The sequence below is a fragment of the Notolabrus celidotus genome, chromosome 5 (assembly GCF_009762535.1).
Source record: "Notolabrus celidotus isolate fNotCel1 chromosome 5, fNotCel1.pri, whole genome shotgun sequence".
In the NCBI taxonomy this organism is placed as follows: domain Eukaryota; kingdom Metazoa; phylum Chordata; class Actinopteri; order Labriformes; family Labridae; genus Notolabrus; species Notolabrus celidotus.
The window spans coordinates 20,391,586-20,501,539 of record NC_048276.1 but is presented as its reverse complement, the minus strand read 5'-3'; the positions used below and the strand labels follow the sequence as shown (position 1 = coordinate 20,501,539).

Genomic DNA, 109,954 nt, shown 5'->3' with positions numbered 1-109,954 from the left:
CAAAGAAATTGCAATCAAAGCTAAGAATATGTAGATTTCATTGACTTTTTTTCAACCAGTTGTGTACATTATTTAGAGTAAATTTACAAAATTAAGAATGTTAAATTGAAAGTTATGAAGTTTACTTCTGATTGTTGCTGTTCTAATTTATGTACATATCGATTTAATGTTTTTCTCTTAGCCCTTTTGTCCTGTGAATTATGGAAATAATGTAGACTGAAATAAACATAACAAAATGTTAGCAATTAAAGCAATCAAGGATTTCCTTGAACACAGTAATCAACTGACAAATTATGTTTCTTTTGTCACGTTCATATCCAGCTACATGTGTATGAATGTATTTCCCTTTCCTGTTAGAAGGAACAAGTGTCTCTGTTTCCTTGAGTACATTATGTACCAGTACTTTAGAGACACAGAGGTAGAGAGGCCCCCTCGATGTTTGGTTAACCTGAGGAAATAAACGATTGTCTATAAAACATCCCTTTCCAAGAATTAAGATATTTTTAGGAGCCCATTTCAGGATCTAAAATTTGTTCCCCATGTAGTGTAGTGAACTATAGCTGAACATCACACTTAAACAGTTCTATTCCCCTATAAACAGACTGTGGTAGTGTCGAATTATCACAACTAGATAGTGACTGGGACAACCTTCTGATGAGCCTTGTGCAATTTGGGAAAAGGACAATGTCAAAATATCAATAATCTTGCATTAACTGGACATTATTGGTTGGTACAATTTAGTAGAAACTAAATATTGGTGGGGACATGTTCCCACCGTTCCCACCATTCCCAACAATTCCTGCACCATTCCCAAATTTGAGGCCCATGCTATTCAATAGAAGCCCTCAGGCTTAAACCAGCCTGTAGGCAACCTCAGACTGGTCTCTACCTGACCAGCGTATACAATATATGAAAGATTAATCCAACAGTATTTACAGTGTGCACAGACTTAGCTTGTGAGTGAGCCAACTTAATTCATTCATATCATTGAGGAGAGTCGTAAATGAACAGTGCTGATCAGAACGGAGCTTCATGGAAGTAGTCGTGTTCAAATCATTCAGACCATGCTTATTACCATCCTAGCTTTAAAAAATGATATTGTCCACTCTAAAGCCAAAATAGACAGCAAAAACCGACAGTTTAACCCTGCCTGGAAAGCAAAGTATTTGTTTGTTTTACTGCCAGCTCCAAACACAAAACCAACATGCCTCATTTCCAAAGAGTGCATGCAGTAATTAAAAGGATTTTGGCAAGGAAGAAGGGGCCATTCATAGATTTTGAGGTAGTGAGAGACTGCATGTTGGCTGTTGTGGATGCAGTAAGTCTATGCAAGGATAGTGCTGATACCTGGTTTTAAAATGTTCAAGCACTTCAATGTGCATCTGTTAGATATGTAAAAAAAAAAAACACACAACATGACTCCAGATAAGAGGCTTTTTTTAATTGTGGTGTCCATGACAGACAAATGAAAGTGGATGAAAGTGAACCAGTGAACGTGGTGCAGTACAGTTGAGCAGATTCAGAGAGTCAGACATTCCGCATCCAACTGTTTCACACATTGGAGCAATTTCAATTTTCATGGTTTCAAGTATTGTTCTCTTAAGTTTAATAACATCTTAAATAAGACCTGAGTTCATTTAGCTTTACATAGAAACAGACAGTAGAAATCTCCTTCCAAGAGCATCTTTCTTCCTTTTCTTTGTTTTAGAGCCAGTATCTTTGTACTTAAGTAAAGGAGTTGAATCAGTATGTTTACTACTACCAGAATTTTTTTTCACAAGTATGCGCTCTTCTACTTGGGTAAAAATGTGTGAACTTTTGGCATCTCAGTCAAACTTCAGCAGACAGTTCCTAACAAAAAGGGGACTTCTTGAAAATGCATGTGTCTGTATCTGAAAGCTATTCAGCAACATTCAGCAGGTGGGTGTGTCTAACACTAAGCTTCAATGCATGTAAGAAACTTTCAACGGTGAGACCAGACCACTGATGTCTGGTGCCACTGGACCACCCTATGTCCGCTCTGCTCTCACACAATTGTTTTTGGAGCCGGAGCCGTCTAGGCTTTGCCAGTCTTGAGGTGTGGGCTCTGCCATTCTGACCTCTCCTCGTCTCCTGTGACCTCCTGACCCCGGGACTGTCTTTGCCTGTGACAGTAGCTTTGCTATCGGCTGCACCCCTCCACCCCCTTCTTCCCACTGCCATGCACTCTCAAACTCAAGCAGCAGAGAGTCTGCCGGCCGAGCAGCTGAGGATTTGAATAGATCTGGGCTGATGTCTCAGCTCCTTGCAAGTCTGATCTGGGGGCTGTAGAGTAGAGCGCAGTAGCAGGAGGGAGAGAGACTAAATATAGTGTTCTGAGGCAGAGACAGCGTCTTTTATCTGCTCATTTAATTATTTATCTGACAGCTCCATCCAAGCTGGACTCCTCAGTCGTGGGTCATCCGTCTGAGCTGATCTGACCTGGAGGTAGAACCAGCTCAGACTCCACTGTCTATCTCCATTTTGTCATGAGGATCTCTTTTGTTTGAATCATTTTCCTCCAACTGCATTTTTTGTGGAGAAAAACTTACATAAAGCTCTGCCTAATTGGAGAAATTTGAGCTGCATTGTGGCTGACTTCGACTCGCAGTGAGCGCTGAAGCTCATATTTTTAGACTGGATTGGTCTTTGTAATTACCCCATTGCCATGGCCGTGTCTGTGAATCAGCTCTCTCCAGCCCAGCGGCCAGCAAGCCTCTGAATCAGGAATGCTAAATACATAGGACCAGAATGTGCACATGCCATTATGGCATCAACCTCAGATTTGGCTGCATTTTCTGTGTCGTGCACATTTGTACTCACTGCTCCAGACAGAATCATTCAAATGACAGTGAGACAAGAGTCATTGATCTTCATGACCATGTTTTTTAAACATGCCAAACAACAATTGGGCCAATCATTGATGCTGTCACTGATATTACCTAATACTCATAAGAAGCCTGGCTCTTGTTAGTGAGTCAGAGTATTGGCTGAGTTCAGGAATAACAAGCAGTTCTTTTGGCTCCCAATCGGCTCGGCTGACGTTTATTAAGGTGTTTCAGCTTCTTTATCTCATCTTATTTTCAAAAAGTGAAAAAAAAGTGTGATGTGTCAAAGCCAGGTGTTTGATCTCGGAGGGGCAAAAGGATTTTTTGACCTCTAGATGAGAGTTGGCTGTTATCGAAAGTTCTGACTTTGATGTTCTTTCCACTGTCAAATACATTATTAATGTCATGGTATCTAAAGAGTAGAACATTTAACTGTTTTAGTTTGTTCTGGCTGTATGTTTGTTGCAACTCAAACACAGCATCTCTAAATGCCATCTTCAACCTGTAACAAAGGTGCATCAGTCAGGTCACTCCAGCATAAAGCAGCTTAGTAGCTCAGAACTAGACTGATTCCCTTTAACAGTCACAGTTACCCCTAAGTTTCAATGAAACAATTTCTAAAATCAACTGGGAGGCATTGGAGGAATATGAGTGGGGTTAACTGCTCCTGCATCTGGTCACAGTATGTTGCACATACTGCAGATGTGAGGAGAAGGACTGACTGGCCCCTGATGTCTTTGTAGAGGGAGTTTCTGAAGTACAGGCAAGATGTTATGAAAGTGTCTCCAACTCGCAGTTGAATAAATCAGCTTCTCGCCACAGACATGATTTGTTTTTCAACTTTTAAAGAAGAACCCAAAATCACTCAGAGGTATTTGTCACAGGGTTTAACACATGCTAACTGCCAGTCAAGATTGTTGCAGGTGAAGCTGCTGTCTGGAAGCAAACCAGGAGTGCGTTTAAGGACTGATGGCTCTGGCATTGTTGTGGGACATATCTCTGTTATCATCAGTAAAACAGTGAAAATATCTTTCTTTATCATGAAATAAGAACCTGAAACATTTTACCATTTTTTAAAATGTGTTCAAATGCACAAGATAAAGAGTCATACGTTTACGAATATGTTTTTTCTTTCTGATTCAGTTAGTTTGATCAATTCAGTTGGTTAGTTTTTTGTATAAAACTATATTTATAGTTTTTTCATTTGAGTTGAAAATGTTCATGATGATAAATTGTTTTGTTATTGTGTTCATTTTTCATAGGCTCACTCATTGAAGTGTTTTTTTTTAATCAAGTTGAAAATAATTAAATTTTTTCTCCAAATTGTTTTTAATTCAATGAATTTATCAGTTTATTCCATAGGGACAGTACTTTTAGGCATGTTACATATAGTCAAAGAGCAATCAATGCTGTGAATGCAGGACTTCTAGCCATGGCTCATTTGCAGTCCTTGTCATTGGTTAGGCTTTTGGGAAATGAGGTACATGATACAACACTGTAGAAAAGACATGTATGCATCATGCTAAAACCGATAATGTGACAAGTTGGCTTGATACCATTAATACTGGTGGGAAGGTGCTTGGGGGGATGGGGTGGAGTTGGGGGGTTTGTTTGTTTTTTGTTTGTTCCTGTTTTTATTTCTAATTTTCTTTTGCCTACCTATATTTGTCATTCGTGCTATGGCGATCCTACAGAGAGAAAATGTATTTCCTGTTTGCCTGTTTCTTTTGCTCTCTGCTTCCTTATCCTTCATCTAACACTGGCAATGAACATGATCCCTCTCTCTTGTACTTTTCTTTTTGTTGTTAGTGTAAACTTTGTTTTTGGATTTCTCTTTTGTAATATATATAAAAAATGATAATAAAAAAATGATCACAGTATTTTTTAATCATTTGACTGACCATTAGCAAAAAAAATCAGTTTTATAAATGAGAAGTTATGAAATTGTCAAAGTTTAATACATTGAATTTTGCAATAGTGCCATTTCATTGGCTTCTGGTCCAATGTTGTGTGTGTGTGTGTGTGTGTGTGTGTGTGTGTGTGTGTGTGTGTGTGTGTGTGTGTGTGTGTGTGTGTGTGTGTGTGTGTAATGACAATAGAGGTTTCATTGGTGATTGGGTGACCTGGCCCTGACAGAGACGCTATAAGAGAAGTATGATAAAACTATGGAGTACATGATTTTCTTTCTGTAATGATTCATTCTTGAATATGCATCAGCAATCATCAAACCCATGTGTTAACAAACACCACCAACTTCAAAATCTTCCATGTTTGTGAAATATCACCCCTGACAGTCCGATAATTAACACCTTTGAATATTTTGCTCATGCTAGTATCTCTCACCACATACATAAAGAATTCCCTGTAGTGTTTTATATGTACAAGAAACGCTGCTTCTCTTCTCCTGGATGTTCACAGTAGCCTAGGATATCTGTATTTTCCCCTGTCAGCTGCGATGTAAAGACAGGAAGGCCTCCGTGATGTAATAGTACATATCAGGGGCAGTGCAGAGGGTGGAGAGGGCTCTTCCTCTCTATGATGTCATGTCAGTGCAGCATTGTGCTCCCGATAAGAAAAGAGTGCAACTTCACATCCACAAATGTGGTCTGGGGACGGCTGACAAGAGCACAAACATGCAGCAGATAAGCTGTCCTCTCCTGTTACAGTAAATGTGTGTGTTCCAAATGAGGCGTTTCAGTCTTATAATTGATATCATGACAACATTCTGATTGATTCATGCTGCTCCCATTTGAAGTATGTTGTTTGCGTGACTATGTCTGATACATGGATGTTTTCATGACTAAAATGCTCCCTCTCCCTGAGTAAACACTGACTGTATCCGCTCCCCTCCCGGCTCCCGGCTCCTGGCTGCCTCATTGATCGGTCTGGACAATTTATTAGCCATTGTGACAGTTTCCTGTACAGCCTGGGTCGACAGGGGAAACGGAGAGGTATGCAGATAAAGCTCTCAGAAACATTGGGCACAATACCCATTGTGTTTAATTGCAGGTTGAACTGTTACCTCCAGAATGTTTTCCACATACCTTTGAGTGTGCGTGTGTATGTGTGTGTTTGCTTGTTATTACAAATGCATGTCCTTCTGCTGCAAAATATTCCCTTAGCATACTGAGTAATCACATAACTTCTGGAAAATTACAAGCTTAAGCGTGAAATGTTCAAAAACAAGAGGAAATACCACAGATTTCCCCTCTAAGCTATCAAACCTTTAAACAATGGGTAAGCATCCTTGAACTAAATGAATCTGTTTATGTCAAATGCTGTCAACAACTTGAACACTTTTATGGGAAGTATTTGTCAGAAATGTCATAAATCAGCAAATACATTCACACATATAATTCCTCTGTTGCCAAGTTTCAAGTGCAAGTGCAGCAGAAACCAATAAAGTGAAGGTAACACAACCCAATTACTGCATGCCCTTGAATCTGACAATGACAAGGCCAATGACCTTTGACCTCCCTGCTAGCTTTGCTGCAGAACAAAACAAAAGGGACACGCAATGACATGCAGCAGCTAGGATTTGCTAGGGGGATACTTGGCGCCTCTGCAGCAGCCGTCTTAACAGCTCAAGAATTGATTGACAAGCAGCTGTCATACTGTACGAGTGCATGTAAATATTCCCAGTTTGTCTGGTCTGTGCTAATCTTTGACGAGAGCAGCTGAGCTTAAGATGATGAAGGTGGAGAGTCTCACGTTCCATGAACTCAGCACAGGTCACAGATTCATGGTCACACTTTTAGGGTTCACAGAATATCAAAAGTAAACAGAGTGCAAGTGTCCAGCACATGGTTGGCTTAACATCATGCAAACAGCTGAATAAGGCACCGTTCGACAGTTTTATTTATTAGGAGGTTCTGTCCTGGGATCATGTGACAGGGATGGTCGATGGGTGATATAAAAAAAATGGATTGAGAAAAAGTCCAAAAGTGCCGAGTTTAGTCTTTGTGCTGTGTTCCTTCTGCATCCCTATCACCTTTACCCTTTAATATTACACAGATGCTGTTGCCATACAATCTGAAAACTGATATAACTTTAAAGGAAAATGAAAAGCAGTCAGTCTGAAAAACAGGGAAAAACATGAAAGAGTGACACCTGTGAAAGTTTATTCTTCGCTGAGAATGAGGCAGTGTTGCCTATATCTGTTCCCCATATGTATGTGAATACCAAACAACATATGGATTTTGAGGATTTGGACTTATTCTGCTATTTAAAAAAATGTGTATACCCTAAAGCAGGGGTTCCCATAGTGTGGGTCGGGACCCCCTGAGGGGTCGCGAGACAGAAATGGGGGGTCGTGAGATGTCTTCCAGAATTATTTTTTTTAAGTTATCTAAAAATATGTATTATTATTTATTTATTTTTGTGTATTTACCTTTTTTTCTTATGTTTCTATTCCTTTTTGTTTGTACTTTTAATTAAGATTTTTCCTTTATCATCATTATTATGATTGTATTTTTTGTATTTATTTATTTTTTCATCTCTTTGTTGGTTTTGTATTACTTATATTGTATATAATTTGTTAACTTGTGATGAACAAAGAAATACTGAAAAAGTTATCTAAAAATAGTAAAAAATATCAACAAAAAATAGAAGCTAACCTTGAAATAAAACCTTGAAAATAGAAAATGTAATGAGTTTTCTGCCTCTCTTTTTGCCAGATGACTCCTAAGTTTAGGGTTAGGGAACAGTTAATTATCAAAAGCATCAGTAGCAGCAGGTTAATTCATAAAAGCACAGGAAACACAGACACATGCTCATATAGGTAGGGTAATTTTCTGCAGACTAGCTGAATAAAGCCACATTAAACACTTTGAGGGACAGGGGGTCGCGAGTCTATATTTTGGGGGTCACGGGCTAAAAGGTTTGGGAACCCCTGACCTAAAGGATTTTCAAATAAAACAAGAATATACTGGCCCCTACCTTTACACTGTCATAAGTTTATTAGGGTTGGTTTTAGCCAACACAACATATGTGATGTATCAGGGTTTCAATTTCCAGTGCTTTAGGTTGCTCGCTCCTGCAGTTGGTTTGCGGTGTTTTGCAATGGTTATCTGTACACCTATGACACAGTTAGCAGGATAATAATTCCTGGTAAAGACTGGCAAAAAAAGTGTTCATTTATTAATTTCCCATTCTCAGGCGAGTAAGTGGATCATAGCATGTAGTAATGGAGTGTAAATTTGAAGACAAAGGTGCTCTTTGGATACTTTGGGCCTGCTGTGCTTCTTGTAAAGTGGTAGTTGTAAGGGTAAAAAGTTAACAAATGACAACTGCAGTGTCTCTCAAGAACACTGCAATACACACTGTAGTATTTATGTAACGTTAAATTTCCTTTAAACTACATGGCAAAATATCTTAACAAAATCAGACACATTGTGATCTACTCAGGTCTTCATCAGGGACACTGTCAGCAGTGGTTTAGACACCTCTGTTGAGCTACACAAATCAATTGAGTGGGAGGATCATCCTCTTTCAATGTGCAGGCCTTTAGGTAGAAAACAAGGAAGTGACAATCCTCAGTGCAAGGAAAAAGGAGAGGGGAAGAAAGGGTATAGACCTACCCCTTAAGGTACAATAGGAGGTATGTAGCTGCAATTAGCAGAACAGACTTGGTAGAAATGGAATATAATACTTGTAAGTATGATTAAATTAGTGTTTCATCACCTGAATATGGAAATTGTTTTGTTTTTCTTAACCCAGAAAAGCACATTATATCCACGTAAGGAGGGAAAAAAGTCTTAAAGATCTAAAACTGAAAGAAAAACAAAAGAAAGACAGAATTGTACAGTATTTATGTGTGTTATGGACATGCACTGCCTTGCCTAATTATTCACCCCTTGAACTTTTCCTTATGTTGACATTTTGCAACTGCAAATTAAATGGATTTTTATTGGGAGTTGATGTAATGGACCAACAGGATAGCCTGTAATTTTAGAGTGATTGGGAGGTAAATAACTTATGATTTACCAATACAATCTAAAAAAAACTTTGAATCGTCTATTTATAAATAGCAGATGTACCTAATTTAATCAATAGATGTCAGCTTTTTGACTGTACACTCATAAAAATGATTCAAGCCCTTCTTAGATGTGACACATTTAAGTATTGTTGTCTTTATTTAAAAATATCTAGTTTGAAAACATACATCAATATATTTAGTCAGCGAAACATAAAATGTATTAATCATATACCTTATGGGATTTATTTACTGTTGATCAACACAAAATAAATGAGTTCGAATGTGGTACCGCCCTTTGCGCATGCGTTATGTCATCGTCGCGGGCAAAACTCATTCATCACTCCTTCTGGCTGCTGGACCGTACATCGTGGGAAACCGTCTGCAGGTCGAAGTCCGTTCTTTGGTAAGTATTCGGTTTTCTGTAGTGTAGTACTTTAGCCTGTGCCTCGTTACTGGTGTTTTAGTACTTTTTACCAAAATACGTGCAGTGTGTTAATGTTTGTGGGGAGAACTTTAATTGTAAAGTCCGAGTTTGCGGGCTAGGTAACTTCCAAAATGGCCGCTAGCTAACACGACAGCCTTGACACGAACATGGCAGCCGCAAAACTACAATTGAGAAGTGCAAACAAATATTGAAGTGAACGAACCTGGCCTCACTAATTATGTGACTGTTAGGTATGTGTGTGATAGTGAGCGGGTGGATTGTAGACTCGACAGTCGGAGATGAAAGCACCTCACTGTCTGTCCAGTGAATCCGTTTCCCTGGGGAGCTGGACGGTTAGTCTCACCGGCCGAGCCGTGGACCATTGTACATTTATTGAACTTCTTGTTGTGCGTGTATTTTAAACATGTGTAATAGGGGGTGAGGGAGAACAGTGGGGTTAATTAAGGGAATACACCAGGTGCATGTAGTTCTGTCTCCGCTCCTTTGCACGTTGACTGCGCGCGCTCACACACACACTCCGGCACGTAACAGGTCCGCCAGACAGCTTGAGTAACGGAGGGCTTCCCGCGCTCCCCACGCCAATTATGAGCCTCTCCTCATTCATAATCGGCTGTAAAACCTGAAACATGTTGACTTGTACCAGAGCTCCGCTCATAATATTGGTTTGATGTTATAGTCAAGCTACATATGATCTGGTGTGGACACAGTTTGCTTAATTTTGAAAGTTAACCGGTTGTTTAATGCTAATGTTTAATGTTTCAGTGCACGACTGTTCTGTGCAGATTGACGCGTCACTGCTCCCGCAGAAGTAGAAGGCTTGCGTATCCTGCTGGAGCTGAGACGCAGCCGGAGCGCAGCCGGAGCGCAGCCGGAGCGCAGCCGGAGCGCAGCCGGAGCGCAACGGAGCGGAACCGGGGTGAGTTAACACGTTGATTTGATGAGAAACATATCTACCGATGCCTTGACAGAGTGGAGACGGATCTGGTGTACTTTGGCAGTTACACAATGAGCCTAGGACCCCACCTGTGAGTGGATTTCACATGGTTGTTTGTTCTGTCTTAATCTTAAAAATAAAAACAGGTTAGTAGTAGTGTTGAGAAGAAACAGTCAACTTCACAACTGCTACCATTTAACATTGATAAAGTTGGTAAACATCTTAATGTATTTATTTTTATGTTGAATATTAAAGGGTTTTAATTTTACACACACACTTGATGGATACGGTCCTACTAAAACATACTCTCCATCATCTCCTGCGGTCTCTGTCTCTTCTCCTGTCTCTCTCCCTCAGTAAAGTTTTTCGGTTAAGCAATAAATGTACATTGTAGGTTACAGTAAGTCGGTTAATACATACAGGAAGGTTAAAGTTGTTCCTGTTTGTTTTACATTTTAATAAAATGGCAGAATTAAAAATAATTTCATGACTTGATCTTAGTTATGTGAAGCTTAATTTTTGCTATGAAAAATGGCTAGTCCCTTCTAAATGTTCAAATTGTATCTAATTTCATGTGTCAGTGCTTTAATTCTGTTTTGACTTGACTGTACGTTTCTGTGTATTCTGGCACTTGCCCTCACAACTTAATGTATTTTCATCTTTTGCAGTACGATCAACTTTTCCAAGCTTCTTGTGGCAGCCTCCTCGTAGTCAGCATTACCAAGCTTCTTATGCCAATGTCCCAGTGTTCACAGTTACCACGCTTCTTGTGGCAGCCTCTTAGTGATGGTAAGTACTTAAGTTACTTGTTTAATGCTGTTACAAGCTGATCTGTATCATTGTCATCTGTTCAATGTGATATGTGCTGATTATTATTAGTACTTTATTCTCTATTTCAGGATGATGAATGTGGCAGTGTAAAGAACTAGCTAGCATTAATTTGTTGTTGCAGCATTTTAGGCAGACTCATGGGCATTTAAGGGGCAGCTATCGCTATCCATGTCCCTACACAGATTGCCCATGCACTTTTAGTACATGCAGTAAGCTAAATTAAGTTAATTTGTACGTTTGTTTTGATATTTGTTCTTCTTGATGATTTATTGTTGGACAATGGCAATTTTAATTTGTCTAAACTATTTATTTTTATCATTTTATCAGATTAATGCAGAGTTCTTGGGGATCACCATGAAACCACTGCAGTCAAATTTCATGTCGCAGCTGGACAACTTTTCACACAGCTGATGCAGATCTTCAAGAGCAAAGGAGGAGTGAAGGGGCAAAGAATCAAAGATGTCCTGGCAAAAATAGATTTGGTTAGTAGAAATGCATATTACAGTTTTGTCTATATGGTAAATAGCCTGTGCCTTATCCAAAATACTTGACAGTGTTTCCAATTCATTGACCTACTTCACTGGGTTGCAAGGCAACTACCAGCTCATTCGGGGCATTCAGGGGTATGTGCCCTGCTCAGTAATGCCTTGAAGATTCAATGCTCTAGTCTTCATTAGGGGTAAAAGTTTTATCAAGTTTTTTATTTATTTATTTAAAGTTTCTGGTCTCAAAATTAAGAATTAGATTTTGGATCGATGTAGTGGTATGATCCGTCTTTGATCGATTCAATCGATTCAAAGACATCCCTTGTTACACCCCTAGTCAACTTGCTCCTCTCCCTGTGCCACTGTTGCACCCATATTTAGCCAAATTCTGTGTTGATTCTTCACCCCTGCTTTAGTGTGACGACATCGACATCAGGAGGGAGTGCACCCTGAGAAGCCTTGTTATCTACCTCAATGAAGATCCTGACACCTTCTTCAAGGAATATCTGGTAAGTTGATACCAGTTTTCTTTTTTGTTTTTTTTTAGTTTGAAATTACTGATAGGTGCAAGAAGTTTTGGATTTGGTTTAGTGGATCCCCTTAGCTGGCAGTGGCAAACAGACTGAGGCTTTTTTGGATAAAACTTTCTCCTGCTCAACAAAAAAGCATCCTACAGGTTCGTCTCTATAGGGATGTGGTTGCCTAAATGATTATGTTGCAGCAATTACAGTTGCATGTTCATGGCTGCTGGCTGAAGTAATTTACTGGACCATTTTAAAAACCTTTAACCCGTGAGATATAATCTATTTCCCTTCACATGCAGCATTTAGAAAACACTGCAAATTCATATGAAACGCATTACAGATGCAAGCCACAAAACAATTCATTTTCTACTTGTTGTGTTTAGCATTTTACTTAACACAAGTGTTCTGTGTTTGTGTTGGTGTATAGGCCTCCGCCACTGAGGATGCAGAAAGGGACATCGGCCTCACAGTCATGGGGATATACATAATCCGTCAAGATGCCGATGGCCAGCCACAGGTTGTGGGAATTATGATCAAAGGCGTCAAAGTCCTGAGCAACGTGGACAGTGTCATCATGGGGGTCATAATGATGTTTGGGCTCATTTATACCCTTGATCTGAGCTTTCCAGACAACCTCAAGTACACTTTTGAGTTTGTCCAAAAGATCCTAATGAAGTTTCACAGAAGCAGGCAAGGGGCTGTTTACTGAACTGTTTGAATAACAGGATGAACATATATGCAGCCATGGGGAGTGGAGAGAGACATTATGTAATTGCTCCTCCCTAATGAACACTGATGGGGGTTTAAGATTGGATGGACAAAGTTTGCCCACTTTACCTCCCCATCCTAACTCTGAGTGTGACTACCATCCACACATCTCAAGAGGCCATTCATCTCGAGTCAACTAGCACCTCCATTCCTCTCCTCCCTGTCTAATTTCATCACTCAACTCAGGATGAAATGGACTTGAACACTGTTCAATATATTGGAGTTTTCATTGTTCGTGAATGGCTAGTACTGTTTTCATGTTGCTGTTTTACATATATAGTTACATTTAAAGGACATGTTCTCATCAAAAAATCAGAGTCTTGGTCTGTGAATGTTTAGTTTAAAAAAGGAAATGTTTTTGTTGTTTGTTGCCAAAATGTGGACCAAGGGAATTTCGCATTTGCTGCTTTTTTTTTGTTTCTGTAATACTACTAGCTTTAAAGCTAATGGCAACACTACATTTATACAGGAATCACATGTTTTTGCAGTTTCCTCTGTGTGTGTCTTTGTGGCACTGGGAGAAATAGGATAGCTTGGTGTTTGAATTGTTCTTTAACAAAAGGTCTTGGTGTTTGTGTTCAAGTAAAACTGAGTTCATAGTGTTTTGTATTCAAGTAAATGGGACATCTTTGTGTTTGGTTTCACGTAAATCCTCAATTCAACAACCGTGAACATATACAGCCAAAATGTCAATTTTACATGAAAACAAACACCAAGATGTCAATTTTACATGAAAACAAACACCAAGATGTTAATTTTACATGAAAACAACATGCTTTGAAAATACCAACCAGGTATTGTCTTTTGTGTTTTTTTGTGATCAATCTAAGGGTGATTTTTATCTTGCTTAATATACAATTAATTACATTGGTTTGAGTTGGACAAATGTAAATAATTTTCTTTTAGTAACTACAATAATATCATCTTGGCTGTATTTGTTAAAAATGAGTTGGGCAAATGTAAATAAATAACTCTTAGTTATTTCAATAATTTCATTTTGGCTTTATTTGTTAAAAATGAGTTGGACTAATTCATTTTCATTGTATTCCATGGATATACCAAGTTTGAGTTGGGGCTACATATATTGATTGGATGGAAATCCTGCCCTCAATAAAATTGAGTTCGTCCAATGAGTTATTTCTTTGAGTGTATTTCAACACTATAAAATGTGTTATAGTCCAAGAATGACTCTAACACTATTCTACATATAAAATAAAAGTAGAGAAAAAAAACATTTCTCAGGCTGGACAAAAAAAATGCCTTTCTATTTCTGTACTGGGATGAGAGTCATATCATTACATTTAGGTCATTAGATATAATGGTACTCCAGACACAGAGGGATATCAAAGACCATTACACGGAATCTGCACACTCAGTACATTCAGCCTTGGTGGCTGAAGACATAAACACTTTGTCATTCGAGTTCTTCTGGAGGTCTTGGTGAACATCTGGCAAGTCTATCATGCTTCACTAATGGAAGACAACTGGGACTCTGCTGGTTAGTAATCATACAGTGATACAGCTGCGCCATCTAGAGGACACATCCCCAAATAGAGGAAAATACAATTTACCTATTCATGTATTCATTTTGTTAAATAGAAACAATGCATCTAAAACATAATGTTTTTAGGTACTTCTAAGGTGGATTTAGTGAATTGGGAAGTGAAAATGACTCAGAAGTGTATGTCACCATAAGAGAGAGGAGAATGAAAATCCTTCATTTTTAATTTGTACACGGGGTAAAGATGAGGATTATGCATATGTTATACTCCAGCCCGGGGTCTCTCTGGTCCTCATTAGGAGGCAGCAGCTGCATCTTGGCTTGTACATTCATAGATGGAGAGGTTAATCTCATGATCCTGAGTACAGATACTTGGGCAATCTCAGCTCATTGTGCCTGAGGTTTATTTACTAGACTGAGCTGCAGAAGAGGCCAAAACTGGCCACATGAGGCCACGTAGATGGCTGTCAGCAAAATTGTGGAGGAACATAAAACGAAGAGGATGATAGTTTGACTGTCAGTAGCTGTTTTGAAATGCTGGTGTCAGCAAAGCAGTTATCTTGTGACTGGGCTATGGCTATCATTCAGACAGGTAAAGGTTTACATAACTGTGCTTAAAAATAATACTTGGAATAAATCAATTAACTTTGTGATGACACAAACTGGTGCTCACTGATTACAGAAGAGTTTCCGGTGTCATTTGTATCTGTTATATAGCATGTGAAAGTATCGTTAATATCAATATGCATTGTAGTTTAGGATCAAGGAAAATGTCTTTCAATCAACTTTATGCCAGAGGTGTGTATTGCATTCACTTGAGAAAAATGTCACTGTTAGAGAGAGCTATCGCAGAATAACAAGGAGAAAATGTTAAAATGTTTTCAGAACTATTGAGACACTTCTCAGTTTCACTTTGGTATACAACATTTTCAGCATTAATGCTTAATTGTCTTTTAAGTCACTGATGGTCTGCCTGAATGCACTTCAGATGCATCGTCGATTAACCCTCCTGTTACGTCCGTTTCTCTGGAACAGCAATAATGTTCCTGGGTCAATTTGACCCGGGGCATATTCAATCATCCAGAAGTGTCAGAATCACAAAAAAATCCCAATCAGATGTTTTAAATCAAATTTTTATCTCCATTACTAACCATTTAAATCAAGACTTAGTCCATTGGTGTTCTTTAATTCTCACAGATCATGGTTCAATGAGGACAGCTCACTCGATTTTCATTAAAATTAATGTTAAAACTTTTTTTGGAAAGCCCTAAATATAAGTACAATACTTTGCCATGACATAGATTTTTGTTTATTTTATTTTACATTATGAATCCTTTTTTTTATGAAGTGATGTTGATAAATTAACACGAAACCTCTTCTGTCACATGCTGCACAGATTTTTAAGCTGCATTTAGCTGGTTTGGAAGGCATATATTGCCTAAAATAGACTTTTAAAAGGGTCAATTTGACCCGCAACAGAACAGGAGGGCTAAGCACTGCAACTTCCAGCAGATCAAAAAGGCTTGATGTCTGGACATCTGCAAAGTCTTTAAGTGACTGCGCATAGTAAAAAAAACTTGTACTATTACCAAACATAGTTAGTTCAAGGTAAGAGTATCCCAAAATGCCTCAAACCCAAAACGTAATAGTACTGGATTTAACCAAAACGTCGTCCGGGGCATGTATGTGTCCTTGCATGTCCTAAATCAGAGCTTCTTTTGGGGATTTTGATGTACAAGTATGACTTAAACTAGAAAAATCTGAGGAAACCTTTGTTCTTGAGAGCAAAGCTGCCTATGTATTTAAATGTTTCATATATTAATGTTCATCTAGCTTGAGACCTGATGTAACTAATTACCAAGCAAACAAGTTAGCTAGTTATATTTTTAACTTTTCTTTCCACTCTTACTTATTTTATTAATTTTACAGTGTTGATTTTCTTTTATTTTTAAGTATTTTTTTTATAATCTTGCCTTTTTTAATTTTACCATTGCTGTTGTTTTCTGTCTCTCTGTTATTCTGTGAAGCACCTTGGGCTGCATGTTTTTATGTATGAAAGGTGCTATATAAAGTTGAGTTGAGCTGAGTTGAGTTGAGTTGAGTTAACCTAGGAAGGAAGAAACAACATACCAAAATATTATCTTCAAAATGCTGATGTGCAGTTCCCTGTAGTCAGCTAAAGCTATGACATCCTTGCAAGGCTGATAGATACTTAAACAAGATGTTTGGAGAAATGAATGCTGACTCATTTTTAATAATAGATTTATTGAAAAAATTTAAAACAGCAATTCAATTTAAAAAGCACCCGCCTTCCTAGCATGTACAAATAAAACTGTCTCTAATTCAAAGGTTTTAAAAAAAAGCTATTTATATCCTCAGTGCAAAGATAACTATTTCTAGTGAAGGCATCTGATAGTTGAGACTTTGATGAGGTTTCTCTGGATCTGTTGTCATTGTGTAACTGTAAGAGGACCAAACAGTGTTTTTCAAGCCAGCTCCAACACCAGTTTGTCCACAGCAGTCGTTTTTTAACTTAACTTTCAGTATTTACATATAAAATAATTACATGGCCACTTTTGACATTTTACGGACTCATTTCTCCTGTGTGCTCATCTCCATCGGTGCCTCAGTTGAAGTTCCCTGCTGTGGTGGGGGCTCTTCTGCACACACAAACACAAACACAGAAACACAGCTGAATCATTTTTAAAATAAAGCATGTATTTAAAAATTTACCCAATTTAAGAAGCAGACAGTTTTCTGTGACATCATGGTGTCAAATATGTCGTGTGATTGTTGATAAACCGAAAAGACAATGGATGGTAAAAAATCTTGAGGGGATCTACCCTTTCTTAAAAAAACAACAACACTAACATATATGTTAACCAGTTATGCAGGGGCAGATACGAGGTAATGTTTCATTTCAAACACTTTGGCGACTACATAATACAGTTAGTGAGGAGTAGCTGAAAGCCAATATTATTTGGTAAAATGACATGACACATAGGGTAGTAATAACATGCTAGCAAAGATAATATTCATTGTTGAATTGATGTCAATTCCTAGCAAACATATAAGTGTTAGAGTTAGCCTTTTTCTATGATAAGCTAGTAAGTTGTTATTGATTGATTTACAAATATGGCCTGGTGTCCCTCTGGATTTTGTTATCAGTTCTTAATTCTGTTACCCGTCAGACTAAAGGAGTTAAATTTTAAAAATGAATCAGGTAACCTTCATTTATATAACACATCTGTGCAGCACATAACAACATTTGAGTTTCCTTGAGCATGACGAAAATGGCTGACGTAAGAATGTGGTGAAAGTCACAGAAACTTGACCAGGTGTAACTCTTCATTAAGTTCTGCAGATAATGAAATAACAGAAGTAGGATGATTTTATTCAGATAGTCAAATAGAGAGCTGTTGTTCGGGCAGGGATGTACTCTCCAGCATTAATGAACACCATGGTGAGGACTTAATGGTGGCCAGTGTGTCATCCACTTGAAAATCCCAAACCAAAGAATTCAAAATTTAACGGCAGAATAAAAGGCATGCAAATATCAGTTTGTGTACCTTCAACTAGTCGCAGAGCTGCCTTCTTGTCTTCAGTGATGTAAAGAGCAGCCATGAAGAAAAATAGCGCACCTAGAGCCCCGACAAACGGGCAGACCAGCAGGCTAAATTTCAAACTGTGGAAGCTCCAGATGTGACTCGAAGGTTGAGATTTGCTTAAAGCATCAGAAATCTACAGCAGGGATGTGAAAACATGACAACTCTTCAATGATGCACAGTTAACATGGTTTAGGACAAAGGTACCATTGATTAAAGAAGAGTTATTTCTCACCGCTCCTACGAGGTAAGGACTTCCTGCGTCACCCAGAAGATGACCGACTGTAATCTGCAGAGCCTCAGCTGTGGACCGTCTGGTCGGTATAACAACATACTGAAACATAAAGTAACACAAGGCCACTTGTTTACTGGAATTTTCAGCATTGCTTCACACGGATTCACAGATGCATCGTTAAAACTCACCAGCAGTATGTCCGCCATGACAGCCCAGTTCAGGGATATCAGTACTTCACCTAAGAAAATGAATACCTGAAATGAGACATGTAAGCACAATGTTTTTTTTCTTTTACAATAAATGCTGCTTGTTTTACACTTTTTTGGCTCTACAACATATTTTTGATGAGCTTGTTACAACATTTTGTTGGAATGGGGTCTTATTGATGGTTTATTTTATTATCATCAATTTCTGTTAAGCCCTTTGTAATAAACTGTGTGGTATGAGAAGTGCTTTATAAATACAATCTGATTGATTGATTTAAGTCTGAAATTAAGCACTATTCTCCATGAACTTGTTATTCATGATCTATTGTATCAAAAAACAAATTTCCATTTTGTCACATGCAAGTTCACCACTATCATTAATTTCAACAAATATGAAAACATCGCTATTTTTCTGCATTAACAGCTTCTCTCAATGCAAATGCGCTTATGCATCCAGGTGCTCTAGAATACACATGCCCAACACTCAAACATAGCTAACTACCTTGTTATAACTATCTCATAATTATGACTTAACAAGGGATCTTTATCAAGGGTATGTTTTACAGTTTTAATAATAGGTCATTTTTAGTCAGCCAGAGAAGGTGACAATGTTTAATCATGTAGTCAACTCATGTAGTTTATCACACATCCGAAGTGAACAGTGGGAGTTTAGATGACATCTTCCTTTTTATAGAACAAGACAAACAGGAACTAACACTGTAAGAAGGAACTGACTCACAGTCTTAAGTATACACCCCCATCTGTAAACTCATACTTCAAAACATCATTCATTCAGAGGTCACAAGTTAATACAGAAGGTTGTCTCTTACGTAAGTGGCAGGGATGCTTGTTGATGCTACAAATATGACGACAAAGAGGCAGGGGGCTGATCCCAGCAGGCCCACTGCACAGATGATGGGGTCCACATATGGCACCTTGTCCCTGAACCGTCTGGACAAACCAGTGCCGAGACATCCTCCCAGAATGCCTGTCACCACCGTTATAGCTCCGAAGATATAACTGCACAGGAAAGAGAGGCAGACAGCTTTGTTAGAGCACTGAGGTGATTTGAAGGAACTTCAGTAAATACAGGATGTTGAAGGTCAAATGTTCAGTATCACCTGTCTATGGGGTTGCAGGGCTCTTTCTCACACGGGGGTCTGATGTTCTGGGCGACCTGAGCTCTGGAGAGATAAGTGGGTGTCCAGAAAGCCAGGGCTCCAGTGAGGAAGGCTGTAGCTGTCACTCCAAATGTTGACCACAAGTAACTTTTACTAGTTTCAGAGTAACAAAAGAAAGAAAGAGAATTAGTGAATATAAAATAAAAATAATAATATCCCTGTTAACTGTGCAGTCTAATGCAAAGTGTCATGTTATCAGAGCCTGAACAATACATTTGATGCCAGTTTATCAAATGATGCTGTTTTGGGTTTAATGTGGATCTTTTCTGCTTGGGTTTGTTTTATTCCACCTGTTTCATAGTTAATAATAAATGAGGAAGCTTGGGTTGGTTATCCTGGTATAAAAGAAATGCTCAAAAAATGTTTGAGTTAATTTCTTATTACAGGCCGGATATTTGGGGATTTTGTCGCATGTTCATAACTTTCTTGTTGCCTAAACCTCTTTTGTCTTTCTACCTGTGCTGTTTGCGTTCTGTCTAATTCTTAGTTTGTTTTCCACTCTGTTTCCCCGTGTTTCTCCTCCAGTTGTTCAATTTCCTCCAGTAACTCTTTTAATTGTGTTTCTTCCGCTTTCTTTTTTTTTTGCAGATGAGTATGAAATTATATGACCCCTCTTTAATGCTTTGGCCTCTTCCTCTAATATTATTAAGTCTGTATACTCTGTAATATTTATGGCTACACATTCAGCCAACACCTTCATTATTTTTCTACATATTTTGTGTATACTGTAAAAGTGAACTATCTGATCTCCAAAGAGATTCATGGTTACTACTTTTTAATAATTGAGACAGCAGCGTGATCTGACAAATTGATCAAACTAACAGCATATTACATAAAGAGTAGTCTAATCTATTATAAACTGAGTATTGTGTGTATTTTTTTTCATGCAGATGTAGATTTCTCCTTATGTCCACTAGGCCACTTTCTGATCATGTTCTCCTCAGACACATGCTTTTTTGTCTGCACTGTGTATCTTTGAATCTTTGAATAAGAAGAGTCCAAATTTGGGTTCCATATCAGATTCATATCCCCTCCCAACATTACACCTCCCTTACTCTTTGTTGGAAAAAATGGTTAACAACAATAAAAGAAGCAAAGATGTATCATCTGTCTATTTGTACTAAAACAATATTGTTATCAACCTCAAAGACCCAGTATAGCTCATGACAATAGAACAAGTGCATATTTAGTTTTCATGTCTTACTTCTTCAGCAGATACTTGACGTCCTCCAGGTACGTGCTCTGCCCTGTGATGCCCTCTCCGTGGTTTTCAGCAGCACCCCTGGGTGGGTTTGGGCATAGGAAGACCAGCATCACAAGTCCAAACACACCCATGATGGGAGTGATCTGTCAACAATGACAAGTGTTCAAAAAGCTGTATGTGCTCAGCTAACTCACACTCTGAATAATTATGAAAATGTTCTCACCCTGAGGGCCCAGCGCCAATCTCCTGTGGCAGTAGCAAGCCCTGCCCCTGTGATGTATCCCAGACCACTGAAAACACAGAGCGGTGTTATCACAAAGGCTGTAACTGTGACACAAAGAAGTTCACTAGTACTGTAGAGCTGCTGAAAATTCAAGGAATCAGCTTTGCAGGGTTACATTGTTCTTTTCTTTCATCACATCATCATCTCTGCATGTTAAGCAGCTGAAAGGCAGTATGTCTTCATAGTTGAAGTTATGCTTGGTTATTAAACCTCAAAATCTGAGACATCTGGGCGAAATATATTTGAGTCAAAGCCACAACATTAACATTACTCTTGATGCAATATTTAGAGATCTTTATTGATCATTTCTCTCCTTTGATTTAGTTGTCTAGAGTCATTATTCATACTTTCAATGCTGTTCAACTGACCTTTAAAGAGCTTCCAATCAGCATTAAATGCATCATTTACAATCCATGTATTTGAGTCATATTCTTAGAAAACATTATTAATATAATAAGTAGTATAAATAGCCTTTCTGACAATCATGAATGGATGATTCATCCTGACTTGATGTTTCAGAGAGCAAAGAGCAGAGAGGAGGAGTGTTTTTTATTTTTTATTTTATACGACTCACTTTTGGAGAGAAACATTGATTGTCACACAATATCATGTCCTGTTCTGTCTTACTCATGATAGCGTAACAGACATAAAAATGTCAAGATATCATTGACACCAATGAAAGCAATAACATCCTAGATCTGTTGTTTCTTCTGCTGTGTTTGTTATATAACCATTTATAATCATTACAACTATTAAATCATATATTTTCATTAAAAAACCCTGTAACTACCATCTATAACTATTTACTCAACATAAAGCACAGAAGACATCAAAAAAGCTTATTACAAACTAGTTTGTGCATTCAAAAGAGTTGTGGTGGTGCATGTTGTTGTCTTGTTCTGACATATCCTCCTCTAAATCACTCTGCTTCCTCATCTTGGAGGATCAGTTTAATGTCCTCTTACGCAGTGAGTCTGCTGTCATAACCTCAGTCACTAAAGGGGCAGTTCAGGTAATCTGATGGCCCCCTGGACGCTCTTTAGGTCTCTGTTAGTTTAGAATTAATGGATTATAAGTAGTTAATTCTGAGAATATTTTGTTTTATTGAAGTTGCTTGTGCCTGCAGCTGTAAATATTGCATGACTTCTGTCCCTTATGTGCACCATATATGAACTTTCCTGTACAGTTTGACTCTTTCACTGCTTCGACAAGCCGCCGTTACTCTTCCAAGACCAGCAGGGACCTGTCTCATGTAGGGGAGATGTGTAATGGTTTTACCTTCCAATAGGGATAAAGATGTAGAAGAGACAGATCACAAGGCTCCGTTGAGCTCCGGTGAAGAGGTCGCCAATGATGGTTGGAGCGATGGTGGAGTAGCTGGCCTCTCCAATGCCAACCATCGCTCGCAGCAGCATCAGGAGCCAAAATAACTGAAAAGATCAGGGAACAGGTGAGGTTTGCCAAGACTGAAGGAACAAGCTCAACAAGTAGCCTACCATTCTCATCTCCTAAATAAGAACAAATAATCAAGGATACATTTTTATTTCAAAAGTCTTTCATCTAATTTAGGTTGGTTCTTTGTTGTGCTCATAAATACAAGAACATGTTATATTTTCTCAAGTGTAAATATATATATATATGAGGGCTTTGCTTTACCCCTTAAGGATAAGTACCTTAACCCAAGTACCACTCTCTTCTACTCATGGTACATGCAGCTCCATTCAAGTAAGGTCAGATAAAAGAGGAAGAACAGTCTCACTACAGACAGCAGGAAGTGACATTTTCCCCATCATGTCGTGTTTAAGTGCTCGTAAAATGTGTGTGTGAACGTGTCTATTTCTCTCTTACCGACTCAGTGACAAAAGAGCTTGCTGCCGCTGTCACAAGCCACACGCTCAGTCCACCCACCATGATGTATTTCCGGTTGTAGCGGTCACCAAGGTAACCAAAGAGAGGGGCCAGGAGTAAGAAACTGCAGATGAAGACTGTAAAATCATGAATAAGAGTCAGTTCTGACCCTGTAATGGTATGGGAGAAACTGAAGTGAAGAAAATGTGTGAGGAATTCTAATGTTACTCCTGCACTGAAAAAAATTCAAATGTTACCAACTGTGTTTGTCTAATTTCTGGTTAAATATCTCACTACAGTTCATACAAGCCACATTCATCAGACAAGTTGATATAACATCTTATTTCAAGAAATTACAGGGAAAAAAATATCCTTAAATTGCATGTAATGAGAAAAATAACAGAGAGTGCGGCAAGTAAAATGTATCTTATTCATGAACCTTGTTGCATTGGCAGATATTTTCACTTGTTTTTCTGGCTTTGTCTCGTGAATGTGGCTCATATTAAGTGTCATGAAATACAACCCAGAGATTTCACATTGCGCAAGAATACTGACTATCAAGGCACAGATCTCTGACTAGTTTAGAACCGAGGGGCACCACACATTGGTGCGAATGTATGTGTACATGTCTAATTTTATACTCCTGTCTAATAACCAGATTTACTCTGCAGTTAAATTTTAGCGCATGTTGCACAAAGCAGGCTCAAGTATCACCACATAAAATGGGGACCTTTAATAAATATGTGAATTTCCAACCATAAAACACTCTCATAATTGTGTCTCTAGAACATTTTCTTGGACAGGGAAAGTGATTGAGGAGTGATATACATGCCAGTTCAGTAGTTTAACAACATTTTTTAGTAGCATGCAGGCAGTTCAGCTGCATATTTGCATTGTGATTCAGGTAGATTGGTCAAGTGAACAATAAACGTAAACACTGACACAAAACACAACAACATGACATTTGACACATGACAAGTCTTATACAACTAGCATCTCATGCACATTGTCAGACTGATCATTTTAGTTTTAACTTCTTTTTTGAAGTATGTAGATCATACAAACTAGATTTCTCCCAGCAGTTGTTTAACTTCTTCTGTTATGAAGTAACTGATTGCTTGCAAAACTTGAGCTTTCAAAGTAGCTTCCCTTAAACTGCTAAGAGGTGATGTTTGTGTGAGTGTGTCAATCATACCTGTTTGTAGTAGAGCAGCTGTACTGTCACTTATATCAAAGAATTTCTGCAGGTTAAGCAGGACACCTGTTTGATAAAAAAAAAATCATATTACCACCAATACCAGGAGCATTGCATGTTTTTTGAACATCAAGTGAGGACCTTATCTGACCTGCGATTGTATAACGCTCCATGTAGTTGAGCAGGTTGATGTAGCAGAGCACAGCTACAGCTATCTTGGCGCGACCCGGTGATATGGGCTGATTGTCTGGTACTTTTGGTGTGAGCGATGAAAGGCTGTTTACAAAAGAGCCATAGTGTAGGCCCGAGCCCGAGCCCGAGCCCCGACTCCATCGAGGCCTTGGCTTGTCCTGAGGGGAACTCACTGATACCTCTGGCTCCATAGTGAGCAGCTTTTTTACAACCTGTGAAGGGAGAGTGGATGGTTTAGATTTAGAGGAATAATTCACTGTGTTTGGTCTCATTAATGTGCTGCAGCATTATGACACTCATGGCCCCCTGTATGTTTTAGAATGAGTTGTAAGATCTTACCACTTACCTTTAAGTAGGAGGGGAAAGTAAACAGTACTACATACTCATGTTATTGTAATTGGGTAGCAATCCTATTTTCGGGGGAAGTATTGTACTGCTCTACATTTTACATTGCATTAGTTACTGAGTTAAAAATAAGTGAAAAGTAAAAAGGATGCAATCTTCACATCAATTGCGTGAAAGCCAGCTGATCGTCTGGCATCTACCGCAGATGATCAGATAAAGCACTTGCATTAAAAGAAGATCACGCATGCATGAGCTGAAATCAAACAAGAAATAAGCCCCCTGCTTTTAAGGATATTCATGACCTCTTTCCATGCTCTGACCTCTTGATCACTTCTGAGCCCCTCTAAACAACCTGAGGTCCTTAGGTGGAGGCCTTTCATGTGTTCCTGAGAACTTTAGGAGTGAAAGAGCGTTAACAGTCAAAGACCTGAAACCCATCCGGACTGAGCTGCCTGATGAAATCAGGTCAGCATACTCAGTGGTCACTTTGAAATCCACTCTTAAACATAGACTTACTTGAGTCTCTGACCGTCCTGTCGTTGGTGACTCTATGATTCAATGGGTTTGATTGTTTAACACGTTTAATCTGCCTTGTTTGCTCCGGTATATTCTTGTAAAACACTGTGTAATGTGATATAGAACATGCTCTCTAAAGAAAGAAAGATGATACAGAACAAGATCTGTTTTCCCTCTCTTCCTGTAAGATGATTGACCTAGTGACACATGGTGAGAGGTGACACGTTTCTTTTTTAGCCCTGTGCCTCATAAGTAATCTAGTTTGGGGGAAATAAGTTCATGTGGGTTGTAGAAACACTTAAGAAAGAGCCCTGTGGCACAAAAGGTAATTACACAACTGTGTGTTTGTACAAATTGTTGCAAACATACCATGTCAAAATAACTCAGAAAGGAGAAGGAAACTGTTAATGCCCACAACAACTAACAGAAAGATTAGATGCTTCATGTATGGTAAGAGAAATGAGATATGAGTCCAACATGGATCTGAGGAACAGAGACATCACCATGAGTGTTCAACTTAATGTCCTTGCAAATATTGCCAAGTTGAAATGTATTAGCATATTATGCTAGTAATAGAAGCAACGTCATGCATTTCCCCTGGTTAGAGTCTGTTCATAACAGTGGGACTATTGTGTATAAGACATATGAACCTAAAGAAGCTAAGACCTAACTTTTTTCTCTTATACACTGATGCTGTAGTTAATGCATTCACATCACACGTATATGTAAACCTTCAGGCTGCTCACTGTTAGTATAAATGGGGATGTGAGTATAAATCAGTCTCACTTACTTGTTGCCGATGCCTTGTTTCTGCGTTCTTCTCACTCTATTCCATGTTTGCAGCTGTGAGTTGACTCAGTGTCTCTCAGTGTGTCTCTGAGTCTCGAGGAAGCTGACAGAGTCCTCAGCTTTCACATTCATGCCTGAAGAGATATTAAGTTAGAGGAGGGACCTGCCCACTCAGGGTTGGTCATATGCTCTCACACAGATCACCACTGTGATGCAATCAGGTCTAATACACACTACTGGGAAAGGGGAACAGACCTACTTTACATCTCTAATACCCCAAATGCTATTCAACATGGTGCATTGTTGTATTTGGGAAATGTAAGATAAGGGACATCCAGCAATCACAATCCAAGCTGATAACATCATCTGATGATACTCAATCTAACTTTGATTGCATTGTTGAAATGCACTTCTATCATTTGTTTAATTTAATCATATCGGCTGGTTTTCCTCAAAAAAAAGGAAATACGACGTCAATGTCATATGATATAAAGTTATGCCTGAATCAATATCATTTCATTAGCTGGACACACTGCAGGAGTGAAGACGTGCAGAGATGGTACACGTGGGTGTCATGTGGTTATTATAGATTAATTAGTTTCGCTATGTGTTTGTGGCTCTGTCTTTGAAGCGGGCACTGATGAATGATTACTTCATAGGCTGTTTCCTTCATAACCTGAAATGGCTTCTGCTTTATAACTGAGACATGTGGACTATATCTACTAATGTGAATGTATTAAAAGTACCTTCTCAACCATTTAAAAACATTTTACACAGATATGATCTCTCCCACCTTTCCTTCACAGCTCAGTGTTCTCATTTGTCTTCATCACCATGAACTTCTGTCGTAAGTGTCATTTGCCCTCCACTATTAGTTCTTAAGAGAAGTTGTGATAACATCAAAAACATGTTGAGAAAAACGCCTCTGTCTCAACAACAGACCTCTCAGAACTGAGGTTTCTGTCAGCAGATTTGGAGAATCACTAAGGACACATATGTCTATTTATAACAATCCAACCACCAAGCTGAGTGAAATAAAACCTGAAATCTTCCTTCAGGGATATAATAAACATTACCCTTTAACCAGTGTAGTGTTAGCTGGGAACTCTTATAGGCCCAAATTTAAAGACATCAGATGCTGTGGCAAAGTCACAGGCTTACTGGTTTACAAGCTTTTGTGCTGCACAAAATGGACTGTATAACTAAACCAGATCATTCAGATAAACTATCTTTAACCATCTAGCTACAGCCAGGTTCATGGTCACCGCTGAAGAAGAATTCTCTATGACATCTTCCTCTTTTACTGTCAGCATTAGTGCCCTACAAAGTAGGTTCATGTCTCACCTTGAGGTGGAGAAGGAACCATTCAATGTTAGTGTGAAATAAAAACATCAAATCATATTGTAAGAGTTGAGGAAGAAATGTTTTGGCCTATAAAACTAAAGTTACCACAACAAAAAAGCTAACTGGAAAAATTGCATTCCATTTGCAGCACAAATGTGGGAAGGCTGAATGCTGAAAGCTGACAATGCATTGTAAAACACTGCTGAAAAAATACAAATATGACGAAAACGATTTAAAGGCTGCAGCTGTGCAAGTAATGAGTGATTGATGCAGTAGTTTCTGAAGTAATATCACTACAAACAGGAGTAGTAATAGCTGTAGCAGTTTAGATAAAGTAGTGTATAAGAAAAATAATTTGTAAATATAGTTATAAAAGTTTAGTTGAAGTTGAAGTAGTAGTTTTGTTGAGTAAATATACAATTTTGAAACAGATATAGAAATGGGAAAGAGTCGTTAAGGAAGAAATGTGTTGGCCTGAAAAACTAAAATGACCCAAACAACATGCTAATCACATGAAACTTCTCATTGTTTAAGTCTTATTTTGTGTTTTGAATGCCTTTAGTTGTGTTTATTGTCTTTCTATTCATGGTAAAATGATAATGGTTGTAGTTTTACAACGTAAATCTAAATTAAATTAACTAAAACAAAAGTGTTTTGTTGTTAAAAAGGCTACATTTTTTCGTTTAGTAAGAGTCTGTTAAGATCAAGTCAGTTGTCGCCATCTGGTGTCGAATGTATTACAGCCAATACTAAGCTTGGTAAAAAGTTGACATAGAGGGCTTCACCATCATAATCCTGTGTAAGTGCAGTCGGCAAAAAATAAGAAAGTATATGCGACAAATTATAGCAATTTACCCTATGTGAGAAATCGCTAATATCTTGATTCCCTAGCAAATACAGCAGCAAACATGATCTTAGCTCAGTCCATTATGGCAGTTCACAAAGCAGGCACTGGTGTAAGTGTTGGGCTAGAAGCTGGAGAGGTGAAGTTTCTTGTCTTAGGCACTGCTGGTGTAGGCCAATTCTATAGAGAAAAAGAAAGAAATCCCACCTGCGTCCATTCATGTTCAGCCCTCTCACTTTGACATCTTTCCGTAAGTGAGTGTATATCAAGGGGACTGTATGCGATGTACTTGTGTGCTGCGGGTTCAGTAATAGAGTGTAAAAATTGAATTTGCCATTTAAGATTAAAAAGATCAACGTACATTTTCTTCTTCTCGCCTCAGGGGTTAAAATGACAAGATTAATGACAGGAGGGGGTCATTTAAACAGCACACTTGAAATAGGCCTATGTAATTCTAAGAACAAACTATAGTGACTAGTTTTAAGTTTAAAATCCCAGGCTTTTCATTCAAACAACAAACAAACAAACAAACAAACAAACAAACTAACTAACTAACTAACTAACTAACTAACTAACTAACTAACTAACTAACTAACTAGCACATTTTGAGAAATGTCTATTATGTTAGGGTACCTTTTAAATGATAAAAAACAATAAATGTTTAATTTATTCAATTTACAGAAGAGGATTAGGGCCACCAGAGAAGCAGTTATTATTCTGAGAAAAAAGTCGGAATTCTGAGATTAATGTCAGCAACTTCTTTTTTTATTTGTATTTTTGTATTTTTTTTTATTGTTTCATTATTATTGCTGAATATATTGTGTTCTTCACTTAAGGATTGTGGGTAGGTTTTGGGGTCGGGGCTGGGTTGGGATTAGGATGGGGGGGGTCTTTTTATTTTAATTTTTTTTTGTAAAGCACTTTGTGTTACAATATCATTGTATGAAAAGCGCTTCATAAACAAAGTCTGATTGATTGATTAAAGTCAGAATTCTTTTTTTTTTATAAATATTTTTATGGAGAAATAGAGAGGCACCCTACTGCAGGCAAGATGGCGCCGCCACAACATCCACACCGGAAGTCCATACCGGAAGTCCATACCGGAAGTGATTCTTTAACCCCCTCTCTACCCAATGCCGGATGCTTCGAACTGGAAGTTTCTTCTTCGTGTAGCGTATTGATTGCATTAGTCTGTCGCTGCTAAATCAATTAGCAGAAAGCTAATTGTGATAGAGAGAGTGAGTGAGAGAGATCCCGCTGTGTATGAAGAACAGAATAATGTAGAGTGTTAGTGTGTGTGGGGGGAGGGGATGAGAAGGAAAAGACTGTAAGTAAGAGGGAAAATACACTCAAGCTGTACACAGAGATCTATATTCACCACAAAAACAACAGAGGCTCCCCAGAAATGTGTACTGTACATCTATCATCAGTGGCTGACAGTGGTGCCTCAAGTTGAAATATTTTAGTCCTAATATTCTATGTTGATTTGGAGTTTGTAATAGTAAAAGTGCATTGTTCTTTTTCAAGTACAACATTATCAATACAAAAGGGTTAAGACATCATACATATAACATTAAAAGAACATAAAATAAAGTATAATTCTACATTTCAAGTAGGGGTTGGATGGAAAGAAACAGTAGCTATGTATACATTTGCAGTTTTTCTAGTCATTCTAATTGAAGGTTCCAACTTCAATGTTTTCATGGACGCCAAATAAAGTGATCTTGTTAAGACATTGGTGTACATGCATCAAGCATTCAATCTGAATAAAACTGTTTGACAAGCTCAGAGTGTTTACGCCCATCTAATGTCTCAAAATAGAAGGAGAAACCATTCCCTCCGTTTGTTCTTGTGGTTAATGAACACCCCTGTCACTGTGTCATTGTAACGTGTTACAAATTATGTTAAAAAAGAAACAGTCACCACACACCTCTACATTTTCCTCCTCCACTCGCCCCTGCACCATAGATAACATTCTGCTCTTCTCTCGTGACTGTGGATCTACTCTGGATCTGTATTTCATTCATTCATTAATCTATACATGTGATCACATAGGCAGACAGCATGCAAGGTAATTTGGAACAAACACTACAGCAAACTTAGATAATGTGACAAGTCCCCATGGAAAGAGACTCCTGCACGCTGCACAGTTATCATATTGAACCTGTGGGGAACAGCTGTGCAGGAAGGAAGAGGGGTCACTGGGGGAATCAGTCAAAGGCAAGCAGGTGTGCAGGGGCAGGACACACACCACAGGTGAGGTACAGTCAGGCTAACACAACATAAAATAACATATGACCCAGACAAAACAAGAGAGGCATATGCAGATGTCATCATGGCAGCATCATAATCAGCTTTAAGTATTTCAACACACACTCGGAACAAAAGGCTGTGCATGGCTGAGACGTTAACACTATAACTTAGTGATTCGTGCAGGCTTCTAAGTAACTTGAATTCTCAACAGCCTATACACTTTTGGAGTCAATCAACTAGTCAATAATACTGATACGATTAAAATGTAAGTGCAAAAAAGTTCATAGAATTACGCGTAAACCTACGTGTTTTTGAAGGCTTTTATTTTGCGTTCACGTTCCTGTTTTTTGAAGGCTTTTATTTTTGTAACTTCTGGTATGGACTTCCGGTGTGGGTGTTATTGCAACGTTTTTAGCTTTGTAACTTCCGGTATGGACTTCCGGTATGGACTTCCGGTGTGGATGTTGTGGCGGCGCCATCTTGCCTGCAGTAGGGTACCCTTGGAGAAATATGGCAAGTTTCCAATGACAGATCAACACCGGAAGTCACAAAAGAAAAGAGATGTATAGTGAGTGACTTTTACAACAGAATACTGTGCATCCCAAGTATTGAAGAACAAAAATAATAATACAAGCCATAATTTCCTTTTTTTCACTTTTTCAGTGAGCATAGAGAAAGATAAAAGAAAAAAAAATATGACATATCTCCCAAACAATATCAATATATAGTAATAATGTTAATAACAGTTATAATGGTAATACATCAATGAGACTAAATATAATACAATGAATTAATAAACAAAAATAAATACTAAAGTCAGAATTCTGAGAAAAAAGTCAAAATTCTGTGAAAAAAGTCAGAATTCTGAGATTAAAGTCAGAATTGTTAGAAAAAAGTCAGAATTCTGAGATTAAAGACAGAATTCTGACTTCTTTCTCAGAATAATAACAATAATAAAAAATGTTAACCTTTTTTTTCTGAGAAAAAAGTCAGAATTCTGAGATTATTCTGACTTTAATCCCAAAATTCTGACTTTAATCTCAGAATTCCGACTTTTTTTTCTCATAATAATAATAATTTTTAAAAAATTGACCTTAACTATTATTTATTTTTTCCAGTGGCCCTAATCCTCTTCCGTAACAATTCACATCGTCACAATAACGATTTGTTTAATGTATTTGCAAGGGACATTCTTTTCTAAGAGATGCCCACTACAGGGAAATTACTAAAATGGTACTAAACTTCCCATCATTAACCCCAAAAGAGAAACTGTCAGTTCTCCTGGGGGAAGGGTCAGCAGCTCCTCTGGCTGCTAAATGTGTGTCTGCCTGTCACAGCCTAAGGGACACACCATCCCATGGTGTTTGATTTTGGGTGGGGTTTTGTGAGCGTGCCGCATCGGATGAGGAGATTGAAATATGCTGTATGGATAATCGTTAATTAAAGCGTATAGAATATGCAATATATTGTTGATATGTATGTGACGAATATAATATGTAATGAATATGGTGTGTGATTAATGTGTATATGGTGAGTGTAGTGTGTTGTGAATATATATAATGTATGGTATGAATTTGTGTGCTTTGGCAATAACATCTCTTTGTTCATGCCAATAATGCAAATTTGAATTTGAATTTGAATTTGACATTTTTTTGCAGCATGTACTCGAACAGGCTGCAATCACAGCAGTGTCCAGGAGGTGGCGGTAATGCGTCAATGATGATTTCGGCTGCTGTAAATCCTTAACGAAGAAGAAGAAGCTGCCAGAGTAGCAGCAGGAGAAGGCGACGGAGAAGAAGAATGAGGAGAATGCTAAACGGAAAATAGAGAGAACGAAGTAGTGCTTTGTGAACGTTGAATTAACGCTGTTACCTCAAAATATTACCATTGAAAATAGCTGCATTATATCTGCTAAACTATGACAGAGTCCCAGTCGGCGCTGTTACTCAGGAGACAGCTTGCAGGTAATATATTAAACATTGGTGTGAACTGATGCCGAGCTAACCAGTTTGCTGTGATTCAAACTGTCTTCTTGAACCTTCCACATAACGTCAACGTCTAATGTCAAATGCACTGCGTTCAGATTGTAACACTGATCAGAATGCGCCGTTGTTGTGCTGAGAGATCAACTCATTGATATGTTTTGATGTTACATTCAGTGTTCAGATGAAAGCCGCTGTCAGAAGTCCCAGCGACTTTGTAGTGTCGAGCAGTTAGCAGTTAGCCTAACGTTAGCCTTCAGCTGTCTCGATGTGTTTACATTTATTTCAACCGACATAACAAGTGCTGTGTCGCTTTTTTCAACGAGTGATTTTTCTGTTTTGCGACCAACATGATGCTGTTAATTATATTCATGCATAAAGGGATGTAACATTGCGCTATTTGACATATTTTGCCGTGCCAATCAAATTGAATTGTTAACATATTTAACAAACTGGCTGCATCTGCAGGCTGGAGTCCGCTGCTGTCACTGTTGTTAGCCTTAACACGGCAAGCTAACAAATGTTCATCTTGCTTCATCACAACAGTTTACTGTGAATCAAAGTTTGTCTTTATAATTCAACACACTTTTCAACAGCATCCAAATCAAATGTTTGACATTTTGATGCTGTAGCAGATGTGTTTATTATCAGGTTTTGGTGTTGTTTGCACGTAAATTCCATGTGCAATCTGTAAGGGACATGATGTACTGATTTGTAGTTTTCAAGATGTTACCCATTAGAGATCAATGATTGATATGGGCCAGGATATTCTTTGATGAAGAGTTATTAAAACGATGTAATTAAATTTTAAGTCAGTTGTATTCCACTGAAACAATAACAATGATAACTTTATATACAGCAGCCTTTGCTTAACCCTCCTGTTATGTTGACCCTTTTTAAAGTCTATTTTAGGCAATATATGCCTTCGAAACCAGCCAAATGTAGCATAAAAATCTGGGCAGCAGGTGAAAGAAGAGGTGTCATGTTAATTTATCAATATCATTTCATAAAAATCCAAAAATTCAAAATTTAAAATAAGATAAACAAAAATCGATGTCATGTAAAACAGTTGTATTTAAATTTAGGGCTTTCCAATGTACATTAAAAAAAGTATTAACATGGATTTTAATGAAAAACGAGTGAGTTATTCTCATTGAACCATGATCTGTGAGAATTAAGGAACACCAATGGATGAAATCTTAAATCGTTAGTATTGAAGTAAAAAATTGGATTAAAAAAAAATTGTATTAGGATTTTTTGTGGTTTTGACACTTTTGGATAATTGAATATGCCCTGGGTCAAATTGACCCAGGAACATTATTACTGTTCCAGAGAAACAAACATGACAGCAGGGTTAAAGTTGCAGCCCGAAGTGCTTAATAAAACAAGATCAGTGATAAACAATGAATGATTAACCAACTAAAAATATGAATACTTCAGATTTAAATAACACTAGCTATGTATTAAAGAAACAAAACTAAACATTTTTAATAAAAGTAAATGACAAGACAACATTTATGATATGGGAAGTTAACAGCCAAATTAATTCGGTCTTCGAACATTAAAAAACATTAAAAGAAAAACTGCTGATCTCAGATCCAGGGGGATGCTGTTCCTCAGGTCATGGCCTTGAAAACTAAAAGCTGCCTCATTTTAACTTATGTGTTATGTTATTCTCCTCAGATAGCAGTAAAAGCTGACTTGGGGACAGGTGAAGTATTTATGGCCACAGGAAGTGTAATATTTAAGATACAGCAGCCATCTAGAGCTTGAATTAAAGCTTACAAAGTTGGGCAGTTCTTTTTAAATACAAATGAGACAGTGACCATGTAATGCTCAAAAGTGACCATTTCATATGAGATTTCATCCAACAGATGCTATTTTTATTGTCTTGTTGTGTATTTTGTGGAAGATATTTTAAAATCTAAAATCAGAAAGCACCAGAATCTTATTTTGACACTTTTCCCTATGTGTCAGGATACTATATGCCAAACTTCATACTTGGATATCAAAGAATGCAATTTTAACACATTTTTTTCTAAATTTACATTATCATGCCAGGAGCATTTTTCAAAAAAGGGGTTTTTGGCCCCTCACGACCAAACAGCCCGAGTTGAGAGTGCTCATTATCACCTTGAGATGGCCCAAGGTATGGGCTAACTGGAAATACTAATGAAAAAAAGGTAGCAAAAAACATCCTGGGCCTGGCTCCCAGCCTATCTCTTTTCTTTGTTGTTGGTTAAAGTCCTGGCTGCTTTGTTTTGAATTGAATGTAATTCTCACAGACCTTTGGGGAGACCAGTAGAGAGAGAGTTGCAATAATCTGAGTGGCTAATTAAAGTGTGTATTATCATTTCAGCATCTGTCCGGGTCGAAGCGGTTTAGTTTTGGAATCATTCCCTAAATTAAAAAAGAAAATAAGTACACACAGTATTTGATTTCCCTTGTGCACATGCTCAAATTTGTACAGAGGCTGTTGGGATAAAAAGGAATGACATTTAAAATTGTATTTGACATTGAATCCAATCTAAGTGTTTCCTTAGGCATAGTGCATGGAGGACGTCAAGTCATGACTTAAAAGTGTCAATACCACTTGTGGCACTGAGGCAGCCCTTATGACACATACTTGAAGATAGATCCGAAGAAAGCTAGAATAGCAGTAAAGAAGGATTGGGCATTAATACTGCACTGCTGCTAATGTGTACCCATACATTAAAAAAATACTTTTTATAACCTTCATAATCTGGATCTGCATTGAAATACACAGAGTAAGACAACTTCTTGGAGTGCTCCTACATATCAGATTCTGGACTCTATGTAAAAGTAAATAAAACAGAGAGTGAACATCCTGTGCTCCCTTTGAAAAACGTGATTAAAAAAAAGAATTACAAAGAAATATTTCATTTTTAAACTGATTGGCACGTTTTGTGAAAACTATATGCCTGTTTTGAATTTTGATGCCAGCAACATAAGGTGCATTTTGACCAAGAGTTCCGGGGTCTTTTAGCCCCCAGAACTACTTTCCCCGGAACTAAAAGATTCCTGTGCCCCCATTGTTGTCTGCGTTTTGACCGCAAGCTGAAGTCCCGGGTAGATTGTGCAAATCAGGCCAGTGACATATGGAGAAAAAAAATGATATTAAATAATATTTTGAAATCTTAATAAAAAACTAAACTAGTATGCATTCCAAGGAACTCCCTCTGTGTTTCAACAACTGTGTAAACTCCACAAACACCGTTATGTTCAACCGAAAGTCCCAGGACCTTTGAAAAGTACTAGCCCCTAAGCAGGGGCTTCTCAGGGGGGAAATGATCTACCCCTGAACTAAATTTAGACCCTGGTTCCTCCGGTTGAAATGCACATAGTTCAGGGGTTAAGTCCCTAGTTCCGGGGTAAAGTTCCTGCGGTCCAAAAACTCCTATATTTCTAAAATGTTGGGATAGGGACAACAAAACACTGAAAAGTCTTGTAATGTTTAAAAAAAAAAACACACCTGGTATACAGAGGACACTCGTAAGCGGCTGAGTCTCTCAGAAGTAAAGCTGACTCTGTAGTTGAAATCCCTGTATGGGCCCAAACACTTCTAAAAGTCATAAATGTGGGTTAATGCTGTACAATGCAAAGAGGAAACCAATAAACATGATCTAGAGACACTGGTGACCTCGCTGGGCCTGCGCTCATTTAAGATGGACTGAGGAAAAGTTTGAGGACATCTGGGAAGGCACCAATAACCTGCCACAGTGTCCCAACTTTTTTGGAATTGCGGTTGTATAATTGATGCATTGCTTGTATCAAACTCATGACTACTAAGTTTACAGCCACACAGTAAATGCACTGCTGTAGTGCATGCTGTTGAATCTTTCACAATTGTTTGATGATGATATGCACAGGTTTATGTTTGGTGTCATTTGCTCACTGTTGTTTAACAATTAGGGCATCTTATGAAAAGTCTGCAGCACTCACGTTGTGGCAAAATGGATGGCAATGTTACTAAATTGATAACTTGTAGAAGAGTTCTTCAAATATGATTAAATCAAAAGTATTGAAACAAAACAAAGCATGTGGGAGGAGTGGAGACAAAGGGATCTTAAAATAGCAAAAGAAATAAACTCTACAGGGACACATAGTGAAGAAGACACATGATCTGGAATTTTTCTTGATATTTTTTTAATCAATTCTGAAGTTATTTAACGAGCTGTATGATTAAATATATAGAATTGTGGTGCGATTTAGCGTGTGGGTTACAAGGATGTGTTCAGCACCATACTGCTTCCTACTTGGTCACCCCTCTGGAGAAAGAAATATACTGTATTGGACATTCTGATTTCCCTTTTACTTTGTTTTTCATCTAGAGCTGAACAAAAATCCAGTGGAGGGGTTTTCAGCAGGCCTAATAGAGGACAGTGATCTCTACAGATGGGAAGTCCTTATCATCGGGCCCCCAGACACACTGTAGTAAGTCTATCACTGTCTCATAGCTGGGATGTGGAAGGGTGAATTGTTATTTTGCTTTCTCTCTGAACTTTGTTGCTGACATGATTTATGAGCTATGATGTAATATTGATTTTTTGTCCTGATTCTATCTGTTCACAGTGAAGGTGGTGTGTTCAAAGCTCATCTGACATTTCCCAAAGACTACCCCCTCAGGCCACCCAAGATGAAATTTATCACAGATATTTGGCATCCTAATGGTAGGCACAATTTCAGAACACTTTGAATGATTTTTGTGTCTCTTTGTATGAGTTCCTGTTTGAGAAAGTGGCTACATATCTTTTGAAGAGGTAAATGCAACAAAATGTAGTGGGATATTTTCCAAACCTGGGCTAGCAAGGATCCACTTGAGTCACATGTCAAGAGATAAAAAAGATGTATAGCTGGATGGATAGAAAATACTTTTGTCACTATGTTTGTGTTACAGGTTGTCTAGAACAAGGGTTCCCAAACCGCGACCCCCAAAATATTGATGCCAAAGACTCGCGACCCCTACTGTCCCTTAAAGTGATTTAATGTGGCTTCATTTAGCTGGTCTGCTGAAAATTAGCCTACCTATATGAACATGTGGCTGAGTTTCTTGTGCTGTTATGATTTAACCTGCTGCTACTGATGCTTTTGACAATTAACTGGTCACTGACCCTAAACTTAGGAGTCATCTGGCAACAAAGAAAGGCAGAAAACTCATTACATTTTCTATTTTCTAGGTTTTATTTCAAGTTTAGCTACTATTTTTGTCAATATTTTTAACTATAATGGGTAAAATGTACTAATTTTAGATAACTTAAAAAAAAAAAAAAAAAACATTCTGGATGACTTCTCACGACCCCCCATGGGGTCCCGACCCACACTTTGGGAACCCCTGGTCTAGAACATGGAATATAAAATATGTTTTTATAATTTTCTTTCCCTGTTTTTGTTTGATAAAATCTAAAGTTAAGTCTCAATAGTACATAATTTTAAACTAGTAATAACACAACTAAATATAACACGCTTTCAGAAGTTATTAAACTTCAGTCAACTAATTATGAGTTTGAATCAATATTTTGCTATTTTGTTGGATGAACCATGTCTGATGTTTACCAAGTGTACTGAATATGGAAGGACCTAAAAAATGTCTTACATTTTTACGCTTTAAGCATTGTCCCTGTGCTCTTTGATAGATCTTCAGTCATTAAGAATTGGGAGAATTGGGAGCAATTCACACAAACCTATCCACATTCTGTAGACTCAAGAAAGCAGCAACAGCTAACAAAGGACCTTTTGCTAAATACGGACATAAAGCGGTAGCAAATAGTTTTATAGTCCTAAAATTTTGACCTTAGTTAACCTGAGTGAAAAAGCATTATATCCATTATACTACAAGAATACATTAATTATTTTACTCTCCTGTTTTTTCCAGTTGACAAGAATGGAGATGTATGTATTTCTATTTTGCACGAGCCTGGGGAGGACAAGTACGGCTATGAGAAACCAGAGGAGCGCTGGCTGCCTATCCACACAGTGGAAACCATCATGATTAGTGTTATCTCTATGCTTGCAGACCCAAATGGGGACTCACCGGCCAATGTGGATGCTGCGGTAAGGTTTTCGTAAAAGAAAAAGGGGGGTGGTAGAAATGGAATTTGAATTGTATGCACGTGCTATCCTAACAAAGGAACATTAATGGTTGTGTTAGTTTGTGTCTCATTTATACAACAAATGTCAGCTAAACCAGCCTTTTTATCTCAGTAAATACTAACTGCATGACTGCATTTCTTTTCTTTGTTATACTTTTTACCTTGTAAAGCACTTTGGTCAATATTGGTTTTTATAAATAAAGTGGACTTGACTGCAAGTGTATTAATTTAATCCGACTGAATTGTGTGCTTTTTTTCTCCCCTCCCCCTGCAGAAAGAGTGGAGGGAGGACAGACACGGTGCATTCAAAAGAAAAGTGGCCAGATGTGTACGAAAAAGCCAAGAGACTGCGTTTGAGTGATATTTAGCAATGATTTAGCTTCATGTTTTCAGGGTAAGTATTCTTGACTTTAGCACTTTAACGACACATTCTGTTCAAACATTCAAACAGGGTTGGAAGATGTGGGTTTCAGACAGACACTGCTGCGCACATCCGCGGGTATGCAACGTGGATATAGCATATAAACGTTGCAACTGTTCCTCTCAACAATCATTATAAACAATGAAATCCTTGCAAGGCATAACATTATAACCAGCCCTCTGGCCTGGATGTATGATTGACAAACTCAAGGCCAGCTGATTGTGCGTTTCAATGGCCTGCTCGGGCCAGTTGAAATATGGTCTTGTAGATCATTTCATATACTTTAACATTGTTTTCCTGTGATACTGTTTTTTTTTTAAAGGATTCTTGTCATCTTGTGAATTACTTCTACAGCATCAACATTTCAAAAGCACCTGTGCACGCAGATGCCATAGATATAGATAAAAACAGCAGTCGCCAACAGCGTTCTCACTACCCTCAAGGTGTTCACTCTGACACTGCCTGTAGCACGGGTTTCCGATCAAGCTTGTACCAGTTCCTGGCAAAAAGCTGGGAAAAAGTCAACATGAACAGAAAATCACCTAAATTATTTGAGTGTTAAAGGGCTGATCGTTGTAGTCATGTTCTCTATTTTGTTGTCCTTGTGCTGACTCTCAGACTACACTTGTAATCTGAGGATGCTACACGTGTCTGTTACGACATGATGACGTGTATAAGGGGTGACCATGCTCCGGCCTAGTTGGGCCTGGAGCAATGTGAGTGCAGGCCAGCAGGGGACAATTGTGCTTTGGCACGGTATGGGGCAACTGGGCCGAGTGTGAGTGCCCCCTTACATTACTATTGTTTGTCTTTCCCACAGGTCCCCAATTGAAAATCAACATGGCACTGTCTCCTCCACTCCTCCACCCTGTCGTCAGGCTTGTCCTCCTTTATCCCGGCAGGAACAGACTGGCTACTGTAGGCTGCAATAGAACATAACAGTGACTACCACAGCTGACAGAAACCCGCCAAGAAAGTGCCAACTCCAAAAACACAAAAAACCCAGATGATGATGAAACATTTTTCCAAGTCTATGAACTGCTTCAACATTCAGGAAGATATTGTAAAGACATGTAAATAAAACAGACTAAACCGGATAATATATAAACTCCCTTTCCATCCATCAGGACACTTAGACCAAATGAATAGAGCCGGTTCCACATAGATTTATTTTTGTTTCCCCTTTTCTCAGCTTCAGCATGCATTAGTTCTTTTTAGGTTCTTTTAACAGGAGGTCTTTGCAGAACGAGGATGCTGTTGAAGGAACGTCAGCAGTGAAGAGCTTGATTGATTCCAGCCAGACGTGACCTGACTGATAAAGTTTTTTTTTCTTTTTAAGAGGAAAACCGCCATATTAGAAAACACAGCTGTTCATCTGGGTTCTTTAACATTCTTGGAACTCAGCATCACATGTGTCCCTGAATGATTTAGTTTTTTTAGTTTTTTGTCTTACCACCCAGCTCAGATGACTAAAAGAAGCCCAATTCCCCCTTAATTTTTGTGCATGTCAGACTCTGTTTATCTTTATTCAAAAGTGCCTCCTAATAAAATGCTAGGCCACTTCACCCTGCATTGAACAATGTTTAAAAATATTGATAAAATGATGGAGAAACTGTGTATCACATGTGTATGAATTTATTTAATAGCGAGTACACAGGGAATCTGTACAATTAGGGTATTGGTAATAATTTGGTGTAGCAATAATTCCTCTAGTATAAAGTGTACACATGTTAATTTTTGATATCCTGATACAGTTTGAGGTCCTCTTCTCTGGTTTTATTTTAGCAACCTCTTTTCCCCGTCTGTGTTGTCCTCAGTAGGAATTGTAATGCATGCTTTATCGTACCTTCTTTTCTTTTTTGCTGCTGAATGTTTCTGGGATTTTTTTTGCGAATGTTTGAGTGTTTGCGTAAACAGTATGTGTGCCCATTTTGTTTTGCCACTCTTCTTTCCCCTGATCCATATTCCCATGATTACTCTGCTCACTGAACTATTGCAGTTTTGCCTAATGTACAAAGACAAAATACTGATGTATATTTTTCATGTTATGAAACCTGTCACCTGTAGTGAGTTCTTCTATAATATGACTTTTTTCAATATTTACTTGTGTATTTAATTCAGTTGTGTTTTGGATACAAGAACTACACAACGCTCATGGCAAAGACAATTATTTACAGCAGAATTCACTCAAATAATAATCAAATATTGAGAAATATTCTAAGTTACACAACAGTTGACAAAATTATCCACCTGTGACCTTATATGTTAACCCAATTTTCTTCTATAATTTGTCCATATTTCTTCTGAACAATATTCAAACCATGCAGTATGTTTGATTTAATATTTTTTACATGACTAGTTAATCATAGACTGAAAGGTTTATGCCTACAGCAGAGAATTGACCAGTCATTATGTTTGTCAACTGTATGTAAGGGATAATGTATGGTTAGCAGTCTTGACCACCCTGAAGGGGTTCTTTTTCCCATAACAACCGGCTAACCATACATTATCCCGCTTATTACCCGGCCACTAACTTAAAATACAAACACGTTGTCAAAAACATTGATTAAAATATTATTTTATTGATTTAAAATTATTCATGTTACAGTTTTAAAGAAATAATCCCAGTGATTCAGCGTCAATGTTACATGGTGATGGATTCTTATCTGCCTGTTAAATGTGACGGAACTCTTTTCAGTGGATGGTTTTGACATGAATGCATGCGATCAGTTTGACTCTGGTGTTGCTCATGTTAGTGAATGTTAATAACCGCTCTCAAGGGGTTTTGACCAATCAGAATCAAGCTTCTTACACAACCGGAAGATCAGTAAGAAAGCCGGGTAATAAGTTTGGTTTAATATTTTCTTTACATGGCTAGTTAATCATAGACTGAAAGGTTTATGCCTACTGCAGTGTTGTGTCCAGAAGTGTTGCCAAGGTTGGCACTGGCACCCCTTGAAATCCTAAACTATGATTGGCTATTTGCCTTGTCAGAGTTGGGGTTTCTGTTAAAATCAAGCGGCAACCTCCGGTCTAAAAATATTGTCCAATGCAGAAGTGTTAAAAGCTGCAGTTCATCGAGGATCCGCTTGAGGCTGGCTCCGGAAATACTGGAAACCACATACACATGAATGGGAAAAAGACGATCTTTACAGCAGAAATAAACATATTTGCAGCCTGGTACAAAAGATGAGTGTAGTCTGAATAGCTCATTTCTCGATCCGCTCTCACTGTGAGGGGGGTGAATTTTTTTCTAACGCGGCAATTTCGAAGCTATTGACATTACTAGTCTTCGAATGAGAGGCACAGCTGCCTGTGGGAACACTGCAGCTGTTGGCTAGGAGGCTCAAACTCCACCTCTTTACGTCACACTGGCTCGACAGAAGCAATATGGCTGCTGCTGACGATTGGCCTCAAAACAGGTCTTCAGAAACAGATGGGTGACGTCACGGATACTAAGTCCATATTTTATACAGTCTATGGTTAAAATCTATAATTTAGGATGAGTTAAAAGGCTGACTGTAGATTTCTTTATTACTGCCCTCAAATGGGACTTTGAAAAAACACATTTTGTAAGTCCAAAGAATTAAGCTTAGAAGGTTTATGCCACTTTGTCATGTTTTTTTAAGTCAAAAGGAATATAACAACTGTTTAATACTTTAATGAAAGTAGGCTGTGAAGACAGAAAGGGTAAATGTTATTTATTTGTAAATGCACTGGCCACCCCTGCCTATGTGAGAGCCTCAGTTGGGCCACCCCGGTCAAAAAGCTCTGGACACGCCCCTGGCCCACAGCAAAGAGTTGACCAGTCAGTATGTTTGTCAACTGTATACCAGTATAATAGATAGGGACTTTTATTGATCTTAGTTGTAGCAGTGTCTGTGCCTACTGTGAATATAGATTTGGCCGATAATTAAAAAAATAAAATATTAAAAATTCTTCACAAAAAAAAAAGTTTGGCAGATGCCCCTGAATGCAACGCCAGTTTGATAACAGTTTATCTTTTTCAATGAACAGTACTACTTGGGTCAGAAGCTCCCCTACTTCTTAAGAATTAAACCACATTAATAATACCTCAGAAAATATAACTAATTCGGTGCGAGTAAAATAAGTGAATGATTCATGAACGTGTATTGATAATCACTTGAACGCAGCACCACTGCTCACTGCCTGCCTCTCCGTCTTATCGCGATAGAGACCGTTGGGCCACGGAGCTAACGTTGAGCAACATGGCGGAAGGTATGAGATTGGTTTTTTTGACTTATTTGGTCCACTCCCTGTTATCCTCGTATACTCGTTAAACCGTTGGACCGATTCAACTAGTGTCTCGGCAGTTTATTTAACATTACATTGTCTGTGGCTTAACATATGAAGCATTTCGGCTCTTGTAATGTCACACTCAGCTTACCAGTGCAGCTCTGTCGTTAACGTTAGCTCTCGTTGATGTTGCTAGCTGAAATTTTATTGCTACGAGTTTTTATTTTAGGCAAATTGCAGCTTTGCTACATAAACAAAATAATTCAGTGTTTACTTATGGAGTTTTCAGGCATTCTATATGAACGTAAAGCTAAACGTCAACGGTCAGGATTGCGTCAAACTGTCCCCTTAATACAGCTAATATTTAATTTCCATACCCGCCAATGCTCCCTTACTGTCACCGATTCGTTTATAATGATATGCTCTTCAAAAGAACACTTTGATATCAGTCATCCCTTATGTAGGGTTATTACAGAGACAGTAGGCTTCACAGGTGTCCCTCCCCGTAGGACATCACCTGGCAGAGGTGCCATGGCTTAGGGCATCACCTATATTTGTCCTAGACATGGGCCAAATATATGCTGTGGGTTCCTCCTTAAAGAAAATCTACTGACCAACTCAAACCTTAAGACCAAATACTGCAATCTGTGGTGGTTTGTGCATGGAGCTGCTCCATTAGTATTGAGCCAAACATGTGTTTTTAGACATGCTAAGTGTTTGTCTAAGCCCTTACTTGAGTGGACACATATCACCTAACAGTGCTCCTTTACATTATTTTGTATTGACAGACAGTCTGTTATTGTCTTTTCTTATCCTTGCTATTCAAAGTCTGCAAAAGAACACATCTGTTGTATAGTTTGTATGTGCAGTTGTCTTTGGACATACTTTCCAAAGCTTCAGCTTGCATTTGCTTTGCAAATAAATGAGCCATTCCAGCTTAATCCTGCAAAACTCAAGTGGATTTTATTATATTCTAAGAATTTCTTCACTATGCTTGGTCAGCCTTAAGCTGCAGCTTCACCATGCCGCCCTTCCTGTGTTCAGCTGGTCAGGTGGTTTTCAGAAACACCCCCCCATCTGATCCTCATGACCAGTAGCCGTGCCAATAAGGGTTTACGAGAGAGGACAAAGTAATGTGCCGCATCAGCATTCCTTCCTCACTAAAACTTTACTGGTTTAAAGGAAGGAAATGGGCCCCAGTGAAACTCACTGATTTCTGTTGAAAGTTTCCCTAAGAGGAAGAGAGAAAGCTCTGACCAAGCAAATATACGCTATTGAGATCCTGCTGTAGTCCGTTATTAAGATCCAGAATGTTGCATCTTGCATGCCTTGGAAAAGGGATGTTAGAAACCTTCTCAGGACAGCTTCTATGATACACAAACAGGCTTTATAAAGGAAAAAAAGGAACTTGTGTCATAATAAATAACCTGTGTACTGATCGTCAACAATTAGAAGAAATTTAAAAAAATACATTGGATGATAATTTCTGCAAAATCATTCCCAAACACTAGCCAATCGGGCAACCTTTTTAACCCTAGGGTGCATCTAAACTGTGCTTGGAAGTCTCTCTAACTGCTTTTTCCATCCCTGCCTCTTGTTTTGTGCCCTGTCTGTCTCCTGTACTTTAATGTGGGTCAGAGGAGGTGGCCAAGCTGCAGAAGCACCTGGCCCTGCTCAGGCAGGAGTATGTGAAGATGCAGCAGAAGCTGGCCGACACAGAGAGGCGCTGTGCCGTGCTCGCCGCGCAGACCTCCGGGCAGGGCTCCCCCAGCCCTGCAGCCACGGACACCTTCATCAGCCGTCTGCTCGACATTGTGGCAGACCTCTATCAGCAGGAACAGTACAGGTGAGGGTCATGGTTGAAAGGAGTTTTGTTTGATATTTTGCTACTGTGGTAGTCCTTTAATTGTTTTCATGTAGAACTGATAGTGTATTTGTAGTAAAGTGTGACTGTCCTGCCAAATATTGCACGATAATACGATTGTATAATAGTTATTTTGTGAGTGTTCTTAATAACATTCAAGTAGGATTTTCTGCCAGCTCACATTCAGGATGTTTGTTTTTTGTTTTTGTGTCTCAGACATGAATGTGTTTTGTTTTGCAGTGATCTGAAAGTAAAAGTTGCAGACAAAACACTCAGTGCCCATAAGTTTGTATTGGCTGCTCGTAGTGATGCCTGGAGCCTGGCCAACATGGCCTCCACCTCAGAATTGGACCTATCTGGTGAGTAACCCTGGTGTGCCTTTTACTACACACAGCAGAAGTAGCTTGGATCATGCTTAAAAAAAGCTAATGTCACTTACTCACTCCTTACTGGGTCAGCATGCTTCTGGGTAAACAGACGAAGACTGAATGTTTATTTAGGAGGAGATTATCTAGACTGTCAAAGTCCAGTATGTGACGGCTCTGAGGCCTGTTTTCCTCTAAAGCTAATCTGTGAGGTTTTATATCAGTTCATATCAATTAATCAATCAATCAGACTTTATTTATAAAGCGCTTTTCATACAGTGGCATTGTAACACAAAGTGCTGTACATAAAAACAACCTTTTAATAGAATAAATTAAGAAAAAGATCCCACCACCAGCCCGACCCCAAACACACCCCGCTATCCTAAGGTTAAGAACACAATATATGCAACAATAGTAATTAAAACAATGAAAATAAAATGAATACTAAAAAAGAAGTTGCTGAACAAACTGAGGAAATGCTCTCATGATATCTTAATGAGGAAACACTGGAGGTAAAATAAGATGTTAAAACTCAACACAGGAAATTAAAATCACCAAAATAAAATACATTTCTAAGATAATAAAACACTAAAATATTAAAAGAAAATATGATGCTATGCTTAAAATAAATAAATAAGTACATGAATAATAAAAGTAAAATAAAAGTGACTAAAATTTGAACTAGATAACAAATAAATATGTAAATAAATATAACTGTTAAGAATAAAACTCAGTTAAAAGCAAGACTAAAAATGTAGGTCCTGAGTTTGCTTTGAAGAATATTTATGCTCTGTGCATCCCTCAGATTTTTTCGTGTAGGGTGATGCCTGACAAATGAAAAATATGTCCAAAGAATTTCTGCTTTTTATTTTTGAATAATTACAAATGTAGTTTTAGATATTAATTTCAAGCTATTATCTCCAAGGACAAATGTGTAGAGAGCCTTGCATTCATTTTGATCAATGGCTACCATTGAAATTGTGGCAAAATGCCTAAATGTGATGCTGGGTTTTTCAGACTGCAAACCTGAGGTTGCCATGGCAATGTTGCGGTGGGCATACACAGATGAGTTGGAGCTCAGCGAGGATGATGCCTTTCTCATTGACCTGATGAAGCTGGCCAACCGCTTCCAGCTGCAGCTGCTTAGAGAGAGGTCAGCACAAGTCGTGTATTCTAAACCTAATGCTCCTTTCAGATAAACTTCATTTGAATATGATGGTTTTACTTTTGCATATTTCATAGGTTAACACATGTAGATTAACATCTCTAAAAAACATTTGTGTCTTTGCTTGGACAGGTGTGAAAAAGGTGTGATGTCCTCAGTGAATGTTAGGAACTGCATCCGCTTTTACCAAACAGCTGAGGAGCTGAACGCCACCACGCTGATGAACTACTGTGGGGAGATCATCGCCAGTCACTGGGTGAGAACAATAGTCCTGAGGCTGTGCTCCTAACCAACATAGAAACTTTATTTGTTGTTATGCGCATGCATTAGCATACATGAGTTTTTTTAGTGCTGTTCTACAAATTATACATAACTAAGGTTGCAAAATTCCGGGAATTTTAAAAGTTGGAAACTGTCCATGGGAATTAACAGGAATTTATGGGAATAAATGGGAGTAAACGGGAATAAACCAGGAATTCACTAAATTGAAGGTTGGCTCTTAATATGGAGCTTAAATATAGTTGGAGAAAATATATTTTAACTTAATCCTGATTTAAAAAAAAAAAAAAAACAAGAAAGAAGATGCTTTTTTACTTGCATGTTGAATGGGACTTTTTTGGAGGGAGAGCTGCTCTTTTCATTTAACATTTTGAATGGGACTTTGTTTGGATTGCATTTTTGTTAATTTTTGAATGGGTTGGGTCAGGGCTATGAGTAATATTAACTCAACATTCATGTTTTTGTTCTTCAATGAAAAAATTGATTTTTCAATGAAATATTTAACACTTGATAAAGTTCAACTTACAAATCAATCTGTTTTAATTGTATTATTTTGGATGCTCAGAACAAAACATATTTATGCTTAGATATCTTTCCATTAAATTACCTTCAATTCCCAGTTAATTCCCACTAATTCCCAGTTAATTTAATTCACATGGAAAGTTTCCAATTTGTAATATTTCCAAAATTCTCCAGCTTAACTTACCATGGAAATTTACTGGAACCTTTCCGGAAATTCACCGGGAATTTTCCACCCCTTTGCAACCCTATACATCACCTATCCTCTATTTACAGATTCTATAATTATATGTAGAATATGTACTCTGGGTAAGGAGTGTCAGCATGGGAGGCGTTCTGGTTTTTCTGTTTGCAGTATGTTTGTCTGAGTAGCATTGACCAATCATGTATCAGCAGGCTTTGATGAATGCAGGAAAAAACAGTCCATGTGGAGAGGATAAGCAGGCAGAACACAATTTGTGGTAGTGAAAAGAGATACCTGCGTACAAGTGCAGCTAACAATCCATTCTAGATCAAACTTTCTACTTGAGTCAGAAATCTGCTTGATGTCACCAAAGTCAATCGGTGTTAAGAAGTGTTAATGCCCTGGAATTCATCAGAAATAGTTGATCTGACCTTCGTTGAACAAACACTTCAAAAGTTGCGTTCTCCTCTTCTCAAGGACAGACCTGGCAAAGCCGGGTTTTTTTTGGTAATCATGATGGGTTTTTTATTTACTGAAAACATTTTAACTGCAAGTAAATTACAAGAATATCAGTCACTTTGTTTCATACCCCTGAAGTTGGCTAGGTTGTTGAACACTTCAATGGGAGATGTGATTAACCAAGAATTGATGGCGTTTACATTGACTGCTTGGTGAGGAAATTCATGGCTGTAGTCGTTAAACTGCTGGCATCACCAGAATTACAGAGAAGTTAGCATCTGTTCCAAGAGTTATATATCGCCTATCGTCGTCAGCCAATGGTAGCCAATGATTGCTGTTGAGTTCTGAGATTGTACATCACCATACCTCATTATTTTGCCAGATGCTACCATTTGTCTGAGAATATAACAATCTACTTCTTTCATATATTTCACCAGTCCTCCTGGGGCATTTCAATCTGCCACTTCTGAATCCACCATCAGCTTTTAATTTCCTGTGTTTATTTTAGGTGTAATCTCTTTGAGTTTACTCATTTCTGAAAGATCAGGGTCATTGTGTTTCTCATGTGTTTTCATCTCCTTCTTTACGATACAATAAACCCTGTTGTCAAGGTTGTTATGACTCTGTTGTAGAAAATGGCTCTGTACTGTCACCGGTCTCTGACACCCCAGTTTAATTTGTTCTCTTTTTATTTGTTCCTTCTTTATAAGTGCTTTCTGCAAGGGCAAGAAAATCACCACCTTAAGAGCCTGTCAATGTCAGATTTTGGTTTTTCTTTCTTTAGAAAATGGTTAACACTTGCTGACCTTTTCCATTGTAGGCCACTTCTGAGAACTTGCACTAATATTTTGTTGTGCTTTTTGTTTGTCTTTTATTAGGATGATCTCAGAAAAGAAGACTTCAGCACCATGAGTGCCCAACTTCTGTACAAGATGATCAAATCTAAAACCGAGTATCCTCTCCACAAAGCTATCAAAGTCGAGCGAGAAGACGTTGTCTTTCTTTATCTCATCGAGATGGACTCACAGGTAAGCTCTCAACAGATACTAAACTGCTCATGAGACAATGTTTTTATTTTTTTCTTGTTTGTTTGTTTGTTTGTGTAGTGCAACCGGCATGGTAGAATAAAGGTCTCCTGTTATGCCTGATCAGGTTTTACATTTGGATATTGACGTTGCTTTCTCTCATTTGCAGTTGCCTGGCAAGCTAAATGAACTGGACAACAACGGTGACCTGGCTCTTGACCTGGCGCTCTCTCGTAAATTGGAAAGTATCGCCACCACTCTCGTTAACAATAAAGCTGATGTGGACATGGTGGACCAGAGTGGCTGGAGCCTTCTGCACAAGGCCATCCAAAGAGGTGTGTGGGAGACATTATTATTTCATTTATGTGTTTTTTTGTTTTCTTTTACTTTCTTGATTTTTTTTCACAATATGTCCACTTCTGATTTTACCCACCAGATTATACATATTGTCAAATTATTTACAGGAATTTTAAGTTTCAGAAGGTCTGACAGTTTCATAACTGGGATGATATTTGTGGTCAGTACTATGGGTGTGAGGAGATGACGTGCTCTGTCAGACTAAAGCATCACCATATTTGTCATAAAAGTGATGAGCTGTCTCACGAGATCAGTACATAACACAGGATTTTTCTTGCATACAAAACAACAAGGCAGCCACCTCAGCCTAATTTGTTTGTTTGGGGGTAGTTTGTGGTTGGTTTGTTTTTGTTGTTTTGGCCTTCAGCCCTTGCAGAATCCCATAGTGTTCTCATGAAGTTGTCAAATGACTGGTGACTTGGTGAATTTTGATACTGTGATTGCGGCATTATACCAATTTGGTGGCTATACTTTATTTAAAAAACCTTAGAGTGCCTTTAAAATCGGCCTTAAAAATCCTGGATAAATAACATATTAGATGCTACCACTGTTGCATTTTAATAAATACATTTTTTTAAGTTTTAGTAATTGTATAGATTTCCATCATGTAAAGTTTGTGTTGAAATGCTTAAATGGACTTTCTTGTCAGCCTTTCTGTAATTACATAAAGAGAATACAGCTTTATGTTGTGACTGTAAAGTTTCATTCTGCAAAACATCTAACATAAAAGGGCAACAATCCTGGAACTCTGTACCTGTTTACTTGAAACTCGTTACAAACTTCACCACGTTTAGGAGAGCCACCAAATCCTGGTTCATTGAGCAACAAGCCTGCACTCATGTTGTGGCGGCTTTGCTATGGGTTTCGGCCTCCTTCCTTAGTTCAGAGGAGACCTGCGGTCCTGACGCACTCCAGTAAAACACAATCAGTCTGGCTTGGATCGAACAGAAGATGTATTACTGTCGATGGTGCAGTTTTCACAACAAAAACACGAGCATGATTAGGCTTATATCTGCAGTTAAATAACGAAAAAAAGAGAGCGGTCCAAAAACAATACAGCTCTCCCCTGTCTCATCAGCAACACCTGTCCCACGCTCCCTTATATCTCATATCCCGGGAGGAGGATCTCATGATATAAACATTTACGCATTTGAAATAAAACAGAAACTTAGAGCCATTAATCATTTCATTGTCCATTATTAAAACATAATAATCAACAAAATATGCAGAAATGGCTCTAACTCATGTCTGGTTTTCTTTATCGGTTGTCACTGTCAAATGTGTGTTTTATTGTATCTTGGTGTACTTATCCTTTTCTTTTTTATTTCTAACTTACTGGTTTAACTCTCTTAAAGACCTTCTATGGACAGGTGTTGCAAATAAGCATTCACTACAAACACATGATACATGCATTGGATGGCAAAGGAACAAGTCGTTCTTAGCATTATTGTCACTGAGGCGAGAGAGATATAATATCATGAAAATCAATAATTCTATTCCAGAGCTGGGGATGGCATTGAAAACATGTGTAGCCTGATGCTTTTGTATTTGTATTTACATGTTAGTAGTTTTCAGCTCAACTTGTAAGAGGATATTTATGCTCTTTGCTCTTACCACCTTCAGGCTACCTACATTTGGGAATGAAACTTCATGCTTTGTCAATCACTCATTTGCTTAATAAATCAAGGTCTTTTTTTCCCTATGATCTAACCAACATGCGCTACGAAAAGCTTCATTAGCATATTAAAATAATGTAATATCTTACCACATTTTCTCTTGCCTCAAGGTAAAGATAAATGATCTGTTTATTTTATTGGTTTAAAACATTACTTTAAATGGCAAGGGTTTATTACAGGAGTTCCTTGGCTTAATAGGCTTAATATGTTGATAACTACAGTCAACAGAATCCCTGTATTTAATAAGCACTTGTTGTGAAGCCTCCTTCTTCCATTTTAGGGTTTTTTTCCCTTCAAAACCTTGATAATTGTGTGAATTCTTTATTTAAAGTTTATATGCAGACATTTTTTTTTCTTCAAGCCTGTTAATCTTCCTCCTCTTCCACCTCTGCAGGTGATGAATTTGCTTCCATCTTCCTGATTCGCCACTCAGCTCAGGTGAATGCAGCCACAGTGGGAGCAGTCGAAACACCTCTTCACCTGGTTTGTTCTTTCAGCCCTAAGAAACACTCTGCTGAAGTGATGAGTGGCATGGCAAGTATTGCAGAGGCCCTGCTTAAGACGGGAGCTAACCCCAACATGCAGAACAGTAAGGGCAGGTAGGTCACCAGGCTCTTGGTTTATAAACTGTAGCAGTTTTACAGGATCACCAACTACCTCACAAAGTGTTGTGTTACTTCAGCTGTGTCTTTGATCCGTTGTAGAACTCCGTTGCATGAAGCTGTGGCATCAGGGAACGAGCCTGTGTTCAACCAGCTTCTGCAGTGCACACAGTGAGTTACATTCTGTTTCTGAGTTTGTTTCTGAGAAAACGTCAAACTGCAGTCATATTATTCAACAAATTAAAACTCATAGGATCAACACATATAACTACTTTACTAGAATGGATAATGTATCACTCCTTTTACCTGAAGGCACCAGTATGTGCCTGTTCATCATCTCACTCTGAAGATAATCCTGTGTTTAACCAGAGGTAATCTGTCCATCTCATTAGACTTGACCTGGAACTGAAAGATCACGAGGGCAGCATGGCTCTGTGGCTGGCCCTGCAGTACATCACCATGTCTTCAGACCCTTCAATAAACCCATTTGAGGATGATGCTCCAGTTGTGAATGGCACTTCCTTCGACGAGAATAGCTTCGCAGCCCAGCTTATCCAGAGAGGAAGCAATCCTGACGCACCTGACAGCACCACAGGTGTTGTTTCATAATCTCACATTACAGCACGTACTTAAACAGCATGATACCTATACCTCTAAATGCATTCTTTGTCTTTTATCCCTTGTAGGAAACTGTCTCATGCAGAGAGCAGCTCAGGTAGGCAACGAGGCAGCTGCTCTTTTCCTCGCCACTCATGGAGCGAAGGTCAACCATGTCAACAAATGGGTGTGTATGAACATTTGGCTACAAAGTTTGGATGAACAGACCTAGTCGACCAGTCTTTCCTTTTGATTCTTATGTGGTGATTTTTTATTGAGAAAGATTTCTTGAAATTATAAGTTTATAATTTAAACTGTTACTTCAGGGTGAGAGTCCGCTTCATACAGCATGTCGCTGTGGTTTGGCAAGCCTGACAGCAGAGCTGCTCCAGCAAGGAGCCAACCCAACCTGCAGACCCAGAAGGCCCTGTCTGATGATAGCCGTGATGTGGCTATGCAGACCCCCCTCCACATGGCCATCGTTCACAACCATCCAGATGTTGTTTCTGTTATCCTCGAACAAAAAGGTCAGTAAGGTTTTTGGACTTCCATACATTTATATACATGTAATGAAACAGGAACATGGCAGGTGTGTTAAAGTCTGCTATGTTGTCCTCAAATATCCTGAAACGGATCTGCTGATGACTCTCTTTTCGCTCTGTTTCAGCCAATGCACTTCATGCAACCAACAACCTCCAGATCATTCCAGACTTCAGTCTTAAAGACTGCAGTGACCAGACAGTGCTGGGCTTGGCCCTCTGGACAGGTACATAACATTGCACCTCCACAAACAAGTATTTATACAGTTAATTATGATCTTTTAGAATGAGTTTGGGCGTTATTTTACATTACAAAGACTGGATCTGTGTGTATGATGTGCAACATTGTGTCTCTGTCAGGTATGCACACCATAGCGGCCCAGCTGCTTGGATCAGGGGCTTCTATTAATGACACCATGTCTGATGGACAAACCCTGCTCCACATGGCAATCCAAAGACAGGACAGCAAGAGTGCCCTCTTCCTTCTGGAGCACCAGGCAGACATCAATGTTAGGTAATTTCTGGGTGATACTGCAGCTGTAAAAAATTTTTGTGGTTTTGTAAATTATTGTTGTGAGGCTATGTTTTCAGGTAGCAGACAGTACACGTAGATAGAAGTCAGTGGCCACCAGGCTGTGTAACCACCATCTGTTGTTATTTTGTTGTTCGAACCAGATTCAGTAGTCATAAGTGATGTACAGTAATAACACAACAACCTGCTGTAAGATGGGAAAGAAAATATTAGGATTTTTTCACTGGAAGAGGCCTCTTGACTGATCTGTCAGCACAGACAATTGATTTCAATATCCAGTTCAGGTTTTTAAGATGAAAGTTGTAAATGTTTTAAATATATTTTATTTCAATTGATTTCCTCTGCTATTAGGACACAGGAGGAAAAAACAGCACTACAGTTGGCCATCAGTAACCAGCTGCCACTGGTGGTGGATGCCATTTGCACAAGAGGAGCTGATATGTCTGTGGTGAATGACAAAGGGGATCCTCCGTTGTGGCTGGCTCTGGTGAACGGCCTGGAAGATATTGCATCCACACTGGTAAGACAAATGTGTATGCAATCAATTTAGTTCTGGTAGCTGAGATCATAACATCTCATCTGTGAACAAAACTGTAGCAGGGTCATCTGTCTTGTTAAAAGCCATTTAAACTGTATGTTATGTAGATCATTATTTTAGACAATATTTTCCTATATTTTGACTGTTTGAGACCTGTTTGTCACATCAAGGTGCGCCATGGCTGTGATGCAACATGTTGGGGACCTGGACCCTCAGGCTGCCAGCAGACCCTCCTGCACAGAGCTATTGATGAAAACAATGAGGTCTCTGCTTGCTTCCTCATTCGCAGGTCAGCCTTTCTCCTTACTATAAGTCTAAATAGAGAATAGTGATGCATGTACAGTTACATCTATAAGAAAAGGTTTTGACAAAGTTTGCCAATGAAAATTATGTAGCCAGCTATCTTAACTTCCTGTCTATGTATGTGCATATAGTGGGTGTGACGTGAACAGCCCCAGGCAGCCTGGCCCAAATGGAGAAGGAGACGAAGAAGCCCGAGATGGACAAACGCCCCTCCACCTGGCAAGCAGCTGGGGGTTGGAGGAGGTGGGGCAGTGCCTTTTAGAGTTTGGAGCTAATGTCAATGCACAGGTCAGTTCCTGTTACAACTCTGGTCCAATTATGTGCAGTGCTACTTGCACATTTTCCAGCTTATGCCACATATCTAATTACAAAGTGAGTTGTAAACAGCAATTATTCCTGTTTGTTTTTTTCCATCAGGATGCAGAGGGCAGAGCTCCCATCCACGCTGCCATTAGCAACCAGCACAACGTTATCATACAGCTCCTCATATCTCATCCAGACATTCGTCTTAACATACGGGACCGTCAAGGAATGACCCCCTTCGCCTGTGCCATGACGCACAAGAACAATAAGGCAGCAGAGGCCATCCTAAAGAGGGAGCCAGGTGCTGCAGAGCAGGTAGAGCTGACAGAAATGTGCCGTTTGTTTGATTGTAGCAATTTCACACAGTGACATTAAATCTCTCTTGGCATCAAACTATTGCTTCTTTGCAGGTGGACAACAAAGGGCGTAATTTTCTGCATGTGGCTGTGCAGAATTCAGACATTGAAAGCGTCCTCTTCCTCATCAGTGTCCAAGCTAATGTCAACTCCAGGGTTCAGGACGCAGCCAAACTCACCCCTCTCCACCTGGCTGTCCAGGCCGGGTCTGAGATCATTGTCCGCAACCTGGTACACACCTCAGATTCTTTCTCATTTCAATGATGTATTAAATCTAAGGGATTTTTTACAAAGCAGTGCAGTTGATGCTCTTCTTATTTTACATTTGTTTGCTTTCAGCTGCTTGCCGGAGCCAAAGTAAATGAGCTGACCAAACACAGACAGACAGCACTACATTTGGCCGCCCAGCAGGACCTGGCAACTATTTGTTCTGTGCTGCTGGAGAATGGAATAGACTTTGCTGCTGAGGATGAGAATGGCAATAATGGTACCATACATTTTAATCATTAGTCTTTTATTTCCTTATAATCTGGCATGAATCTATAAAACAAACATGCTGAAATACATCCCAAACCCAACACAACACATTCCTCATGGATCCAAAACAATTAATAAAATATAAATCAACAATAACATTTTAATCCTGTACCTGTCTGTTCTCTACGTGTTCTCCCCAGCTCTGCATCTGGCTGTGATGCAGGGCCGCCTTAACAATGTCAGAACCCTTCTCACCGAGTCCAACATTGATGCCGAGGCCTTCAATCTCAGGTAAAATCTGCTTGTGTCAGAGCCAGACTCTTCTTTAAGACCAGTTACAAGTTCAGGTCAGAACAGCAGTACATGAACATGTAGACTGTGTTTCTATTTTTATACCCTTTTCAGCACAGTATGCACATTATAAGAGGTTGAAGCTGTAAACTATAATGTCAACTCTTGTGTCTCTCTGTCATCTTGGTATATCTCATCAGGGGTCAATCTCCAATGCATGTACTCGGCCATTATGGGAAAGAGAACGCTGCTGCCATCTTCGAGTTGTTCCTGGAGTGTATGCCTGAGTACCCTCTGGACAAACCAGATAATGAAGGGAACACAGGTACTGGAGCATGCTTTACTTCTATTATAAGTGACAGTACACAAACACTTTCTTGAATCCAGTGCTAAACGTAGAACCGCTGTGACCTGTGTTTTATTGCAGTTCTGCTCCTGGCCTACATGAAAGGAAATGCAAACCTGTGCCGTGCCATTGTGAGGGCTGGGGCTCGACTCGGAGTCACTAATAATCAGGGCATCAACATTTTTAACTACCAAGTTGCAACCAAACAGTTGCTCTTCCGCCTTTTAGGTAAGTTTTTCACCTCAGTATCTACCAGACATGGACCGTGTATGGAAATGACGGCTCCTTATGGAATGATGGGCTTTGACACAAGGTTTTTACACTGCATCTATTTGGAGCTGACCACTAGTTAAAGGATCACATATTAAATGATAGATGGGCAGGACTTATGTAGTGCTTCTCTTGTCTTCTGATCACTCCAAGCGCTTTTATACAACATGTCACATTCACACATTCACACCACTGATGGCAAAGTGCCCATCTGTAATAACTAACCACATTTAGATACATTCTCGGACCCCTAGCTAAGTCATCAGGTGCAATTTGAGGTTCAGTGTCTTGCCCAAGGAGAGATGACTGACTCTACCACTGAGCCACAGCCACAGCCACCCCTGTAACTGATCCTTTCTTTTTTTTAAGTTATATTCTTGGGGCTTTTTTGCCTTTATTCCATAGGACAGCTGAGGAGAGACAGGAAATGTGGGGAGTAGAGAGCGGGGGAAGACATGCAGGAAATGGTCACGGCCGGGAATCGAACCGGCGACCCCTGCAACGAGGACTGTAGCCTCTGCATGTGGGGCGCTTAGACCGCTAGGCCACCAGCGCCCCAATAGCTGATCATTTCTAATCCTTTGTTTAGATATGCTGTCCAAAGAGCCCCCATGGTGTGATGGATCTAACTGCTATGAATGTGTTGCCAAGTTTGGTGTAACAACACGGAAACATCACTGGTTAGTATTTTATAATTTTTGTGTTTATACAATAATCTTTTTTGTTATTATTTTTACCAATATTTTAATTTGTGTCAAACTTTATGGCTAACTTTGTGCCTCTTTCTTCTCTGTCGTCTCTAGCCGCCACTGTGGGCGCCTGCTGTGCCACAAGTGCTCTATAAAGGAGATCCCTATCATCAAGTTTGACCTGAACAAGCCGGTGAGGGTGTGTGATATCTGCTTTGATGTACTAACTCTGGGTGGGGTGTCGTAAAACAGCGGCCATGAGCTCCTCCACACTCTGACACTGGCCATGCCAGGTTCAACTCGGCACAGTTATCCAGTCACACCAGGAGAAGGGACATCAGTAGCAGGACAAACTAACGAGATTCCCGGACAGTTATGGACCGTCATCTTTATAAAGTTCCAGTCGATGAAAAACTATTATTGTTCTAGAGGGACATTGTCTTTTTGTTTCTGTTTTGATCAAAGTATCTTAAATGGATATAACAGATCTCTAGGTCTGTGATGGCTGGACTGTTTGTTAATCAGTTTCCCAAGGTCAATAATGTTTATAAAGAATAGCTCTTATTGTCACAAGCAGGTAGCTGCTTCTGTATGTAGACATTTCAATTCAGTGATGAACATTTAAATGATCAAATCCACATTTGAGAGCAAGGATCACTGCTTCCTGTTGTTATGTTTCACCATCTGCAGCCTTCATGCTATGTGACCTGCCCCAAGACCAAAATTCAATGAGATCTTAAATTTTTATGAGAGCTGAGGCTGCTGTCAATAAAACGGAATTATGACCTTAGATCAGTGGATCTACAAAGACTGAACTATCAGCATGTTCTCTGTAATCTTTCATATGTCGCTCTCCTGTCATCTTGATTCTGTACTGACTGGTTAAAGCGTGACAGATGAGGAGGATTTAAAGGGAAAGAAACCCAACTCAATTTTTACAAGCACCATTTCCTAATGAGGTCTTCTCAAAGTAGATTCCTAATTATATCATTGAACACAAATCACTTTACTGTTAAATGTAACAGATGGCCAGATGAGCAATGAAATTCCTCCATGAAGTTTGTCTTATGTTTTCTGTGATTGTTCCATCATTTGGCTCACTTTTTAACACGGCAAACTTAAAAAAAATGTGACCTGAGAAAACCTCCCCCCTTATGAGAGGATCAAAAACAATTCTCTCAACTGTTGTTGTCCTCAGTTACAGAGATGCCTCTTATGCCTATGCATGTGATTTAATTTGTAGCCTTTTCATGTCATCGTCATAATCATAAATCATGTTTTAAAAATCAGCCATCAAATGATTACATTCCATTTTTGATCTGCCATGAGGTCCTTTGTAGGAAGTTGTGATCAAAGTCCCCAAATGTTGCCTCAAGTCAAGTTGTCGTCTTGACCCATAACATGTAACGCTTCTTGATTTCTAAGCCTAACAGGTGCACTTTATCAAAGATCACATGGCATTTCTGATCATTGGGGAGAATGTGGAGTGGAGGGATGGCCGGGTAGTGGGGCCTCTTTAAGTATTGTTAAATTGTACAGATAAATGTGTGATATTTTTGACCACTACAACTGTTTTGTACTTTAATGCAGTTTGTGCTTGTCATTGTGACAAACCTAAATCTTGCCTCTGTTAATCTTTTATGCACATTGTTTAATCTTTTATGCACATTATATTGTATCTGTATGCTCAGATATCTAGCCTGTCTCTTCCTGGTGTATCCTTTTAGAAAAAGGGAGGACAAATTTACATAAAGGTCATCAAAAACAAATGCACTGAATTCTCTTTATTCCACCTTTTTATTGTGCACAGTGTTTGCTGTGTTTCCCTGAGATTTGTACTGTTAAAAAAAATCTGTCCTCCTGTGGGTCCATTTTCTGATCTGGCCTAGAGTCTACTACTCTTTAACAGAGCATGACTCAGCATGTGGAGGACAGTCGTCATACTCCTGCAGGTTTGGATCATCCTCTGCTGCAGACAGGTCTTCAACACACACACAGCGAACACCAGCGGAGCCCGCAGAGAAGAGTTTACGTGGGACACCGGTCCAGCTTCTTTCCACTCCACCACTGGAAAAAAAAAAAAAAAAAAGTCTATATATCACTAGCCTGCCTGTGTAAACTGCCATCAATCTCAGAAAAGCATATGCTGTATAAGCTGGTTAATATTTGATAAGGCCAGATGTTTTCCATACCTCTTAGTGGAGCACCAGACTCTTCCTCCTCTGGCAGAGCTCCACTCTGAGTTACAGGCTGGAAACTGAATCTTCTCAGTCTCAGACTGGGCCTTCATTCTCTGGCCCTCTGCTAGAGATTTTTCTGTCTGCACCAAGGCCTCTGTGGGCTGCCCAGTGTTGCTGTAGAACCGGCCTATCAGCAGACCTGAAATTAAACATGTAAGGGTGGCTCCATCAAGGTTCAATCATAAGATATTGCACTTCAAAAAATGAGTTGCACAGATTTAAGTTTTACAGGATGTTTCAATGTGTCAACCAAGCTTGGGTCAGGCAGATGAAACAGTATAAACTCCATCATATCATCACCAGAACTCCGTCCATCAATCACATCACTCCTGTCCTTCAGCAGCTTCACTGGTTACCGGTCAAAACTCGCATCAATTTCAAGATTCTGCTCCTCCCCTTTTAAGGCCCTCCATAACCCAGCTCCCCCATACCACTCTGAGCTTCTCCACATCAACACACCCAGCCACACTCTCAGGTCTTCTTCTTCCATTCACCTCACTACACCACCCGCCCACTTGGAGTCCAGAGCCTTCAGCCGGTTTGCCCCCCGCCTCTGGAACTCCCTCCCACCAGACATCTGTAACATCAACTCTCTTTCCATTTTCAAATCACATCTCAAAACACATCTTTTTAGACTGTGATATTCACTCTGATTACACCTCTTCACTGCACTGTATCTTATCCTGTTAATTTAATTTGTATCTATTAATTCCACTATATCATGCCTTGTTGATTTTATCAGCCTAATTTTTATATTGTTCTTTTTTATAACTCTGCCCTGTATGGTGACCTGGAGTGCTAAGAAAGGCGCCTTCAAATAAAATGCATTATTATTATTTATTAAACTTCTCCAACCATTGGTTTGATGGATCATTTTTCAGCTATTCTCTACTGTATATCCTGGAAGGACCCGGTCAGAGCTAAATTCCTAAAGCAGTTGAGAGTTAAAATTATAGGCAACATTTTTTCTAATCAATACATATATTCAGTAATAATTAGACGTTAATGTAAGTAGCATATAGGAATATTTTTTAGTTAACAAAGCAGTTATGATTGCCTTATTGTGCATCTTTATACTCTACAACAACTAGGCCTTAAACAAAGAGTTATCCTTTGATGACCTCACTGCTGCTTATTGAAAGCATGCAAGGAGGATGTTTCAAATTCATCACAGTCTTAATATACTTTTCTCAGGTTTCATAAGGTGGTAGTGACATAATATAAAATAAATAATATGAAGACCTTGAATAATGCTCTACAACTTCCTTACATACAAGCACAATTGTGTGAGTTTTTTGAGGGACATCTCTTAGTTAATGGCTTAGTACTTGTAGGATATGTCTTGTGTCCTCTTTTGTGTCTTCTGAACTTTTGTGTTCATCAAGAACATTTTCACATCATGATAAAAACTTTAATTTGAAAACCTGTCGGCTTTAAGAGTTCTTGTGTTTCTTCTTTATTGACGTCTTGCAGAATTCCCAGTGCTTTGGCTTTAGACAGGTAGTCCATATGAAGCTTTTTGAGACGTTTCTGGATTGACTTGTGCACTTGAAAGAAACTGCAAATGTACAGATGATTCAGAAGGTGATTAATTCCTTTGCTATAAATAACACAATTTAAGATGGAAGCTTGGGGCCATAAATAAATGGACCTTGGGCCGCAATTGGCCGATGGGCTGTACTTTGGACATGCCTGATGTAGGGTTTTACCAAATTTAAACTACAGGTAGCCTAGAAAATAGTTGTTATCTCATCATGTTTATGGAGAAATGTATGAGCTGTATTAAAAACAAAAAAAAAAGGAATAAGAACAAAAAACATAGTTGGGTGTTAATCATTACATACCTATAGATTGGTAATCCCTCTGATAGAAGGCCAGCCAGTCATAAAGGGCCATCACCTGCAGTGGGGACAGACTGGACACATCATCTATTAGGCCACTTTCTGTGAAGTCCCCAGTGATGTAGGCCAGTGAGGCATCTTTACCTGAAAACAGTTCATAAAGTAAAGTACAGTAATCTTCTTAAGCAGCTGATAATGTGCTATTGATAGACTGGAATTCGCGTTCTTTGTAGGCCTCTAAGGTGTGCTGTTCACCAGCATAAGACAATGGTTAAACATCAACATATCTCTCTGTCGTTTAATATTGAGAGCTTTGGTGTAAACAGAAACACAATGACTCTGCAGAAGGAGAGATGAATCACCTGCCATGCCGTGGTAAGCACCGCCAGGTCCATAGTGCTTGTGTCCCTTATGTACATCAAAAACGTGTCCCAATAAAGCAAGATAAAGACCCTTGCTGCCTTCCTCCCCGTCGTACAGAGCTAATTCTCGTCTGCTCAGGAGCCGCACAGAGGGACCCTGGTTTGATTCATTTCCCAATTTAAAGAGCCAGTCCCAGGGTAGAAAAAACAGTGCTACAGATAAAACTACGACAAACACATAGCTGAGCATCCTGGTCAGTTAAATGGGTCGGTACATTATTAGTTTGCATTACATCCTTATCAAAAATCTGACAACAACCACAATAAATCCATTACAACAACGCAGGTGTTTCCGTGATGGTTATGTGATGTCACGAACGAGTCAGCTATAAGATCCGACTCCTCTATTTGAACAGAGGAGCCGGCTCCAAACTGAGAGACATGTATCATTCTATATACAGTCAATTGTGTACATTGTTTTGTTTTTGTTTGTTTTTAAGAGTTGGGTGATATATAGTGTGACGGATCCTATAATACAGACATGTCCAGAGTACGGCCCGGGGGCCAATTGTGGCCCAAGGTCCATTTATTTATGGCCCCAAGCTTCCATCTTAAATTGTGCTGTTAATAGCAAAGAAATTAATCACCTTCTGAATCATCTGTACATTTGCAGTTTCTTTCAAGCGCAAAAACAAAACTAAAATCAATTCAGAAAGATCTCAAAAAGCTTCATATGGACTACCTGTCTAAAGCCAAAGCACTGGGAATTCTGAGAGGCACCCTACTGCAGGCAAGATGGCGCCGCCACAACATCCACACCGGAAGTCCATACCGGAAGTCCATACCGGAAGTGATTCTTTAACCCCCTCTCTACCCAATGCCGGATGCTTCGAACTGGAAGTTTCTTCTTCGTGTAGCGTATTGATTGCATTAGTCTGTCGCTGCTAAATCAATTAGCAGAAAGCTAATTGTGATAGAGAGAGTGAGTGAGAGAGATCCCGCTGTGTATGAAGAACAGAATAATGTAGAGTGTTAGTATGTGTGGGGGGAGGGGATGAGAAGGAAAAGACTGTAAGTAAGAGGGAAAATACACTCAAGCTGTACACAGAGATCTATATTCACCACAAAAACAACAGAGGCTCCCCAGAAATGTGTACTGTACATCTATCATCAGTGGCTGACAGTGGTGCCTCAAGTTGAAATATTTTAGTCCTAATATTTTATGTTGATTTGGAGTTTGTAATAGCAAAAGTGCATTGTTCTTTTTCAAGTACAACATTATCAATACAAAAGGGTTAAGACATCATACATATAACATTAAAAGAACATAAAATAAAGTATAATTCTACATTTCAAGTAGGGGTTGGATGGAAAGAAACAGTAGCTATGTATACATTTGCAGTTTTTCTAGTCATTCTAATTGAAGGTTCCAACTTCAATGTTTTCATGGACGCCAAATAAAGTGATCTTGTTAAGACATTGGTGTACATGCATCAAGCATTCAATCTGAATAAAACTGTTTGACAAGCTCAGAGTGTTTACGCCCATCTAATGTCTCAAAATAGAAGGAGAAACCATTCCCTCCGTTTGTTCTTGTGGTTAATGAACACCCCTGTCACTGTGTCATTGTAACGTGTTACAAATTATGTTAAAAAAGAAACAGTCACCACACACCTCTACATTTTCCTCCTCCACTCGCCCCTGCACCATAGATAACATTCTGCTCTTCTCTCGTGACTGTGGATCTACTCTGGATCTGTATTTCATTCATTCATTAATCTATACATGTGATCACATAGGCAGACAGCATGCAAGGTAATTTGGAACAAACACTACAGCAAACTGTACTGAGGTACAGTCAGGCTAACACAACATAAAATAGCATATGACCCAGACAAAACAAGAGAGGCATATGCAGATGTCATCACGGCAGCATCATAATCAGCTTTAAGTATTTCAACACACACTCGGAACAAAAGGCTGTGCATGGCTGAGACGTTAACACTATAACTTAGTGATTCGTGCAGGCTTCTAAGTAACTTCTCAAAACAGTAAATTCTCAACAGCCTATACACTTTTGGAGTCAATCAACTAGTCAATAATACTGATACGATTAAAATGTAAGTGCAAAAAAGTTCATAGAATTACGCGTAAACCTACGTGTTTTTGAAGGCTTTTATTTTGCGTTCACGTTCCTGTTTTTCAAGGCTTTTATTTTTGTAACTTTCGGTATTGACTTCCGGTGTGGGTGTTATTGCAACGTTTTTAGCTTTGTAACTTCCGGTATGGACTTCCGGTATGGACTTCCGGTGTGGACTTCCGGTGTGGATGTTGTGGCGGCGCCATCTTGCCTGCAGTAGGGTACTCTTGGGAATTCTGCAAGACGGCAATAAAGAAGAAACACAAGAACTCTTAAAGCTGACAGGTTTTCAAATTAAAGTTTTTATCATGATGTGAAAATGTTCTTGATGAACACAAAAGTTCAGAAGACACAAAAGAGGACACAAGACAAGATCAAAATTATGAAATTGTACAGAAAAGGCTAAATTTGGTGCATAACAAATGTTCAGAACGCAGCAAAATAATTATTTTGTTCTTAAAATGTTGTCTGCTAGAAGAAGATACATTTGCTATTGTTTACATGACTTGTGGAGAACTGAGGACTTCCTAGTTAGTGTTTTATTGAGAAAAAAATTAAAATAATTGTTATTAAATAGATATTTCATATATAACTTTTATGATTCCAAAGTCTCAGTAGGAGCCCCTGGCCATGAGGTATTCTGACAACATCATATGTGGCCCTCTTTGAAAAAAGTTTGGACACCCCTGCTATAATAGATAAATAGAACAACGAGATATTCTGGAAATTACCGTGCATAGTTAAATTCAATAATACACTTTACTGTGACTTGTAAATTTACCAAATCACAAGTTAAAATGTTGCCAAAGCGTACGAAATGTAAAGTTTTAAATTCCATACTGACTACTAAAAGAGCTGTAGTTAGCCTGATCGTGTTGTTAATCTGAGTCAAAATATCCAGCTCATTAAAATAGAGCCGAATTCCCCTCAGTTTCGGGGAACGAAACCCCACACGACGCATGCGCACAATGGTTACGCAAAGGACGTTCCAGGCAAGTTGACGCACAGTACGTCAATGCGGTAGTAGTTCACTCCAAAGCCCGATCTGTAGGTTAGAGAGAGGTCTGTGTACAGACCGGTTCTCAAAATTGACACCCAGTGGGCCGCAGAGATTGTCTGCGAAGCTGTAGGACGGTGAAACAACATGGGAAACGCGGAGAGCGGCTGCGGGGGCGGCAGCGGCGACGAGGAGGACTTAGAAACGGAGAGCCCCGGTTTCGCGGAAGACAGTCCGGCCTCTGCGGCCACTGGCGTCGGCGGTGGAGGCGGAGGAGGCTCCGGTTCTGGTAGAAGCGGAAGGGGATCTAATAACCTGCCTGTACCCACCAGTGGACCACCTAGCCCCGGGATCCTGCTAGAGCAAGTGAAACTGAGGGAAGCCGCGGCTCGTATAAGCGACTCAGGAGTTGCTATTCAGGAGTCAGTGTTGGCTGGGAATGAGGGTGTCCTAGTGCGGTGGCTGGAGGACCGGTTGAACCGAGGAGAGGAGTCCGTCAATGTGGAACAATTCTGTGAGATGTTGGAGAGCAGAGACGCCCCCAGAGATGAGTGTGAAGAGGTATACATACACAGAACGGTGACTCCCTCATGTGAAATGACAGTATTTTGAACGCCTATTCTTATCCTAGAACCAGGTGTGACACAAGTGTCCATGCCCATTTATGATGACTAATAAGTAACTATGAACGCCTCTTGAGGCCACGAGAGGAGAAGACCTGGTATCCTGTAATCTGCTTACTAATCTAAAGGGTGTACAAGGAAACCGATAAATAAGCTGTCATTGTGTCCCCTTTGTGAAGTGTACTGTCCCTGGGTTTTCAGCTTTGGCCTCTTGTAGCATAACATGTTGCTTTGTTGTCTGTTGTGTGGCATCTGTTGTTTGACCAAAGGTCGCAGATGAATGGGAAGAATGTGTACTTTAGTCTGCAATTGGCTTTGTGTGTGTACCATGGAATTTACTGCTACATTTTGAATGACACTCTCCACTTTGAATCATCTACAAATCCCACCTGTTTGACATGTAGAGCTGCTACTTGCCTTTTTTCTGTACAATCAAATGATGACTCAGGAAAAGACACATGTAGGTTTTAACCCCCCCCCCCCCAAAAAAAATAGAGAATGAGTGTATTGTCTGCCACACAAATGAAGGGTTGTATTAGTGAGTAGGAATGTGTGCTGTTGTGTCAATATCAACAATATCTAATGTGTTACAATGTGTGCTGTCTCTGTCTCAGGCCTTTGCACAGTTCGATGCAGAGGGAGATGGGGTGGTGGACGTAGACAGCATGCTGGTCGCTCTGAAGAACTCCAATGGAGCTAATCTAAAGGGAGAGCTGAGTCATGTGATAAGACAGCTGCAGGCGTGTTCCCTAACTCCAGGTACGAGATGTGATTTGTTTACCAGGATCAACAAGGCCAACAATATTTGAGTAAATATCTTCTGCAGGTGGCAGAAGAGCGAACTCAGTATTTCTTTACATCTTTCTTCTTATATTTTGTTTTTGCACAGGTTTTGTTGACATATTCTCCAAGACCAAAGACAGGTTAGGGGCACATGCCTCTAAGATCCTTAAGTTCCTACACAGGAATCGTATTCCCAGCAGTGCCATACCGTTCCCTATCTTAGAGGGCTACAACAGTATCTGCACCATGAGGTCCAGCGTGGTCCAGGACTTCTTGGAATTCCTCTTACAAAAAGAAAAAGGTGAACACGAGCGACAAATAATACGTTTTAACAGTACATTTCAGAACGAACTCCCGTTGATGTTAAGAGTATGACAACACTTAAATCATATCTCAGAATGTGATGCTTCATAGCTGTGTCTTGATTCTTTCAGATTTAGACATCCAGTACAGAGCAGAGCTGGACCGTGATCCAGAGGTGGACAAGGTGAAGGTAGTCACGCAGTGCTACAGCACAATAGAAGCTTCATCCAACGTTTCAGACATTAACAAGATGACAAACGGGGAAACTACATCTTTCTGGCAGTCAGATGGCAGTGCACGCTCACACTGGATAAGGCAAGGACTTCTGCTCTGTGAAATGTGACGCTGTGTCCATGTGATGTAGCTTTTTTGTCCTTGCTTACATCATCCACTCTGAGTCACAAACTTGTCTCTATTCTGTCCTTAGATTGAAAATGAAACCAGATGTGGTTTTGAGACGTCTGGCCATTGCCGTGGCTTCCAATGACCACAGCTACATGCCTCAACTGGTCTCTGTTGCTGTTGGGAAGAACCGGCGTTCCCTGCAGGAGATCAGAGACATCCGGATACCCAGCAATGTCACTGGCTACGTAGCTCTCCTGGAGAACGCCAACATCACACACCCCTGTGAGTATTTAACTGTCAGTGTCTCTGCTTTGTACGTTTATTTCATCTCTGGTCTGGTTGGCCTTTTGCTTATGCTTGTGGAGAAACCATAGACTGTATAATACATGACGTAGTATCCGTGACGTCACCCATTTGTTACTGAAGTGCTGTTTTGAAGCTTATCGTTGGCAGTTGCTTTATTGAAAATGCTGACCCAACCTAACTTTCAGTCAACCAGGTATGAGGCAAAGAGGTGGAGTTGGAGCGAGTCTCTAGGCTCCTCCTTAACAGCTACAGTGTGTGCGCCTGTCAGTCAAGTCAGCCATGTCCTTAATTAGGCAAATCTTGTAAATGTAATATCTTCAGAAATAACTAATCCCACGTTCAGTGTGTGCTGATGTGTGTATGAGCTATTCAGACCGAAACTGTTATTTGAATCGGGCTGTTAATATGTGTATTGTGCTCATCTGCTTTTTTGAATAAGCGTGTATGTGGTTTCCGGGGCTTCTGCAACAAGCCTCGAGCGGACGCTTGATAAACTGCAGTTCTTTGGCCTTTCTGCCTTTTAATGTATAGGACAGCTGAAGAGAGATAGGAAATGTGGGGAGTAGAGAGCGGGGGAAGACATGCAGGAAATGGTTGACCGGCCGGGAATCGAACTGGCAACTCCTGTAACGAGGATTGTAGCCTCTGTATGAGCCGCTAGGCCACCAGCGCCCCTAAACTGCAGTTCTTAACACTTACGCATCGGCTTCATATAATATGTCTGGAGGTTTCCACCTGGGAGAATTCATCTTATCCTTCTTGTGAGATCAGAGCATGATATAAGCTTCAGAAAAGAACCTCAGCATTCATAGAAAGCTGGGTTCTTTGGTGGCTAGTTTACTTGAGCATTGGTTTGAATTGAGCTACAATGAAGACTTTTAAGCCAAGCACTGGTCTGTTTTTCCATTTGCTTTGGTTAAAACAAGGATTTCAATCCTCCGCTTCAGGTCTCTGAAGGCTGTTTGTGAAGCCAGTAGGCCAAACTTGCACTTTTAATATAAAAAAAAAATCAGCCACACCGACACTTGTATAGGGCTCACAAGCTCTATTTTTACTAAGAGATATACTTTAGGTATGAGTAATTTGACATGATGCAAGAATCTGTAGAGTCAGGTAGTTGTAAACAGAAACCATCACATATTGGCAAAGATTCAAATAATTCTAAAGAATTCAGATGTTACAACAGTCCTGTAAGTTACAACAAAGTTACAGATGTTTCAACTTGATTACTTCCTTCACTGCACTATTTGCAGCACATGTAGTTCTCAGCATCTCACCAGAGCAGAAAGTTGTCCTCTCTAGAACTGGTTGACAGTGTATAATGCTAAGGCTCTTGTGAGATGTTTTAAACTGGTTATGAAACATACTGAAATCAATACTGCAGCCTCCGTTCGACCCAAAAAAAGCAAACAAGACTGTCAGTGACAAGGTGAATCATTTCCATGTAGTTGCTTTTTTATGAATGTCTGTCCCCACTAACACTGGTAAGAGTGAGATGAAGTTATTTTATGCACAAACAGCCTTAGTTTACCATTTCAGCAGCAACAATTTACATTGAGTAATACATCAGCAAAATCAGCAAATAGATAAGATGAACTGCTTTGTCCACAGGGGCGCCAAAATAAACACAAATCCAAAGTTCCTCAGAGAAGCTCTAGAGTTGTTAATGAAGTGATTTGTTGAAGGACAACCTTCTAATTTTCCCGCTTGTGTAAAATTGTTGTATTGACGGTCAAGTTTGGTGAAGTTTCTTTTCTTTTCAGCTAAAAAAAACTGTTATCTCCTGCCAACTCTGTAATGCAATCAAATCAAATCATGTTGGTATTTGTTTTCGATATGCCTCTCTGATCTCAACGTAGTGTTCAGTCATTCTCAAAACAGATGATGAAAGCCATCAGTAGGCTAACTGCATCATGTCTTCATCAAACTCCAGACATCCAAATCAACATTAAGCGGTGCCTGAGTGACGGATGTGACACGCGGATTCACGGCTTGAAGACGCTGGGTTATCAGATTACCAAGAGTAAAGAGGTGTCTGTATCCGATGCTTCGGCCATCTGGTACCTGTCTCTCCTCACCTCGCTGGTCACTGCATCCATGGAGACCAACCCTGCACTGGCTCAGACTGTCCTTCAGAGCACACAGTATGATGCACCACTCATAACTTTGCATATGTTTATGACTTTTGCTTTCAAGTTATACTTCAGTTCAGGTTCTGAGGTTTGTTTTTTCTTTATCTCACAGAAAAGCCTTACGACACATGCCACCGCTGTCACTCACGCCATCATCTACAGAGTTCCCCAAGTTCTTCTCTCTGAACATCCTGGAGGAGGTGGATGGATTTCTCCTCAGGATAGCAGAGTAATGACGATTACATCAACACACTTACTCATCACTGACACACTGAGCTCATAATGCTGACATCATTGCAGTGAAAACAGGCTAAATCCAGAGTATTGATTCAGTCGACAATGACACACAGTTTGTGTTATATATTATACACTGTGGATCTCTCATCAGTGTTCAGAATCCTTATTTTAAAGCATTACTTGAATAATTTAATAGAATCAGTTAACGATAGAATATATTTATTACTTACTTAGGCATTACATTGTCCAAATGTAGTCTTCATTTTGTAGATAGGGGTTTAAATTGAAGCCCCTTAGTTGTCCCTTGGCCTGTTTTAAACAGACCCTAAAATAATATATAATCGATTACTACTGTCCTAATAGTCTCGGTCATTAACCACAGACTATATAAAACATGGTCGTAGTCTTAGTGACATCACACATTGTTTTCTGGAGAGGGTTTTGAAGCAAAATGCTTCAGGGTGAAATGACACTGGTCACTGACAGATTATTGCTAAATTCAGCTGGCTACGAAAGTCAAAAAAGTTACAGCAACCAACACTTTTGTTAACACAGATGTGGGCATGTGAGAGTATTGGACTTTTAAGGTTTTGTAATTTTTGGTAGTTCACAATACTATATTCACTCTGCCAAAACAACTACAATGCCCTGGAGCAGAGTTGTGCAAAGAGGTGAAATAAAACTTAGACCCTTGAACTGACTATTGTTTCTCTTTGCTCCTGTGCAGCTGCTGTGTGAGTCCTGATGCAGAGCTGACCCTCCTTGCCTTCGCTCTGGCCCGGGGCAGCGTGGCGAAGATTCTCCAAGCACTGTCCTGCATCAGCGACCATTTAGAGGCCGAGTACAAGGCCTCCGCCCTCATCGTGTCTATGGCCTCTGTCAGACTGCGACTACTCAATCGCAACGGTAACGTGACCAGCCCTTCTTTTACTCTCACTCACAGGAGGACATTTGAAACCGCGGACCAGGAAGAGAAAGTGTTTAGCCTACACAGTGGAGATGCATTAGTGGAGTGTGCAGTGGAAAATTGCTAATTCTGTTACCAGGCTGCAGCTCAGTGCTTCACAGTGCAGGAATGAAATCCTAGCCTGTATGGAAAATGATCAAACAGTTGCCTGCAGTGTGACAGAAAATAGAGGGATAATGATTGATGTCTTGTTACAGGTAAACCTCTCCAGCTGCACCTGCAGGCCTGCGATGTGAAGAGTAAAGAGGAGAAATCAGGACCAGAGAACATGCTCACAGAGACCTCCACTGGGGATGGTACAACTAAAACTAGCCTCACTAAATGAGAAAATAACTACACATTAAGTTCATACTCAAATATATCTTTATGTTAAATTTGATTGTTTTGTTGCTCTGAAGGTTTCCTTACAGAAAGTGGCAGGAAGAAGGCCAGTGTGATCCTGTCAACAGAGGACCAGAGCAATTTCCAGGTCACTCAGATGAAGATCAAGGTGAGGCTCCAATCCATTTCCATACATCCCCCTCCCCCCGAATTGAAAGTTACTGCAGATAAAACATAATATCTCTTCTATGTCATTAAGGTGCGAAAAGGAGCCATCGGATCAAAATGTGGTTTGGTGTTTGCGTACAAAGAAGAAGACTCTTTTGATGCAGAGAAGCATTTCAAGAGGTTCAAAAAGTATGACTCCTGGGACTACAAGGCTTACAAAGAGTTTGTACAAGACAAGTAAGGATGCCTTTTACATCCCTTCATTAACAGACTACAGCTGAAGTTTAATAGAGAGCAGATCATGTAACTAGATACACAGTAACTTACATTAGAGTCAGTTAGCCCAAGAGATGAAACCTCTCCTCACTGTGGGGGTCTCCTGTGGTTGTTTTTGTGAATGGCTCACACACCATGTTGTCACCTGACCTGCAGTGTGAGGACTCCTACACAATCAGAGGACGAGCCAATCGGCTGGTTTGAGCTGGAGGATGACTGGAACGATGTGGAGATCAAGCTGCAGCAGTGTCGCGTTGCAAAGGTACACAACTGCATCCAGTTGAAACTACAGCACTGCCAATCTTCTATTTTCTTCATGCATTATTTAACCCCATGAAGTATTGATTCCTTAAAATATCTTTCCATGCCACCCGACATTTTATCTATTATTTAAGGCTTCACATATAGAGTACAAAATATAATGGCTTCAAAATAAAGTATCCTAAAAAATAAAGGTTGTTTTTGATTCTCTCTTGCAGTTAACTGATCTGTTTCCTTGTCTTCCCAGTTCTTGATGGTGAAGTTTCTGTGCACCAGGCAGGACTCTGCTGAGCGTCTCGGGGTGCAGTCCCTCACCTTCAGTGGCTACCTTTGCCCTGGAGCAGAGAGGCTGGGAGATCTGGACGACCTCAGTCCAGATGGAGAGAGCTTTGACCGTGATGGTGTCACCGGCCTTTGTCTTCTTAACAAGACACTATTCTTCATTCAGCAGCTAACACGAGACATGGTAACCACTGAATGTTCAGCTTATGTTAGACAATTTAATTACTTTAACTTTGATTTGACAAAAAACTGAGGTGACTTTCACACTTCCTTCATAATGTGACAAGACAGGTTTGTGTTGTTTTATTTCCGCTGGTTCAGCTCGTTATGCAACTATCTGTGCATGTAGACCTGAAGACTTGATTGCTGTAAATTTAGCTCAATTATTTTCTATACGATTAGATTATGCAGTCATTACAATAAATACATTGTGTTTGAATTTGTAACCTTCCCGTTTAATTAAAGATCTGTTTGGATCTAGTCCTATTTTAGAGTTTTGGTTCCATTACACTTGGTAGTATGTTGGCACTGAACTCATTTTAAGTGGTATTGAAAAGTTCTTAACTAGTCTGACATTTAACTTGAGGCTGGAGAGCTTATGGTGACTGTGACCAACTATTTTTTCCCATTACGCTTTAAAATGATCTCACTCTAAACGACACCAACAATAGAAAAAAAAGAGGGAGAAGAACTAGAATAATCTTGTTTGTAACAGGAAATTCTCAGGGTTTATGACGTTTATCGTTGTGTGACACAGAACTTACCATGAAAGAGACTCGACCATGAGACTGTTTGTATCAGACTTTAGAACTACCATGTACGGTTCAAAAGACTAATCTAAATGTTATTCTCACTGTCTTTCACTTTCACATCATACATTCATTTATTAATTGTGTCTGAGTCTGCCCTCTTGTGGCCATTAGGAGAAATTGCAGCATCTCCTCTAACTGTACTACTGAAATGTCAAAATGATCAGATTTCTTTGTATTTTTGTTCACAATTGTTTCTCTCTCTCTCTCTCTCTCTCTCTCTCTCTCTCTCTCTCTCTCTCTCTCTCTCTCTCTCTCTCTCTCTCTCTCCCCCCCCCATGTCTGCAGGATGCCTCTCACTTCAAGCAGAAGTATCTTCTGGACTTCAGCAGCCTCGGTCTGAACCTCTTCTGGAGCTTCTACAGTAAACTCAGGGAGATGTGAGTTGTAGTGCTCTCACATGTGGTTCTTGTACCTGCACACTTACTAGTTTAGTTAGAAATATCATAATTTAGTTCTGTAATTAGGATTTGGCAAAATCAGGCTCTCTGGAAACAGGACAAGTGCACACTCATTAAGCCATGTCTCTAGCAGTATGAGGTGCTTGTTTCTATTGTTCCAACCTAAAATGACTGATTGTATGTTAGCTTTGTGAAAAAGTTGCAAAGCCAGTAGCCATATGCTGTTGTTACAGATCACACGACCACAATGAGCAACCGGGGCAAATGATCCAATGAAAGACATCAAATAGGCTGTTCAAATTGCTTGTGTTCTGACATCACTCTTGGTCAATTCGTTTCTCCAAAGGCCAAATAAAATTTGTAACAACTGAATGAAACCATAAAAATGTATTTCACACTAAGTGTCCCCAAAGCTGTCCAAATAATAAAAAAGAAAGTTTTTTTTATTAGATTTAAGCCAACCAATAGGTTACTGCTATTAATAGATTTAAAACAACCAATAATAGTCGGGGGAAAGTACTATCTTATTAACAATTTGAAATCAGCACTTCTTTCTGTTTGTAACGGTTGGCAGGAAGTTTGGAACACAGCTTCTGATTGGTCAGTAAACACAACGCATTATACCAGAACAAGGCTAAGTGGATGGCTAACAGTTTCAGCTTGGAAAGATGGATAGATAATCACAAGAATACTTTGAATTTGGCTTTATTAATATGGATTGAAAGAGCAGAACTTTTGTCGAGACTCTTTAGTTTGAGGCTGGATTTTAAAACTGTTAAAAGAGAAAGTCTCACACTGCAGCTTTGTTAGATCAGCACAGCTATCAACTGTATGGCAAAACAAACAAGACTTATGCAACCAGTGCCCCAAAGATATCAGAGACCTAGTAAACTATACTTTCTGATGTTTACAACATTGAAAACCTGAAGGATCAATGTTTTGTAATCGAAGAAGAAGGGACAGAGGGTGATTTGTCAGATTTGCTGAAAGGTACATAGATTGTTTTAATCTGGTGAATTCCTTAAAAAAAAATGATTGCAACTTTTAAAAGACTGACTGAGGTCACCCCTGTTTGTCTTATTCTCAGTGAGGGAGAGGAGGTGTTGAAGAGCAGAGTGCTGCTGCTCCAGTTGATGCAGAACTGTTTCCCCATGCTTCCCAATCCGCTGGAGCCCCGGAGCCCAGACGACAGCAGAGAGCCAGAGGAGGGAGCCACAGCAGCGGCCGGTCCATCCACATCCAGCAGTACAGAGCCTCAGTCTGAGTCTGTGAAGGCTGTGTGGGAACTCTACACTCACCTCTGCCATGGTAAGGACTAACTCAGCTTATAAACATGTAAGGGAAAACAAGGTGTTTGTTTGAGGGTTTAACAATCGCAGATTACTGTGTTTGATTTCTCAGAATTTAAGAAATCTTTGTAGCATACAAGCTACATTTTACTAAGATCACAATCAGGTTTACCACCAGATGTGTTGACGGATATGATGCTTCAGTAATGCAACATATAGGGTCTTGGAAGAAACTGTTGTTGTGATGTGAGGTATTGGTCGTGCTTAAGAGGAGATCCTCAAACAATTTGTGTGCAGGGAGAGATGGGTCAGTCTCAATCCTACTTGCAGCCTCAGGGTCCTGGAGGGGTGCAGCCAATCACCTTCTCTCCAGAGCAGATGATATGCTGCAGCCTGCCTTTGTCATTAGCGATGGCTGCAGCTTACCAAACTGTGATGAAAGAGAAGAGGATGGACTCGATGATAGTGGTGTAGAAGTGCTGCAGGAAGGACATCCTCTGCTGTCACTGCATCTGTGTATATGTTTTGTTACATGATGATGTGAAAACTGTCTTTTAGGAGTGATGACTCCCCATAGTGATAGCACTGTCAACAACACATGTAGCAGAGTTTCACATCTGAATAGATGAGGTCTGCAATAAAACTGGTTGAAAATTTAGAGCAATGTTAAATATTATTTATTTATATGATTTGTGAAAAGAAAGAAGCCTATGCTGACGCTCTGCATGGTCATATCGGTGCAAAATTAGCACACAGTTCATGTAGAAAAGCAGAACATTTCCTGTTCTGAAGTCATTACAGGTTCAGCAGTAATATCTGAATTGTTTGTGTTACAGTGGTGGATGGGTCTGAGGGTGAGAAAGTAGTAGAAAAAGCTTTGCACAAAGAAGCAGTCAAGGCCATTCTGAACGGAGCAGCTGTTTTCTTCCCTGATAAACACGTCAGGAGGGACAAACTCTTCCACATGATGGTGAGTTAATAAAAGAAAAATGTGTAATATATAAACATAACTCTGTTAGGGATAAATTAAAATCATAATGTGCTTTTTACAGAAAAATATTACAGAAGAGGATCAACCAGAGTCGGTTAAGGTGACGTTTGAATCTCTTTGTAATTACTTCAGGTAAGCAGACAAGAAACACAAATCCTTATTTTCATACACATCCAGGTCACAGGACATTATTATAAGCTGTGTGGTATCTGTGCAGTGACCAGGATCCAAGTGGCCTTCTCCTGCTCCCACCTAAAGGAGCCCCTTCAGACTTTGACATCAGCCCCATTCTGTCAGTCATGGAGACGCTGCTGCTGGTGGCAATAAGAGAGGTGAGACATCTGTTACAGACCATACATCTCAACTGTGTCATATATTTATCCACCATTTATGAGCTGTTTACTTCTCTACCTTCATGATGTTTCTCTTTATTGAACTACCTCCTCTCTTGTCTCCTAGTGTGAGGTGATGATGGTGGATGAGAGCAGAGGTGCGAGCAGGACTGTGCTGCTGTCCTTGTTCTGGGCTCTCCAGGGCAGTCTGCTGTCCTGGTGCTACCTGCAGCTCAAAACAGGATCCTCCACTGTCATTGCTATGGAGCTGGCCAGAGACATCCTACTCAAATGTAAGACACAGAGACGTTTCAAAAATCAGTCAACTGTGAATCTCAAACTATCAGTGTAGCAACTTAATTTCAACAAAATAATTTTGAAAAAAGTTCCTGATGCATGTGACAATCGGTTGGTTTACATTTCAGTGTAGGCTATATATTATTAGCAGCATTGTCTTTGGTTCATTCAAAACAGGATTCATTAGTCCAAAATCAAACATTTGATTGGTAAAACTCAAAAACCGCTTGCTGGGTTTTCCACACCTGCTCTATGTCACCCTGAGCATGGTAAAATAAAAAATAGAATGAAAAATCTACATTCGGCTCTGAAAGTGAGGGTTCTAATGGTTCAGTTACATCACAGACTAAAAGTCCTCATGGAGAAGATGTAATGCTTCAGAAACAAGTGATTGTTTTCCCCTTTGTATTTTTAGATGTAGATCAGTTCCTGGGAAGCTTCAAAGCAATCCTTGGTACCTTGCTGGAGAAGTTCACCTGTGCTGAAATCACTGAAAAACTTGGCAGCTCAATCCTCGCCACGGTCTTCAGACAACTGGTAATACATTGTTGTCATCCGTTTTTTAACAGTCTTCATTCCCAGGTATATATCTGTACATCCTAAATGATGTTTGTTGTTGTTACTGCAGATGATTTTACTCCTGGAGCTGTGCTCTTTGGACATCCCTCACAGCCTGCTGCTCAAGAGCTTCTCCTCTCTGGTCCAGCTGCTCAAAAGCCTGTCGAGTGATACGGGAGACATCTTCTCTAAGGTCAGCCCACACTCACTGCAAGTACACAACCTCTCATCTCACTGTTTGAGTGTGAACAAAGAGGTGATAATGCAAACAAGTTTTTTGGGGCACGGAGAGATGTGATTTACAGACGCAACAATAGCTGGCACACACTCTTGGGACACTGCTGTACTGTTCAAAGGGCCCATGCTATTTGTATTGATAGTTAGTCTAATGTTAAGCTCTGATTATAACTAGTTAAAGCTGAGGAGGTAGTGGAGAAATGCCCACAAGAAACAACTCAATTGTATTTGATTATTTCAATTGTAAGAAGTTAGGCTCATTAGTATCTTTTTAGAACACCTGTTGATTTGTAATTTATTCTTTATTCGGATCCCCATTAGCTCCCACAATGTGGTCGCTAGTCTTCCTGGGGTCCACACATAACAATGAAAAACAGTAATTTACTATCACAATTCAAAACATCTTAAAAGATATGATAAGTATTGCTGAACATGAAATAAGCCATAGCAACCCTGAGAATAAAATACTCTAAAAGAGAAATAGAAAATAACACAAAGAATACCGAAACAGTCAGAAGATCACAACAGATAATAATTGAATCTACCTCAAACTTAAAACAAATCTTTTGATGACTTTTTTAAAACAGATTTTGTCCTTGAGTTTTCTATTTGCGCTGGGAAGCGTATTCCAGGCATTAAAACCTCTGTAAAAACAGTTTGCATCAAGGAATTTGACCATGGGCTTGGTAAGGCCAGGAGCTCCGAACTCACTTGACGCGTAGTGTGCTTGTGGCGCGAACCTATGTGCACCAGCTTTTCTTGAAAGGAGATTGGGGTGTTTTTCCAGACTGTGTTGTGCATGAAGTTCAGGATATTTGTTTTTTCCTCCACAGTCAGCCAATGTAACTGATTGTGCATCTCACAGATGTTTTTTAAGGTGCTTCTTAGCAGCGCTAGTGCAGATAACCGGACAGTACTACAATTGTGACGGCACAAGGGACCGAACAACATCAATCATAAAAGACTGTGGAACATAAGCAGAACATTTCATGGCGACCGCAATGCTCTTTCCCATCTTGGATACAATATAATCAATGTGGTCTGACCAGGACAGAAGGTTGTCTAGGATGACTCCCAATAATCTGGTTTTAGTAACCTGCTGGACTGACATCCCATCTATAGATAAATTGAGTGCTGAAGCATTGGCAACAGTGGTTCTACTACCAAAAAACGATACATTTAGTTTTAGCAATATTTAGTACTAGTTTGTTCATTTTCACCCAGTTAGAGATATTTAAAAACTTTACATGAAGATTCTCTCTCAGCCTTTGTAGTGTTGGAGATGAGCAGAACAGAGTTGAGTCATCAGCATACATAACTACATTAGCATTTCTAACAGAGTAAGGTAAATCATTTAGAAATATATTGAAAATAGAAGTGGTCCTAAGCAACTCCCTTGAGGAAGACCACACCAATATTAAAGGTAGAGCATCATTCTCACTTTAAAGATTACAGAGATGATGTTTATAGTCAAAGTGTCTATAGATATCTTGATTATGCTATATTACATATATTAGTGAAACAAAGTTTACAGGTTACTTCTATAGTTTTCAGCTCTAGGCATAGATTGGTGGACCCCCATTAAGAAACTCTTACCTATGCTGCTCTGTTGTTTAGAACCATTACTGAATACTACTGTGGCACGTTTGTACAAGAGCTCAAGGGCTTTACCAAAGCGAAAGTACAAATACTAAAATACTCATTTAATCCCTAAAAAAGTTATAAACCTGATTTAAAGATGTAATCTAAGTGCCAGTAATCGTAACCACACTGTTTTTTTCTAAAGTAAAAGTAAAAGTATAATATGACGAGCATTCAGCCACCTCAAAGGCTCTCCCCCCTCACTTACCTGTAGTGTCATACTAAAAGTATAAAGACATACCCAAGTGTGTAGGTACCGTACTGTACAGGGTTGATATGTACGTACTTAGCAGTCCTGACTCTAACAAACACTCACTATTACTACGTCACTGGATCAGGTGGATCAGGAGAGCTGGCATCAACCTCAGCAGCCTGTGGTGCTGAGGACCTGGAACTTGGAGTCCCCTCATAACTACGAGAACAGCCGGCACGAGACCAGCATATTCGCCTGCCCCGGTGCCACATCATTTGAGGTGGAGTTTGACGAGCGCTGTGAGACAGAGAAGAGGTAAGCAAAGTGAAGAACTACATAATGAGATGTCCCAGTGAGGGTTTTTGTAACCTGTCCTTTACCCTCTTCATATTCACAGGTATGACTACCTGGAGTTTACGGATTCCAGAGGTGGAAAGGTCCGCTATGACATGAAGGTTGGAACTGAGAAATGGCCAAAGGTGAGAAATAGGAACTTATTCAGCTTATTTCATATGAAATCATGTTGCTGCGGAATTTTCACACATTTTGTCTGTTGTTTCCCTCTGCTCTCTCAGAAAGTGACATTTGACGCCGGCCCTCAGCTCCAGTTCCTCTTTCACTCTGACAGTAGTAATAACGAGTGGGGTTACAAGTTCACAGTGACCGCCCTGGGTCTCCCAGATATCACTATTTCTTGGATGTCGGACCTGCAGCTGCTGGTGGCTCGTCTGATGGGTAGACTCGCTTCCAGAACCCTCGCCCTGAAATCTCCTCACGGTGAGACTGATCTCTAAGCTTGATCCCATGAAAGTCTGTGAGCTAGAGTTTTGTGAGGGAATGGATTTTAGTTTTAGCATAAATGAGATGCAAACACATATGAACATATCTTGCCAGAAAGTCTCTTTTACTTGATTTCAATTCTAATCTCATCAACTCTTATTGTAAATTACAGTATGATAATTATTATTTAGTAGCTGTATTTTCCATCTAATGTAATAATAATAATAATAATTATAATACATTTTATTTATAAAGCGCTTTCCTAAAAACTCAAAGACGCTGCACAGAGGATAAAACATCATATAAAACAACAGAATAATAAAAACATGAATAAAATACATTTAAAAGCAATCATACATTATAAGCAATTCTAAACAGGTGGGTTTTGGTGAGTGATTTGAAGGTGGACAGGTTGGGGCAGGTTCTAATGTTTAGTGGTAAGAAGTTCCAGAGGGTGGGGGCGGCGACAGAGAAAGCTCTGTCCCCCCAGGTTTGGTGCTTGGTGTCAGGTGGTAGGGAGAGGAGGTGGGCGTTGGAGGATCGGAGGTTATGGGAGGGGGTGTGGAGCAGGTTGGTGAGGTAAGAGGGGGCCTGGTTATGGAGGGCTTTGTGGGTGAGGAGGAGGATTTTAAGATGTATGCGGTGTTTGATGGGGAGCCAGTGGAGGTTTTGGAGGACAGGGGTGATGTGGTCACGGGAGCGGGTGTGGGTGAGCAGGCGAGCGGCAGAGTTCTGGATATATTGTAGTTTGTTGAGTTGTTTTGAAGGAAGGCCATAGAAAATGCTATTACAGTAGTCGAGTCTGGAAGTGATAAAGGCGTGGATTAGGGTTTCAGTGGTGGAAAAAGAGAGAGATGGACGTAGACGGCGATATTTTTGAGGTTTGAGGCCGATGATTGTTGATTTTCACAGTTGAGTTGGAGGTCGTTTTTTTTGCATCCATGATTTAATGTAGTCGGTGTTATGGGTTCCAAACAAACAGCCATCCAGGCAGCATCTGATAATAACAATAATAATAATAATAATAATAATAATGAGAAGAAGAAGAAGAAGAAGAAGAAGAAGAAGAAGAAGAGAAGAAGAAGAAGAAGAAGAAGAAGAGAAGAAGAAGAAGAAGAAGAAGAAGAAGAAGAAGAAGAAGAAGAAGAAGAAGAAGAAGAAGAAGAAGAAGAAGAAGAAGAAGAAGGAAGAAGAAGAAGAAGAAGAAGAAGAAGAATGATTATAACAATAATAAAAACCTTCATGCTCTTTTTTTCCAGTCCTCTATGACAGCTTGAAGGTCTGAAATGTGTTTGTTTCTGTCTCTTCCAGAGATACGCTCTGTAAAGGAGTTTCCACCAGGAAAAATGTCTCATGTTCAGTCTTCTCCTCTATGGAAACCCATTCTGCGGCACGGGTTGTTTGAAACAAGAGAGAAGAATCAATCAAAGCCTCTCGCAGACCAGGTATGGGGAATTCTAACATGTCCAGCTCTTAAGAAGCTTCATGGTCCGTTTTTTTATTATTACACTGCTCATAACCTCAGTTACTAAAACGTGCTTCTAAACAATTATAGACAAATTCATGGACTCAGGATGAGTTAATGAGCTTCCTGGAGGACTTCGCCCGGTGGAACCCATCTCAGGAACCAACAGACAGCAAAACAGAGCTGATGAAGACCCTCATGCAGTCCTGCAGGAAACAGCCGATGAGGAATGAGATTGCTGCTGGGTCAAAGACGGACCAGGCTGTGAATGCTATTTGGGCTGCCATGGTTTATCACACACCAGCACTCAACCATGCTCTGAAGACCTACGGTAATGCTTGTCTGTGATTAGTGGGTACTGAGCAAAAGTGCCATGTCATGCTAAATCTTTACAGTTTGTTAAACTTGTTGATGTCTGACATTTGTTTTGCTCTTGTATGAGCAGTTAATCAGGACTGCAGGTCGTGTCTGAGTGAAGAGTTTGTGCAGGTGTATTCGCTGGCAGACAGCATCAGGACATGGATGGTGAGAGTTCAATCTTTTATAAATTATCTGCTGCTGAGTTGACATTTGATCACATTACTGACTCACTTTTATTTTTTCCATCAGTTGGAGATGAAGCAAAGATACCTCGTCGGTAAAATGAATGTTCCCGATGAGAAGGAAGGAGGCCAAGATGAAGTTACCATGGAGACACTAGGTGAGGACTTCAACTGTTGTAAAGCCAAATGTCAAATCATCTTTTGATCAATTCTTGTCAGGCATGGGGGGATGGGAGGATGTTTTCATGTTTCCATTGTTGTGAATACAATATAGGGGAGAACGGGGTTGGTTGTCAAACTTTTTACTGTTTTGATGATTGCTCATTATCAAAACATCTTTCAATAGTCATTCATACATTTAATTGAAGCTTAAGGTGTTGGCTTGAAATGTGTATCCCTCTCATTTTCCAACTCATTGTAACAAAGAGGCAATTAACTATCAAAGACACTCTGACACATTGTGACAACCAACCCCATCACAGGGATGGTTGTCACACACTATGGGGTTGGTTGTCACACACTATGGGGTTGGTTGTCACACACTATGGGGTTGGTTGTCACAATGGTATTTTAATGGGAAAAATCTTTTATAAAAGGCAAGAAGGCAGAACTAAATTTGAAAGTTTAATTGCACTGACAAGTGATAGGCCTACATAATTTAATGCATTTTAACATAAAATGAGCAAGGAACATGAACAGGAAACACATCTTTAGGCCAGCCTGTATAACAACATAAAGAACAAAACAAATAGGCCGATCAATAATGGCCTACTCAACTACATGCAGTCACTGTCTGAGTTACAGTGATGGAAATGTAGGGTCTGCACACTCCAACTCATTTCACCATGCATGATTTTGCCAACATAGGGGTTGGTTGTTACATGTGACAACCAACCCCAAAGAGAATGTGACGACCAACCCCAATTGGAATTTTTTGCTAGCATCAAGGCTAACAGCCATCTAACAACTATTTAGCTAGCTAATAAAAATCTAAACTAAAGCTTTCCCCTCACACTTTGTAAGGGTAACGCTTGTTTTGTTATAAACCCATCGTTTAAAAGCCTAGAAGAAAAATACTGAGGAGCTGAATATTTACAATTTGACATGAAAAACACAAAAAGTCATCTCGCCTCAAGTTCAGCTGTCTTACTGCAGAGAAGACTATGTAGGTGAGCTCTGATCCTAATTCTGGAAATGTCCATACCCCAATTTGAGAGACAGTGCCCTCTGGTGGCGAGAAATAACAAGTGTGCCAACCAACCCAGGTGCCAACCAACCCCGTTCTCCCTTACCCTTAACACATGAAGGGTATTTTTTCCAGATCGACACAAATGTCCAGTTGAATTCAAGGATGAAGTGTGGAGATGACAATCTCAAGAAATATTTGGGGTGGTTTTCTGGAGCTGTATGTTACCCATCATCAGCCTTTATTTTATTTAATGAGAATGATGCCATCCATGAGTGGATGTAAACTGAAACATAGCTGGTCAGCGAGGCATACAATCCTGCTGTATTTCTCAGATATTTCCCTGACTTCTGTTTCTTTCTCTCTAGCGGAGATGTGCATTGAGAAGAGCCTCTTGCTCTTCAGATTTACTCCGTGTGGAGTGCCATGTCAGGACAATGACTCATCCAAAGCCGCAGAGGGCAGCAACACTCCACTCCTCCGTTCAAGTTCGATCTCAGAAGGGGACTTTCAGCCCAGCTCCTCTCTGGGACCTCAGGCTGCAGGGGCAGAGGAGAGCAGTGATGCCAAATCAGGACATAGCCTGCCCCGTGGTGTCCAAGCCCAAAACTCATCTTCATGTGGGCACGACAGGCAGGGTCATCGAGGCTCCACAGAGAGCCTGTCCTCCCAGCCAGGTGAACCTGCTTCACCCTCCACCTTCCCTCGTAAAGCTCCATTCAGCCAAGCTCGCCTCCGCCTCCTATCCTGCAGATCTATAGAAGAGCCCCGTTTGACCCCCTCTGTGAAGGATCGCTACCCAATCCTTAAACACATCCTGAACTTTATAAGGGATCAGGCTCTCACTACAGCAAGGTAACCTACCTTCAGTCATCTGCTTTTGTACCAGAGTGTTGTTGTACCTTACAGAGTTAAGTAACCCAGTTCTTCCTCCTGTAGCATTCTTCAGACCCTTTCCCTAAGCAAAGCCCAGGCGCTGAGCGTGTGTAAGGTCCTGGAGATGGTTCAGCAGTGTTTACATTCCCTGGGAAAGCCACACCTCTTCCAAGCCCCCTGCATCCTGTTTCTGCAGGAGCTTCTGGCATGTCAGAAAGACTTCACCAGGTATGTGTGTACACAAGGTTTCGGTTGGAGGTGGAGTATAGTCATTTGTTATGTTTGGAAGTTGTTAGTCAGCAGCAACCTGAGGCGTCGAAAGATAAAGCCTGTGAAGAAGTGCAAAATACTGCAGTGTTTACAGGAGAATGCCTCAAAGGTCAAGGAAACCTCATTGGACTTCACATTAGATTTCTTACTGCATATGAGAAGGAAAAATAAATAGTGTAAAAACCTGTAAACATACACCTGTACTGTAGTGTCACACTGAAGTTTCTCTCGGCTTTGTCTCTTTCAGTTATTTCTCTCAGCTGTCAGATAGCGGGCAGAAGCTCGGAGAGGAGGTGAGGCGTTCTTACCATCAGTTGGTGCTCATGCTTGTGGAAGCAGCTCAAGGTTTCAGCAACCTTAATGAGAAGTAAGTCAATCCTCATAACACACTGTATCCAAGCATAACTATTTTTAAAAGCAGTGGTAAATTGTGAAACATGTGATTCCAAGTATTTGTCCTGTGGTTTAATCGACCCTCATCACTGCTCTGCAGAGCCCTGCTGCCGGCTCTCTCCTGTGTGCAGACCTGCTTGTTGCACCTTTTAGACATAAGCTGGGAGATCCATGACCTTCCTCTTTTCCTGGATATCAAGCTTCCTGAGCTTCTGCTCAGCATGTCCCAGGAGAACATCAGTGTCCATGACATTGCCATCAGGTAGTACAAAACACATCACAGAAAATTAGGCATTAACAGATGCTTTTATCTGTTAATAACAGTGACTGATGGTAGCTAGAGACACAGCTAGTATTTTAGAAAATGAACAGCCTAAACCGTTTTTTTTTGCTGCATGATGTAGTTTGACATTTCATACAACATTTTAAACAGTATCCCTACCTCTTAAACATGTATAGATGTTACATCTTTTCTGTTTTTGAAATTCACTCAGTCAATGGACAGAGGAAGATGAAATCTCAGACTACAAGAAGAACCAGGAGTGGATGGATGAGTGCATGGACGGGATGTTTGAGAAGTGGTACGACAAAATCGATGATGAGGACTCCATAGAGGACAGGAGAAAGGTACGTCATAGAGCATGAGAGACTAAAGTACAAATGTTTAGAGATCAAGAAAACTGTCCTGCATCTGGGAAAACAAATGGCACTCATTCTCTAACCCAGCTGCCAAAAATGCCTCTATTTGTTCATTTTTTTCTGGAAAAGAGCAGATAATACTTTCTGCAGAACATCTGTGAATATGTCAAATATCTCTTTTCAAAGTTACAACATGAGCACAGCCATGCAGTCTGCTCTGAGTCTATACACAGGCACAGCAGTGCTTTGAGCTACATTCTATTATTAGCATTTTAAGTACATCCCAATTTAAATGTTTATAATCTGATGTTTTCCAGACCACACATTAACCAGCTTCATCATGGTTAAATCGCAAAGTCTGTAATTTTCTTAAAAAGCCACATTTACAGACTTGAAGGTTTTGCGTTGAACACTGCACATTATGACTGAAGTCTGCAAGCCAGTCCACAAGTTCAAAGAGTAGACATTTGTATTCAGCCCATCTTTCTCTTTAGCATTGTGCTAAAACAAATGACTGAGGTTCTCTAAATTTTAAAGAATTTAAATATAAATAGGATGGTTATAATTCTGTATGCATTAAATAAATTATCTTGTCCTGCCCACAGATGCACATGTTCATTGCTCGCTACTGTGACCTGCTCAATGTCGTGATCTCCTGCGATGGCTGTGAGAGGATGGCGCCTTGGCACCGCTACCGGTGTCTGCAGTGTATGGACATGGACCTCTGCAAAACCTGCTTCCTTAGTAAGCTCAACTTTGTCCTTTACTTTGTATCATGTTTGTTTGTTTATTTGTTTATCCAATAAGCTGTTTCTTGTTTTGTGGTCGCTGTAAAGCACTACACTAGTGATTAATTGAATGATATACTCCACCTCTCCACTCACGCTGAATGTGTGTGTGCCGATAACCAGGTGGAGCCAAGCCTGAAGGCCATGAGGACGACCATGAGATGGTGAACATGGAGTATGCCTGTGACCATTGTCAGGGACTGATTGTTGGCAGCAGGATCAACTGCAACGTCTGTGAGGACTTCGACCTGTGCTTTGGCTGTTACCATGCAAAGAAATACCCTGACAGGTGACACATTTCAAGTTCAATCTGATCTTGTTAAAACATTTCAATTAAAATTGTTAACCTGTGGTTTTTTAAATAGACAATTGTTGGATTTTCTCATCTTTAGCCACCTGCCAACTCATCGGATCACAGTGTACCCCATGGTGACGATACGAATCAGTGACCGTCACCGCCTGATCCAGCCCTACATCCACAACTACTCCTGGCTCCTGTTTGCCGCTCTGGCGCTCTACACGTCTGAGCTGAGCAGTGAAAAGCAGTCAGAGGGAGAGTCTTTGGACAACAACACTTTGAGCCAAGCCTCAGATCTGCAGATGTGCTGCTCCCAGCTCATCACCAACTGCCTGCTAAAGGGGCAGACTGGCAAAGGTAAGGCAAACCCAGAGTTCAGATTTGAAATGATCAGTTTGACATTTTGGAAAATTTGCCAATTGCTTTTAGTTCTAAAACTGAGAAGTTAATATCATTCCTTTCTTTAAGTATGTGTGATAAATATGAAGCTAGAGTCTGCAGGGCAAGCTTTGCATAGTATAGAGGCTCATAACAAAGTGAACAGTTAGAGAGATATACTGGAGTGGCAAGACTGAGCTTGTCATTTTAGATAAAGAGTTGGGAGGTTGTTAAGAGTTGGACTAGTCTTTCCCTTTGTCTTCATTCTAAGGTAAGCAAAGGTAACCACAATGTAGCTCTAGCTTCATGTTTATTTAAAAGACACAACGGTGATGAAAGTATTTCATTAAACTCTGTGCAAGACAAAAAAAAAACATATTTTAAAAATGCAGATCTACACTGCAAAAAATCTGATTTGTAACAGTCAGAATATCTCAGTCATAAGTCACATTAATCTGAAAAGTCCAGGTATAAGATCTTATTTTAGGATTTTACAAGCAAAAATACCTTAACTGTTTGCAATGAGCTAAAGTAGCTGCAAGTTCAGCAAGTTAACTTTTAATTTTCAGCATCTTGTAAAAAGATATAACATCTGATCTGATTTTGACAAACTTTTCCATACCATCTTTCACGTAGGTCTGCGTTCTTCGGCCTTGCTCGCTCTGCTGTTGTCCAATGACTCGTCTTCTGACAGTGAGATGTGTCCAGTCTCTCCGGAGTCCTCTCAGGATCTCAGTACAGCCACTGACACCTCCTCTCTGCCTGGATCCACAGCGGCAATCTGCTCCCCAACCTCTCCAAAGGACAAGGTGAGGAACAGAAGTCCCAGTCTTGAGTGGGGCATTATGGTGGCAGAAACTAGATCACAAGTAGACAGGTTGCATTGTTTGGAAGAATACTTATAAAAAGAATGCGATATTCATACATGCACTTTTACATTTTATAATGAAGGTGATACATTATTGAGTATCCAAAAAGTTCAAGGGTGACTGTTGTTGGGCCATACACAACACTGAATTGTTGTTATCCTCTCACCTCCAGAGCAAACTGTCCAGTAAGGAGAAAAAGCCAAAAGAAGTGGGCTCTCCTCCTCCAGCTCCTCCTGAGGTATCGTCTCCTCCAGGCACCGGAGAAAGGGATAAAATGAAGCTTGTTGCCCAGGACACCCTGGACTCCCCCAGCCTCAGCCAGACACCCTCAGTGTCCAGTGAGGACCCCCTCTCTCCTGTGGTCAGAAGTAAGCAATCATATTACTTTCACTGGGTTCCAGCTTTGGATGTGTTGGGAGTACAGTGTCCCCAAGCTGTCTGCATCAGCCTTGTATGTTTATTGTTGTCTTTACTGTTCACAGCTTCAGAGTCTGGAGCAGGTACAGTCATCTCACCAACATCTGACATGGTCAAGGAGACCCGTGAGAGGCTGCCACAGATCCCCCTCCAGGAGCAGGTGTTTTCAGAGTGCTCCAGAGAGAGGATCCTGGGACTACTAGCAGCCATGCTGCCACCAGCCAAGCCAGTACGTCAATTCGAAGACCTTTCTTTCTTAACTTGATTAAGCTCAGACATTACAGTTTGTATGATTTTATGAAGAGCTGGAATGCTTCTTGATCAGGGGAAATGGCTCACAAGAGCCTTGTCTTCACCTGAAGGAGGAGATTTCAAGTCACTGCTGCCAGCCCAGAAAGAGTACCACACAAAACTCTTCATGAAACCCAAAAATAATAAGTTTTCAATTATTTAATTTCAAACAATATATTAAATGTTAATAAGTAAGGTTGGATAGAGCTTTTATTCTTAGCGTTCATGCTTAAGTCTTATATTCAAGGGAGCAGATACAAGAGGGGACCAAACTCTACTTTTCACTTTTCAAATTACTGCATCAGCATTGGCATTGTCTTCATTTGTCCTTACATGACATCGTCTTTTCTTTTGGTGACCTCAGGGCAACACTCTGTCTCTGCCCAGTCTGAAGTCCATCCTGCCCCAGCTTTTCAGAGCAGTCATCTCCAACGCTGGCTCTCTAAACGAGACCTTCCATCTCACGCTCGGACTGCTGGGTCAGCTGCTGCTCAGAATCTCTCCGACAGAGGCCGACACTGCCGTCACAGAGGCTCTGGCCGACAAATATGAGCTGTTCACACAGGTCGAGGCAGCCAGTTTAGAGACCCAGGGCTGGAAGACAACACAACTGCTTTTCAGCTTGGGGGCTGTCTGTCTAGACAGGTAAGTGAAGGACAACCTGATGAAACCAGGGATGTGTATCATTATAATTGTAACAGATACATATCCTTCGACATCAACTGATACTATTGTTATTGTTATTTCCCTTTTTAGTTTTAGTTTTTAAGCATCCACTATTAGATTTTTATCTCTTGACGAGAAAGCTATGTTTTTAGATTTTTGCAATCATTTATGCGTAACCGTTAAAAAACTGTTTGCAGCTGCTTCTTGATTTTATGTCTTGGAAGTGAATAGTCTGATCTCTTCATGTCTTGTGTTTTGCAGTCGCATTGGTCTGGATTGGGGGTGCACAGTGGCGGACGTCTTACACAGTCTGAATGTGTGTCCTGAGTGGTGCACAGTCATCGCTTCATTCACTGACCATTGTATTCAGCAGCTTCCACAAAATCTTAAACGCACAAACCTCTTCACCCTGTTGGTGCTGGTGGGCTTCCCTGAGGTAGGCAGTGAACGTGACACTGTTAAGTTTTGTACAGTGCTCCCTGGACTTTCTAAACATTGTTTTGACTCCTGTTTGTGTTTGTGTGTGTCAGGTACTGTGTGTGGGCACCCAGACAGTATTTATTGACAACGCCAATGAGCAGCACAACATGATCCTGCTGAAACACTTCACAGAGAAGAATCATGCTGCGGTGGTGGACGTCAAGACGCGCAAGAGGAAAACAGGTCAGTGAAGTTGCGGCACATGTAACTGCTCTGCCAGTGTCCATAAAATGAACCTGGGATTAACCTGCTGTTGTTTCCTCTGATTCTAGTGAAGGACTACCAACTCATCCAGTCCCAGGACTCCACTGCAGCCGGTCTACCAGGGCAGTCAGAGGGACAGGGCACCCCAAAGACACTACTGTGCCGCTACCTGAGCAACTTCACATCCATCATCAGCCACCTGCTGCAGATCAGCCAGGACAACGGCTCTCCTGATGCTGTGGAGGCATCCTGGGTTCTCTCCCTGGCTCTAAAAGGCCTCTACAATACTCTCAAGGTACCTCAAACCTGAGGAAACCATGTTAGAAGAAAACTTTTGTTGAACTATATGGTGATTAAACATTTTGGTGATTAAACATTTTGTGATATGCCGAGTATTGCAACAGCTCGGCAACTGTAGCACTCATGTCCCCTGACCAAAATTCTCTCAACATCTAATAAGATAGTCTGTTCATCTCACGTCAATCATTATTATTGCAATAAAATTACTCTGTCACGTAGATAAACAGTATTTTGAACATCACAGCTTGTAAGGCAAGGCAAGGCAAGTTTATTTATAAAGCACCAATCATACAAAGATCAATTCAAAGTGCTTTACAGAGTTAAAAACAAAAACCATAACAGTAACAATCAACAAAAACACACAGCAAACACTTCAAACATTTACATTTTATATGCGGCCAGTTATGTTTGATCTACCCTCTCTCTGTACTTATGTAACTATAAGTACCTAGTAAATAGTGTTGGGTCTTATTATTTATTTAAATTAGGAGGGATTATTATAAATAATCAGCCCCCTTCGCTGCTCTGAAGTCCGTAACTTGCAGAGTCTTACTGTCCCGCCGGATACAGAATCACAACTGATCTTGTCTTAACCAAAACAAACCTTTAATTATTCGATTCATCTCAAGAACTTCTTCCCCAAGACTAAGACTCACACATTGAATCTTTTCTGTGTTGAGTCGCAGCCCGAAGCTGGCTCAGACCTCTTGACACCCCCGCAGGGTGCCCGTATGTAACATTTAATTGTAGATCCAATATTAGGTTAATTTCATATCGCCATATCTTGTCAGAAAATATCCAATTTAAAATATGACATAATTGTACATACAACTTTTTCAGCCCCCTCAGCAAACCAACTTAAAGTCATATAAACATAAAATAATCTCAATTTGTAAGTCATGTCCTTCTAATCCCTGCGTACCTCATCAGAAAAACACTCAGCACCACCTAGTGGATGGAAAATAAATTACTGAATGATTTAGCATTTAAAGAGTGTAACTAATTTTTTGTACATAACTGAATAGCATTGAATTAACAAGATATCTCAGAGTTATGAGAAGTTTTATTTTAATCAAAAATTTAAATCTGCTCTGTTTTTTTTTAATTGAAGAGTAACAGTGCCTCAGTTGCACTCGATCGCAATTTACTATTTTCAGCAAATGTCACTTCAGAAACCACATGGTTCATCTCAGGTGCATCATCTTATATCCATAAAGCATGCCACATCCGATCAGCTGATCCTGGTGAAACACTGCAACGTCAAATGGAATTTATATTTCTTAAAGTCATGAGTATCCCCAATGTCTCAAACCCAGACCAAAGTAATACTTGATTAAACTTCACAGTGCAGCGTTTAAGGAGAGCTGTCTGTTTGGATTTTGAGAAAATAGTGTGTCATTAATTCAGAAAAAAGAACAGATTTTTATTTTTCATAACCAAACTTTTCTTCAAATTCTGTGATGATCTTTTTAATTCAGAAAAACTGATATTTTTCTCAAGTGAATGTATATGCCTTTGTACAGTTTTGAAATGATCCTGATAATATCTAAAACTAAGGATCGATACTTTGTATATCAATATATTGTTGCCACACAAAACATGCAACATATAACATAATCCTATCTCAGATTCTTACCACACACAGTACTTATACTGATATCGTTACCTGCAAAATTTGAGACATATTTAGTGATTTCAGAAACTAAACAAGAAACAACCTTAGCTAGCAAAAAACCCTCCAGAGACTCATTCTGTTGTGTCCTGCTGTGCAGAAACACGGAGTGGAGCAGGCTCAGGAGGACATACAGAAGTCAGGACTGACCCAGCTGCTGGTGAGGAAGTGCAGCAAAGGGACGGGTTTCAGCAAGCTGTGGCTGCTGCGAGATCTAGAAATCCTCTCCATCATGCTCTACTCCTCCAAGAGGGAAATCCACTCCATGGCCCAGGATCCTGAGAGAGACCAGAGAGAGCAGGACAAAGAGCACGACTCCGACCACTCCAGCTGCTGCGCTGATGAGACTGAAGTCAACAAGCCAGACCCCTTAGAAGGACTCGATGAGGAGACAAAGATTTGCTTCCAGGTGAGGAGATATACCAGTTATTTATGATTTAAAATAAAGTATGGTGGGACAATCTAAGTCTGTTTTTGTTCTCTATGTAGATCACCCATGATGCCTTAAATGCCCCTCTGCCCATCTTGCGAGCCATGTATGAGCTTCAAATGAAGAGAACTGACTCCTTCTTCCTGGAGGTGCAGAAAAGGTCAGTGTCAGCTTCCTTATTTCCTGTTGATTTAGACTTCTTTACAAGATCGACTCTGGTAAATGTAATCTATTCCTATCTCTTTGTGTTATGTATTGTTTTCAGATTTGATGGAGAGGAGATAAAAACAGACGAGACAATCCGCACGCTTGCTCAGAAGTGGCAACCAACCAGGCGTCCTCGCTCAGAGGAGAGGAACACTAAGGCTGTGGACACAGATATGATTGTGGTTTCATGTGTGGTGAGTATGTTGAACTGCCTTTTAACCAGATAGATTTTCAAACTTTTGAAGCTCTCTGATGTTTGCCTGTCAAAGTTCTATATATGAACTGTAAACAATATGACACAACAGTTTTGAGATGTTAAAAAGCCCTAAACAAAATGTCTGTTTATCATATTGATAACAGGAATAAATAAGAAACTCTGAAGAAAACTTGTTGATCTTTTCTGTACCTTGATATTCTGATCAATCCTAATCCTAATCATCATCCTTCCCCCAGTCTAAACCCAGTCACTGTGAGAAAGCCACAGAGGAGATCAACGTAGTAGCCCAGAAGCTCATCACCAATTCGGAAAGCGACTTACAGCTCAGCTATGCCAAACAGAGGCGCACTAAAAGTTCAGCTCTGCTGCACAAGGAGCTGGACGTGCGCAGCAATCGAGCAGTTCGTCAATACCTGGTAAAGGTTAACCAGGCCATTGCCACGCTGTACGCCCGCCACGTGCTGGCCTCGCTGCTGGCTGACTGGCCTGCAGAGACTGCACTGAGCGAGGAGGCGCTGGAGCTGAACGGTGCCTCGCACATGGCCTACATCCTGGACATGCTGATGCAGCTGGAGGAGAGACCACTGTGGGAGAAGGTGGGTGGCAGAGTGTGGAGGTTATAATATATTCACACACACACTCTTGATTCAGAAGTATTCCCAGTAGTTTTTATTTTTTAATCACTTTGAATGTAATTATTGTTTTATTGATCAGATTTTGCAAAGGGTGCTGAAGGGCTGCAGTCAGAGCATGCTGTGCAGTCTGTCTCTCACTGCCTGCCAGTTCATGGAGGAGCCGGGTATGGCTGTGCAGATCAGAGAGTCCAAACACCCATATGACAACAACACCAACTTTGAGGTGACCAAACTACCCTGTTTTATTTCTAGCATCAAATACTAAATTGAAAAGAAGCCTGTGTGTCTTCAGGTTTTTATACAATACATTCTTTAGTTTGGCATATTCTGTCCCATTCAGTTATTATCATCTTTTCCCTTTCAGGACAAGGTGCACATCCCTGGTGCCATCTACCTTTCTGTAAAGTTTGACTCCCGCTGCTACACCGAGGAAGGCTGTGATGAGCTCATCATGTCCAGCAGCAGTGATTTTCTCCAGGATGTCCACAACTTCAGCGGCTCTCCCCAGAAATGGTCTGATTTTGAGATTCCTGGTGAGCCATGTTTTCCTTTTCTGCACTACTTGTCTTTTTATGTGTGTTTCTCATTGTTTAAATATTGAGTTTAAATCCTCTTCATCAACATGTGACATCCTTGCTGGTCTCTCTCAGGTGACACCCTGTACTACAGATTCATGTCAGACATGAGCAACACAGAGTGGGGTTACAAGTTCACTGTTACAGGAGGCCACAGAGGACGCTTCCAAACAGGTACTGCACATTTGAATAATAAGACCCACTTAAATTAAACTGTCAAGCAAACATAGATTTATCAAAAGGTTTTCAACCTCTCTGCTCTTTCCCTTGTCTCTCACCAGGTTTTGAGATACTAAAGCAAATGTTAGCAGACGAGCAAGTACTGGGTAATCTTCCTCTGTCTGACATCTGGGAGTGGCAGGTGGGCGTGGCATGTCGTCAGACTGGGAACCAGCGTCTCAAAGCCATTCACTTGTTGCTCCGCCTCCTGCAGTGTCAGTCCACGACGTAAGAGTCCATCCTCACCAACACATTCCTGTCTCTTTACTTCTTGTGCTGCTCACTCCTTTCTTTGTTTCCATTGGAATCCTTTGAAAAGCTTTACACTCATTAGGTGGACAAAAATGGCACTTTGACTCTGAACCAGGTAATGCTAAGAGAACACAGCAATGACTTTCCCTTTCTGGAGCTGGATTTTAACTCCACACAGGGTTTGCATAACAGGTGACATATATCACCACAGATATGAGGTGAAGGATGTGTTCAGGAATTTGCATATTCAGACTGACTTAGCCCCCACCTGGTCACGATGACTTTAAGACCCAGCTTAGGTCTACCTTTGCTGAAAGCTGTGCTTAAATTGTCATAATTTAACTCTAAATTTTCACTGGCCAGAATAATTAATCTGCATTGCTGGGCACTAGAGTTATAGTATAGTTCATTTTAATTCAGGGGGCAAAGTTTTACTGGGTTTTCATAAAACCAACATATTCTGAATTTTTTGTTAAATTTTATAGTTTAGACCAAACATTTCATCTCTGATTATTGTTTTTATCTATGTTATAGATGCATGATAAATGTTGTCTTATATTTCAATCATTTTGCACTGGCAATCAGCCCTTAAATGTGCATAAGAATGCCTATGACATCAGTATGATCTTCCAGAGAAGAAAATGTTGGTGGTGTTTTTAAAATAAATCTCTTCCTCAAAGCAGTTGGTGAATGAAGCCCAACCCGACTAGGCAGGATTTTGTGACATCAATGCTGGTTTTGAAACCAATCACAGACCAGTATATTTAGACTGCATAGTGTTACTATTTCTTTTTTCTTTTCACATTATCATTTTTTTACTTTTGCTTTTTTAAAATATATTTTTATTGATTTTTCATGGACATACATTCATAATAATCAGGGATACAATTTTGAATATAGACACAAATATCCATAGTATAGTCAAAATTTGCCTAGAAAGGAACATCAAGGGTGCTGGTGGAATGTACCAAAACACCACTTAACCAACAACAGAAACCTCCCAAAAAACAAAAGTAGGTAAATAGAGCAAGTACAATCATTAAATAATAATAACAATATTTAATAAATAAGAAATTGAGGAGTGCATTAAAATGTTAGAAAAATAACAAAAGAACCCCCCCCCCCCCCCCCCCCCCCCATTCACACACACACACACACACACACGCACGCACACACACACACACACACACACACACACACACACACATACAGTCTAACTGCAGCCCATCAAGATACTTGACAAAGTACATGAAACCATCCCAAGTGCTACGGAAGTTCTGGAGGGCGCCATTTACACTGTACCGGATCTTTTCCAACTGAAGATTAGACATTATATTACGGATGAGATGAGTGTGGGTGGGTGGAGCTGCATTCTTCCATTTCAGTAATATCAATCGCCGTGCTAATAGGGAGGAGAACGCAAGAGCTTTTTTCTGTTTGGTAGTTGTGGATATGTTTGCTGGGGGTACACCAAAGATAGCAGTGAGAGGACAGAGGGGAATATTGTTGGACCCTCCTTTCTTTTGACAGCATTTTGAGTTTATTTTATGGCTACCAGTTTTCATCATTTCAACCTAGTTTTGAGAGTCTTTGATATCCTTCCTCAAAGTCATTAAAAATATAGGCTGGTACTTTGTGTCAGTTTCATCAAAGAACTTGACGTCTTCTAGTGCAGTCAGCAGAGTGTTTGATGCTGATCAAAGCTGAAGAAGAGCTCCAGCTATGAGTCACAATACATTGTCTAGAAGAAAAGTGAAAGGGAGTTTAACTTTGAAAGCTAGGGAAGTCCATATTAAGTACTCCCCCTCCTGCATCCCTCCAAGAAGCTTGTACAGATGTGATAAGGAAACCTTCAGCTCATACACATGAAGAATGGACCTTTCAGAGATGTTGTGGACACTTTGAAAATAAAAACAGGTGCAAAGTTACAGATTCTGTATTTTGAAATGAGGGAAAGTAAATTTCATTAATTGTAAAACTATCAAACACTAATTGTTTTCCAGACTTATTAGTACATGTCTGCATTAGTCAATTAAGCCAAAATGTTGATGAAAATATACAGTATGTGCATGATCCATAAACACTGGTAACTTCTCTGAGCTAGCACTCATTAAAGATGGACTGAGATGAAGAGGAAAACTTCCTTTGGTCTGTCAAATCAAAATTTGACATTCCTTTTGGAAATCATGGACGCTGCATCCTCCGCTCTGAGGGGAAGAGGGACCACTCGGCTTCTTGTCAACAGACAACTCAGAAGCCAGAATATGTGATAGTATGGGGATGTATAAGTGCCCATGGCAACAATATATACAGGATTTAGAGCAACATGTGCTGTCATCCAGACAATGCCTTTTCTGGATTCTTTGAAGTTGACTTGGTTGCTTTTCTCACAATGTAACTATTTTTCTGTTCTGTAGATTAACCTGTTCTTTTTCATCCAACTATCTATCTGTTTTCACCCTAGCGCCTGTGAGCTGACTCTACTGCGACCTCTATGGCAGCTCTTTATGTCCATGGAAAACAGCCTGAGCCAGGATCCCACCAGTATCACCGTGCTGCTGCCTCTTCACAGAGCCCTCACTGAACTCTTCTTTATTGCAGAGTCCCGAGCTATCGTGAGTTCAACACACAAAAACACACACACACACACACACACACACACACAGTCATGTGGATCCTAGTGTTGTATTTAGGGTTGTAAAGGTGTTGTTAAAGCCTGAGGCGTGGCTATGGCTTGAGGTATGTGTTTAGGTATGTTGGCCGTTTCTGTTGTGTTGATAGTTTTATTGTCTCTGTAGGTAAAATGTACAGCAGAGTCAATAAGAAACTGTTTCTCTGTCTGATGGCGTTCCCCTTTGATCATGTATGCAGTCTGAGGCTATTTGAATAAAATGCTGAGTAAAATTAACTCAACATTTTATTCTGTACCTCTGTCTTTATCCGTCTCTCAGTGAGATGAGCATGTTTTTCCTCCACCCACCTGTTCTGTGCTGGGCTCAGGGCCAAAGCACGGCCCTGCCATCTGCCAGACAGCCACACTGCTACACCAGCTCCCTGCAGACTGCCTGGAAGAGAGGAGGACATGCTATCCATTCTGCAATGTGATGGTCTTTCTGTCTCTCTCCCTCTCTCTCTCTCCCGCGATTGTCTTGCATTATTGATTAAGAAAAGTCTCAGGGATTATGAGCATGCCCTCAGCAGGAGGTTCCCATCTGTAGATGCAAAAGGACCGGACAGTTTTAGAAAGGCACTGTGTCCCCGGCTGCTTCAGGTCTGCTCTCTGTGGCCTGAGGCTGCAGGTCTGACAATAATATTACATCAGCCGACTCGTCATTCAGGATGGATTCAGGGCTCCCATCTGCTCCAGCTGTATGTTGTTTTTCTGTGAGAGGACGTTTGGTGGACAGACACCAGGGGGCAGTAGCAGTATGTAGCAGTTAGTACAAAATGCCCCTTATGTGATGTTGGGTTGACACGTATAAGCACCTTCTTTAAACCTCCCTTTTATCAAAACAACACAAGTATGTGTGTGTTTGTTTCCTCGGGATCCTCATCTATGACTTGAAGCAGTTGGAGATTAAGGTCATAAGAGAGATGAAATTGGTGATGTTGGGGCACACAGAAGAAATAAAAATGGGTCAGAAAATCTGATTTGAAATAACTGCTGTCTATGTTGTACGGGCAATCTGCAGAAAAAGGGTAATATTTAGTTGAACCTTTATTTAACCAGACACTAAGGCTATGTTCACACTGCAGGCTAAAGTGGCTCAGATCTGATTTCTTTTGGGGTCAAGTGACCAGGTCAGATTTTTTAGAGGCAGTGTGAACACTCAAATCTGGACCAAATCAGATTTTTTCAAATCAGATTTAGACCACTTCCATAGTTGGCCCTGAATCAGATACAGATCTGATTTTTTTTCAATACGACCTCAGTGTGAACGGCCAGGGTGGATTTGATGCGCATTTGATACTTTCACGTCACTTTATAGCGGCACAAGTCCCAATTCTGCGCGGCGGTAGCCTTGCAAAAAATGGAGGATAGTAATGATGGAGCAAGTCAATGGAGGGACAGCGAGGTCTTGAACTTATAAATATATGGGGTGACACTTCCATACAAGCAAAGCTTGAGGGTTCATACCGTAACTGGTCTGTGTTTGAAAGTATATGAAAATAATTTGCCTAACGGGGACACAGAAGAACGTGGATGCAGTGATAAAAAATAAACAAAAATGCTGACTTCCTCCATGTTTACGTTTGTGAAACAGCTGCATGTGACGTCATTGTTACTGTTCTTTTGCACATGCGGTGCAGTAAACAGTTCACACTGGAATCAGATACAGGTCACATTATAGATGGTAATGTGAACAGGCAAACAAAAAATCGGATCTGAGCAAAGAATCGGAATTGAGCATTAAGCCTTGCAGTGCGAACGTAGCCTTAGTTATCTAAAAGAGTGTTAGAGCCCAGTTAGCATCAGCAAAAACTTTAGTGTAGTAGGACGACTAAACAGCAACACAGTGGTTTTCAGCAAAAAGTACATGAGTACTTTAAAGTTATTATCGTACTTTATTGTTACTGTGTAGCTTATACGAAGACCAGGACGGCATTCTTCTGGTGTTCATAAGACCACGTTGCAGTTTGAGAAATTCAGGAGTCAGTTGAGCTCATACACATCAAGACGGTCCACAAAGTATTATTTATGTTGGTGTAGGAAAACCACACCTCTGTTACCTCTGCATCAACTGACAAAGTGGGTGTTGGGTGGTGCTTCTTTTGTATAAGGATGTTGTTCAAAGACTCATAAAACGTATACAAACTAGCTGTCAGACGGATCTGATTAACGCCAGAGAATGTGATTCTAAACTAGTTACACAGGTGGTAATTTGAGGTCGACATTGTAGAGCTCATATCCCAAAGAGGCCCAATGTATTAATGGTATATTATCAGGTCTGAAAGAGACAATAAAACCATTGATATAAATGTGACTGCATGAAGAGTTGTCTGCAGAGCAAATCATTCAGAAAACAATGTTTGTCAGAGTCTAACAAAGCGTGCTCTGAAGCCATGTTAACAAACCCTCCCAGCTCTGTCTGCAGCACACTTAACAGAGTATCATATAGACAGTGGTTGGTACTAGCATAGGTTGAAATGCATCACAATGTTACATATTCTTTGATTAAGGTATTCATCTAAAAAAATGGCTGCTTTGCCTTATTGCACAATTGTGCACAATGCAGATAGAAAAGAGCTGTTTTAATAAAAGCTTTAAAAATGCTCTATATTGACTGCCATGAAGATAAAGGTGTTTTGCCTCAAAATTGTTTCAATTCCTTCCGTCTCCATTTTAACAAATCAGCAATGCTATTCTAAGACTAATATAGAAGCAAAAGTCAGATTTACTTCCACCCTAATGTGGAGTATTAGAAAACCTGAATCACCTCCAAGGAGCAGCACTCTCCCTGCAACACCCTACACCATCTGTCACCACCCTCCTCAAAATCAAGGATTAGAGGGACTGAGGTTGGTGGCCTTCATGTCATGTTGACTTATGAGTGTAACTGCAGTGATGACATACAGCCAACTTCACCGAGTCCTCTTTGGCCATATTAGGTCTGGACCCAGTACCAGCTCATTTTAAAGGTTTAAGGGGCTCCAGTGCTGCTCACATTCCAGCATCAGTCCTGACTCTCTGTACGCACATGAAGTTCACAGCCAGGTCCTCTGAGACTCCACGAACTCTCTACCCCAGGAAGTGAAAATTATATTTAGGAATCAAAACAGAGTGTCATGAACTGCTGACTGTACAAATGGTCCTAGGATGTTCCCCGGCATAAACAGTTAGGGTGCTGTGAGATGAATGGAGGACTGGGGATCTGGATTGTGTCTGCAGTCCTGTAAAGACTCCATTTGGCCCAGTCTCAGTCCATTTAGCTGCTCTCTATTCTTATCTGTGTTCTCTGACTCTGTATGCTTATGTGACCTGGGAGACATCTGTCTCATGGGGCTCCAGTGGAAACGCTCTAACGTTTGTTTATAATTCTGAGCAACGTTTTTTTTTAACATTCCACAGTTCAGTCTGATGCTGAGAAGACGAAGAGGAATGGTCAGGGAACCAGGCCTCCTTTATATCAGAATTCATCCCCTGTTTCACTTTTTAGTAGTCCATCTAAGTTCTTCTTTGTCATGAGATATCTGACTTGCAATGGGTTTGGAAACACCTTGGCCCAGTTGTTCAAAAGATTTGATTTGAGTGAGAATGATATATCCAGAATATCTGTCCAGCTTAAGGAAAACATACAAACGTTTGTACTTCATGGAAGTATGTTGTGAAGTAAACCTTAAAGTTCCAGAGCCGATCAAGCATCCAATGAATTTGTAACAAAAGTATTGTGAAATAAAAATATTGATGTTCTGTTTTACTAACGTCTTACAAATCCTGATGAGGGTGACCAATGGACTCAAAGAGAAAACCAACCAGCACCTACAAGTGTCCAGGTTTATAGTACATTGGGTTTATATAGTGAAGCTGTCTGTGTATTATGATAAATATAAAATTAAAAAGTTGGAACTCTTGTTAGCAGCAGTGCTCTAGCCGTCAAGAGAACAAATAAGAAACAATATAAATATGCAATAATACTAAATATTATAAGTCATTGAGGGCAGTCTTTTATCATTGTGATACCAAGTAGTTGAAGTGGTATTTATTATATGACTATAAAGATCTGCATGATTTGTTTCTTTTGAAGAATGTATACGGACGTCCTTACAACCAGTTTTTTTATGTGATTTTTAGTCCCAGGGGATCCTCCAGGAGTATCTGTTAGCCATGACCACTGACGAGCAGCTCCTAAACCACACTGCAATGGTGAGACCTACACACTTTTTTTTCATACACACTCTTGATACATTTCATCTCTCTCTCTCTCTCTATCTCTCTATCTTTTTAAATTCAAAGCCATATTTTCTACCAGGCTCGCTCAGGTCACCTCTGATGTTTTTCTGCCTGACATAGATGATGTCAACTTAGGCTGCACAACAGATCACAGTTTAGTCATTATTGCAATAATTGCATTCACAATAAACACTTCACAAATGGTAAACAACCAATGCTGCGTGCACACATGTAACCTTTTAGATGAAGGCCTAGGTTCAATGTCCATGCCATCAGCTACCTTCATAGATGTTTGCCAATTTAGGAGGGACTGTTTCAAACACAGGTAGTGCAATTATAACCTGGAAATGAGCAGAAGGTCATAGAAGCTAGAAAGTTAGTATACACATTGATTATTTGCTTCTATATCACACTTAATATTGTTATTGCATTATTCAATAATGGAATCAAACATAACATATTTTTCTAATTTTGTGCAGGCCTTGCATTGACCTCACTACATGAATCTGGTATCAATTCCATTATTTGTTTTTTGATATTGCAATATGTATCAATGAATCACAAGATATCACAATGTCAATTTTTCCCCAGTCTTGTGCAGCTTTAATATCAGCTCACAGAAGTTGTGTGTGCACCCTCAAATAATATTACACAACTCCTTCTTTAACACGCAGGCTTGTTAATTGAGCAGCCTGTGAGTCACTCACAGGCTGACGTCTCTGTTTGCAAGTGAATCATAAAGCTGTTGACACCCAGCAGTTCCCCCAGCACCCCCCTCCTTTTGTTTTGAGTATGTGTGGGCCTCACTCAGGACTAATGTATTTGATAATTACAGTCCATTAGCATTTGCGGCAGAGCAAGCCACAGCGCTCTCTGCTCTGTGGACCCTGAGCACATCAGAGGAGCTTGAAGGCAGTTAAGAGTAGCAGAGGATGCGGGGTAGTGAAAAAAACACACATTGTGGGTGGTTATGTAGAGCCATTATCTAATACCTGTCAGGTTGGATCCATAGGTGACTCGGCAGTAGTCATAACTGTTATGACATCATTGATGAAAAGTCCAAAAGTAAATATACAGAGGCTCACTTTCAAGGGGCTGAAACATGCCATTAAATATAATGTTTCTTTAAATTCTCTCACAGGCTTCACCTCTTCTGATAGCCTGTTATTATCTGATGAGTTTATTACACCACAACACAAGTCTCAGTGTTCAGAGGATCTCATCACTGCACCTCTCCCTGGCTGTTATTCATCCTGCTGTTTGCACAATTAAACACTAACAACAGTGAAAGATACCCGTGTTTTTGATCCGACTTCTGCAGAGGAATTGCTCAGTAAATCCTCCAAGCGTTACAACACAATCATCAGGTACAGCTGTGTGTTGGAGCGTTACCTCCGAGGAAGAAGGAAATCACCGGGGGGTGAAAATCACTTTTTTTTTTACGGAGTGGGAACTCGGCATTAAAAAATGACAAATTATTGAACATGGAGTAAAAGTTCAAAATGAAGTATAATCATTTACACTTCAAACTGAAATTCAATTTCAATTTAATCTCCTCTGAGAGAAGTGAAAATACAGCTGAGACATGCTATCATGACTGCATTCTTCCAGTGGATCACTTGCTTAATGTGTATTGTGAAAAGAGTCATGTGATTTCAAAAAACAAAGACAACTCTTACCTTACTCTACAGCTACTCTCATCTCTACTGAGCATTTCACTCTCTTTAGCTGATGTTTTCTTGAAGCCTCTTCCTTCACTTTTTATTGGCTCAGTCTCACTGATCAAGTTTATTAAAGCTCCAATCGGCAGCCCATATAACATACAACAAACAGCAAGCCAAGCTTAACAGTTAGCTAACTAAAACAAGAGTACAAAGATGATCGATGGCAGGTTTTTACATAAATGTCAGTTTTGTTTATTAATTGTATGTACATTTATTAATATGGACAGTGCACCTCAATCTCCTCCCATTGTAAGATGTGAAGTCAATATATCACCTCAATGAACGCTGACATATTTGGTGAGTGAAGCTAAAGCATCCACACAGGCTATCTGACTGGTGAGCCGGTAGACTCACGCCTCCTCTGCTAACCAAAACACCCATTTAACTCACTGATAAAACATCAGAGATCCTTCAGTGAGTACAGTCCAATGCTTCTTGTGTAAGTGTTCATTAAGTCTTCTCACACTTCTCCTCCTTTAATCTGCCATTCTGGTCAAGTTGCAGGAGCCAACATTTGTCAACAGAGTGGCCAATCGATCATCTTTTCAGTATCAAATAACTAATTAAGACTAATGGAGGTGTTTGGGTTTATGATAGGGATGTACCTTTTAAGAATTTTCCGTGATCAATTTTCAGATTAATATGTCAACAACAAGGCCAAATACCTTTTTCCCCCTAAATAATATTTTCCACAGCAACAAAATGCATATAACTGACAGTATTGAATACGGGTACATGTTTAACACTGATTATCAACGATCAGGCTTATAAAAATATTGTCAGCGGACATTGTCTTATAATTTGAAGGCTCATAATACTAACAGAAAAGTACTGCAGACCCACAGTGTCCATAATCAATCAATTAATTGTGTACATCCCTAGTTTATGACCTACACTGCAGCCATTCACCATGGGGAGCTCTAAAAGTTTTGGCTTCACTCGGGATAGCTGTTTTTCTGTCCATGTTTTTTACAGTCTCTGGCAATGCTCCATGTCTCCTCAAGGAGTTAAAGTCAGATGTTTCAATGAAAGGGTGACTGTATTTCAGTCTCAGGGTGTCAGGGTCTCTAGCTTTATCAATACACATGCTTAAACCTTTGTATTATTGAGGTTTGAACATGACTCACTTGATTACTTACTTTCTTACATGCTAACTTTCGTACTTACATACTTTTTTAAATGTATTTTATGGTCTCAATGAGTAATTGGCACATAAAGGTTTAGGACTTGTTCTGGTAAATCACCTCAGTAAACAGCCACAAACTCCACTGTAAAATCTGCTGCAGCATAATCCTCAGGGGTAATTGGGCCCAATCAAATTATGCCCTCTTAAATTGCCTATTTGGGTGAGGGAATGGGGTGAAGTGCCCAACCATTATGACTTGCGTGCTCCCCATTATGCATCCACTCTTCCAAAATTATTAATTACGTACAGTGTTGTGTAAGAATTGTAATGCACTACATAAAAAAAAGAAATTGCATAGGATATTTCAACAGTGTTTTTAAGAGTAGAGCAAAATAGGTAAGGACATTGAATAATAGCTAAGTGAGAAAAACCAAAAACCATAGACTGAGACGGAGAGAAACAAAAACAACCAATATTATCAGTGAACAAATGTCAGAGAGAGCAGATCAATCTTTTAGCTCCTTTATTTTGAAGTTTATTAAGAAGTTCCGGCATCATTAGTTTAGATTTAGTATTTATTGTGCCTTTTTATCACCAGTCAGCATGCAGCACAGAGCCCAGGTGAAAAAACTCTTGTTCTGGCTTCTATTCTGTGATTCATTCACTTTCTTTTTTTTATTGTGCAGGCTCTGAAGAACATCGCTGCCATCAGCCTGGCCATCAATTACCCCAATAAATCTACCAAGCTCCTCAACATATCTCCTTGAGCGAGCCACAGGGAGACAGAGAGTGTGTGTGTGGGGGGGACACATCCTGACTCAGCTGGATCTCTTTTGAAGAAGGTGCCGAGAGGAGGGGGAGAAAAACCGCCCTGACCAGGACCCCCCTCTCCTTCTCCTCCCCACTCTGAAAAATCTGCAGGACTCTGGAGCTGTGGAGGATTACATTCAAAGAGCACTTTCCACACTTACTCACAATCCCTTTTGCCTTAGGTGAATCCAGTATATCAGCATGTGCATTCACTGGAACAGGAACAATTGCGGGGTCTATTTTTTTTTCTTTATAATTCAGTTTTTACTTGAAGATGCCGTGCTAAAGGACATGCTGTGTGCCAAATTAGCCACCTTCAAGGGGAAGTTTATTCTTTTTTGTCCTGCCTTCCTTCCTCCTAAACAGCAGCCACTCTGGGTTCCATAGTTGATCACGGTGAAAACAGGTCACCTTGGCAACTCGCGTGCCTCAGCGGACATGTAGAGCATCCTAAAAATACTGTCCAGGACAGCGGAGACTTATTAGTCACCATAGGGAGAAGGTACTGACCTACTAGCTCATTCCACCCTCTCCTTCCTTCATTTAATTTACCTTTCTCCGTACTCACCTTCTCTCCTTCTATCCTCATTTCTTTACCTTCTTTCCTTTCCAACAGCAGACTAACTGATGGTATTTTTTAGGGCTCTTGTTGAAGGATAGGATTAGCACTGTTATAAGATATTCTACACCTAAATCTGTCGTGATGACACGTGTAATGCGCACTAAAACCCACTTGAGACCTGTTGACAGTTTGATAGGGCTGCACAGGATTTACATGATACCAACAATAGCCATAGTCTCTGCATAGGATGAGAATTACAGCTGAGGGAAAACTGTGATAAAATACTATCGCAATGCATTCCTTCCATGTTATTCTACCAATATGTTGAAGTATTTTCACTTCTTTACTAGTGAATGAATGAATGATGTCAATTTATGTTCATGAAAATGAATAACAGCAAAAAAGAATTAATGAGAAACCTGGAATCTCTCAAAGGCCTTCAGTTTTATCCACTTATTTATTATTTTATTTAAAATTTGATTGGGTTAAACTCTTTAGGAGTGTCATTTTTCATTTTTACAGCAGTGGAAGAAATATAAATCACCCTGTCATCTCTCTATGTACTGTAATGAATGTGAGTGTGTGAGAGCTGATTCCCACTTCTAACTTTAAACACATTACTGAGGTTGATTCACTGACAAACATAAACGTGACTGTAAAGTAGACACATTATCTCACCTAATCACAAGTGACACAGGACAGTTCCATTTTTTTAATACTGAATTACCTCATCTTGTGTAATTACACAGAAGTGACGATACGATGCTTCTTTCAATGTTAATGTGAAATTCAATCGTCACACATCACGCCACATCCACAGTCATCGTTCACTTTGAAATAAAAAGGCATCAAATTCTGTTTTTCAACAAATCTCAAATTCAGTGAAGAGAGGGATTAAAGATGGTGGTTGTTTTCCAATCATTACTGTATTATTTTCTGATTTAGAGGTTATTTTATTTGTAGGACATCATGGTTATTTATACCAAAGAAACCAATCATTGTGAGCCATGAAACATCTCTGAAGCAGCTCCTCGTAGAGCTCCAACTCAGTTTATCACATATCAAACAGTCACCCAGTGAGAAGCTGGAGCTGAGGAAACCTTTAGACATTGTTCTGTTTTTTGTTTTCTTTCTCCGTTTGTTACCTTTTTACTTTTCGTACTTTTTCCGCAGAATAGCTCGGTGGTTTTGTTTACACAGACATCAGCTGCAGTGAGGAGAGGGGAAGAGACACACACGGCCTCAGTTTGGCTTCTAAGACGCCTCACCTATCTACGACGTGCCTATGGTTAAAAAATGAAGCAATCATAATTTAACTCATGTTAGCCGAATAGTTAATTATATTTTAAAAAGAGAAATATATTGTTTAATTTGAAGGTTTTTGTAACTTTTTACTTTTAATGTTTCTTTTTCTTTCGTTGCAAGGATGCTTGATATTCGAGGCTGACTAATTTGAATGTACATATCTGTGAATATTAATTGCACAGGAAAAAGACTTTGATATCAACCCCTTACAAATATATAAACTTTATTGGGCACTAACAGACAGACACTTTGATTCTGATTTTGTATGCATGGCACATTGAAGGTTAAAAAAATGAATATATATACTGCTTGGGTTGAAATGTGATCCATTTCTAATAAATATAGAAATGACTTAACTTCTGCTGTCATGTCTCTTACGTGTAGGCTCAACTGAGAATTTCTATGCAGCAACAAATAACTTATTGATCACACTGTCTTCATTGATTAGGGCCCACACACTCACTTTCAGCAGAAACTGTACTCAGTAATCCATCAATAGTTCCCCGTCTCTGCTTGTGGATCTCTTTTCTCTAAGAAAACAAGTTCTACTCTTGTACTTTATTACAAACATCTTACATATCAACAAAATAGATCCTCTCTCTCTTTTCTTTTTTCCATTTGTCCAAGAAGAATACAGCTGCCTGCTGTTTATTCACTTGCTCTTTGTACACTGTGTTTCACCTCAAAGCACCCCCTCCCCTAGCCCCTGCTCTTCCTCTCTGCTTCCTCTACCTCTCCCCTGCCTGTGATCTGGAGTCTCAGGGACAGGGCTGATGATGGCAATGAAGATCACTGGGGCGATAATGACATCAAATGCAGGAAATATTCAATAAAGGCTCCAGATGATTCAGTGCCCCCCCTGCGCCAGCAAAAGCCCCCACACCAAGGGTGAGTCAGCTCTCCTGCCTCCCTTCCTCCTCCTCCTCCTCCTCCTCCTCTCCCTCTCCTTGGTCTCCTGCCTCTTTTTTAACTCAGCATCCCGCAGCTCTCATTTCATCAAGGTGAAAGGAAGCAGCAGCAGTGGAGGCAGAGATAACAGAAAGGCTTACAGTAACTGTTATGCTTTAACAGAGGATGCTCTGAAGCTGGATGATAGGCTACTTTGTTGAGATAAGAAATGTGTTATTTAGGTTGGGGCAACATGTTTTACTGTACAGTGAAGTACATGTCTCTAAACCTGCAGTAGTAGATTGCCTTAATGTAATAAAAAAAACTAAAACTAAAAAAAGTACATAACTGAAGAATCCACCTTCTTTGTTTAGTGTGGGGCTGTATAAGTTCCCTTTCAACAGTAATTGTTAGCCACAGGGGATGCCGGTTTGCTTGTCCACTTTTTCTGACCTGAAAAACAGACAGGCAGCTAGGCTATCATCCACTTCAGATGGGGTCAGTTCTACCACGGAGCTAGCTACTTTTAATAAACTCCAACCCAAACATTTAAGGGTCCGGGGCTAACTGGCACTCCTTGCAGGTAATAGAGGAGAACGGGGTTGGTTGTCAAACTTTTTACTGTTTTGATGATTGCTCATCATCAAAACATCTTTCAATAGTCATTCTACATTAAATTGAAGCTTAAGTTGTTGGCTTGAAATGTGTATCCCTCTCACTTTCCAACTCATTTTAACAAAGAGGCAATTAACTATCAAAGACACTCTGACACATTGTGACAACCAACCCCATCACAGGGATGGTTGTCACACACTATGGGGTTGGTTGTCACACACTATGGGGTTGGTTGTCACACACTATGGGAATGGTTGTCACACACTATGGGGTTGGTTGTCACACACTATGGGGTTGGTTGTCACACACTATGGGGTTGGTTGTCACACACTATGGGGTTGGTTGTCACACACTATGCGGTTGGTTGTCACACACTATGGGGTTGGTTGTCACACACTATGGGGTTGGTTGTCACACACTATGGGGTTGGTTGTCACACACTATGGGGATGGTTGTCACACACTATGGGGTTGGTTGTCACACACTATGGGAATGGTTGTCACACACTATGGGGTTGGTTGTCACACACTATGGGGTTGGTTGTCACACACTATGCGGTTGGTTGTCACACACTATGGGGTTGGTTGTCACACACTATGGGGTTGGTTGTCACACACTATGCGGTTGGTTGTCACACACTATGGGGTTGGTTGTCACACACTATGGGGTTGGTTGTCACACACTATGGGGATGGTTGTCACACACTATGGGGTTGGTTGTCACACACTATGGGAATGTTTGTCACACACTATGGGGTTGGTTGTCACACACTATGGGGTTGGTTGTCACACACTATGCGGTTAGTTGTCACACACTATGGGGTTGGTTGTCACACACTATGGGGATGGTTGTCACACACTATGGGGTTGGTTGTCACACACTATGGGGTTGGTTGTCACACACTATGGGAATGGTTGTCACACACTATGGGGTTGGTTGTCACACACTATGGGGTTGGTTGTCACACACTATGGGGTTGGTTGTCACAATGGTATTTTAATGGGAAAAATCTTTTAAAAAAGGCAGGAAGGCAGAACTAAATTTGAAAGTTTAATTGCACTGACAAGTGATAGGCCTACATAACTTAATGCATTTTAACATAACATGAGCAAGGAACATGAACAGGAAACACATCTTTAGGCCAGCCTTTATAACAACATAAAGAACAAAACAAATAGGCCTAACAATAATGACCGACTCAACTAGGCTACATGCAGTCACTGTCTGAGTTACAGTGATGGCAAATGTATGGTCTGCGCACTCCAACTCATTTCACCATGCATGATTTTGCCAACATAGGGATTGGTTGTTACATGTGACAAACAACCCCAAAGAGGATGTGATGACCAACCCCAACTGGAATTTTTTGCTAGCATCAAGGCTAACAACCATCTAACAACTACTTAGCTAGCTAATAAAAATCTAAACTATAGCTTTCCCCTCACACTTTGTAAGGGTAACACTTGTTTTGTTATAAACCCATCGTTTAAAAGCCTAGAAGAAAAATACTGAGGAGCTGAATATTTACAATTTGACATGAAAAACACAAAAATTCCTCTCACCTCAAGTTCAGCTGTCTTACTCCAGAGAAGACTATGTAGGTGAGCGCTGATCCTAATTCTGGAAATGTCCATACCCCAATTTGAGAGACAGTGCCCTCTGGTGGCGAGATATAACGAGTGTGCCAACCAACCCATGTGACAACCAATCCCGTTCTCCCCTATTTACTTTAGCTATACATTGCAGATACTGCATATTGAAAAGGTTCATATGGAATAGCTAGTTTTTTGCTTGTTTATCACCAACCAGGAAAAAGCTCATTGAGAATGATAATTATAGAATTGACTTCATCACAATAACAAACATTTTACATATTAAGTACATAATCAATAATAAGGACAAACTTTCTCTTTATGTCGATGTTGGCGCCCCCAGTGGACAAAGCAGTACATCTAACCTCTTCGCTGATCTTGTCCAGTACGTGTAAAAAGAACTGCCTGATGAAGATGCTGATTCTGCTTTAAATTCTCTATCATTCCACTCACTGGGAATCTCTGCAGTGAAAATAATGTTTCTCAATGTCTGTTTCTTCAGAATGCTATAATGCACTTTGTCTTACACCTAGTGTGCATCATCGATTACAAGCATCAAAAATTACAAAATAGAAATGTTCAGTCTTGCCTTGTTGGCCAGAGGCATCAGTATTTCATTATCAGGTAAAACCTCCTCACAGGAGTTTTGTATACTTAGTGAAGAAGAAAATGTATATGTATTTGTAAGTCAGCTATAGATATAATCATGCAAATATATTGTGGGAAATAGTAATAAAACCTGTAACATTTTGAAAACATATACACTATTTATTCATCTGTTAGCTATAACATCCATCCATCCATCCATCCATCCATTATCTTGACCGCTTATCCTCACTTGGGCTGGAGCCAATCCCATCTGACTTCAGGCAGAAGGCAGGGTACACCCTGGACAGGTCGCCAACCTATCACAGGGCAAACATGGAAAGACGGACAACCATTCACGCACACGGGCAATTTAGAGTGACCAATTCACCTGGTAAGCATGTTTTTGGACTGTGGGAGGAAGCTGGAGTACACAGAGAGTACCCACGTATGCATGGGAGAACATGCAAACTCCACATAGAAAGGTACCTGCCCAACTGGGAACTTGAACCAGGAACCTCCTCACTGTAAGGCAACAGCACTACCCACTGCACCACAATGCAGCCCTTAGCTATAACAATAGCATCAAAATCATCATGAGTCATCTATCTATCGAT

The 109,954-nt window shown here is 39.9% G+C and overlaps 5 protein-coding genes across 6 annotated transcripts; 3 read left to right on the top strand and 2 right to left on the bottom strand.

The window, feature by feature from the left end:
- Positions 1-16,556: 16,556 nt before the first annotated feature.
- spns3 (spinster homolog 3 (Drosophila)) lies at positions 16,557-43,388 on the bottom strand. Of its 2 annotated transcripts, none has more exons than XM_034683294.1 (14): positions 43,273-43,388; positions 25,912-26,044; positions 24,220-24,472; positions 24,069-24,134; positions 22,874-23,010; positions 22,304-22,455; positions 20,966-21,032; positions 20,743-20,885; positions 19,479-19,631; positions 19,188-19,377; positions 18,340-18,405; positions 18,152-18,250; positions 17,881-18,052; positions 16,557-16,971 (listed from the first exon to the last, which is right to left on the bottom strand). In XM_034683294.1, exons 3-14 carry the CDS (start codon positions 24,449-24,451, stop codon positions 16,904-16,906), a joined length of 1,545 nt encoding a protein of 514 aa, XP_034539185.1. In that variant the 5' UTR covers positions 24,452-24,472; positions 25,912-26,044; positions 43,273-43,388; the 3' UTR covers positions 16,557-16,903. The 2 variants fall into 2 exon arrangements, with proteins under 2 accessions (XP_034539185.1, XP_034539186.1); XM_034683295.1 differs by lacking the exon at positions 43,273-43,388 and adding an exon at positions 28,306-28,383.
- On the top strand, positions 32,102-40,963 carry ube2g1a (ubiquitin-conjugating enzyme E2G 1a (UBC7 homolog, yeast)). The gene is made up of 6 exons (XM_034683297.1): positions 32,102-32,315; positions 36,686-36,788; positions 36,927-37,024; positions 38,227-38,405; positions 38,718-38,837; positions 39,685-40,963. Exons 1-5 carry the CDS (start codon positions 32,270-32,272, stop codon positions 38,802-38,804), a joined length of 513 nt encoding a protein of 170 aa, XP_034539188.1. The 5' UTR covers positions 32,102-32,269; the 3' UTR covers positions 38,805-38,837; positions 39,685-40,963.
- ankfy1 (ankyrin repeat and FYVE domain containing 1) lies at positions 43,003-58,626 on the top strand. The gene is given in 26 exon segments (XM_034683293.1): positions 43,003-43,103; positions 44,760-44,967; positions 45,226-45,344; positions 46,368-46,503; positions 46,648-46,771; positions 48,835-48,984; positions 49,151-49,316; positions 51,409-51,613; positions 51,719-51,787; positions 52,009-52,211; positions 52,303-52,400; positions 52,540-52,612; positions 52,615-52,740; positions 52,881-52,979; positions 53,113-53,266; positions 53,636-53,804; positions 53,993-54,111; positions 54,257-54,413; positions 54,543-54,743; positions 54,839-55,015; positions 55,124-55,271; positions 55,462-55,552; positions 55,753-55,877; positions 55,980-56,126; positions 56,758-56,848; positions 56,972-58,626. Coding segments are annotated over 26 exon segments (3,498 nt in total). The 5' UTR covers positions 43,003-43,093; the 3' UTR covers positions 57,105-58,626.
- LOC117812500 (neuferricin) lies at positions 58,627-61,669 on the bottom strand. Its single transcript, XM_034683296.1, has 4 exons — positions 61,301-61,669; positions 60,942-61,082; positions 59,050-59,236; positions 58,627-58,924 (listed from the first exon to the last, which is right to left on the bottom strand). The coding sequence occupies exons 1-4, from the start codon at positions 61,548-61,550 to the stop codon at positions 58,753-58,755; spliced, it is 750 nt and encodes a 249-aa protein (XP_034539187.1). The 5' UTR covers positions 61,551-61,669; the 3' UTR covers positions 58,627-58,752.
- Positions 61,670-64,455: 2,786 nt separating this feature from the next.
- Positions 64,456-106,013, top strand: zzef1 (zinc finger, ZZ-type with EF hand domain 1). Its single transcript, XM_034683292.1, has 54 exons — positions 64,456-64,998; positions 65,675-65,819; positions 65,950-66,144; positions 66,278-66,461; positions 66,574-66,773; positions 68,731-68,941; positions 69,042-69,158; positions 69,894-70,072; positions 70,331-70,429; positions 70,532-70,623; positions 70,714-70,859; positions 71,055-71,160; positions 71,407-71,625; positions 72,539-72,630; positions 73,739-73,959; positions 74,777-74,910; positions 74,993-75,063; positions 75,149-75,263; positions 75,391-75,556; positions 75,976-76,097; positions 76,189-76,311; positions 78,335-78,504; positions 78,587-78,668; positions 78,765-78,966; positions 80,281-80,414; positions 80,525-80,765; positions 80,880-80,959; positions 81,044-81,134; positions 82,531-83,017; positions 83,102-83,266; positions 83,556-83,675; positions 83,802-83,963; positions 84,196-84,328; positions 84,946-85,084; positions 85,252-85,417; positions 85,521-85,783; positions 86,441-86,613; positions 86,846-87,041; positions 87,156-87,319; positions 87,746-88,026; positions 88,309-88,483; positions 88,578-88,710; positions 88,800-89,026; positions 90,804-91,112; positions 91,193-91,293; positions 91,399-91,534; positions 91,794-92,153; positions 92,272-92,415; positions 92,557-92,725; positions 92,843-92,941; positions 93,049-93,214; positions 95,703-95,853; positions 100,032-100,103; positions 103,667-106,013. Exons 1-54 carry the CDS (start codon positions 64,585-64,587, stop codon positions 103,745-103,747), a joined length of 9,123 nt encoding a protein of 3,040 aa, XP_034539183.1. The 5' UTR covers positions 64,456-64,584; the 3' UTR covers positions 103,748-106,013.
- Positions 106,014-109,954: the final 3,941 nt, after the last annotated feature.

Coding starts and splice junctions, on each gene's coding strand:
- spns3 (XM_034683294.1), bottom strand. CDS start 24,451: ATGGAGCCAGAGGTATCAGTGAGTTCCCCTCAGGACAAGCCAAGGCCT. Junction 20,886..20,965: donor ATTGGCGCTGGGCCCTCAGG/GTGAGAACATTT, acceptor CATTGTTGACAG/ATCACTCCCATCATGGGTGT. Junction 19,378..19,478: donor CCCTGCAACCCCATAGACAG/GTGATACTGAAC, acceptor TTTCCTGTGCAG/TTATATCTTCGGAGCTATAA.
- ube2g1a (XM_034683297.1), top strand. CDS start 32,270: ATGACAGAGTCCCAGTCGGCGCTGTTACTCAGGAGACAGCTTGCAG. Junction 36,789..36,926: donor GGGCCCCCAGACACACTGTA/GTAAGTCTATCA, acceptor ATCTGTTCACAG/TGAAGGTGGTGTGTTCAAAG. Junction 38,406..38,717: donor CGGCCAATGTGGATGCTGCG/GTAAGGTTTTCG, acceptor CTCCCCCTGCAG/AAAGAGTGGAGGGAGGACAG.
- LOC117812500 (XM_034683296.1), bottom strand. CDS start 61,550: ATGCTCAGCTATGTGTTTGTCGTAGTTTTATCTGTAGCACTGTTTTTT. Junction 61,083..61,300: donor TGCTTACCACGGCATGGCAG/GTGATTCATCTC, acceptor AACTGTTTTCAG/GTAAAGATGCCTCACTGGCC. Junction 59,237..60,941: donor GAGGGATTACCAATCTATAG/GTATGTAATGAT, acceptor GTTTAATTTCAG/GTCTGCTGATAGGCCGGTTC.
- zzef1 (XM_034683292.1), top strand. CDS start 64,585: ATGGGAAACGCGGAGAGCGGCTGCGGGGGCGGCAGCGGCGACGAGGAG. Junction 86,614..86,845: donor CAACCTCTCCAAAGGACAAG/GTGAGGAACAGA, acceptor TCTCACCTCCAG/AGCAAACTGTCCAGTAAGGA. Junction 92,416..92,556: donor ACAACAACACCAACTTTGAG/GTGACCAAACTA, acceptor TTTCCCTTTCAG/GACAAGGTGCACATCCCTGG.